The sequence below is a fragment of the Pygocentrus nattereri genome, chromosome 21, assembly GCF_015220715.1.
Source record: "Pygocentrus nattereri isolate fPygNat1 chromosome 21, fPygNat1.pri, whole genome shotgun sequence".
Taxonomy (NCBI): domain Eukaryota; kingdom Metazoa; phylum Chordata; class Actinopteri; order Characiformes; family Serrasalmidae; genus Pygocentrus; species Pygocentrus nattereri.
The window spans coordinates 18,924,800-19,068,978 of NC_051231.1; the positions used below are offsets into that span (position 1 = coordinate 18,924,800).

The 144,179-nt window shown below is 40.6% G+C and overlaps 3 protein-coding genes across 4 annotated transcripts; all 3 read right to left on the minus strand.

Annotated features, from left to right (window-relative positions):
* Nucleotides 1-4,364: 4,364 nt before the first annotated feature.
* prr13 (proline rich 13) lies at nucleotides 4,365-22,076 on the minus strand. The gene is made up of 4 exons (XM_017719171.2): nucleotides 21,923-22,076; nucleotides 19,873-19,944; nucleotides 19,366-19,748; nucleotides 4,365-5,177 (listed from the first exon to the last, which is right to left on the minus strand). The coding sequence occupies exons 2-4, from the start codon at nucleotides 19,886-19,888 to the stop codon at nucleotides 5,130-5,132; spliced, it is 447 nt and encodes a 148-aa protein (XP_017574660.1). The 5' UTR covers nucleotides 19,889-19,944; nucleotides 21,923-22,076; the 3' UTR covers nucleotides 4,365-5,129.
* Nucleotides 22,077-46,830: 24,754 nt separating this feature from the next.
* LOC108440347 lies at nucleotides 46,831-51,291 on the minus strand. Its single transcript, XM_017719174.2, has 2 exons — nucleotides 49,787-51,291; nucleotides 46,831-49,658 (listed from the first exon to the last, which is right to left on the minus strand). The coding sequence occupies exon 2, from the start codon at nucleotides 49,654-49,656 to the stop codon at nucleotides 48,736-48,738; it is 921 nt and encodes a 306-aa protein (XP_017574663.1). The 5' UTR covers nucleotides 49,657-49,658; nucleotides 49,787-51,291; the 3' UTR covers nucleotides 46,831-48,735.
* Nucleotides 51,292-51,386: 95 nt separating this feature from the next.
* myh7ba (myosin, heavy chain 7B, cardiac muscle, beta a) lies at nucleotides 51,387-94,486 on the minus strand. Of its 2 annotated transcripts, XM_017719172.1 has the most exons (43): nucleotides 94,377-94,486; nucleotides 93,986-94,117; nucleotides 93,608-93,711; nucleotides 93,383-93,526; nucleotides 92,731-92,887; nucleotides 91,354-91,381; nucleotides 90,931-91,027; nucleotides 90,132-90,152; nucleotides 89,943-90,035; nucleotides 88,189-88,252; nucleotides 87,585-87,683; nucleotides 87,387-87,490; nucleotides 87,073-87,211; nucleotides 86,782-86,900; nucleotides 86,276-86,425; nucleotides 85,986-86,156; nucleotides 73,482-73,661; nucleotides 73,233-73,365; nucleotides 73,011-73,087; nucleotides 72,458-72,545; nucleotides 71,707-71,824; nucleotides 71,125-71,248; nucleotides 70,856-70,992; nucleotides 64,862-65,117; nucleotides 64,448-64,690; nucleotides 64,106-64,282; nucleotides 63,731-63,876; nucleotides 62,905-62,995; nucleotides 62,227-62,616; nucleotides 61,817-61,943; nucleotides 61,571-61,689; nucleotides 58,195-58,391; nucleotides 57,310-57,659; nucleotides 57,071-57,195; nucleotides 56,847-56,962; nucleotides 56,560-56,752; nucleotides 54,948-55,151; nucleotides 54,259-54,384; nucleotides 52,903-53,073; nucleotides 52,675-52,779; nucleotides 51,806-51,901; nucleotides 51,581-51,715; nucleotides 51,387-51,487 (listed from the first exon to the last, which is right to left on the minus strand). In XM_017719172.1, exons 2-43 carry the CDS (start codon nucleotides 94,083-94,085, stop codon nucleotides 51,476-51,478), a joined length of 5,826 nt encoding a protein of 1,941 aa, XP_017574661.1. In that variant the 5' UTR covers nucleotides 94,086-94,117; nucleotides 94,377-94,486; the 3' UTR covers nucleotides 51,387-51,475. The 2 variants fall into 2 exon arrangements, with proteins under 2 accessions (XP_017574661.1, XP_017574662.1); XM_017719173.1 differs by lacking the exons at nucleotides 90,931-91,027; nucleotides 92,731-92,887; nucleotides 93,383-93,526; ... (1 more) ...; nucleotides 93,986-94,117; nucleotides 94,377-94,486 and having other exon boundaries at nucleotides 91,354-91,372.
* Between the last annotated feature and the right edge of the window lie 49,693 nt (nucleotides 94,487-144,179).

Genomic DNA, 144,179 nt, shown 5'->3' on the forward strand with positions numbered 1-144,179 from the left:
TCCCCTGGACTTTGGCTATTTGTGGGAACGTAACACTTATTTACCAAATTGGATGATTATTTGAGTAAGCAAGAGTACACATTTTTCTAATAAAGTAGATAGTGAGTATATGAGAGTAAATGAAGACGGGGAGGAAGGGAGCAGACCTACTAATTTAATTAGGTGTGACAGTTTATAATAGATGATGATTGCCACTTAAAACTAAATACATACATAAGATTTTTTTAATCAGCATGACTTTTAACTAGTAGTCTGATAATCTGTTAATAATCCGACTAACAGCTCAATCGGAATAGAATACGTCCATGTAAACACCTCAATCGGAATAGCCTAATCCAATTGAGGCCATCCGGAATAGAAATTCTATCCGATTGAACGAGGTGGGTAAACATCTAAATAATCCGTTAAATAGAAGAATAATAGCCATGTAAACGCCTGAATCTGATTACATTTCAGTCGGAAAGTGTGGGTACGTTCTGCGCATGCGCGTCGCGTCATAGCGAAAGGTTTATACCGTTTAAACCGAAACTCTGCAGAGGAGACAACATATATACTCTAAGCGGTGGGAAGGACGTCCAGCTTCTGTCTCAAAACACAACGTCTTCCTGTCGCCGCTTCCTTTATAAGTACATGTGAAGGACGTTTTTCTGAGTCTGACATCAGTTTAAAGAATTAAAAACACAAGCGCGTCAACTGGAAACTCATCTCACTGGACCTCACGCTGTCATAGTGTTTTTCTAAGGGCTACTCCACGTATGCGCGTCATTTTGCATCGGATTACTTGTAGCGTGCATGTAAACGAAGATTTTCATCAGATTGCTGAACAGAGTGTGTATATAAACACCTCAGTCTGAATCTGTAATCCGATTGTATTCAATCGGATTAGCAATTTTTTTTGCATATAAACATAGCCACTGTGTTGAGAATAGTGGGTTAATATGGTCAACATATTAGCTCTTAAGAAGTTAGTTCTTAAGAATCCGGCTGCCACATTCTGGACTAACTGAAGCTTGTTCAGAGTCCTACTGGAATATCAAATAACTAGGCATTTGCCATAGTCCAACCTCAAGGTTTCAAAGATGGATGAAGGCTACTATAGTGTGTGTTGAACGATGAAACACAATTGTGCTTTATTATTATAAAAGGAATAAGTTTGTTTTAAGCAGCTTTTGGATATAGAATAAAGACTTCTGTTTTGTCTGAGTATGAAGACATTCCTTGACTTGCCATGCAGCCTTGATATTATGTTCCATCAGTCTATAAAACAATCCACAATGTCTTTGACTTGGTATGCCTTTTTGAACATTTTGTAAATTCTTTGGGAATTTTTCAGGCAAGGAGTCATAATTATTTCAGGTCATGCTTCTTTCTTGCTGCTTTCTCATTAATACCCTTTTTACAGAAAGCTTTGTAATTTGGTATTGAATGTGGCTCTTATCATATTGTAGTTAAGTTTATTACTGTCAGATAAACATTTTTCTTTATTAGTTCTATGAAAGATCCAGGTCCTGTAGTTGACTTTTGCTGTTTAGTTTTCAGCTTCTAGTTTATTTAATGTTAAAGGCTGTTTCCTCATTGAAGACCAAACAAAAGGAAAAGAAGTGCATTAGTCCAAAGTTTGGCCTCTTTTCTCTTGTATATCAGACTACCTAATCATTTGACCATGTTGCTGTAGATTAATATAGTGATTTATCTTTTTTTTTCTTCTTCTTTTTTGCCTTCTTCCATTTTCTTAGCATTTCCCTTACAACCTAAAATACTCTCAGACATAATGGTACTAAACTGTTGCTGTCTTTAATACTTGTACTTAGAGAACAATGCATTACTCTGGAGTTCTTCACAATGACATCTTGCTGCTGTGAATAATTATGATGGTTTTAATATGACTATAAACAGATTAAAATACTCAAACAGATTAATCAAACTGAATAAGTCTTATAAAGACATGTTTGATTTAGCCACCCTAACAGTGACCTGAGGTATCTGCTTTGGAATTTTCTCAAATGTATCATTACTGCAAGACAAATAAACAATAAGAATAACCTAAGCTTCTTAAAGAATGAGGTGACAATTTATGCAGTAAGTTGAAACACAAAACAGCTGGAGGGGTTTGCATTGCAAAAAAAAGGATCACATTACACAGTTAAATAGGTTCCATGAAGACTCAGAGTGCCCTGTCCTCAGCCCCGAGTCCCGGATGATGTGGAAAAAACGTTGCTCATTAATTAATTCTAAGTTGAGTTTTAGTGCTAAATTTATTCTATTTTCTGATGCAAAAAGGGTAATTAAGTCAAAAAGATTAAAAGGCATTCTTGCAAAAAGTTAAAGAAAAATGAAAAACCAAACATCAGCCAATGGTTCTTTTGAGGGAGAGGAAAATGTCCCTTCTTCATTTATTAAGTTTCAGGTGACAAGATGGCTCCCGGTCAGCCACAATGCGGAGATTCAACACAATACATCAGTTTTTATATATATATATTTTTTTTTAAATGTGCTCATTATCCCTGTCTGGGGTGATTTCTTCACTCCTCCTCTCTGAACATCCTAGAGTTCCTATTTGCTATCATTATATTCGCTATATTAAATTTTCTTTTAGACACCTATGTTTTGTCAGACAAAGACCATTTTTTATGACTTTCCATATTGGGCCTTCTTGACCTCGAGCTGGGCACTGTCACGATTGGCCCCTCCCAGTCCTGTCCATGTGTGCTTTTTGTTTTGATTTAGTCCAGCCCCTTGTTTTGTAACTCCGTCCCTGATTGTTTTCACCTGTCCCTCGTCTTCCTGGTGTGTACTTAAGCCCTGTGTTTGCTGGTCTTTGTATTGGTCTATGTTTGCTTTGTTTGAATCTGTGTTGTTGGTTGTATTCTGGTTTATGTCATGTCTGCCCCATGATCTCTCCATATTGGCTCATTGACCCTGTACCGTTATGACCCTGATTTTGGATTTGCCCTCAATAAAAGTCACTTGCCTCCGCACATGCGTCCAGTACCTCGTTCAGCGTTACAGGCACTTTCCTCATTATTTAAGAGTTACGGCCCGTACCTGCTTGCTACTTATCTATTTCTTCGTTAAAGGCTAGCTTGTTTTTACTGAACAGGCAATATTTCTTACATGCAGGTGTCCGCTTATCTCTCAAGGCTTTCTAGCACTGCAACTTGCTCTTTCTGTGTTTGGTATGGAAACTCTCCATATATGGAAGCTTTAGGCCTATTCTTTCCCTACCTGGGCCTGTCTGCCTTTGTTAAAATGACTTTATACTTTATTTTAATAATGTCTAAATTAATGATTGCTGCAAACCTTTTATTAATGATGACTCAAGGACATTTGATCAGAAATCCCCCACAATAGGATTAGAAATTATTAATAATACGAATTACCAGCTTTTGCCCTCAACTTCCCATCAGGAAGCTGCTGCGCACTTCAGGCTTCAAGATGTCTGGCTTGGACAAAAATTCTGCATACACAAATCCACTTCCAATGACTTGACTGTTTCTGTTGTTTTCCATCTCAAAATTAAGAGAAATGATGTTGGCTGTTTCTAAGTCAGGGTGCAACAAACACACTACCAAACCACTCCCACATTATTAAGCATACATATCAAATGCAAGATATTCACTGAGGTGGCTGGGAAGTAACTATAGTGATGAACAGCTAATAATTAAGACTGAAGATAAAACAATATAAAAATGCAAAGAACTACTCAAAAACAGAAGAAAAACTTAATCAACCAGTACTTGTTCCCTTGTCCCTACTGACAAGGGAAACATGCTTAATTTTTTAAATAACTGTCTTCTCAAACTACTTAATATTGCAAAAGATTGAGGCTAAACAAATCCACTGAACTGATTAAGTCAGTGAAAGACAAAAGCTTCCTAAGTTTAACAAACTGTGCTGGATTTCCCAAAAGCATCTTAGAACAACTACAATTTTTAGATGGTCAAGTGAGCATAACTAAACACTAACAAGCTAATCTTAACATCTGGGATCAGTTTCCCAAAAGTAAGGTCATTACAACAAAAAAGCTAGTTACATTTGTATAAAAAAAGCTATCAAAAATCAAAGAGGGCACATTATTCTGGACAGGTGTACACCTTGGACATGTCAAAGAGGACAGGCCCTCTCTCAGGTCATGCCTAACCTGTTCCCTTTCATTGTTCCAATAAGGCCAATAGCAACTCCATACTGCAAACCTTCTAGTCACTTTTGTTGCTGAAACACAGTCACTGGATTTTAACAATATGGTTATTTGTATGAAGTAAGTATTCATCAAGGAACTCCTTTGCCAAACACTTTGCACCATATTCATAGAGGTGGGAACAGGAAACATGATTTTAAATCTGGTTTCAATAAAATAAAATGTGAAAGCTCAAAAAAAATAAACTTTATTTTACTTCATACTTCAGCTAAATTATTTATCATTTAAAAGTTTACATGGTATATGTTTAATGTATCAGTAGTGGTGTGCTATGTGGTACATAATAGGCTAGATGGTAGAGTTTAGGTTTTAGGTGACAATTTTTTCCCTTTAGACAAATCTTTATTGCAAAACAAAATATGACAAATATGACAAATGCAAAATATTAGTTTTGACAGTTAATCCCTAACAGAAATGTGAATATCCCTCTTTGTTAGAATATGACTAAATACATGGAAATGTTTTGCTAACATACTGATGATTTAAAGGCTTCACACTATTTTCTTAGATTATTTTTAACAATTTTCATTTGGAACAGTATTTGCCTAAATTAGTGACATTTGTGATTTTACATTAACTATGGACCACAGCTAAAATGAACAGAAGACATTCTGTGAAATCCCAAGTAGTATAATCCAATACCAACCCGACAAGGAAAACATGTTTGCACAAAGCGTGTGAATGTGCACATTAATTACATTTTATTACAATATTACATACATATGTAAAAGGCTAAACTTGATCTAGGTATCAGTCCAAATACAGTGTTAATTGCTTAGTCAAAAGCATGGAAACTAAAAACTATTCTGAAATTTAATGTAGTCAAAGTAATTTCTGAATGCATCAACATGTTCTACATACTTTGCTTACATACTTAGTGTTGTGCAGAAGCATGCTTGAGTAATTGCACAAGATATGACTTTTGTTGACTTTAGTTAGAGTCGCTGCTGCTGGTACTGCTGCTGCTGCTTGAAGAATGCTGTAAAAAATAATTTCACATTATCAGGACAGCATTCCTGCTTACATAGACATTGTGTTAATTTGTATTTATTATGTTTAACATTTAACATAAATGTTTATTACATTTATTTATTTATACAACCATTCATTTACATATGTAATACATATGCAACATTTAAACTATGCGGTCTAAAAATATATATTTAACATTGTGCTTTTCAGTGTGACACTGAATCACTGAATATATCAAGGGCTTCGTCAAATGTTTGTCAGAAAAGTGAGAAATGTGATAATATATGTATGATTAAGGTGATGTATATTTGGTAATAATTCATCTTATACTACATGTCAGACACCAGCATACAACAGTGTTCTTGTTAAATAATCAAAGACTGTGTTGAAAATAACACAATTCTAAGCATATAATGTGCTATGAGGTTTCCAAGTTCCAAAAAAAAAAACAAAAAAACATCTAATAGATCATGGGTTCTTAACCTTTTTCATAGTGTGACACTTGTGGGGGTTGACAATACTTTGCCACCCCCTCTTTCCACCTTTGCGGGCCACCCACACCAGAATACACATTACAGGAACTACAAAACATTACAGAACAATAATCAAATGGAAATTCTACTTACTTACTGGGTTCAAATGGACAAATTTTTAGCTTATATAAATTCACAACCACAACTTAAAACTCTTTCTGGCAACTTTACTTTAAGAATGTGGGATTTAGAAACTAGAGTGCCAGAATTCAACTATGCCTTTCTAACTGTGTCAGTTGATGTACCTGGAAACCTGCATCTTATCCTCTATCTGCCAAAATGTATTTATAAAGACTTATAAAACTAGTGTAAGAACAATAGTCCTCTATCTGTGCTCAGTGCTTTATCTGTGCTTAACCCAGTGCATACCTCTGTGATAAAAACTAATCTGAGAAAATGATCTTAATTTCAGGAGAAATTAGTATGTAGAAATTAAATGCTTTGAGATAATGACAGCTCTTTGGACATCTCTTGCTCAGCGAAAAACCAAAATCATGTTAATGCATCCCTTCAAAATCAAGTTTAAAAAACATTTTATGTGATGGGTTTACTCTCTGGCAAAGATTTTAGTTTATCGTTTTGTTTTTACAGATTTTATGGTCATTCATGATCATTGTTTAAATAGAAATTCTCCCCTTTTTCACCATGTTATAAAGTGAATAGTTATTTTGTGCACATATTTCAGTGTACAGCAGTTATTGAATAATATTTTGAGATTCTACTTTGTGAATCTATGTAAAGCAAAATTATTTTTTCAAGCCAATTAATACTTATGGTTGCTCATTCTAAAACCATTTCGTTCATTTGTTGTCGTTCATATGACCAAAAGGGGGTCAAACTTTTACATGTACATATAGGCAGATGCCAATATCCTGTATTAAACATGTGCATAGCTTTTTTCAGGTGTAATACCTACCTTTGCCACCAGAGGTCTGCCTCACCTGAATACTGACGTACTTCCTAGTTACACCCTAATCCCTCTCACCTGCAGCTTATTTATCTACCTATTTAAGGACCTCCAGTAACACTAACTCACTGCAAAGTATTGCTAGTTTACTCTGCATACCAAAGCCTTGTTTCTTGACTATTGAGTTTAGATTACCTTGACCCTTTTCTGAACCCTTGGATTTTTTTTTTTTTTTTAATCTCCCCTTGGTGTTATCGCTGTTTTGTGAACTTTTCTTTTTTTTTTTTTTTTTTTAAACTTTTGGACTGTTTTTGGCTGATTCTCTTTTTTGTGTTTTTGAGTAAGTGGGTATCATGGATTCAAATCTGCCTGGAGAGTCTTTCTTACATCTATACATCTTGGGCATGCAACACTTTAAAGGCCACCACACATCAGATGTGCCATGTTGTGTCCAAAATTTCAAATCTTTTAACTGAGGTATGCATACCAGCGCAGGTGCTTCATGACTCCAAGCACTGTTCAATTCCTCAGTATGTCAGAGCACAAACTCAGCATCTTCCGATCGCTACATTAAGTTAAAGCCAAAGAAGGCCAATGCAAGAAAAGACGAGACCAAAAAGAGCAGCTTCGCTGTGAGTGTGTGTGCTGTTGACAAGGATGCCACTAAAGCCCAACCAGAGAGGAAGTCTTCAGCAGTTAACTTAGCCAATGCTTTCCAAAGTCCCTGTCTATACTGTAAGAAAAATCATGCACTGAATGCATGTAACAAGATCAGCCTTTGAAAAACAAAATTGAGTTCCTGAAATCGCAAGGGCTTTATTTTGGGTGGGAGTGGAAGAGGTGAACATATTGGTGCAGGGAATGACGCATGTATACTACCTGTGCAAATAAAACAAAAGAAAGGCACAAGAATCATTAAGATTCCTGGATCAAGGAAGCACAGCGACCTTTTGCACTGAGGACATAGCGAAGAAGCTGCATATCCAAGGTAGAAAGACGGAGTACCTTCTTCACGCCATGTCACAGGAACAGAAGGTGAGCAGTTATGTTCTAACAGAGCTGGAGGTGTGTGGTTTAGATGGACAAGACTACATCAAGCTGCCCAATGTGTACAGGTGCTGGTCAACGAATTAGAATAATTTGAAATAGTGCAATCATGAAATTCTTTGAATGCATTTTTTGTGCAGAAAGCAAATCAGGTGTTCACCGCACCTGTCCTACTCATTAGACTAATCACAGAACTCGTTACCTGTAGAAAATTTGCTCAGCTGAGCTTTCCAAAAGGCCCATTTAGGCCATTTAACTGTGACACTGTTGTTTTATTGAATTAGAATAATGGAGAAACCGTTTCATTGAATTAGAATAAATGCTCGAATTTTTGTTTTCTGTGAAGAGTGTTCACTGTGCAGTATAAAGTCAGGGTTGAGTAGAATTTCTAAGTTGTAAAATCAATCATGGGTAAGCAGCGCGACCTCTCAACCGGAATAGTGGCTCAAATTCAAGCCCTTCGCCAACAAGGCTTGACCCAAACTAAAATTGCTGAGCAGCTCGGCATCAGCCAGTCTTCCGTCTGCAAAGCTCTCAAGAAAAACTGCAGCAAGCGCACCAACTGTTCCGGCGTCCGAAAAACTTCTGCTCGCGACAACAAGCAGCTGAGAAAGATCGCAGTCAGCAACCGGTTCAAGTCCACTTCCGAGCTCACCGACTTGTGGAACAAGCAGACCGGCGCTGACGTCTCCAGATCAACCACTTACCGTCGTCTGCGCGAACTCGGCTTCAAATCTCGCGTTCCAGTAGTAAAACCGATGCTGAACAAGAAACAAATGGAGAAACGGCTGAAGTGGGCCAAAGAACACAGCGAGTGGACTGCTGAAGACTGGCAGAAAGTGGTCTTCAGTGACGAATCACGCTTCTGCATCTCCTTCGGTGACCAAGGTCCTCGTGTCTGGCGTCGTGGTGGCGAAACCTACAACCACGAGTGCGTGAAAAGATCCGTCAAGTTTCCCCAGAGCGTTATGGTCTGGGGATGCATGTCCGCTCGAAGTGTAGGGAAACTCTGCTTCCTCAAGAAGACTGTCAATGCTGCCGTATATCAAGATATTCTGGAAACGTTCCTGATTCCGACTGTTGAGGAACAGTTCGGCGAAGAAGACTTCATATTTCAACAGGATCTTGCACCGGCTCATGCAGCAAAGTCGACCAAAGATTGGTTCACTAAAAAACAGCTTGAAGTTTTGGCATGGCCGGCCAACTCGCCTGACCTCAATGTCATTGAAAACCTTTGGGCCATCGTCAAGCGGAAAATTCACGACAGAAAGCCTACTACGCTGGACCAACTGAAGCAGAACATCGCCACTGCCTGGGAAGCTGTGAGTGCGGAAACTTGCGACAAGCTGGTCAAATCGATGCCGCGGAGACTTCAGGCAGTCATACAAGCCAAGGGGGCAGCCACAAAATACTGAGAAAGTGATGATTGTAATTATAATAAAAATTATTCTAATTCAATGAAACGGTTTCTCCATTATTCTAATTCAATAAAACAACAGTGTCACAGTTAAATGGCCTAAATGGGCCTTTTGGAAAGCTCAGCTGAGCAAATTTTCTACAGGTAACGAGTTCTGTGATTAGTCTAACGAGTAGGACAGGTGCGGTGAACACCTGATTTGCTTTCTGCACAAAAAATGCATTCAAAGAATTTCATGATTGCACTATTTCAAATTATTCTAATTCGTTGACCAGCACCTGTATACACACCCGAACATACCCTCAAAGAGAGCCAATATACCACAGAAGAAAGATTTGGAGAAATGGTCTTATTTGAATCGAGTTCATCTCCCACAACTGGAATCAAAAGTTGGTCTTCTTATCTGTGCCAATGCTTATAAGGCAACAGAGCTGGGGGAGATAATTAACAGCCGGAAAGACGGACCTTATGCTGTGAAGACCGCTCTAGGTTGGGTAGTCAACGGGCCAGTCAGCAAATGCCAAGAAAACGAATCTGATGATGTTGAAAGACAGCATTTCCTTGTCAACCGTATCTCTGTATCGAGCATTGAGGATATGCTGATGAGGCACTAGGATGCTGATTTTCCAGAACACCGGTGGGAGGACAAGCAAGAACCATCACAGCACGACAGTTTTTGCACACTGTAATAATATTGGCACATCTTGCAGATGGCCATTACTGCATTAAGCTGCTTTTGAAGGATGACAGGGTGAAGAGGCCATGTAATCGTGGTATACAAGCTGAGCTTCACCAGAACTTCTTTCAGGAGTATAAAGACTTTATGAACAACATCCTGGAGAAAGTCTATGCCACAAGAATTCCAGAAGAGCAGTTAAGTCGCAGTGATGGTAGGGTGTGGTTCATCCCTCACCACGGGGTGTACCATCCAAAAAAGGGGAAGCTGAGGGTCATGTTTGACTGCAGCACCTTCCCAGGGAGTGTCGTTAAAGAACCAACTATTACAAGGGCCTAACCTTACAAACACCCTCATAGGAGTGCTGCTTAGGTTCTGGCATGAGAATGAGTGGCCAGAGCAACCTAAACAGTACACTTACCTACCAGAACATGATGAAGGGGTGAAGACGTCAGCTGCTGTATTACACACAAGTTCAGTGGTAGACAACACAGACCCAGTAAACCATTTTGTGAAGTATTACTCCAGTTGTCACAAATTGAAGAAGGCAACCGCCTGGATTCTGCACTTAAGAGAGATGTTGCAGTACCTGAGTGAAAAGAGGAAAGAGTTTGAGAAGCCTGAAATGGAACTGATCAAATATAGTCAGAGACAAACCTAAGCAGAAGAAATAAAAGTTCTGCATCAGGGACACACTCAGGTGAGAAGAAACAGCTCAATTTTCAAATTGCACCCATATTTATAGATGGCGTATTGAGAGTAGGGGAGTGTCTAAACAGATCGTTGATGCCTGAGGAGGCCAAGCATCCTGCCTTGCTGTATAAACGACACAGAATAGCCCACCTTATTCTTCATCACATTCACCAAGAAACAGGACACGGTAGCAGAAATCATGTCTTGGCAAAATTAAGATAACGGTACTGGATACCCAAAGCCAACTCAGCAGCAAGATCCGTGATCTCAGAATGCAATCTCTGCAGAAGGCTGCGTGCGAAGGCCGGAGAACAGAAAATGGTAGACTTGCCACAAGACTGTCTGCTTCCTGACAAACCGCCTTTTACAAACACAGGCGTGGATTACTTTGGTCCTTTCAATATCAATAGAGGACATGCCAAAGTCAAGCGTTATGGAACGCTCTTCACATGCCTGACAGTCCTAACAGTGCATATAGAAGTTGCCCATTCCCTTGACACTGACTCGTGTATCAAATGCTCTACACCATTTCCAAGCCAGACGAGGACAAGTGTCACTCATTCGTTCCGACAATGGCACTAATCTGGTCTGTGCAGAGAGGGGCTGAGACAGGCATTGAAAGAACTGGACCAGTTCCGTATCAATGAAGCCATGATGCAGACAGGAGTGCAATGGATTTTCAACCAACCTGCTGAGTCTCATCATGGCAGCTCCTGGGAGCGTCAAATTCGTACAGTTAGAAAGGTGCCGAGTTCTATTGTAAGGCAACAATCATTGGACGATGAAGGACTACAGACCTTCCTGTGCGAAGTTGAAAGCATCATCAATAGGAGACCTATCACCACGAACACAGATAAACCCAGCAATTGAGCCGTTCATGCCTAATCATCTGCTCCTATTGAAGATACAGCCCAGCATACCTCCAGGTGTGTTCGTTAAAGATGATGTCTATGCACGGTGGTGCTGGAGACAAATCCAATACATGGTGGATCTATTCTGGAAAAAGCGGACCCAGGAATATTTACCACTTTTGCAAGAGCGGCAAAAATGGCTTGGGCTGAAGAGGAATTGAAAAGTTGGAGACGTTGTCCTTGTTGCTGATCCATCCCTGTCAAGGAATTCCTGGATGTTGGGCAGAATCACCAAAGTCATGCCAGACTCCAGAGGTGTAGCTCGAAGTGCAAAGACCCATTACTAAATTGTGTCTATTACAGGGAGAAGAGTGAAAGAAGAGAAAGACTCACCTGCATGAACTAGGAACTGTAAATTGTGTGGACTAAACACATACCTATACAAAAATGTTATGGTTTGAGAAATGTGATACATAACAGAATGTTAATGGCTCTGTGTTTGAGTTTAATTTGGTAATTGATATGCTAAGGCCTAGTCAATTAGGGGCCCGGATATGTTAGAGCCATTTATTTTTTGTATTTTAAGTGAAAACATATATTGTAAATTTGGATTTAATTCTTCATTAATATTTGTAGCTTTTGCATTTGGGTAATATAAAAATTTAGCAATGTAATTGCTTTAATGTGATGCAATCTGATAGGCCAGTGAGTTTAGTAAGAGATGGTGATGACGCATAGAAGAGAGCAGAAGCCTCGAGCCTAGGAGCATCACAGTCTTTTGACCATCACACTGCTTAATTTAGAAGTCAGAAATTCATCTTTTGTTTTGTATGATTTTAAGTTTAAAGATACAAAATCCCAAAAAAAAAAAGTCAGATTCAAGATCTTTTAATTTCTGATACATGTTGCGTGTAAAAGAACTTCTCAGCACGCTGTACTCACAGAAAGTACAAAGTCGCCCAAAATGGAAATACCTCAGTAAAGTACAGATACACAAAAAACTGATTAAATACAGTAACAAATTACATTTACTTAGTTACTGTCCTCCACTGCCTCAGGCCAATGACTACCCGTATGGTAGGACATTTTGCTGTGTAGCTGTGGGTTTTGTTAGTGAGCATGGTGCTGTGGGAGATATGGAGTGAGATTACTGTCTTATACGAGAGAGCAAAGGGCAAGTCAGGAACAATAAGCATGCAGAATCAAGAAAACCGAGGGAGACATTTTAGCTGTGTGGCTCTGTGGTGCAGCCAGTATCAATGAGTAATGTCACTCAATGAGTATAAGACCCTATTAAAAATCTCATCAAATCTGTAGGCCAGAGAAAATAAAAAAATGTTATTTCCTTTTTAATTAATGTTGTGCTACAACCCGACATGGCCCTTGTACACTCAAAATGTGATAGGGCATGCTGCTGCAACCATACTTTAGATTTAGGGAATAAGGACAGGAAACAGTAACTCAGAAATCTCTCAGAATGAATGCAGAATAAATGCCTGCCCCATTGGGCTTCGATGATCTTGAAAAAAATACTGAAATTTTGCAATCCACACGGTCATCTCTTAATAATATGGCATCAATTAAGATGAAAAAAGTTAGAAGAAAAAAGCTCACACCATGGTACAATGATCATACACATATACTAAAACAAAAATTTTGTAGTCGTAAATGGCACATATCAAAACTAGACTGTTTCCGAATTGAATGGAAAAACATATTTTAAAATATAAGCATACCCTGAACTCAAAGAATCCAATTTTCCTCAGTCTGGGATATGTACCAAAATCATTAAAATGCACAGTCGTTAAATTCCTACTTAAAGTAAGATCTTGATCCAAATGAACTCGCCAACTATAGACCAATTTCCAACCTCCCTTTCATTGCTAAGATCTTAGAAAAAGTGGTCTCACATCAACTGTGCTCCTATCTACAAGAAAATTCTGTCCATGAGATGCTGAAGTCTGACTTTAGACGTTTTACAGCACTGAAACAGCATTAACTAGAGTAGTAAATGATCTCCTTGTGTCTTTCAATACTCGCTGTATTTGCATACTAGTCCTTCTAGATCTCAGGGTAGCATCTGAAACCATCAACCACAAGATCCTCCTTAATAGGTTGAAAAATTTTGTTGGTGTCAAAGGACTTAAGCTTTACCATGGTTCCGATTTGATCTGACAGACCGTTATCAATTTGTCAGTGTTAACAATAAACACTGATTGCATACTAGTACAATATGGTGTCCCCCAAGGATTTGTGCTTGGGCCGTTGTTTTCATCTCTGTACATGCAACCTCTTGTAACCTAATTTGCAGATTCTGCATTAATTTTCATCTGCGCAAATGACACACAAGTTTACATATCTGTTAAACCAAATCAGGATCTAAATCTAAATAATCTTGAACATGTTAAAAATATCAAAAGCTAGATGACCAACAATTTCCTTCTTCTTAATCCTAACAAAACTGAAGTTCTACTACTTGGACCCAAAGCAGAGAGATCTCAACTCTGCAATTTTGAACTAAATCTAGATGGCTATACAGTCATTCCAAGCATTACTGTAAAAGAATCTAGGAATCATTTTCGATTCCAGTTTCTCTTTTGATACACATGTTTGCAACATTGTTAGAACTGCATTCTTTCACTTGCATAGTATTGCTAAACTATATTATACATAATATTCATGCAGAAAAACTTGTGCATGCATTTATAACCTCCAGGCTGGACAACTGTAACAACATTTTAGCTGGATGCTCCAACACTTTAATAAATAAGCTCCAACTGGTCCAGAATGCAGCTACTAGAGCCCTTACAAGGATAAAAAAAAATTGACCATGTATCCCCAATCTCGTCATCATTACACTGGCTACCCGTTAAATTTCATGTAGAAGATCCTTCTCCCAACATATAAATCATTAAATGGCGTGGCACCGCAGTACCTTAGTGAATTAATTCAGTTATATGAACCCACACATAAAAAAAAAGAAGCTCACCTTAAAAATAAATAAATAAATAAAGAAAAGGCTTGCTGACAGTTCCTAGAATTAGAAAAACACGGTTGATGGTTGATCATGACATCTGTTTGGGATTTAAAGCTAGACTCAAAACTTCTCTGTTCACACAAGCATTTTGGTAATATCAGTTGCTGCACTATTAATTCATTAATATCTCTCCAGAAACGGATCTGTTAATCAATTGCTGAGTCGACACATCACCTCACCTGCATGAACTGACCCTCCTGCTGCTGTTCCATAAACTATTTAATTAAGCACTACTCCACTCGTTTTCCTGTTTTGTAGTATATTTTATACTAATGCTGTTTGCTATCCGATGTCGACCAGAGGAGGATGGGTTCCCCTTCTGAGTCTTGCTTCCTCTCAAGGTTTCTTTCTCTTGCTCTTAAGGAGTTTTTCCTTGCACCGGTCACAGGCGACGCTCATGTAGTGCAGTACATTGTAACTGACCAATATTAACATACATTTGTGGGCCGGATAGGATTGTGTGGAGGGTCTGATCTGGTCCATGGGCTTTGTGTTTGACACATGGTACCTAAATGCACTTAACGGTGCTCTTCCGGCATACCAAGTCTAAGAACTTGGTTGATGCTGATGGTATTTGAAGAAAAGCATATTGTAGATACCTATAAAAAAAATGTTTTTTTTTGTCCCTATTCTCCCAAAACAGGAACCTGAACGTCTACGTTTATGTTTAAAAAAAAAAAAAAAAAAAAAAAAAAAAAAAAAAAAAAAAACTCTCTCTCTCTCTACATACATACATACATGCTGATCCAACTTTGATGTAATGTCCTTAAAACAGGTCAAAATGAGGCTCAGTATTGTGTGTGGTATCTGCCAACTCCTGGACAGTCTGTGGTGCAACATGGCTTTGGTGGATTGAGCGAGACATGATGTCCCAGATGTGCTCAATCGGATTCAGGTCTGGGGAACGGGCGGGCCAGTCCATAGCTTCAATACCTTCATCTTGCAGGAACTGCTGACACACTCCAGCCACATGAGGTCTAGCATTGTCCTGCATTAGGAGGAACCCAGGGCCAACCGCACCAGCATATGGACTCACAGGGGGTCTGAGGATCTCATCTCGGTACCTAATGGCAGTCAGGCTACCTCTGGCGAGCACATGGAGGGCTGTGCGGTCCTCCAAAGAAATGCCACCCCACACCATTATTGACCCACTGCCAAACTGGTCATGCTGAAGATGTTGCAGGCAGCAAATCGCTCTCCATGGCATCTCCAGACTCTGTCATGTCTGTCACATGTGCTCAGTGTGAACCTGCTTTCATTTGTGAAGAGCACAGTGCGCCAGTGGTGAATTTGTCAATCCTGGTGTTCTCTGGCAAATGCCAAGCGTCCTGCGCAATGTTGGGCTGTGACCACAACCCCCATCTGTGGACATCGGGCCCTCATACCATCCTCATGGAGTCGGTTTCTAACCGTTTGTGCAGACACATGCACATTTGTGGCCTGCTGGAGATCATTTTGCAGGGCTCTGGCAGTGCTCCTCCTGTTGCTCTTTGCACAAAGGCAGAGGTAGCAGTCCTGCTGCTGGGTTGTTGCCCTCCTATGGCCTCCTCCACGTCTCCTGGTGTACTGGCACCTTCTTGCCACAGCTCATATTGATGTGCCATCCTGGATGAGCTGCACTACCTGAGCCACTTGTGTGGGTTGTAGAGTCCGTCTCATGCTACCCCGAGTGTGAAAGCACCACCAACATTCAAACTGAGAAGTGGTCTGTGGTCCCCACCTGCAGAACCACTCCTTTATTGAGTGTGTCTTGCTAATTGCCAATAATTTCCACCTGTTGTCTATTCCATTTGCACAACAGCATGTGAAATTGATTGTCAATCAGTGTTGCTTCCTAAGTGGACAGTTTGATTTCACAGAAGTTTGATTTACTTGGAGTTATAATTTGTTATATGTGTTGTTTAAGTGTTCCCTTTATTTTTTGAGCAGTGTATCCCATACCAAAAACATCTCTTGTTCATTACAGCAAAGACTGCAGCAATTACTGGCACAGCAGCATGATGGCAGAATATCAGCTAAAAAAACTGGTTGTAAACAGACAACATCAAGTTAACTTAGTTGGGATAATTTCCTGTTGTTTGGAATTTTAAAAAGCTTAAAGCAGTATTTTAACCAGAACTACATTTTGGGGTAGGCTTATGAAAAAGTAGGTACAACGGCATGACATCATTTTATCAGCAGAATGGTCATCATCTTTCATATTACAAGGCAACAGCACTATGGGGGTACAAAACTACAGCAGGATCATACACATCAACAAGAACTTCACATAAAGCCAACCACCGATTCAACACCCTTCCCTATAAAGCATGCACCTTGCGCTCGACAGACACAACCCCAGAATAGACAAAACTGTGAAATAAAAATCTGATACAAGCCCAAGAATTTATATGAAAATCGATCAAAATAAAGCCAAATCCTAAATCGGAAAGCATCCTAAATTAAACCATGCTACCATGCCCGGCAGGAAAAATGTTTACATTGTCTATTTAAGCTCTCTTAAAAGAGAACTGTACCAAGTTCACAAACCACTGACAACACAACAGCAATTTTAAAAGAATGAACACACTGTGATCTTGTCAGGCTATCAGGTCTTACTTTTACAGTGTCTAAAGACACATCTTATGACCATGTCTGCAGATTCAAACTCAAAATATGTTCACAAAAGTGATGGATAAGGAAGTGAAAGCTTGACTAAGGTAATGACAAAAAGCAATACTTGCTAAACAGTGACTGAAGGCCTAAAAAAAAATAATCTGGGGTTTAGGATTAGATGTTCAAGTATGACAATTTTTACAGGTCACAATACAAATGACAACAAGGACTATTGCACTGTTATGTATTAGTTGTCCCTTATGAGTACCTGGAGGCAAGAAGTGTTGTGTTTTACATATTGTAACAAGTTCAGAAATATTTTTTTCTGGGTTATTTGTTCTGCTACAGTTATTTTCTCAAACTCTTGTTGTAAAGCATTCTTGGACTGTTTATCCTCAGTTCAGGACAAGAGTTGTCTACAGGACGGCAAAGCGAGCTAGATGTAACTTAGGCACGGTGCACTCCATTATCATACTCTTCCAGCAAGGCTGGAGCCAGAGACTGCCTTAAATAAGCCTACTGTGAGCAGAAGCTGTTGTCCTCTTTCAAAAGCAAAAATGTCACAGTACTATTTACATATCATTCCGTGTTTGAATAAGGTAACCACTAGGCCCTGCCTCATTTCCTCCAGTCACAACTTAGCATCCATTGCTATCTGCCTTTACCTCGGTCAAGCTTTAGCAGTGTGCAATCTCTTTAGACCATGACAGAACTGTGCTAGTCTCAAGCACACCCAGGCTTTATAGGGAAGGGTGTTGCTGGTTGGGTTTAAGTCCATGTTCTCATTGGTGTGAACATAGTCTTGCTGTTGTTTAATCATGAGTGGCTTATTACTTCATTCTTTTGATTTCATTACCAAGTCACCTTCAGTTTTTTCTAAGATGCACAAATATGCAAACCTAGATTGCATTGTTACAGGGATCCTAATCTAGCACCAACACCCAGGGGCCCATGCGTGTCTTAATCTGGATTTAAAATGTATAAATGCAGGATACACAACAAACATAGCCACGAGAATAATGGAAGAATGTTTTGTGCTTGTGAAAAAGAGATAAAACAACTGAACTAAACATTTTGGGAAAATGTCCCTATGCAGTTCTATAATAAAACAGAACCTTTCAGTAGATAGTTCTTTAGAAAACAATTTTTGTAAATGTGTGACTGAAGAACTTTTTAAAGTTGAAAGAGCTTCCATATAATGTAAAGGTTCTAGCAAAAACCATTAAGTGGCAAAAACCCTTGAACTGGTATATAAAACAAACATTTTCTTTAGGAAACCAAGGTAGTTATTCTAAGGCATTGCTTAAAGAACCTCTTATGGAACCTTATTATAAGAGTGTGGCCAAGTGCACTTTTCTGCAGCTGTTAAATTTGGCTACATAAAAGGAAGATAATAAATGGCGCAATGTGGCAGTGAAACAAGTTGAAAGTAAAACAATACCAAACTGAAGAGATAAAATATTGACACAACAGTTAGCGAGTTAGCTAGACAGTTGCAAACAAGCAAACATAACTAATGAGTAAAGATGGTGATTTAAAATGGAAATGACTAACTTACAAATGATGCAAGTTTCATTGAGCTAAAATGGCATCTCCCTTCAAATATGTTAGAGAGCAATAAAATTTGTGCACCGTTTTTTTTTTTCCTTTTTTTTCATCAGACAACAGGCATTGAAGAAAAGAGATTTGTACCAACATCTAAGTATGATGCAGCTAAAGACTTTAGACTGTGCTCCTTAGTACAACCAGACAAGTCTAAAACAAGGTTTAAAAATATATGATTTAAATTTTTACAGTGGAAACACTGTGGTAATGTTGATGTCTTTTAGTTTTTTGTTTAAATATAGGAGCTTGCTGAAAACATGTGCCTTCTCAGAGATACAGGTCAGCCTTTTCACCTGTATACAGTACATCTAATGGACGGTGTGCTGTCATTTAGAAATGAAGAATTTAAAAAAATTTCTTGCATGTGGTCAAAGGGGCTGGCTTACTGTGCAGTAACAGATTACAGTGAGTAACTATGTAACTATAAAGTACAAAGTATAACAGGCTATGAGCAGACTTAAAAGTGTAATCTGACAATTCAGTGGAAGTTTAAAATAGTTAAATGTACTGCAAATATACAGCAGATGAATTTAATAATAATGAATTTAATCAGTCAACAGCTGCAAACTGATTTCTGAAAAGTATATACACCATATGCCACAGCAATAATCATGTTGTTTCCACATATTTTAACAACTTTGAAATAACTAAAGCCTAATATTGTTGACACATGAAGCTTATTAATATTATCCAAAGACAGTATCAAAGTTCTGTTTATCCTCAGTGGGAGTTCAGAGGGCACTTCTTTCTTTGTTTGTTATGACTCACAGAAACCTACACTCAAGAAAACTTCATCACCAACTCAAAGTCCATCTAGTCTACTTCCAAGCTTACCTTGCAATGTTTCTTGTGTTTGTTAGTCTTCTCAGCTTTATGAGCCTTCTTTTTTGCTTTCTTCACCTTTTTATGCTTCTTGTGGCCTGCAATAATCATTCCTCCTCCAGCAATTGCCCCAGGTAACCCCACAGGATAGCCACCATGAGGCAGCAAATGAGGGCCTGGATTTAATGTTCCAGGTGGAGGAACATAAGGGGAAAGGCCTGGAGGATAAGGATTTTGTCCTCCAGCCATGCATGGCATAGTTGGAGGCATGGCAGGGTTTATGTCAGGTGGATATACTGGATTCTGACCATGTGGGTATCCTGTGTTTGGTGGAACAGGATGAGTAGTACCAGGGGGTGGGGGGAAGGCAGGGTTAAAAGGAACTGTTGAAGAGCCTGTTTTAAAAAAAAAAAAAAAAAAAAAAAAAAAAAAAAAAAAAAAGGTCACATAAAACCAAAACATAAAACCAAAGAAGAAACCACATAAAAAACATAAAATAAGCAAATTAGAACAACTCACCTTGGTTTGGCCACATGTGTCCTCTTTAGTTCTAGTTCCACAAGGAAAAATCTGACCGAATTGACTATATACCTGGGAAAAAAAAGTTATATTACCTCATTGCTGTCAGAACATATATATATATAAATAAACACACACACACACACACACACACACACACACACAACCCCAATTCCAATGAAGTTGGGACATTGTATTCTGTTTTTATGTTTTGCACAATGATTTGCAAATCCTTTTCAACCTATATTCAATTGAATACACTACAAAGATAAGATATTTAATGTTCAAACAGATAAACTTTGTTTTTTGCAAATATTCACTCATTTTGAATTTGATGCCTGCAACACATTACAAAAAAGTTAGGACAGGGGCATGTTTACCACTGTATTACATCACCTTTCCTTTTAACAACACTCAATAAGCATTTGGGAACTGAGGACACTGTTGAAGCTTTGTAGGTGGAATTCTTTCCCATTCTTGCTTGATGTACAACTTCAGTTGCTCAACAGTAAAATACAACAATGTCGTATTTTGTGCTTCATAATGCGCCACACATTTTCAATGGGAGACAGTCCTGGACTGCAGGCAGGCCAGTCTAGTACCTGCACTCTTTTACTACAAAGCCACGCTGTTGTAACACGTGCAGAATGTGGCTTGGCATTGTCTTGCTGAAATAAGCAGGGACGTCCCTGAAAAAGATATTACTTGGATGGCAGCATATGTTGCTCCAAAACCTGTATGTACCTTTCAGCATTAATGGTGCCTTCACAGATGTGCAAGTTACCCATGCCATGGGCACTAACACGCCCCCATACCATCAGAGATGCTGGCTTTTGAACTTTGACATGACGTCAATGATTTCCAAAAACAATTTGAAATGTGGACTCGTCACACCACAGGACACTTTTCCGCTTTGCGTCAGTCCATCTCAGATGAACTCGGGCCCAGACAAGCCGGCGGCGTTTCTGGGTGTTGTTGATATATGGCTTTCACTTTGCATGGCAGAGTTTTAACTTGCACTTGTAGATGGAGTGACAAACTGACAATGGTTTCACTGACAATGGTTTTCTGAAGTGTACCTGAGCCCATGTGGTAATATCCGTTACAGAATGATGTCGGTTTTTAATGCAGTCCCACCTGAGGGATCGAAGGTCACGGGCATTCAATGCTGGTTTTACACAACGTCCCAACTTCATTGGAATTGAGGTTATACACACACTGTAGGTTTCATGTATGCATTTGCCTGTTTTTGCTTGTGATTCATTAAAAAGCTGTTCTCAGGTCAGAATCATGGCTTTGGTTGAACCTTCTTTTGACCATTGATACAAAATCTATATATGTATGGAGATGTTGATAATAGCTTACAAACTGTGCATAGCATAGAATTACTATGTCCACCATGTCCTTCCCTAACACGTCATCCAAATCATCTGTTAATGCTTAGGTGTCTCCAGTGTTACTAACAATTGGTCATGCCTACGTATGAAGTGGTTCTACTGAGCATTTGCATATCCTTACTAGCTTATAGCTTAGTAAATTAGTGTTGCAAACGTCATATTGTGTATTTAACGTTATTTCAGTACAGACCTAATAATATTACTAGTATTACTTACCCCCTGATAAAGGTTATCAAAATATCCTACACGTTTCATTACTAATGGGAATTTAATGTCATGTAGGCTACCAAAATATTCTACCTACAATTTTTTGCACAAAACTACCAATAGAAGAAGCGCGTAAGAAAAGCTAATTTCCCGTAAATTTTCCTCATTAATTTCTGGAATTTAGCGCATTATAAAGAGGTAAAGAAAAGGAAATTTAGTAAAGAAAAGCGATATTTCAGGCCTAAATGTAAACCACCCTCAGTTTAAACAAGGATATACGACCTTCTTAGGAACACAATGTTGCTGTTAGTACTACCACACCCGCTTTAGATCAACAACAGAAAGAAAAAAAAGAAAATCAAAAGAAATACAGACATGAAGCTTGAGCTAAGATGCGTATTCAAGAAGACGATGTGTTAAAATAAAATATAAACACTGAAACTCACCCCTTTATCCTCCTGGTAGAAGTTTGTTCGAAACGCGTGAACTTGCACCCTTACCACTCTTTCGGTCCAGTAGGAGTTTTAGCCGAGATGTCGCTGTGCCGTCCTCCCTTTGTTCCGTCATAGCAATGCCGGAAGTACGGGAAGGCGAACGCTGCAGACCCAGGTTTAAATGTCTGCAGCCCGGAGAACCAGTGGGCGTACATGAACGAATGGGCGGCAGAGCCGGCCCTGACCAATGTGGTGCCCTAGGCAAGATTTTGGTTGGTGCCCCCTGCATCATCAATCATCGGGTTTATACACTCACACAGACACTGCTTTATGTTTTTGAGTTTTTTTTAATTTTATTTTAGAACGAAAACAACAGTGAAACAGTACAATCAGTATTAAAGAAAAAAACAAAAAGTAAATGAATTATAAATATAACCGTATAACAATAAATAAATATAAAGGTGTTGCACTAAAATATTTTTAAAATCTTTTACTTAAAGTAGTGCAGAGAACAACCTTCTGCTTATTGTAGAGAGTCTCTAATCAACGAGGATTAAGACCTGCTTATTTAGTGAAAAGGGGGGGGGGTCTTTTCAAATTTCTTTAATGAGTTTAGGGAAGTGGGTAACTGACGCTATCACTTGCTAGCTAGTAACTATTTTTCTGAAGGGAACTTTTACTGTACAACATACATATGGTTAATTCACCATATTATATTACCTCTGTTTTATTGCCGCCTTTCTTCCTCCTCTTTTCTCCATTTTCTGCCCTGGTCACCAGAGGACCTCTGCCTTTTAGACATATTTACGGGGAGATGTCACTCACTCTGTTGTCTTTTTCCTCACAGAGAAACAGTAACGAGGTGCGCAGAGCGCGCGGGAGCGGGAGGGGGGGCGCGTGTGATAGATGTTGTGTGTTGTTATTATAATAATTATTAATTTGACTAATATTATTAAACAATGAAGTTATGATTATGTGGCCTTTGCTTGTTTTCATATTTATTAATAGTTCATTTGTATAAAATAAAAAAAACATGCACGCGAGCGCCCCCCTGGACAGACGGCGCCCCTAGCATTTGCCTATATGGCCTACTGGAAGGGCCGGCCCTGATGGGCGGAGACACTGTCATTCATGTCTTGCATTGGCCAATCATAAGTGTGAATGACCTGTCTGTCATTTTATGCGTCAGCCAATGGAAGGAAAGCAAAAAGGCGTCACATACTGTTCAGACACGCGGAGGTGTGAAGTTGCCTTAAATATCACCTAATTTCTTATTTGAGATTAATGCATGATTAACTTTATAGTTATTGTCTCACTTGTTCAACATGTAATTCTTTACTGTACTTAATTCGTTTTTTCATGTATCTTTACTGAAGTCTTTCTATTTTGGGCGGTTTTTTTACTTTAACTCCACTACATTGTGTAAAATCTGTCGCTCCTGTTGGTTAATGTGTGCAGGTGTACTTGCTTATAGGTACACGCTTAGGTCCCTTTGGCAGGTAAAGCAGGACGGAGTTCATGCAAACACTGACTGACCATCACACACAAAAGCATCAGTCAACTGACGGAACATGCTCTTCCTGACTTTGTGGGTAAAAACATGAACACAATATAGAAATATGTACAGCTGTGACTGGCATGGGTGTCACTGTTTCCACCTAAACTTTGCTTGTTCACTAAAAGTCATTCCATGGTCACTTGGTTCCTGATGGAAACTGTCTGCCTTCAGAGTTTTGTGCTTATGATCATTTCAGGTCTCCAGTCTGCAGAATTTCCCCTTCTCACACTATCTAGGTTACATGTTAACGTGTGGCTGCTTCTGCTGAGCGATGTAATCACTTAATCCATTTTCCATCCATAACTCAGTTAGAGGAGGCCATTTAACACCTCACTGTTGAAAAAAGTCATAAAACCCCTTTAAGTCAAGTCAGGAGGCTTTTATTGTCATTCCGTCTATGTACAAGTTCACAGTGAAGTGAAATTATGTTCCTCCAGGAACAGCACGGTGCAAGAAGGAACAAAAGAGTACAACGTGTGAACGTGCAGACATCGTGTGCAAACAAAAAAAAAATAATTTAACTAGACACAATACAATAAATATGATCAATTAAACAGACATTAGACACAATAAATAGACAGGACGGTGCAGCACTGACACAGCACTCATTTCAGAATCAGAAACAAAATCCTTTATTGATCCCAGAGGGAAATTGCAGTTGTTACAGTTGCAACCATTTATGTAAAATAATAAACACTTTAATAATTTAAAACAAAGATAAAGAGAAATTTGCAATATGTACACAAGATTTAAGTCCTTATGAATACAGTAAAGTGGTGGTGACTGTGATAATAACTATTAAACATCTAGTATTAAGCAGTTCAAATTATTGTTCCTCTGACTTATTGCACACAATTATTATTATTACACATATGAACAGTACTGTTAGGTATTTCTGGACATGAGGTAGTGAGATAAGGTGCAGAGATATTTAACATATTGTGATCTGTGAGCCACCCTTTGTGTCACCCAAAAGTGTCTGTCGGTTTTCAGGGTTCTTCGGTGTTCTGGGTTGATATTGCATTTAATCAGGTGTTCTGAACTAATGGTTCTAATCGTCTTCAGCGTGGTGTTCATGAGTTTCAGCAGTAGCCGGTTTGTTTTTTCTGTGAATGAACTCGACATTATGTTTTATTGTCATTGTTTATTTTGAAAGCTTACATATGTAACTACCTTATTATCACCATGGCAATGCTAATACATTGTCTATTCAATGTGATCTGAATGCAACACCAATCTGAACAGATCAGCTCCCAAACCAACCCGCATGTGCAAAAGAACAACGTCTCATGAGGCTCATCCAGAGGTAAACAATCATGACAACTGGCGAACACTAGTTGCTCCCGGTTTTGTCTTCCCCAGCATCACAGGAGTGGATCGGATATGGATTGGATTTGAGTACAACATATGAAAGCATCTCAAATCGGAATTGAAAATGTCAGATTCAATACGGTTTTTCACACTGACACACAGACACACATCTGTGTCACATATGAAGGAAAAATTGGACTTGGGCCACTTTTACCTACTGTGTAAACATAGCCTTATATTGGCTAATGAAAAAAATGACGGACAGCTCATTCCAATCTGTGGGTGGTCAATGTAAAATGTGATTGAGGGCCAAGAGTAGTTATTTAATTGGTTGATGCAAAAAATGATTGACAGATTCCCGCCCCCAGTTCCCTCCCCTTTAGGGCTCTGGTCTGTGGCATTCCGCGCCCTAAATGGGAGGGATCTAGGGGCGGGAATCTATCAATCATTTTTTGCATCAACCAGAGGAGGAAGGTGGGTTAGAAGGCAGCGAGAGAGAAGGAAAGGCAGGAGTGTGGAGGTTAGAGTGGGGACTCTGAACATAGGGACAATGACTAGTAAAAGTAGAGAGCTTGCAGACATGATGGAGAGAAGGAAGGTAGATATTCAGTGTGTTCAGGAGGCCAGATGGAAAGGAAGCAAGGCCAGGAACATTGGAGGTGGATTCAAACTGTTCTATAATGATGTAGAGAGGAAGAGAAATGGAGTAGGGATAATCCTAAAGGAACAGCTTGGGAAAAGTGTTCTTGATGTAGAAAAAGTGTCAGACAGAATCATAAGCCTGAAGTTGTATGTTGATGGTGTAATTTTGAATGTGGTCAGTTCATATGCACCACAGGTTGTTTGTCAGTAAGAGGAGAAAGAGGAATTTTGGAGTAAGATGGATGAAGTGGTAGATGGTGTCCCCAGAGAGGAGAGATTGGTGGTTGGTGCAGACTTCAATGGACTTGTTGGTGAAGGGAGAGGGGGTGAAGAGGTGCTGGGTATGTATGGTGTGAAAGAAATGTGGAAGGTCAGATGGTTGTAGATTTTGCAAAGAAAATGGAAATGGCTGTGGTGAACACGTATTTTCAGAAGAGGGAAGAACACGGGGTGGCATACAAGAGTGGAGGGAGGTGCACACAGGTGGATTATATCCTTAGCAGGAGATGCCACCTAAAGGAGATCGGAGATTGTAAAGTGGTTGTAAAGATGGTTACAGGCAGTTCAGGGAAAAATTGCAAAAAAAAGGCCCTTGGGGGCAGTGAGGAGCAACCTGAGGACTGGGAAACTACAGCTAAGGTGGTGAGAGAAACTGGCAAGAATGTGTTGGGTGTTTCGTTTGGTCAGAGGAAAGAAGACAAGGAAAGTTGGTGGTGGAATGAGGAAGTCCAGGAGAGTATTCATAAGAAGAAGGCAGCTAAGAAAAAGTGGGATAACCAGAGAGATGAAGGAAGTAGGCAGGAGTACTGTGAGGCTAGTCGCATAGCGAAAAGAAGGGTGGCAAAGGCAAAGGCTCAGGCCTATGATGAGCTATATGAGAGGTTGGACAGTAAAGATGGAGTAAAGGACTTGTATCGTTTGGCTAAACAGAAAGATAGAGCTGGAAAGGATGTACAGCAGGTTAGGCTGATAAAGGATAGAGAGGGAAATGTACAAGTGAGTGAACAGAGAGTGTTGAGTAGATGGAAGGAGTACTTTGAAGAACTAATGAATGAGGAAAATGAGAGAGAGGAGGACAATGGGGGGAGAGATAGTGGATCGGGAAGTGCAGAGAATTAGTAAAGTGGAAGTGAGGGCAGCTTTAAAAAGGATGAAGAATGGAAAGGCAGTTGGTCCAGATGACATACCTGTGGAGGTATGGAGATGTTTAGGAGGAACAAAATCCTGGAGAGTGAGAGGATGCCTGATGAGTGGAGAAGCATGTATTGGTCCCCATTTTTAAGAACAAGAGTGATGTGCAGAGCTGCAGTAACTACAGAGGTATAAAGTTGATGAGCCACACCATGAAGGTATGGGAAAGAGTTGTTGAAGCAAGGCTAAGGCGAGAGGTTCAGATCAGTGAGCAGCAGTTTGGTTTCATGCCCAGAAAGAGTACCACAGATGCAATTTTTGCGTTGAGAGTGTTAGTAGAGAAGTACAGAGAAGGTCAGAAGGAGCTGCATTGTGTCTATGTGGATCTAGAGAAGGCATATGATAGGGTGCCAAGAGAGGAACTTGGTACTGTATGAGGAAGTCAGGTGTAGCTGAAAAGTATTAACATACGGTGGTGCAGGACATGTATGAGGATAGTGAGACAGTGGTGAGGTGTGCAGTTGGAGTGACAAATGGTTTCAAGGTGAAGGTATGGTTACATCAGGGATCAGCTATGAGCCCCTTCTTGTTTGCAATGGTGATGGACAGGTTGACAGATGAGGTCAGGCAGGAGGTTCCATGGACCGTGATGTTTGCAGATGACATTATAATCTGTGCTGAGAGTAGAGAGCAGGTGGAAGAGAATCTGGAGAGGTGGAGGTTTGCACTGGAGAGGAGAGGAATGAAGGTCAGGGTGCAGGCAGGATGGAGTGGGTGGAGACGTGTGTCAGGGCTGATGTGTGACAGAAGGATAGCAGCAAGAGTGAAAGGGAAGGTTTACAAGACAGTAGTGCGTCCTGCTATGATGTATGGTTTGGAGACTGTGGCTCTGTCTAAAAGACAGGAGGCTGACCTGGAGGTGGCGCCAGATGAAGATGCTGAGATTTTCGTTGGAAGTGACAAGGCTGGACAAGATTAGAAATGAGCAGATCAGAGGGACAGTGAAGGTGGAGCAGTTTGGAGATAAAGCCAGAGAGGCCAGGTTGAGATGGTTTGGACATGTGTTGGACATGTGTAGGAGGAATAGTGAATATATTGGGCAGAGAATGTTGGAGATGGAGCTGCCGGGTAGAAGGAGAAGAGGTAGACCTCAGAGAAGGTTTATGGATGTATAGTTAAGGTGGACATGGAGATGGTTGGTGTGAAAGTAGAGGAGGCAATGGATAGGGCAAGATGGAGGCAGATGATCCGCTGTGGCGACCCCTAAAGGGAGCAGCCGAAAGAAGAAGAAGAAGTTAAATAACTACTTTTGGCCGTCAATCACATTTTGCATTGGACAACCGGAGATTAGAACAAGCTATCATTTTCTGCATTTCCCAAAGGGTCATTAGGCTCAGTCTGCAGACCTGCATGCTCAGCCTGACATGGACCGCCAGCTTGAATGTATGTTAATGCTGTCTGTCATGATTGGCTCCTCCCACTCCATGTGCCTTTTTGTTTTGGTTTGTCCATGTGCATTTGTTTTGGTTTTTTAACTCCGCCCTGATTGTTTTCACCTGACCCTCATTATCCCTGTGTATTTAAGCCCTGTGTTTGCCTGTTGTGCTTGCTGGTCTTTGTCCTTGCCTTGTTGTCTCGGTCTCTGTTTGTTTTTTGATTCTGGTTTATGTCATGTCTGTCCCCCGATCTGTCCGTATTGGCTATTTGACCCTGGACCGTTTTGACCACGACCCTGGATTTGCCCTTAATAAAAGTCGCTTACCTCCGCACATGTGTCCTGTCAGACTAATTATAATGTAATTTAATAGGGAAACTTTCAAAAGAAAACCACGACGATAAAATAATGTCGGGTTTATTCACAGAAAAAACAAACATGCTACTGCTGAAACTCATGAAAACCACGCTGAAGACGATCAGAACAGTTAGGAATCAAACTTGATGGTTTTGCTTCCTAACGGGAATTGGCTTGATGGTTGTCATTAGAGACCATTAGGAAAAGAACAATTATATATGGTATCAGTCCCAGAACACTAATTAAATTATTTGAATCCCTTACACTGCAATATCAACCCAGAAAACCATTAGTGATTGAAAACCACCAAGAACCAACAGACACTTTTAATGGGATCTATGACTTTTTTCAACAAGTAGGTACATTAAATGGGATCTTCTACCTGAGTTATGGACGAACAATGGATTAAGTGATGATATCGCTCAGCAGAAACAGCCAAACGTTAATGTAAACGCTATGTAATCTAGTTAGTTTTTGTCAGAAGGGGAAATTCTGCAGACCAGAGACTTAAATTATCATTAGCACAAAACACAAGACAAACAGTTTCCATTAGGAACCAAGTGGCTATGGAATAACTTTTTTGTGAACAAGCAAAGTTTAGGTAGAAACCGTGTTTGTACTGTAGATCATTTGGCTAAATGATCATCTTGTTTGTTCATTATGGGCCACCGTACATACATGTGTTTTGCAGTGTTGTGCCAGTTCACAGCTTTTCTGAACTAGTTCAAGTTCAGTTCATACACGCTCAAAGTGAACAGTTCACGTTCAAAGTTCACAATTTTAATTCTGAACTAGTTCAAAGTTCAGTTCATTTTACTTTTTTCGTGAGATATTCAAATAAATACTTTTTTTCACACTACAAGCTAGAAATCACTATACGTCCTTTGAAACTGCTCATTGTAGACATTTGCTCATGACACTGCAATTGTGGGTTTCTTACCAGGTGATGAAACTTGCAGCAGTACAGACAAGGTAGACCAGTTCTATACTTAGTGCAATGAAATCTACCAGTATTTAATTAAAAAAATAATATATAATATGAAATATGTATATATTATTTGATATATATGATATTATATATACATATGTGTGTGTATGAAATGAGCAAAACTCTTGAATGAAGGTAATGAAGGCAAAACTCAAAGGCACAAAAAACTTTATTTTTAAGGAAACTGCCTATCTTTATGGTTGATACAGTGATTTTTAAGATGTCACTTTGTGTAAGATGGAACTTTATGCAACTTTAGGTAGGTAACTTCAACTTTCATACAGTATTTGGTGACCTTTTCAATTCAGTGCTGGGGACATGATCTACAGGAACAAGCTGCTGGCAGTTTGGGGTTGGCAGGGGGTCTTTTTTCCCTTTCCTCCCTTATGACCCTCGAGGGCGTGCATATATGCATTCACACTGGATGGATGTTTTAACTCAATGTGCCGTTTCAAATTCGAGAAGGACGTTGTTGATGTCCTAACTTGTTTTTGCTGCGCAGGTGGACATATCTTACACAGAAAGGTAAGATTTTTGCCGTCGGGGTCTTGGTTTGCAAGAGTGTAAAATTGTTTTAAACGTTCATAAGGAGAATCGGTGTCTGTCTCCGTGCCATCACTTCCACTAGCCATTTTTTATTGCAGCGCTCTCTCTCTCTCGCTCGCTCCTCCAGCCCTCCGCGCTCTCGTTGTTGCCTGCTACGCGGCGTTGCTATGCCTACCCCGCTCTGCTGCAATTCATCACGGGTAACGTCGTGCGGAAGCCAGTATGTTATTAACTAGCCAGTATGTTAACTATTCTAGCCGGACACTACGTTGCCCGTAATGCATTGCGCACACAATGTCAAAACCATTTCTGTCTGGTGATGCATGATTTAAGCGGCACCAGCGAGAATACAGGAGGGAGGAACTTTCTCTCGTTGCGTTTCAAAAGAGAAAACAGATGTCACTCAGTTTTCAATGGAAAACAAATTCCAACGTTCATTTACAGTGATGTCTGCCGTTCATGACACATAATGTGAACTAATTCACGTTCAAGTTCTTTATTAAAAAATGTGTTGCGTTCAGTTCAACGTTCACGAAAAAATGAGCGAGTTCAATGAACGCGTTCTTTTGAACTCGTTCACGCACAACACTGGTGTTTTGTGTCTAGGCCGATCAGAGTGCTTGGGTCTCTGCTGTGCAGTTTTAGTCATCGTAGTAGAGCTGTGGGATGTCAGCCTCAGTAACAGGGTTCCTACTTTTTTTTTTTATGGTTTCTGAATAGACCTACGGGTTGTTCCATATCTGTGTGGTTCTTGACTCACACAAATGAACCAGTTTCTAAATGATGTCAGAACCCGGTATGGACCCGGTATACTCCTGTGAGTATTTTTTTCTCTCACCGGACTACCTGTTGCTTTTTTTTCCCCCGAACTGTGCTAGCTTGTGAGGGACCTGGATGTAATGGCGGATGGATTTCGCAGGCCAGACCCTCTTGTTTTCAATGAAAATATCGCCGAGAACTGGCAAATTTTTGAGTGGGAGTATGATATTTTTATTGCCGCGGCACATTTTGACAAGCCTGCAACAACGAGGGCTTATATTCTCCTTAGTATTGCTGGACCAGAAGCCATTGAACGGGAACGTTCATTTGTCTATGCAGCTGAAGTGCACGCGCCCGGGCCCCACGGAGCGATATTAGCTACGGCGGAGTCTAGAGAAGATCCCAACTGCTTGAAGAGAAAATTTAGCAAAATATGCAACCCGCAAAGCAACAGGACAATGGAAAGACACAAATTCCATTCGAGGAATCAGAAAGGAGTATTGAGTCATTTATCAGGGATTAAAGCTAAAAGCTGTGATTTTGGAGACTTGACTGTCGAGCTTATTTGCGACCGGATCGTGTGTGGCATTACCAGTGACCCCCATAAATAAAACTCTACTGAGAGATAGTGAGTTAACGCTAGCCAAAGCCATTTCAACCTGTCGCATTCACAAGATGATAGAGGAAAACAGCAAGATGCTAGCCACACAAGCCACCAGTGCTGATGCAGTAAGGCCAGTTTCAAACAGAAAGCACCGGTTGAAACCAAAGTCATTCCCTCAGACCATCACAAATTGCAGTAACTGTGGAAATAGTCATGCAGCCAAACAGGAAAAGTGTCCAGTGTTCAGACAACAATGCCATGATTGTGGAAAACTAAACCACTACAAAAGTTGTTGCAAGTCTAAACCAAAAAATAAAAGAAATTCAAAAAGAAAGGCTTCTAATCAGTTAGTGCACAAAGTAGCAGCGGGTCAGCCCATAGCATGCAAAGATGCAAAGTTTTATGTGGATGGTGTCGAAGTTGACAATTGTGTTAACTGTCAAATTTAAAGCCAATGAGAAGGATTAAGGATTTGTTTTAAAGGAACTTTTAAAGCACAAAACAACTGCAAATCTTGTTGCTTATGGGGGCACCACCATTAAGACGGATGGCATGGTTACACTGCCATGATGCTTAAAAGGGTAACAATACTCATTGTCTTTTTTCATAGTGGACAAAGAGGTTCAACCATTGTTAGGATTTCGTGCATGCATGAGCATGGGAGTTGTCCAAATGAGTCCTGATGTCCATAAAGTCACCATGGAGAACAGAGCACATTTCAACACACAGATTCTTACAAAATACTAAGACCTGTTCAGAGAAGGGCTTGAAGGGCTCCCAGTCACATATTCCATGACTGTGGATCCCAACATACATCCTGTGATCTGGCCAGCTCATCGAAACACTGTCGCTATGCAAGAAAGAGTCAAAGCTTAACTTGAATGCATGTAAAGCATAGGTGTCATAACACCAGTCGCAGAGCCCACAGACTGGGTCTCTTCCATGGTGGCAGTACATAAAAAGGACAAGCAAGAAATCAGACTGTGCATGAATCCAAAAGACCTTAACTCAGCATTGAAAAGGCCCCATTACCCTATGCGCAGTGCTGAGGAGGTAGCAGCACAGATGTCAGGGGCAACAGTGTTCTCCGTTCTGGATGCGAAAAATTCCTTCTGGCCTTGATAAGAAATCATCAATGTTAACAACATTCAGCACTCCATTTGGGCATTACATTTTTCTACGGATGCCATTTGGCATTAACTCTGCAAGTGAGGTATTTCAGCACTCCATGGAATGCCTGTTCGTAGGTCAACCATGCTCAGTCATCATTGATGACATCATCGTTGGAGGCCGTGGAGTAGCTGAACATGATGCCAACTTGAGGAGAGTACTTGAATGTGCAAGAGAGGTCAATCTCAGGCTAAATGCAAATGCAAATTCCAATTGGAATAAGTAGGCCACATTTTTACAAGCGAAGGCCTAAAAGTAGACCCCTCTAAAACTGTGGCAATCACTAACATGCCAGTTCCCACAGATGTCACTTTACTACAGCGTTTTCTTGGCATGGTTACCTACCTTGGGAAATACTTCCCAAACTTCAGAGAAATTGCAGTGCCTCTGAGGAAATTGACACACAAAAAGTCTGCATGGTGCTGGTTTCAGCAGCCACTCCTGTCTAGCCCACCAGTACTGGCATATTATAATATCAAGGAGCCAGTCACGCTTACCTGTGATATGTCATGCTATGGACTAGGAACTGCATGCATGCAAAATGGCAGACCAGTAGCGTTTGCATCCTGTGTCCTCACAGACACAGAGACACGATATGCCCAAACAGAAAAGGAGCTTTTAGCTGTTGCGTTCGCCTGCACAAAATTCAAGGACTACATATATAGAAAGCCCACAATCGTGGAAACCGGCCACCAGCCTCTGGTAACTATCCTGAAGAAGTCTATTCACACAGGCCCTGCTCGCCTCCAGAGAATGTTGCTCCAGCTGCAGAGCTATGACACCACCTTGGTGTACAAAAAGGGCAAACTCATGTATGTGGCCAACACACTTTCAAGAGCTCCAAACTCACAAATCTTCCGAAGCATGCTTGAAAACGATACTTTTGAGGTCATGTCAGTGAATTACATCTCCACAGCGCAGCTGGAAGATCCCAGAAGGCACATAGCAGAGGACGGTGTGCTACAAACCCTCAGTACAGTCATCCAACAAGGATGGCCGCCAAGAAAAAGCCAGCTTCAGCCCGCTGCCAGTCTCTTTTTCCCTTACAGAGACGAACTCACGGTGGAGGATGGGATCATCATGAAAGGTCACAAGGCAGTCATACCCCAATCTTTGCACAAAGAATACACTGTGCACAAAGGCCACCCAGGCATTGAAGCAAACAAGCGCAGGGCTAGAAGCATCATCTTTTGGCCAAATATGTCAACAAATATCACTGAGGAATTGCTCTCATGTGCAGTGTGTAGCAGCACCAAGTCTCACCAGCAAAAAAAATCTCTTCAGCTTCACACAATTCCAGACCTTCCATGGTCCATAGTGGCCACAGACATATTCGAAGGGCATGGCAAGCACTACCAAGTGCTTGTGGATTCATATTCCAGATGGTTTGAAATCGACCTTCTCCGTGACATGACATCATCAACTGTATTCTCCAAATTGAAGAGACACTTCTCTGTTCATGGTATGCCACACTCTGACAATGCCAGACAATATACCAGTCAGCATTTCAAAGATTTTGCCAAACAATGGGATTTTGTTCATTCCACCAGCAGCCCAGAGGTTCCCCAGTCAAACGGGCTAGTGGAGAGAGCAGTTCACAGTGCCAAGCAGCTGATGGAGAAATCTCAGCAGGGTGAGATGGACCTGATGTTTTCCTTGATCTTCTAAACCTCAAGAACATTCCCTGTGACACAATATTAGGCTCACCCATTCAACGTTTGATATTACGTCAGACATGCATCCCGGTGTGTACCAAACTACTGGAAACAGCCGCAAAGATTACCCAGCAAGTTAGTGCACAGCTTCTCAACAAAAGACTCAGTCTAAAGAATCAGTATGACAAGTCAAGCCACCAGCTACAGCCTTTAGCAGTTCGACAAGTTGTCCATATACAGACCGCCAAAGGATATGACCAACTTGGGACCGTGAAGGGGATGAGCAAGGAGCCGCACTCCTACATCATCCAGTCCAATGGGAAGACATACAGGAGGAATCGCCGCCACATCCTTCCTGATGCAGAGCCACTGTCACCAGCACAGCTTTGTGCAGAGGACCAGGACCCCCAGAACACTGGCCCCTCCGCAACAGGCAGTGTCCCCCCAATACCACATACTCCAGAGCTAAACAACATGCAATCACAATGCACATCCTCTTCATGGCCCAAGCCCACAGCACATTTCCCATCTGAGAACAACAATGCGCTATATACAAAACGTTCAGGCCGTGTTTGCAGGCCTAACCCAAAATATATGCAGTAAAATATGGACTATAAAAAATTATTTGTTTTATGCACTTGCACTGATGGTGTTACAACAAGGCCTACAAGTTAAAGTGATGTGTTAATCCAATTTGATTCACTGTTGGACTGTCATAAGTTTGACAAAGATTTTCATTATTGGGTTGTTTACTGAGAATCGTAAAGCATTAAGGCAAGAATGAAATGCTGTATGTTTAAACTAAAGGTACGTGCTAAAAGAAAGGGTTGTAGATCATTTGGCTAAATGATCATCTTGTTTGTTCATTATGGGCCACCGTACATACATGTGTTTTGTGTCTAGGCCAATCAGAGCGCTTGGGTCTCTTCTGTGCATTTTTAGTTACGGTAGTAGAGCTGTGGGATGTCAGCTTCAGTAACTGGGTTCCTTCTTTTTTTTCTTGGTTTTAATAAACCTTTGGGTTGTTCCAAATCTGTGTGGTTCTTGACTCACACCAATGAACCATTTTCTGCGTGTATAAACTCAGAAAAAGACACATGCCAGTCAGAACTGCATATGTGCACATAATTCTATGTTGTGTTCATGTATTTACCCACAAAGTCAGGAAGAACATGTTTTAGCAGTTCACTAATTATGTGTGACAGTCATTCATTGTTTGCATGAACTCTGTCCTGCCTTACCTGCCAAAGAGACCTAAGCATGTACATATAAGCTAGTGCACATAAACCAAAAGGAACAACATGATTTTACATAATGTAGTGGATTAAAAAATAAGATATTATTTCTTTGAAATCTAGTGTAGTTAAAGTAAAAAATCGTCCAAAATAGAAATACTTCAGTAAAGATACATGAAAAAAACTAATTAAGTACAAACTAATTAAGCACAGACTAATTAAGTAACTACAAATATATATATATGTGTGTGTGTGTGTGTGTGTGTGTGTGTGTGTGTGTGTGTGAGAGAGAGAGAGAGAGAGAGAGAGAGAGAGAGAAACAATAGTTATAACAATGTATTGATCTGAAATAAGAAATTAGGTGATACTTAAGGCAACTTCAAACTATCTTCCCACTTCTGTGTCTGAATAGTATGTAACGCCCTTTTTTGCACTTTCCTTCAAACCATTGGCTGATGCACAAAATGAGAGACAGGTCATTCACACTGTGATTGGCCAATGCAAGTTTTGATTGACAGTCCATATGATTGGTCGATGCCAGAAATGATTGACAGTGTCTCCGCCCATTCGTTACGCCCACTGTTTCTCCGGGCTGCAGGCACATACAGCGGAACAGCGGCCTCTGTGCCGGTGTTGTGCCGAATTTCGACTCCCCGGCAGAATCCGACTCCCCCTTGCGTGCACGCACTTCACGTGAACACGTGGGCGTTACATGCTGTACTCTGGATTTCTTAGGTTATTTCTCTGTGTAAATAACGCTTTATCTTTAATTTCCCTTCACAGAAAACAACACAACATGATCTAAAGCCAAATAAAGTCTCACCGTGATGGTTTAGAAACGATTGTTTTTGTTGCAGTACTTGAGAAATGAATGACTTTCAGTTATAAAGATAAGTATTAAGACATATTAACCATAGCTTTAAACCTCTGTCTGGAGCAATGAAGTTCACATCTGATGACCTGACTTTGCAGTATTGGCTGATTTTCTTTCTCGTCATTATTCAGCAACAATGCTTTCATTGCTTTCATAGCTAGGACAAATGGACAAATTAGTTTACTGCAAAAAAGAATGGCCTATACTTAAAAATTGTAGTAATTACAGTTGTAATGGTAGTAATTTAAGATTAATTTTGGTTGAAAAGTCAGCAGCTTTTACACAGTCAGGTGTATTGTGAACCTGTCTGTTACGCCTCAGGCGGTCTCGGACGCTATCTCGGACTCCATCTCCCAGACGGCATCGGGAGATCACATGACTCGGGACAAGCGCCCGCGTCACTACCATCGCTCGCAGTCTCCTTGATTATCAGACGCACCTGTACAGGTTGACCTACTTTTGCATTATTTAAGACTGGTCCAAGGTAGGGTTCGGTGCGAGGTATTGCTTCACCACCATAAGAACGTACTGAGCGATTTCTAGATATCCTATGACAACATGTTATGACCCTTTCTCTCGTTTCTACCGACTTCGTCTTTTGGTTTCACCCTTTTGTACTTTAGCTGGCGGTTTTTGGCTTTTTCCGTGTTTTGTCTTGGAACTGGTTTTGTGGAATTCGAATTCTGTCTATCCCTGGGATATTGTTAGCTTCATCCGCGTTCGTCTCTCCCCTGTCAAACGTTACACTGTCAAATTGATACCCCTCTTATCTCTGGATATGCATTATGACCGGAATGATTAACTTATTCTGCTGAATTCTGGTTCATAGATTACAGCATATAAATCATATGTCTCTAAATTCAACAAGGGGGATTTTACTGGGGGGAGTAGAATTTTGACAGTATTATTTTGATACCTGCCGAAATTATACTCCCCCTCTGATCTCAGCACTGCAAAGTCTGAATGACATCTCCTTTATTTTGCAAGCATGTCCAGTGCTGTAGATTCTGTCCTAAAGTGTATTCTAGGTTCTAGGTATAGAATTTTGTTTCACTATTTATTATTGTTATTATAAATATACTCAGATCACCCTGAAAAATATGATTTAGTAATGTTGTAACCTAATATATATTTATAAGTTTACTTTGATTACTCTTTCAGTGTTTTCATATTGTATTTATGTTTAGCTTCACACAGTGCTTTGAAACATCATGATCATGAATCACATCACTTTTAACATTTAAAAAAAGGCAACAGTGAATACTGACCTATTAGTCAATCTGACTGTCTATATCAAAATTATAGCATTTCTTTTACTTATCATCATCATACATTCTTACATGTGTTTTTGTGTGTGTGTGTGTGTGTGTGTGTACATAGATGGGGGTGGGGGACATAAGAAGGGAAATAGCTGCTTTGCTCCTTCAATAAACTGGTAAGGGTACCTCTAGGCCTACTAGTTTAAACCAGTAGCAAGCAGTAATGATCGAAACAAGAATTTGAAACAGTTTAATACTTCTCTTATTCTAAGGTTGACTAAACACCCCTATTTATCAACAATGATAACATCTGTGTTTACGTTGTCACATGGCATGATTTTTTATTAGATGACCTGAGTGATTTGTGCTACTAAGAAGACATGAACTGGGTAATTACTTTATCATAAACTTGTATTGTTTCATTTACAGTCAAATTCAGATCTGACAGATTATTAAACGTTAGTTAGATTTATTACCAACAATACACTCATTTTCAATTTGATGCCTGCAATACGTTCCAAAGAAGTTGGGACATGGACGTGTTTACCACTGTGTTACATCACCTTTTAACAACACTCAAAAGGCATTTGGGAATTGAGGACACTAATTGTTGAAGCTTTGTAGGTGGAATTCTTTCCCATTCTTGCTTGATGTACAACTTCAGTTGTTCAACAGTCTGGGGTCTCCGTTGTCATTTTTTGTGCTTCATAATGCACCACACATTTTCAATGGGAGACAAGTCTGGACTGCAGGCAGGCCAGTCTAGTACCCGCACTCTTTTACCACGAAGCCACGCTGTTGTAACACGTGCAGAATCTGGCTTGGCATTGTCTTGCTGAAATAAGCAGGGATGTCCCTGAAAAAGATGTTGCTTGGATGGCAGCTCCAATGTACCTCTCAGCATTAATGGTGCATTCACAGATGTGCAAGTTACCCATGCCATGGGCACTAACACACCCCCATTTTCCTCTTTGGCCCGGAGGACACGACATCCATGATTTCCAAAAACAATTTGAAATGTGGACTCATCAGACCACAGGACACTTTTCCACTTTGTGTCAGTCCATCGCAGATGATGGGTGTTGATATATGGCTTTTGCTTTGCATGGCAGAGTTTTAACTTGCACTCGTAGATGGAGTGACGAACTGTGTTCAATGTTTCTGTTTTCTGAAGTGTTCCTGAGCCCATGTGGTAATATCCATTACAGAATGATGTCGGTTTTTAATGCAATGAGGGATCGAAGGTCACGGGCATTCAGTGTTGGTTTGCTGCCTTGCCGCTGACTTGCAGAGATTTCTCCAGATTCTCTGAATCTTTTGATGATATTATGGACTCTAGATGATGAAATCCCTAAATTCCTTGCAATTGCACATTGAGAAACATTATGCTTAACTGTTTGAAAATTTGCTCACACAGTTGTTCACAACGTGGTGAACCTCACCCCATCTTTGCTTGTGAATGACTGAGCCTTTCAGGGATGCTCTCTTTATACCCAATCATGACACTAACCTGTTTCAATTTAACCTGTTCACCTGTGGAATGTTCCAAACAGGTGTTTTTTGAGCATTCCTCAACTTTCCCAGTCTTTTGTTGCCCCTGTCCCAACTTCTTTGGAATGTGTTGCAGCCCTCAAATTCAAAATGAGTGAGTACACCCCTCACATTTCTGCAAATATTTTATTATATCTTTTCATGAGACAGCTCTACAGAAATGACACTTCAATATAACTTGATTTAGCCAGTGATTTACTGTCCTCTGAAAATAACACATAGCCATTAATGTCTAAATAGCTGGCAACACAAGTAAGCACACCTCACATTGAACATGTCCAAATTGTGCTCAAGTGACAATATTTTGTGTTACAACCATTATTATCTAGCACTGCCTTAACCCCATTGTGCATGGATTTCACCAGAGCTGCACAGGTTGCTACTGGAATCCTCTTCCACTCCTCCATGATGACATCATGGAGCTGGTGGATGTTAGACACCCTGCGCTCCTCCTCAATTGGATTTAGGTCTGGATACATACTTGGCTAGTCCATCATCTTTACCCTCAGCAAGGCAGTTGCCATCTTGGAGTTGTGTTATCGAGTTGGAAAACTGCCATGCGTTGCATTTTCCGAAGGGAGGAGCTAATGCTCTGCTTCAGAATGTCAGTACATGTTGGAGTTCATGTTTCCCTTAATGAACGGCAACTCCTATGCAGCCCCAGACCATGATGCTACTACCACCATGGTTGACCGTAGGCAAGAGACAATTGTCTTGGTACTCCTCATCAGGGCACCGCCACACATGCTCAACACTATCTTAGCCAAATAAGTTTATCTTGATCTCGTCAGACCACAGGACATGGTTCCAGTAATCCATGTTCTTGGACTGCTTGTCTTCAGCAAACTATTTGCTGACTTTCTTGTGCGTCAGCTTCAGAAGAGACTTCCTTCTGGGACAAGGGCTGGGCAGACAGGGTTGATGCATTGTGCGACGTATGGTCTGAGCAAATGGCCTTCTGACTATGTAAAAGCTGCTGACTTTTCAACCAAAATTGTTATGTGTGTTAAACAGTAAAACTACAAGTGCCATGAGTCATAGAGACATGAAGGAGGCAGAGTTGGAGAGAGAAGGACAGTTTGTCGTTTGTCAAAAGCATCATAAAATTAAAAACAAGGAAGACAACAGAAAGGCAGCAAGAGGCTCGTGAGTAAAGAAAACAGCGGTAAAACCCAGCAGAGAGAGTTTGTTGCAGTGAGCGTGGTTGCCAGATTGAACATAGGTGAGATGGAGAAGCTACAACCCCCGGCCGGCATGGCACTAAATGTTAATTTAGCGGAAAATTGGAAGCGATTTAAGCAACGTTTCAACATTTATATGGCAGCAAGTGGCGCATTTGGTGATGATGAGAAAAAGAAAGCTTCAATTCTGCTGCATGTCATTAGAGAAGAAGCGTTAGACATATTCAACAGCTTCAAAATTATCTGGTGAACAGTTCCAGCAAATTAAAAGGTACAATTTTTTCTGTTCTGATCAGAAAGAAGAAGACTTGACTGAACTCTGAGTACTCTATATTATACTCTATTATACTCTGAGTAAAACGTGTGACTTTGGCCAGCTTAAGGATTCTCTAATTTGTGATAAAATAGTATATGATATTCCTGACAATGCAGTAAGAGAGCGGCTGTTACGAAAGCAGGATTTGACTTTGGACAAAGCAGTGGCACTATGTAGAGCAGCCAAAACTACCAAAGCACAAGCTAAAGAGCTTAGCAAACAAGAGACAGTTGTGCATACAGTTAAAGGAGGGCAGGAAGACAGGCATCATATGAAGCCAAAGCAAAAAACAGAAATGAAGCGAAGTGTCAGCAAAAGATGTGGCCAGTGTGCAGGTCATCACAAGCCCCGAGCATGTCCAGCATATGGTAAAATGTGCAACAAGTTTGGTAAGGACAACCACTATGCCAGATGCTGTAGATCAAAAGGTGCCAAAACAAAAGTCCATGCTGTCAAAGAACAAGAGGAGACATTCTTTGTAGACTCTTTGCAAGTGCGCAGTCAGAGTAAACAGGAATGGATTATTCCATTAGAAGTCACTGACACAGTAATGCCATTTAAACAAGTCAATCTGATCTCTTACATTGACACCAGACATCAGACACTGAACAAGAAAAGCAAAATGCACCCTGACCAAATAAAAGTGACTGGCTATACTGGAGAAAATGTGTCAGTGAAAGGAGGCTGCATAGCCACCTTAAGACACCAAGGGAAAGGCTACAAGGCACAACTCCTGATTTTGGACAAAGATGCACAGCCCATATTAGGCTTGAATGCTTGTGAGAGACTGAATCTGGTGAAAAAGGTGTTCATTGCAGCAACAGGAGCACACACAGAGTCAGTCAGCGAGTCACTGCTGGCAGAGAAGTTTGTCAAGGCCTAGGCTGCCTCCCAGGTGAGCACAAAATACATATAGATGAAACCGTAGTAGTTCACGCATGTCGCAAAGTTCCTTTTGCACTAAGAGGGAAGCTTGAGGAATTGACCCACATGGAAAATATGGGCGTGATCAAAAAGATTAATTAACCTATACGCTGGGTAATCTCATTGCACATTGTAGAAAAGGAAAATGGAATGAACAATGAACAATGAAAATTGTTTGGATCCAAGAGACCTGAACAGAGCTTCCCTACTAAAGAAGAAATTATGTCACAGTTTGCAGGAGCGTGTTGGTTCAGCAAGCTAGACGCGTCCTCTGGGTTCTGGCAAATTAAGTTAGATGATGCATCTTGGAAGCTCTGCACCTCCAACACACCACAAGGACATCATAATTTACGGGACAACAGAAGCCGAACACGACACAACATGAGGTTGAGACAAGTCATAGATCTGATAAGAAAGGTCAATTTAAAACTCAATAAAGATTAATCTGAGTTTGCTGTAAAGACGCTGACCTTCTTAGGAGATGTGGTTTCAGAAAACGGAGTAAGGCCAGACCCAAGGAAAACATCTGCAATGGAAAATGTAGAAAGACCAAGGATGATGTAAGGAGATTCCTCGGGATAGTCACATACTTGGGAAAGTTCATACCTCAGTTATCAGCACGGACAGCTACACTCAGATCTCTCCTAGAACAAAACAATAATTGGACATGGTCACATGAACAAGAGAAATGCTGGAATACATTAAAAAAGCACTCACAGCAGATCCAGTCCTCAAGTTTTATGACCCTAGCAGAAGCACAAGGATTTCTGCAGGTGCTTCTCTGCAAGGCTTGGGAGCGTTTCTTCTTCAGCAGCATGGTGATGCCTGGCAACCTGTGACATATGCTTCAAGATCACTAACTGAAGCAGAAACAAGGTATGCACAGATTGAAAAATAAGATAAGATAACATTATTGTCATTGCACTGTGTACAACGAAATTGAGCAGCAATCCAACTGCACTTTACACATAAAATAATTAAACATAAGGTTAAAATAACTGAAAAAACTGTTAGTTATCACCTATGCATGTGAGAGATTTCATCAATTTGTGTATGGTCAAACATTCACAGTAGAGACTGATCACAAGCCTCTTGTGTCAATAATGACCAAATCCTTGAATTACTGTTTTTTGAGAATACAGAGAATGCTGGTCAGGCTACAAAAGTATGATGCAATTTTGACATACACACCAGGCAAGTACATGTTTGCTGCTGACACACTCTCTCGCGCTGCAGAAATTAACAAGGAGGATGATACAGAATTAGGTGTGCACATACAGGCCTACAAGGATATGGTTGTAGCATCGATCCCAGTGTCTGCAGAGAAAACAGAACAGATCAGGGTACAGACAAATGCAGATGATACCACGAAAGCACTGAAAAAGTTCATAATGGATGGATGGCCGAGCCATAAGAAGGACTGTCCAGCTTCACTGCATGACTACTGGATGTGCAGAACTGACCTTACAGTTGTCGATGATATCATCTACAAGGGCAAGGGGTATTTCATACCAGCTAGCCTCAGAAAAGAGATGCTCCTCAAAATACATGAAGATCATTTGGGGGAGGAGAAATGCAAACGGCGAGCAAGAGAAGTAATGTATTGGCCAAGGATCAATCATATTTCACAGATTACAAATTTCACAGATTACAGCAAGTTGTGAATTGTGTTTGAAATACAGGTCAAAACAGCAGGCAGAGCCACTGGTCCAACATCCAACACCAAGCAGACCTTATTATAATGTAGGAGCTGATCTGTTTGACTTCCAAGGGAAAAGCCACATTGTAGTGACCGACTACTCCTCAAATTACCCAGAAGTAGCCACTCTACAGACGCCAAGTAGCAAAGCAGTCATAGCCTTCATGAAGTCTGTATTTGCAAGACACAGAGATCCATGTATTGTCTTCACTGACAACGGTCCAAAAGCCTCTACAGAAGTGCACCTAATGGAGAATGGATTGTCACCTGCATCGATGCTGAAAGGAAAAAGAATTCGAGCAAACCTTCTGATTCACGAAGATCTACTCACCACTTCACTCTCTACTAAAGTGATGAGAAGCAAAGAAGCACAAAATGCCAAACAAAAGAGACTGCATGACAAAAGAGCCCCTCACCTCACCTCACTCACATGAACACAACAGCAAATGAACAGGCACTGTGATGGAATCGAGTTGATCTGAAAGTACTGCCAACAGTGTCAGATGAAAATGGTTTCTGCAGTTTCTGACAAACCACAGACTGAACAAGCAAAATAACAACATCAAAATACCACTTTGTACTTTACTAGTGAAAGGCCAAAAAGGAACATTAAACATTAAAAGACTGATATAAATTATCTGAAATGTGCAGTTTTAGTTGAAAATAAAAGAGAAAATGTAAACAGAAACAAACAAAAAAAATTGTAAGAAAGTTGTAAATGAGTTTATTTATTTGCTATACAGTTAATCAGTTGGTAGTGACATTTGATGCTACAATAGGTTCTTTAGTTTTTTTTTTAACAGAGGGGAGATGTGATATGTGTTAAACAGTAAAACTACAAGTCTCATGAGCAGTGGCGCAAAAAGGGGGTATGCAGCGTATGCGGCGCATATGGGCGCTGCACTAGAGGGGCGCCAAAACGATGCCGGAAAATTATTTCTAGTCTGCATTTTCTGTAAGAGCTGTTTGTTCAAGTATGATAATACACATCAAAAAACAACACAGCACTAATCAGGCGCCCATCCACTCCGTCCCCTACCCTCCTGTCATTTGCTCCCAAACACAGGCGCTTGAGAACGCGCCCCATAGGGAACGCGTCAAGGCGTGTGTTTTTTTGTTTGTTTTTTTTTCCCGTCGTGGCGCAAGCACCTGCAGGGTGTTCAGGATGGAGGGGCAGAAAAAAAAGCTCTCCGGGGCACAAAACAGAAAACGGAAGAGGGAGAGAGAAAAAGATGTTGTAGGGATGAAGAAAAGCTTCTCAAAGTGGTTGAAAGACAGCAGGTTGGTCAGTTTATACGCTTTATTCACCTACGTCACCTTTGTCTACCAAAACGAGACTGTAGGATATGAAAGTAGCGTTGGACCACTGGGTTCTAGCAAAGCTGCCTCACTGCTGCGTTCCCAAATGCACTTATTCAAAAATAAAGGAATCTAATAGAGGTCAAACCTTCCATAGTTTCCCCAAAGATCCCGTACTTCACCGTGAATAGATTAACACAATCAGAAGAGATCGCCTTTTCAGTTTAAGATGTATGTTACTGTGCTAGCTAAGGCTAGCCATATTAACATTACCCAGCCAGCCAGATGAATGATAGCAGTGAGGCAGCAAGCTAACGTTAAAGCTAAACTTGGTTCTCCAGCTACGACCTGATTAACCCTGAACTGGTTATTTTCTCGGTTTAACTTCAAAACGAGTGACATTAGTCAAGCCATAGCTCTTTATAGTAGCCTGTTTAGCTAGCTAACCTAGCTAGTCAACATTCTAGTTAATATCCTAACCGTGGTAGCCTGGTCTAAAGCTCAGCTCGCTGGTGTCACTAAATCATCTTAAACTCTTAGTTTCTAGCCACATTCAGACACATTCAGCCTGTAACTGTTTTAGTTGAGTTTTCCTTTACATTTTATTTATTTTGTGCGCCGATAATATGTTTGCATCCACCTCAGAAAGTATGTAGTTGCACCCCTGCTCATGAGTCACAGAGACATGAAGGAGGCGGAGCTGACGCAGTAAAGCACGGTTAAAAGAACCACGGCACTTTGTCATTTATTCTACATAAAAACAACAAAAAAATTCATCTTAAATTACTACCATTACAATTGTAATTACTACAATTTTTAATTATCAGCAACTCTTATGTGGTGATGTATACTAATTTGTTCATTTGTCCTAGCTCTGAAAGTATTGTTGCTGAATAATGAGGAGAAAAATCTTCTTCTTTCGGCTGCTCCCTTTAGGGGTCCCACAGCGGATCATCTGCCTCCATCTTGCCCTATCTACTGCCTCCTCTACTTTTACACCAACCATCTCCATGTCCACCTTCACTACATCCATCAATCAAACAATCAATCAATCAATCAACCTTTTATTTTGACTCGGAAGTACATTGAGGGCAACCCTCATTTTCAATTAAATTAAAAGAAAATTTAAAATAACAGTGAATAAAAGATAAAGTAGATAAAAAATAGAACTTGAGATTTAAATGGTAAGAAATTAAGATCAAAAGCAGATAAGAAATTAGTAAGGTAATAGTACAATATCACAAATTAAAAAAGTAATGATAAAAAAAAACTTAAAATAAAATGAGAGGAAATAAATAAATAAAAAGATAGAGAACTAAGGAGAACTAACACAAAAATAAAAGTTACGAATAAATATGATTAAGTAAAACAGGTACAGGCTGTCTGTAGGTGGTTTGATATTAAAAGTTTAAAATGACTGAGTGACACCAGTGAGCTGAGTTTTAGTGTTTCCTGTAGTGAATTCCAGCTCACTGGTGCACTGTGACTAAAAGCAGATTTTCCCAGTTCAGTAAAAACTCTTGGTACCTGGCAGCTGATCCAATTACTAGAGCGAGTCTGATAATTACTGTTATTTGTATTCATCAATGAAGTAATATATTCTGGCAAATGACCGGAGAGTGTCTTATAAATAAAAATCAACCAATGTGTTTCCCTTCGTACCGTTAAAGAGGGCCACCAAACTTTCGCATACAGCTCACAGTGGTGAGTTCTGTACGGATCTCCAGTGATGAACCTCAGGGCAGAGTGATACACTGGGTCCAGTAATTTGAGAGAGCTGGAGGGAGCATATTTATAGATAACGTCACCATAGTCCAGCACTGATAGTTAAGTTGCTTCAACTAGTCTTTTTCTGGCGTGCATGGGGAAACAGGACTTATGTCTATAAAAATAACCCAGCTTCTGTCGGCATTTACTGACTAGTTTATTTATGTGTGGTTTAAAACTGAGTTTATCATCCAGCCATATGCCAAGGTATTTATATTCCGTGACTCAATAGTGGATCCTGCCAGAGTAGTAATATTTACAGTACTAAAATCAGTATTAAAAGATCTGGAAAACAGCATGAACTTAGTTTTCGTGGCATTTAAAACTAGTTTGTGCTTATATAACGCCACCTTCAGAGCATTAAATGAGCTCTGTAATTTTCTTGTTGCAGCATGAATAGAATCAGCTGAGCAATATAAAATCGTATCATCTGCATAAAGGTGAATTTTGCAGTCTGAGGTTGAAGCAGAGGTAGCAATATAATTTATGTAGATAATAAATAAGACTGGACCCAAAATTGAACCTTGTGGTACACCTTTAGATACAGATACCAACTCTGATTTATAATTATTCAATGTCATGCATTGATTTCTGTCAGTGAGGTAGTTTTGGGTCCAGTCCAGCGCAGTTGCATCAAAGCCAATCTTTTCTAAGTTCCGTAAAAGAAGAGTGTGATCAACTGTGTCGAATACTTTTGTTAAGTCAATAAAAACAGCTGCACAATGTTTCTTCTTGTCTATGTCTGATTAAAGATGGTTTAAAACCAGTGTCGTAGCAGAGATAGTGCTGTTATAGACTGATTTTAGATAAAACAGAATTTTCATGAAGAAATGATTTCAATTGCTGGTTTACTAGAGATTCTAACATTTTTGCTAAACACGACAGTTTTGACATTGGCCTATAATTATTCACCACCTTTATGCAGAGGAATTACATGAGCTGTTTTCCAGACCCTGGGAATTCTGCAAGATAAAACTGAAAGATTAAAAATGTATAAGATGCATTCTAAAATAATCGGGGCTGCGAGATGCAATAAAAAGGTTTCCAGCCCATCTTCTCCAGTGGCTTTTCGTGGATTAATTTTAGCCAGGGCATTAGCAACTAAATATGGAGAAAATGGCTGGAGTGAGAAAAGACCATGCGTTTTAGAAACAGTAGAGCTGAGATCAGCTTTATTCAATGGGTTTGTGCTATTCTTATCAAAGATGTGGCCAGCTGCAGCAAAATATGAGTTAAAAGCTTGACATATTTCCTTCTGGGCAGAAATCAGCTGATCGTCAACTAAAACGCTTGTTGGAAAAAGGGGGGAATTATTTTTTAGAGAATTCACTATTTTCCCGACGTTTTGAGGGTTTCTAGTGCTGGTGATTAAGCTAAAGTAATATTCTGATTTAGCTTTTCTAACAGCAGAAGTACATTTATTTCTCAGCTGTCTAAAGGTAAGCCAATGGTCTCTCTCCCCTGAGCGTCTAGCATTTGACCAAGCTTTATTTCTGGCCTTAAACAATGAGGAAACCTCACCCGTAAACCAGGGACTTTATCTGTCTCTGATTCTTGACTTTTTGAATGGGTTTGTTTACCACTGTTAGGAAAGTTTTACTGAAGTGGTTTAGTGCCCCATCAATATCTGAGATTTCTAGTGTAAGGTGGATTTCAGTCAATGCTAAGTCAGAAAGGAAAGCTTGCTCATTAAAATTATTAAAATTTCTTCTAACCACCAATCGAGAGCCTGTTTTGTTTGTGCAACTGTTTCTAATGCATCCGATAGGACAATGATCACTTATGCCAAGTTCAAAAACTCCTGAGGCAGTAATTTTGTCAGCTTTATTGGAGAGTATTAGATCTATCAGGGTTGACTTGGTGGGTTCTTTCAGATTTGGGCGAGTCGGTTCATTGATTAACTGTGTTAGGTTAAGATTGCCACATATTATACGGATGCATTTGAAAGCCAGTTGAGGTTAAAATCACCAAGGACCAGCAATTCAGAAGCACTAAATTTGGATAAAAGATCCGCTAATTACTCGACTGCAGAGTGTGGGGCAGAGGGAGGCCTGTATATCCCAATTAAAACAAAAGAGTTATTTTTTCCGAGTGAAACCTGGAGGGCTAAGAACTCATAACATTTTTCTTTGGATACTGCACATAAAACATTAGCTTGTAAATTTACACTGGTATAAATAGCAACTCCCCCTCCCCTTGAAACTCTGTCTTTTCTATGGAGGATAAAATTATTTAAAACTATATCTTCATCATTGGTACAGTGTCTAAGCCAGGTCTCTGTTAAAACTATTATATGAGGATCAGACTGTGCAGCCAGGATTTTAAGATGATCCATTCTATCTTTTTGTAGTAGGCTTCTAATATTCAGATGGATTATACCTAAACCTTTTCTTTTCTTAAAACTCTCAAGACTACTCATTGGGTTATCAGTACAGTTTTCTTGGGGGTTTATGGAAATTAGAGATGGCTTAATGCTGATAAGATTATCACGATTTATAAAAACATTAAAATTATGAGGATTCTTGGTATTTCTTGTAAAAATGCTGGTCCTAGGTCTCCTACTATTAATGACTACTGGTATAATTGAACTTGCATTGTAGGTCTTGAGTTGTCATTTCAAATTGAAAACAGTTTCTGATGGCGTTACATCCCACATGGATTATTATCCTCTCCACTAAATGGTGTTTTCTTAAAAGACTGGGAAGCTGCAGCGTAATGTCAGAGACCTTTGCACCAGAGACTGAGTGGACAGCAGCTGAGCGATGCTGAATGTTCCTGACGATCAAGTCGCCAACTATGAGGGTGGTTTGTTGAGGCCTGCGGGCCTGTCGCGGGGGTAAACGATGAGGTTGCGGCTCGGTGATCAGTGGTGTTTGATCGGCAGTTTCTTGTGGGGGTTCAGGCTGATTGCTCAGGGTGTGGGTCTGGGAGGGAGCTTGGCCGGATGGTCTTCTGGAGGTGGGGATGTCCCTCGAAGCTAAACCACAGTTCTGCAGGTCAGGTGCAGCCCGCTGCCCGGCGGAGTTTTTGGATGGAGCGGGGGTGAAGTTGATGGCTGGAGAGCTCACTCTGATGGGTGTTGTTGGAGTGGCGTCATCCAGCTCTTCCAGTACAGAGAACCTGTTGTTTACACAGATCTTCCTAATTGTCGGGTGGCGGGCGGATCGCCTACCATCCTGCGAGCGTCCACCTGCAACGGACCATGGCTCGGCCTGGCTCAGCGTGGAGCAGTACACCTTCATGGCCTTAGGCTTAGCTCCGAGCCGAGGCCAGTGCTCCTCATCCCCTGCAGCCGAAGCAGCCGCTTGAGGTAGACTGCCGTCTAATCCAGCGCTGATCGCCTGAGATGTTGCCATCATAGAGTCAAGGAGATCCTCATCGTCTTTAATCTGGTGGAGCACCGAGATTCTTCCCTCGAGTTCTGCGACCTTCTGGCTCAGCCACAGACAGCTACTACAACCAGCTGGAGAGCTGAGTGGGGCCATGTCTTTAGACAGCCCGGTAGGTTAAAAATAAACAAATAACAAATTAAAGATAAATAACTAAAGTTAAAATAAATAAAATGTGATTAAAAGTTAACAGGCTAGTCAGCCTCGTGCTCTCTCAGTCGCTCACTCTGACATGCTCTCTCGGTTGCACGCTCTGACGTGCTCTCTCGGTCGCTCGCTCTGGAGGATCCATAAACCTTCTCTGAGGTCTACCTCTTCTCCTTCTAGAATAATGAGGAGAAAAATAAAGTCAGCTAATATTGCAAAGTCAGGTCATCAGATATTAACTTTATTGCTCCAGACAGAGGTTTAAAGCTGTGTTTAATATGTCGTAATACTTATCCTTATAACTGAAAGGCATTCAGTCCCACCAGTTCTCAAGTACTGCAACAATAACAATCGTTTCTAAACCACCACAGTGAAACTTTATTTGGCTTTAGATCCTGTTGTGTTGTTTGCTGTGAAGGAAAATGAAAGATAAAGAAATGACCTAAGAAATCCGGAGTACAGCCTGTAACGTCCGCATGTTTATGTGAAGCACATGCACGCGAGGTGGAGTCGGAATTCGGCACAATTGTATGAAGTTTCACAGACAGTGAAAATGATGATCATAATGATCGAGCCACAAGGAGACAATGCAGCGGTCAATACAGCAAGACCCCAACGCATTATGTTAGACCCCCCTACAGTTATGAACAAGCTCAATTGGCTGTCCAGGATCAGCAGCTATTGGCTACCCAGGACAAACAGCTCAGCATAATGGGCATGAAATGTTTGCTAGCAGGCTAACTAGATAAGCTTTAGTTGAATTGAATTCAGAACCATCACTGTGGAATTAGACCTATGCATTTAACCTGTCCGTGCAGTAAAACACCCACATACATGCACACTAGTGAACACACTTGCCTGGAACGATAGGCAGCCTTATCCATGCACCTGTGGAGCAATTGGGGATAGGTGTCTTGCTCAAGGGCACTTCAGTTATGGACTATCAGCCGAGGGGATCAAACCAGCAACCTTCCAGTCACAGGGCTGGTTCCCTAACCTCCAACCCACAACTGCTCCAGAGTTAGCCCAAAATTCAATCGGTTAAGTATTTGTTGTCAAACATGTCCTTAAAAAAAATCACACTTTTCTTAATTTTGCAAGGCAAGATTTTTAAATAATTATTGACCTTAATATTTCACTGGTTGTTTAAAGACCAAGTTTGAGACAATGTAATAAAAATTTGTGGATGAGCATGAAAAAACGAAGATTTGCAGGAAAACAATAGAATCTTTTGAAAGACGTATTTTCAAAATTGTCAAGCTCACTGGAATACAAAACATTAGAAACTTTCTGTGCCAAAAGATACATATAGCAAAGTTTATGATTGTTGGTAAGTTTGAAGTTGACATATTGCAGTTTTAGCGCCCTCTGGTGGCCAGAGAATATTGAGTATTGGTGTAGATAATTGACCTGCACAGCCGGTGCTTTTCACCCAGTTTTTTTTATCATGATACTTAGACACTAGACTAGACCTGTAGAAGGGATTTGGAAATTCACTGTCACACTTCCTTTAACTTACATTCAGAATGTATGAGTAGTTGCCCTTGACTTGAAATAAATTCTACAGTGATGGCCCACTGTTTACTTTAAACTGCATTTCAATACTGAGAAGAACATTTCTTTATATCTTGGTGTACAGTCAAGATTTGCCATGTGTGGTGATAATAGGAGACATCAGATTTTTTAGAGTTTTTCCAAAGAGTTTATTTTCACAGTCACAAAAACTGTTGCAGCTGAGGACTGCGTTCTTGAAGAAAAAACACCATTCTCACTCCACTAGCTGAAAAACAAGAAGAAACACAAGTATATAATTTGTAGTTGTTTGCTGTTTATTATACATTTATTTATTTTAGAGTCATCTGCATGTGCTTGCCTTGCTGCCTTGGTCTCTAATGCGGCTCCGCAGTTTGTTGACCTGAGACTCGGCTATTTCAGCTCGTTCCTCTGCATCATCCAGTTCATGTTGGATCTTCCTGTACTTTGTCAGATTTGAATTGGCTTGCTCTTCCTGAAAATTAAGCAGTATGACTGAATAGTTAAATTAAGCCTTTTGACTAACAGGATAAATCTTGGCAGTTATAGCATAGTGTGAACTTACCACCTCCTCTGCTTGTTTCTTATAGCTCTTCACTTTTGCCTGCAGTTTGTCAGTGAGCTCCTGCAAACGTGCCAGATTCTTCCTGTCTTCCTCTGTCTGTAAAAACAGAGTCTTATTGGCTAACACACAGATAATTACATTGATTCTGTTTTCTAAATATATGCATAATTAAATAGTTGTAATCAAAAGATGTAATCAAAGTGATTAAGAATGGTTTAATGTAAAAATGTTTCTCCATAATTCATTATTTCACTATTTTTTTTAATTCTCTTAAGAGTATATATGGTGAATGGAGGAACAGCAAAGTAAGAATTTCATTGTACAGTGCAACTGCCTGTTCTGCTGTGCACATGACAATAAACCTCTTGAATCTTGAATCTTGAATCTATTTCACATTATACACAATCACTGAAACATTGGGAGAGTTTCCCTGTTAACCAGCACTGTGTAATGTTGGTTTCAATCTGAAATACTCTCACTAAATCCCCTGAAAACCTGCACATTTGAATTAACAGGTCCCTAGAAGTTTGGTAATTTTCTTGCTATAATACACCTACTAAACTGAGTAAGGTGTGTTTGAGAAGGAAAATCTACTTTTGCGGTGGACTAAAACCCTTCATGACTGGAGCTGGACACACTTGGAGTGAAAAGTTGACTTTTAGCAGCATGAGGTTAGCATTTCTAGCACATTTTAGCATATTTTTTCTGTGTTGAATTGATCATGTTGAATCTTTCATTTTTAACCAAACAAATCTACTGTAGTGCAGTTTAGTGAAAGATCAACACCTACCATTTTAGCATCCAGTGTAAAGCAATGTAGACTTGCTTAATGGTGGAAAAAATCTGTGGTAATGGTTGTGTATTTGTACCTGGTAGGTGAGTTCTTTGATCCTCCTTTCATATTTTCTCACTCCTTTCTGATACTCGTTACTCTTCTTCTGCTCAGACTCAAGTTCACTTTGTAAGTCCCTCACCTACAGCACAGAAAACATTAACAACAACAACAAAAAAAAAATACAAAATCACATCCCAACTGACATGCTATGTTAAGGAAGATGTGTGTTACAGCATGCTGTGTGTGTGTGTGTGGTTCTTACTTTGTTCTCCAGTTTCTGGATCTGTTTCTTTCCCCCTTTGAGGGCAATTTGCTCAGCCTCATCTAGCCTCATCTGCAGATCTTTCACTGTCTGTTCCATGTTCTTCTTCATCTTCTCTAAATGAGCACTGGTGTCCTGCTCTTTCTTCAGTTCCTCTGCCATCATTGCTGCCTACACACACAGAGTTTAAGGGTTTAGATATGGATCCTGTAGTCATAAATAGCATGACAATTATGACAGATAAACTACCACTGGTCTTAGCCCGGAAAAGGATGGCATGCCCACTCCAGGTAAGGGGAAAAGACTTGCCTCAGGTGGAGGAGTTTAAGTATGTTGGGGTCTTGTTCATGAGTGATGGAAAGAGGGATCGTGAGATCAGCCACAGGCTGGGACAGGCGGCAGCAGTAATGTGGTCACCGTACCGGACTGTAGTGGTGAAGAGGGAGCTGAGCCATAAGTCAAAGCTCACTGTTTACCGATCAGTCTACAATCTGACCCTCACTTATGGTCATGAGAATGAGATCACGAATACAAGCAGTGGAAATGAGCTTTCTTTGCAGGGTGGTGGTCTACACTCTATTTGATAGGGTGAGGAGCTCGGCCACCCAGGAGGAGCTCGGAGTAGAGCTGGTACTCCTCCGCATTGAGAGGAGCCAGTTGAGGTGGTTCGGGCATCTGATTCGGATGGGTGGGTGTGTACCAGACATGGCCTACCAGGATAAGACTGTGGGGTTGTCCCCCTGAGAGGGATGACATTTCCAAGTTGGCCTGGGAGTGGCTTGGGGTCCCTGGGAATGAGCTGGAGGAAGTTGCAGGAGACAGGGTCACCTGGGATTCTCTACTCTCACAACTGCTACGGCAACCCTGTCTGGATTAAGTGGTTAACGATGATGATGATGAAACTACCACTGTAATAATAGCTGGTATGTTTAATATTGTCTTTCTGTTTTAGATTAAGTGACCCTGATTAGTCCCACAACAGGGAAATTTCACCTCTGCATTTAACCCGTCCGTGAAGTGAAACTCCACATCCGTGAAGAGCACACACCCACTATGGGGCAGTGAACGCACTTGCCTCTAGCACACTTACCCCATCCACAGTGCCCAGGGAGCAGTTGGGGGTGAGTCATGTATTGTTGGCTCAGGGGATCGAACCAGCGACCTTCTGGTCACAGGGCTGGGTCCCTAACCTCCAGTCCATGACCGCCCCAGATGTACAATCTCTCTCCTTTTAGTTATAGTTTAGCCATGTTATATATTTTAGTAATTGTAGATATTTCAGTAACTAATTTTAGTAATATTATATTTTTCCAAAATAATTAAATTAGTGTGCTGAGTCAGTGTGCCATCACTCACATCAGTGACAGCTTTTTTGGCTTTGTCTTCTGCATTTCTACACTCTTGCACCGCTTCATCCACTTCACCTGACAGCACCGACATATCACTCTCCAGCTTCTTCTTCTGGTTAATCAGTGCTGTATTCTGACCAGGAATACACACACAGAAGTTAATTCCGAAAATCACAGTCTTGACATTAAAGAATGTAGCACTATAAGTGTTTTGAAAAAATCAGAGACCACCCTTTTGTTTATTTCACTTCCAAACAGCCATTACATACAAGTCATAAATCTTTTGATAGAAAATTAGACAAAAGGAGTTCAACACTACATATCTTTTTATTTTTGTGTACCCTACTGCCACTCTACCTCTTCTATGCTTCCAAGTTTAAAACCAACAAATTGCTGTTGTGTGCCTCCAACAAAAGGTTACCAAATGTGTCACTGACATTATGTTACCCTGTTAAGAGCCACACACTTAAGTATTTGAATATGACTTGTTGGCGACATTTCTATGGAGATAAAGGGCATAAGGTGTTTCCAAAGTTTAAAAGTGTATTAAAAGATATGCCCTGTCTAGCACAACTGGTACACCAGCAAAACTGTCAACATCAGATGAACTATACTTTTTTTTTTAAATCAAGCTTAAACACCACAGGTGTTTCCAACCATCTTATACAATGTGTGTGTAATGTGTATGATGTCCACCTGCGAGTGCAGCAGGTTGACCCTCTCCATAGCCTCCAGCAGCTCGTGTTCGGACAGTTTTCGGGCACGGTCATTCTGCTCCAGTTGATTTCTCAATTCTTCCACTTCTGCAGCCAACAGGACATTTCTGCGATCAGTAACAGCCACCTGCTCCTTCAGGTCCTCATTTTTATGAAGTGTTTCATCCAGCTCAATCTGCAGGTCCTGTAGTTAACGCATAGTACTTTAGATATATTTTAGCTTACATTAACAAATGCAGTTTAACATGCCATTCTGTCCTGCAAAAGTGATGGGACACAATTACAATACATTGATTCCTATACACACCACCATGCTGAGGTAGTTTTAAATAAAAACAATTCACTTCATAATTATATAAATTATGAACATTATGAGCAGAATCACAAACCTTTTTCTCGGTATGTCATCTGCTCATAATATCACAAAATGACAGCAGTGCAAATTCACAATGTTCTTTATGCAAATTAAATGTCTGTCATCAGATTAGAACATTAACCCCCTCCGCACCCCTGACTTTCCTAGTTCACTTCTTCAAAGAACATTGAATTTGTGATAATAGAACCCAAAATTGCATAGGTTACATTTTTTGGCAATGTTAATTAGTTTTGCCACAAAGTTTGAACCTCTGCCTGTTTGGGATTATTGGTCAGAAGTACGCAGTTTGGAAAATTTTTATTTTTTCCTAAAACACATGAAGGGAACTTAATCAAACATCCAATATATATATATATATATATATATATATATATATATATATATATATATATATATATATATATATATATATATATATATATATATACATATATATATCAGTGGTGGGGCATCGCCCCAGTACTTTGAAAAGAGGCTATCCAAATTCCTGTTTCCCTGTTGATTTGGTGGCCATGTTCGGACCATAAATATACAAAGCAACTCATTTTTCTTTTATGTATATTTAATTATATTTCAATTAACTATCTTGTTGGTATATAGAGAGTTAAATGCTATGTTTGCAGCAGCTTAATCAGGGTGTTATAGCATTTGTGTTGAGAGAAAATATTCCCAATATATGTTGTTTTCCCTGTTATTTTCTTATGGTCTAAAACATGTTCATTGCAGAGTTTAAGCAAACAGCAGAAAGGTGAAACTGGTTGCACTCTCACCTTGCCTGATCACTTCTTTGTTTGTATTGAAATGACCCTTTGTCGCATGACCTGATAACAATCAACCCCCCCTTATCTCTACCCCCTACATCTCTATTCATATTCTCCTTCTACAACCCCTCTTTATCCCTCCTCAACCTCCTTTTACCTCCTCCTTCCTCCCCACTTAGTTTTCAAAGTATATAAGGTCCTTCCAAAATATTCTTGTCAGACTGGACTGCTGACCAGACTAGACGCGTGACACACTGATGACCAAGCTGTGCCCATGCATAATTGTCTGCATGCACATGAATAAGACTAGACTCCTGATGTTACTGATTGACTGTTGATCGACCATGCTGTACCCACACTCTGTATGTGGAAATAAACTCCAGTCAACGCCGAAGCTCCATTCTCCTGACTCTTTCTGCCAAATTTCTAACCATGTGTAATTTATGCTCCTTTACCTTTATTTGGGTCTGCAGATTCCGGACCATTCTCTGAGCCTCTGTTGCAATGCGGTTTGTGTGATTTAGCTGAACCTCCATCTCATTCAGATCACCTTCCATTTTCTTCTTTAGCCGGACAGCCTCATTGTGAGACTTTGCCTCCGCGTCCAGGCTTGCTTGCATGGAATCCAGAGCACGCTGGTGATTTCGACTAAATTTGGAGAAATTAAAAGGTTATTTCTGCTAAGTAACACTGCTAAAAGCAGCACCTTCATCGTAACCATGTCCTGCCTTAAGAAACACACCGCAGGTTATCAATTTCCTCGTCTTTCTCTGCCAGCTTCCTGTCCACATCAGTTTTGACCTGGTTAAGCTCCAGTTGGATTCGTAGAGTTTTACTCTCCTCATGTTCCAGTGTGCCCTAACACAGCAAACGGGCACAAATACAGAACAGTGACACAGACTTATTATTATTATTATTATTGGTCTAGGTCATTCCCATTTAGTCACCACAAGAAAGACAACCTACCTCAGCTTCCTCCAGCGCTGCCTGAATCTCACTCTTCTCCATATCTAAACCCTTTTTGATTTTCTCCAGTTCATGGATGGTCTTTCCTCCCTGGCTGATCTGGTCATTCAGTTCAGAAATTTCCTCTGGCAAACAATAAATGAAAAAATGCAAATGAGAAACTTGTGGAGAAATGATATTGTTTTCATTAAGGTTAAAATAAAGCTGGTGTAAATCCATCTGAAAACCTTGTCCTTTACCATGCAGGTTTTTATTTTCACGTTTGATGGACTCCAGGTGGTCAAGGGCTTCTTCATAGGAGTTCTTCAATTTCAAAAGTTCTGTACTTAAGTTTCGAGATTCTTTTTGTGAAGACTCCAGCTCAGACTGGCACTCTTCATACTTCTGCTTCCATTCTGCAAGCGCTTTGTCAAAGTTGCGCTGTTTTCTATCAAGTGCAGTAGCTGCAGCATTAGAACGTTCCAGATCCACTAACAGGTCCTCAATCTCCGTCTGGAGACGGTGCTTCGTCTTCTCCAGAGAAGAACATTTAGCATTTGACGCTTCCACTTGCTCCTCGGCTTCCTGCAGACGGATTGCAAGCTTCTTCCTGTTTTTGCGGGAATTCATTCATTAATTTGATGTTCCAAAGTTGTGAACAGAGATACGTGGCTTTGTTAACATTCCAGTGAACACATTGTTACATAAAATGTCCATCAGAGCTTGACTTGTTTTTGAGGATTTGTTTGAAGATTGTTCAGCTAAGAATGTATGAACATACCAATACTGAAAATACTGAAAAACAAAGGTTCCATATAAGCCATGTTTACAGGAAGTGAATATCACAGTAGGCTTCACTCGCTATGCTAGGTTGCTCAGACCCAAAGACAGTGAGACAGCTTAAGTAGGAACATATTGATAAATAGTTTTGAAAAAAGTTGCATGTTAGATGGAGAAGCAAGCAACAGCGCTGAGGGTGAAGTTCAAGTTTAAATTTAAAAATAGAAGTTAATGTAAACACTAGGAACTTATTCACTTGGCCTACTTTGCACATACTGTGTGCCAAAAAAATCGTCATGAAACCATTTAGAGTTGGAGCTTAAACATTTCTTTGAAAAAATTCCACCTGAGCCACAGGCACTTACTTTGCTTCCTCCAGTTCCTCTGTCTTGTGGATGGCATCTGTCTCATATTTGGTCCTCCACTGGGCCACTTCAGCATTTGCCTTGGACAGAGCCCTCTGCAGTTCAGATTTATTTTCCTGTTCCTCCTCATATTGCTCCCTCAGTAAGTCACAGTCGTGTCGGGACGACTGTAAAGCATGGGCTAAAGCATTCTTTGCCTGGAAATATGTTTAGAAAATGAAAAGGAAAATATGTTTAGTTTCACAGCATGAGAATACTCATGTGAATGTCCGAGAGACTTACTTTGATAAAGAGACCAATTTTGATATTAAAGTATCCATAAGAGATAATGAAAGGATGTCCAGTTAACCACAGGGAAGGAAAAAATTGTTTTTACGCTTAAATTAATGTAATACACAAATATGTTAAACTGGTGCTAGCAGGCTAAGCAATTCAGTAGCACTAAAAATGCAGCTCACATAAGTATACATTTGAAAACAAACACTGACTGAAGGCAATGGTGATGTCTTCTACACTAAGTTATTTTCTTCAGAGGATGATATGCTAACATGTCTGCTGAGGTATCATGGCTAACTGTGAAATATCTGTTTGTTGTTTTTGGTTCTTCCCAAGACCCAGATACATATGCGGATTAGAAAATGTGTGTGTGTGTGTGTGTGTGTGCGCGCGATTTTGGTTCTAGCTAAAAGGGACCTAGAGTAAATTACAGCCTCTACCTTCTTAAACACATACTTAACAAAGCATCCTTGGCAACATGCTCAAGTTTAGCCACTCATAGTTCATTGTAGCAAAGTATAATACTTACTTACTTAAATATGTACTAAGCAAAACACTTATATCACACTAAATAAAAACAGAATGCAATGAATTGCAAATCAATTTAAAACCTATATTTAAGTGAAAATACTTCAATAACAACATAACAAATCTTGAAACACTTTGTTTTTTGAAAATATATGCCCATTTTTAATTTGATGCCAGCAATGCATTTCAAAGAAGTTGGGACGGGGGCATGTTTACCACTTTGTTGCATCAACCTCTTCTTTTAACAACTCTCTGTAAGTGAACCAAGGAGACCAATTGCTATAGTTCTGAAAATGAAATGTTTTCCTGTTCTTGCTTGGTTTAGGATTTCAACTGCTCAACAGTTTAGGGTCTCTCTGGATGGCCAGTTATCATTCTTGACTCACGTTGCGAATGTAACTCGGTCATGCAGATATTTCCTGTACAACATCAGTAGGATCTGACCCTTCCTCACCCAAGTGGCCACCCAGGTGCTAGTGCTGTCTCTTGTCATCTCAAGGCCTGATTACTGCAACTCGCACTTGGCTGGTCTTCCCATGCAGGCCATCAAGCCTCTGCAACTCATCCAGAATGCGTCAGCATGGCTCGTCTTCAATCTACCCAAGTTCAGCCATGTCACCCCACTGCTGCACTCCCTTCACTGGCTTCCTGTAGCTGCATGCATCATATTTAAAACCTTAATGCTTGCCTACAAAGCCAAAAATGGACCAGCCCCTACCTACTTCATGGCAATGGTGAAATCTCGAACTGTACCATGAGCCTTTCGTGGGTAATCCGAGTGCAGCTCGGCTTGACCCGCCATCCTTCAAGGCGCATGGAAGACAAGCTTCGAGAATGTTCTCTGTACTGGCACCCAAGTGGTGGAATGAACGCCCCCTGGCTGTCTGAACAGCAGAGTCTCTTGCTGTCTTCAAATGCAGACTGAAGACTCATCTCTTTACACAGCACTTAAATGAGCATCGAATTAAGTATTGTTTGCAATATATTGTGCTCCACTTGTATCATATATCATATTTTATTGTACTGTACTGTGTTTTGTAGTTTACTTTATTGTTGAATGTTGTACTACTACTATTGTAGTTTATTGTATTGTATTGCATGGCACTGTATGGCACGGAGTTCTGTATTCAACAAGATCTGTTCTGGGTATCTACACTGACTTTTGTATCTAGCAGTACCTGAGCTCAGTCTAGTCTAGCTCTTTTACTACGGAGCCATGGTGTTGTCATACACGCAGAATGTTGTTTGGTAGGGTCTTGCTGAATTAAGCAAGTCCTTCACTGATAAAGACATAAAGACACAGAAGTCTAGATGGGATCATATGTTGTTCTAAAACCTATATACATCCTTCTCCTCTTTAGGCTGGAGGAGGCAGCACCCATTCCAAATATAATTAAAATTTTTGATTTTTTAGACCACGGGACACTTTTCGGCTTCACAGTCCATCTTAAAGAGCTCTGACCCAGAGAAGACAGCAGCGTTTCTGGATCCTGTTTACACGATTTCTTCTTTGTATGTTATAGTTCAACTTGTATTCGCAGATGCAGCGACAAACTGTGCTCACAGATATTGGCTTTTGGAAATTATCTTGAGCCCATGCAGTGATTTCCACTACAGAATCATGCCTGTTTTTAATGCGTGCCACCTGAGGGCCCAAAGATGGGCATCCAATGTTGGTTTTTGGCCTTGTCCCTTGCATACAGAGATTTCTCTGGATTCTCTGAATATTTTAATGATATTACATACCATAGATGATGAATCCAGCCCCCCAATGTTCTTTGCTATTTTATGTTAAGGAATGTTATTTTTTAATTGTTGCACTATTTGACCACACAGTCTTTCCCAGAGTGGTGAAGCCCTCCACGTCTTTACTTCTGAAAGACTCAGCCTCTTCAATACTCTTTTTATGCTCAATCATGTTACTCACCTGTTCTGAGGTGTTTTAGGTATTTTTTGTGTAGCAGTACACTACTTCACCTGTCTTTTGTTTTCCTGTCCCAACTTATTTGAAATGTGTTGCTTCCATCACATTCAAAATGGGCATATACTTCACAAATCCAATAAAATTTAGTTATTTCAACATTTGATATGTTGTCTTTGTATTTTTAAATAAAATATAGTGTTTCAGTTTAGATTTGCACATCATTGCATTCTGTTTTTATTTAGACTTTGCGCAGCGTCAACTTTTTTTTGGAAACAGGATTATATATTTGCACCCAGTCCTTTTCTCCTTTGCTGTATAATGAATATCTGAAGTGGTTTAAGAATGATATAAAGGTTGACCATGTACCCTAGGCATTTTACATGTATTACATGTATGTTTAACTAATATAATTCAACCGATATACTGATCTTAGAGTTCTCAGAACAGGGGTGGTCTTGAAGGTCGGGAGACAAAACACTGGTAGTTTGATGATTGTTCTACTCAAGCATACCTTTTTTATGTTAGTTGCCAGGTTTAGTTAGTGTGTTAATAGCAGGAAAATCATCAAAATGTGCTGGACACTAACCTTCAAGAAACATACTTCGGCACTCCTTCACATACTTTTTGCTATAATATCACCTAACTTACTTTATTCTCTTCTTCCAGCTGTTTCTTCAGTTCTTCCAGGTTCTGGGTGCAGGTGTTTTTCATGCGCTGCAACTGACTCATTAAAGAGTCTCGCTCTTCCAGCTTTCTGCCCAACTCGGCTGAATAGCAGAATAGCAGGGAAACTTGTAAATATGATGTTTATTGCTGCACTGTTTATTATATATGCACTTGTGTTATTATGGTAATATGTGCGTCAAAGTTACTGTGCTTTTATTTGATGTGTACCACTCTCAGCCTGTGCTCGGGAACGCTTTGTATTTGAGTCGTTGAGCTGCTTTTGGAGCTCCTCCACTTTGGCCTTTGACTCATTCAGCTGGTCCTCATATAGCCTGCACATTTTCTCAGCGTTGGCCTGGATGATGAAGCAGAGTGAAGATTAGAAACCATCACTGAGTCTGAAGTCTGAGCTTAACGCAGCAAAAGCAGGACAGGAAATGTAGAAATGAGCGAATGAGGAATGAGGGAGGCAATGAGAAGTGGAGAATTAGTAAGCATTTCTATTGACCAATAGATGAAGCTCAAACAGCATAGTGGTCAGCCAGTAAGATAGAATATGGTGCGGAGGAAAGTTATATGATAATTAGGGGATGGATAGTGTGTGCGTTTAATTTGTTTTCAGACTCTGTTGCTCTGACCTTGCTCTTAGCAAGCTGCTCCAAGTTGGAGGCCAAGTCATCAGCTTCCATCTTGGTTTCATTCCGCTCTTTCTCCAGTTTCTGTTTGATGCGCTGTAAGCTGTCTATCTGCTCGCTGAGCTCAGCAACACTGTCTGCATGTTTTTTACGCAGTGCAGCAGCTGTTGCCTCATGATGAAGCATTGCCTCCTCTAAGTCGTGCCGCAGCTTTAAAAAATCTGCCTCTCTCTTCTTATTCATTTCAATTTGAGCAGAGGTTGCACCCCCCGCCTCTTCCAAACGCTCACTTAGCTCCTCTAGTTCTCGTGCGGCATCACCACGTTGCTTCTCGACCTTTGCCCGTCCTGAACGCTCTGCTTCCAGTTCCTCCTCCAGCTCCTCAATCCGAGCCTGCACCAGGAAAATCATATTAAAGGAATACTCTAGAGATTTGAGACCTAATCTTTCTCTGTTGCATCTCTAGCATATAGTTGATTACCACAGCAATAATACCCATGCAGCAGCCCACTGGATTCTATTAATCTTTTTTCTCTTTTCTTTCTAAGTACAGGGAAATTTAAATTATTGTCTATGGTATTCAAACCATGTGCTTCACTTGCAGCAGATAGAGATTAAGTTGGTAAACATAACTTATTCCTTTAAACATCATAGTGAATGGTAGGCACTAATCTTACTGACCTGCAGTTCCTTAATTCGTTTGTGAAGCTGAATAACAAGTGCTTGCTCATCTTCGATCTTTGAATTTATTTGGTTCATTTCAAAGTCTTTCCTGCAGTTGAAAACAGTATATATATATATATTTCAAAGAAAAGTGAATGCGGTTTTAAGAGTTCTTTCCCAAAGCTGCCAGAAATATGAAGTTTACATCCAAACAAATGTGACAAAGTATTGTACCTAATTACTGCATAACTTCAAGTTGCAACTGTATTTAAGAGCTTCACAGGGCTTGAAATAAATTCCTGTTTTACTGCAATAACAAAAACTTGGTTAACTAAGTTATTAGCATCCCTTCTTGCCATTTGTTTAGTAGTTGTACAAAATAACCACATTATGCAAAGTGACACTAGACTGTAAGTGCTTTACTGCTTCACTGCCCAATCAACATGAGGTCACAGCAGGATTTCCAGCACAGTTGTGATATGTGCATTCATAAGAGGTCTAAGGCAACATTGAGGTAAAATCTCAGTAGACTGCACCAAAGGGGATGCTAGAACAATAACATTTGTGAAACCTGAGCTGATTCACTCGTTGTAATAGATCTTAAAGAATGCCCTTATTTAAAGACAATTATTATACCACAAGGGCACTTGTACATTGAGGGCAAAAGAGTTGGGACACAAGGATCTTTTGGATTTCCTGTGCAAGTGCCTGATCTAGGCTTTATTTAAGTTTAGATGAAGATGATTTGTGTTCTGTTATTTTGGCAAGTTTTTATGGGTTTGGTATTTTTTTGTTTGTTTAGTTGTTTTTTTTTGCGTTCTGATGCTTGATGCATGAGGCTAACTTCTTCATCTTCTCCTCCAGCTGCTGTTTGTCATTCTCCAGGTCCATCACTGACTCTAGAGAAAGCTTCAAATCTCCCTCCAGTTTTCTTTTTGCTCGTTCCAGGTCCATGCGCAGTTTTTTCTCTTGCTCTAGTGAACCCTCCAACTGCAAATCAAGCACAGGATGTACAGTTACTGTCATGGAGCACTTTTTTTTCATTATTTGATAAGGCCAGCTGCATCTTAGATTGTGTGAATATGTTGTGATGAATGGAATATATAAGAATAGAAATGGATCAAAAATAACTTGGATTAAAGTTATATTTTTACAACAGGAACAAATTATTTACAGGTCTTATGAAAACAACTCACATCGCAAAATGAAAAAAACTCACATCGTCCACTTGTTGTTCCAGCTTGGCCTTGGACTTAGTCAGTGTGTTGACCTTATCCTCTTCTGCCTGCAAGTCATCAAGTGTCTGCTGATGGCTTTCCTGCAGCGCTTTCTTCTCTTTGGTCAGCTTCAGAATTGTTTCATCCAGAGCAGCCATTTCCTCAATCAGGTTCTTCACCTATAGCACACATTCACACATAGATTTTTATTTTAGTTTATATCTTGCAGCATTTGTGGCCCTGTGGTAAACTGGGGATAAAACTCAAGATAAAATGTTACTGAGCTGCTGAACACAAGTGAAAATGTTACACAGATACAATGACAGATAAAACTGAACACACACCTTGTTCTCTGTAGCATGTTTCTCTTTCTCCACCTTTGCTAACGTTATCTCTAGGTCATCTATATCTTTCTTTAGCTCTGCACACTCATCCTCCAGCTTGCGTTTTTTGGACAAAATGTTAGCATTCATCTCCTCCTCATCCTCTAAACGCTCTGTCATCTCCTTCACCTTTGCCTCCAGCTGGATTTTAGTCTTAATGAGCAGATCACATCGATCCTCTGCATCAGCCAGGTTATCCTGCTCCTGTAAAGCAAACATCACACTTCCTTTAACATCTAAAGAACAATTTCTTTTCTAATGTAATCTTTGACCATGCTTTTGGATTTTTTCCCAAAGACTCTTCTAAGTTACAATTCTTTTGCACAAAGTAGGGTTAGCTAGTGTTTAATTTAGACAGTCATTGCTGGTACTTACAGCCTGAAGCTGCAGGGACAGGTCGTTTTTCTCTTGGATTAAGCTGACCTGTTTCTCCTCCAGCTCTTTGCGTTTGCCTTCAGATTTCTCCAGCGCTTCCTTTAGCTTCAGGAACTCCTCCTTCAAGGTGGCAAGCTCCTTTTCTGTGGCAGCACTCCTCAGTAGAGGTTTGATTTTGAAGAAGAGTCGCATCCATGGCCAATTTTTCACAATATTGAAGGATCGAATGTTCCACTGAATGATCATCACAGCCTCCCTACAGAAAAAGAAAAAGATAAGATCAATGAGATAAAAAAATGAAAAATAATGTTTTATGCTAATGATTCAAGTGATATGCATTTACAATAATGGTAGTTGGCTTCCATTACAGAGATGAGGGAAGCTGTTTTAAGCTGGGGATGCCATATATATATATATATATATATATATATATATACTGCTCAAAAAAAAAATAAAGGGAACACTTAAACAACACAATATAACTCCAAGTAAATCAAAATTCTATGAAATCAAACTGTCCACTTAGGAAGCAACACTGATTGACAATCAATTTCACATGCTGTTGTGCAATTGGAATAGACAACAGGTGGAAATTATTGGCAATTAGCAAGACACACTCAATAAAGGAGTGGTTCTGCAGGTGGGGACCATAGACCACTTCTCAGTACTTAAGCTTTCTGGCTGATGTTTTGGTCACTTTTAAATGTTGGTGGAGCTTTCACACTTGTGGTAGCATGAGACAGACTCTACAACCCACACAAGTGGCTCAGGTAGTGCAGCTCATCCAGGATGGCACATCAATGCGAGATGTGGCAAGAAGGTTTGCTGTGTCTGTCAGCGTAGTGTCCAGAGGCTGGAGGCGCTACCAGAAGACGGGCCAGTACACCAGGAGACGTGGAGGACGCCGTAGGAGGGCAACAACCCAGCAGCAGGACCGCTACCTCCAAGCAGCAGGCCACAAATGTGCATGTGTTTGCACAAACAGTTAGAAACCGACTCCATGAGGATGGTATGAGGGCCTGACATCCACAGATAGGGGTTGTGGTCACAGCCCAAAACCGTGCAGGATGCTTGGCATTTGCCAGAGAACACCAGGATTGGCAAATTCGCCACTGGCACCCTGTGCTCTTCACAGATGAAAGCAGGTTCACACTGAGCATGTGACAAATGTGACAGAGTCTGGAGACGCCGTTGAGAGCAATCTGCTGCCTGCAACATTCAGATTCAGTTTAGACAGCGTCCTCCTCTCCGACACTGCCTTCAGCGAGTCCAGCTCCACACCCACAACATCACCGGTCTTGCGGATCAATTTGTTGAGTCTGTTGGCATCTGCCATCCTCAGCCTGCTTCCCCAGCATGCAACAGCATAGAGGATAGCACTCGCCACCACAGACTCATAGAAGATCCTGAGCATAGTGCGGCAGATGTTGAAGGACCTCAGGCGCCTCAGAAAATAGAGACGACTTTGGCCCTTCCTGTAGAGGGCGTCAGTGTTCTTAGCCCAGTCCAGTTTATTGTCAATATACACACCCAGATATTTGTAATCATCCACAGTGTCCACACTGACCCCACTGATGGACACAGGGGTCACCGATGCCTTGTCCCTCCTCAGATCCACCAGCAGTTCCTTTGTCTTTGTCACATTGAGCTGCAGGTGGTTCCGCTCGCACCATGCGACAAAGTCCTTCACCGTCGCCCTGTACTCATCCTCTTCACCCTTGCTGATACATCCAACTATTGCAGAGTCATCAGAAAACTTCTGAAGGTGGCAAGTCTCTGTGCAGTAGCTGAAGTCCGTGGTGTAGAGGGTGAAGAGGAAGGAAGAGAGGAGAGTACCTTGTGGGACTCCAGTGTTGCTGACCACTCTGTCCGACACACAGTGCTGCAGGCATACGTACTGTGGTCTGCCAGTCAGGTAGTCAACAATCCAGGCCACAAGGGGGGCATCTACCTGCATCACTGTGAGCTTATCACCCAGAAGAGCGGGCCAGATGGCGTTTAATGCGCTGGAGAAGTCAAAAACATGACCCACACAGAGCTAGCTGGCTTATCCAGGTGAGCATAAACTCGGTTGAGCAGGTAGATGATGGTGTCTTCAACTCCCAGGCGGGACTGATAGGCAAACTGGAGGGGATCTAGAAAAGGCTGGACTATGGGTCGGAGCTGATCCAAGACGAGCCTCTCCATGGTCTTCATGACATGAGACGTCAGCGCCACTGGCCTGTAGTCCTTGGCGTCACTGGGTCGTGGTGTCTTTGGGACAGGAACAATGCAGGATGTCTTCCACATCATGGGGACCCTCTGGAGACTCAGGCTCAAGTTGAAGACATGTTGAAGTACTCCACAAAGTTGGGTGGCACAGGCTTTAAGCACCCTGGGTTGAACAGCCTTGTTTGTGTGGAGTCTCTTCAGTTGTCTTCTCACCTGGTCAGCAGTGAGACACACTGTAGAGGTGGTGGGTGGGGGAGGGATGGAGGGATGGAGATGTGCGATGGGCTGTCACTTAGAGGGGGGCAGGCTATCAGGAGGGGGAGGGGGGAAGAGTGGTATGGTCTGCTGAGGACTGGCAGCAGAGGAGTCAGGCTGGGGGGGGGGCAGAGCCTGCTGTGTCAAATCTGTTAAAGAACAGATTTAGCTTGTTGGCCCCGTCCACACTGACCTCTACTCCTCTGTTGTTGCTAGACCTGAAGCTGGTGATGGTCCTCATTCCATTCCAGACCTCCCTCATGTTGTTCTGCTGGAGTTTCCACTCCAGCTTCCTCCTATATTTGTCCTTCGCCTCCTTGATAGCTGTCCTCAGTTCCCTCTGGATCGTTCTCCCCTCCAACCTGTCTCCAGCTCTGAAGGCCCTCTTCTTCTTGTTGAGGAGAGCCTTAATGTCCTTTGTTAACTACAGCTTGTTGTTTGTGTAACATTTAACAGTCCTGGTTGGGACAGTGGAGTCCACACAGAAGTTAACATAGTCCGTGATACACTCTGTGAGCCCATCAATGTCCTCGCTGTGCGGCTCACAGAGTGCAGACCAATCAGTAGCTTCGAAGCAATCCTGTAGTGCCTCGTAAGTCCAGTAGACCGTCTACTCACGGTCCGCTTGGTCACAGGCTGACTCTTCACCAGCGGCACATAACAGGAGCTGAGGTGAACCAAGTTGTGGTCTGACCTACCCAGAGGGGGAAGGGGGGAGCAACTGTATGCGTCCTTAACATTAGCATACAGCAGATCCAGTGTTCTTTCCTCTCTGGTGGGACAGTCCACGTACTGAGTGACGTGTGGTAGTGCCTTGGCCATAGCGACATGGTTAAAGTCACCTGATATGGCGATAAAGGCACTCAGGTGTTGCGTTTGGAGACATGCTGTTTTTGAATAAATGACGTCACTTGCCGACATCGGTTTTGCAGAGGGGGGAATGTAGACAGTCACGATGATGGCATGCGAATACTCGCCTGGTAAATAATATGGCCTGAGTCCGACAGCCAACAGCTCAATGTCCGGGCAACAGGGACGTTCCTTGATGGTAATGTAACCAGGGTTACACCAGCGGTTATTGACTAACACAGCGAGCCCACCTCCTTTGCGCTTACCGCTCTCGGTGCAGCCCCGGTCGGCCCAAACAGTCTGGAAGCCATTGATGGAAACATGGTCATCCGGGATGTCCTGGTGTAGCCATGTCTCCGAAAAGCACATTAGACTACACTCCCTCTGACTCCTGGCTAATGCTGTCAGCTCGTCCATCTTATTCGCCAGCAACCTCACGCTGCCCATGATGACGGAGGGGAGACATGGCTTATATCCATTCTTCTCCATAAGCCTCCGCCGTCTCTCCCTCGCTTTCCCCGTGCGCTGGTTAATTCCCCCTCTGAAACCCCTGTGCGTCTGTCTCCAAAGCTCTTCGGGGATGTTCGTTGTCCTGGTCGCCATGCCGACCGGCTGCAGCGCGATCAGCTGGTCCCGGGTGTAAACAAAGCGGCCATGCTGCATTGCCGCGGCGTACATGGGGAGTGAATGAAAGTAACGCTTTCACGGTGAAAAAACAGACCAAAACTCTCTCTACTTGCATGTTTTGAGATATATACAGATATATACATACATATCATATACAGCTTCCCTAAATTGCCTTGTCAAAATAAATAAACTATTAAAAAGGTAAAGAAAAGTTACGCGCAAAAATGAAGGAACATGAACGGGAGCTACTGTAACAGGCAGCATGCACGTTCGCCACCAACAGACTGTCCAGGAGTTGGCGGATGCTTTAGTCCAGGTCTGGGAGGAGCATGCCAAGGTGTTGTAGGGAGGTCATACAGGCACGTGGAGGCCAAACACAATACTGAGCCTCATTTTGACTTGTTTTAAGGACATTACATCAAAGTTGGATCAGCCTGTAGTGTGTTTTTCCACTTTAATTGTGTGTGGCCAGTTTGACATTTTTTTTTTTTTTTTTTAATCAGATAGATCATAATGTCATAATGTGGCAAGAGACATCAATACACCATACCTGTCAACTTAATACTAATAGAAATATGGATGTGAGTGAAAGAAAACCTGCAAAGGTGGGATGTTCTATAAGCAACCCTTATTAGTCCCACAACAGGGAAATTTCACCTCTGCATTTAACCCATCCGTGAAGTGAAACACCACATACACTCTAGTGAGCACATATACACACACACTAGGGGGCAGTGAGCACACTTGCCCGGAGCAGTTGGCAGCCCGATCTGCAGCGCCAGGGGAGCAGTTGGGGGTTAGGTGTCTTGCTCAGGGACACCTCAGTCATGTGCTGTCGGCTCTGGGGATCGAACCAGCGACCTTCCGGTCACGAGGCTGGTTCCCTAACCTCCAGCCCATGACTGCCCAACTTATATATGAAGTATATAAGTTGGGCTGCTGCAAGTAAGTTTGTTTAATCCTGAGTCAGGCTCTAGGTCTGTGGGCAGCTCTTGTGTTGAGAGGGTCCAGCAATTTCAGGGTAAGGGGTGCTAAGCAGCTGTCGGATGGTCCTGTGCTTTTAGGACAGTGTCAACGTGGGGAGTATGGGGTTGGTGTATGAGTATTTGAGTATACATGCGTTTGTGTATTTCTGACATTGTTGTGACTGTATTGGTCACACAAGCTTCTGAACAAATACCCCTGAAAATATCTCTTCTATGATAAGGGCCTGTGGATGCTATCATGTAACTCTAATACTGAACTGTACAGTGTAAGTAAAAAATACGCCTTTCTTGCTTCAAGGGTGCAGTCCGAGAAGCCGTACAGAGTTTTTGCTGCAGTAAGCTGCATCAAAATCAGAGCTGACACAAGCTGGCATTAGCTTTCAGGCTAATACTTGTCATCAAATATCATGATCATTTAAATGAATGCCAATATTATATATGGTTGATGGACTTTAATTTTAATTTCTTTTTACTCAACACTTTAATGTTTACAGTGCATTATTCAATATTTACTTATCACTGATGGCTTGGTCATTGAGTCATTAAGTATAACCACATTAATCAATCATAGATTGCATTACATAAATTTACACAAGGGGGGAAATGATGGAATAAATGTAAAATTTCTAATATAATAATCAAATATGATGATTAAAGAAAACACCATTAATAAAAGGTATGCACATAGGGCATTGGAAAGTATACATAAGACAATAGCGCGGAAAAAAATGAATAAATCTAATCTGATTCTGCATATAAATCTAGCGCAAAACATGAAGCAAAATAAAATAGATCACAAGATAAGAGTATCTACATGTGACCCAACATTAGCACAGCACTGTTCTAGAATAACAATTGTTTTATTTTAAATTGCCAAATTCTGGGCACATTTGCACTGTAAATGACATCCCTGTTTGTTTTTCATGACGCTGGTGATATATTTCTCCTCTAGTGAGTACAGTGTTTGAACATGTTCATTTAAAAACAGCTTGTTTTAAAAGATTAGTCAAAAGGTGTATTGTGTATCTATTTGAACTACTTACTTACTTAATTACTTACTACTTACTTCCTTTCAATCATCTTTTGGAGTTCCATCCTCATAATTTTCCCTCGGCTGACAGCCTGCAACAGCGTAAGAATTTTTGCCAGCCTTTCGTCCCTCATCTCCTCCAGCTGACCCAGAAGTCCTGCTTTAAAGAACACCTGCACAGGTATGCACACAGCAGAACTGCTATTGTATTAAATTCTCTCACAGGATTCTTCAGAATGCACTGTGTATTAATTCTTGTGTGGTTAACATATCTATATATATACAAGGCTGTGGGGCTGATTTACCTTTGTGTGTCCAAATTTGTACTGGTTGTGGTTGATGTCCAGTGAAGCTAACAGCTTTTCAGCTGCTTTCCTGCTGTCTACAAACTTATCATCAGGGATAGCGTGAGGGTTCAGAATACGATACCTGTTCAATGGGTTGAATTAATGTTATTGTATTTTTTTTGCATTTATACTGTTATGTACAGATGGGTGACAAATTAAAGGAAAAACCTAAATAAATGAATGGAGAAACATAACAAGTACAGATGGATTGCTGAAGGTGTAGTACTTGATAAAATGATGTCAGTAAAAACAATCTTTGATGAGTATGTAAATAATGTAAATCATGCTATGTCTTTTGCGATCACCAGAGCTCATCACATTTGAACACATATAGGAGATTTTAGACAGACTCTACCACCACCATCAAACACCAAGGAAACTGATGATTTTGAGGGAATATTTTTTGAAGAATGATGTCCCATCCCTCTAGTGGCTTGTAAGGTTGTTTTGGCGGCTCATGGTGATGTAACACTTTTCTAAGACTCTTTGTTAGTTTTCCCTTTGTCACCCTTCTGTTGTAGAGTCTGTAGCTGTTCTGACCGCTGTTTAAAGTCTGCATATAGGATGCGGTTGGGAAATCCTTTCCTGCAGATTCTGATCCCCTCCAGCACTCCGTTACAGCGCAGCTGATGAAGAACCAAAAATGCTTCCATTATTCCTGCAGAGAAAATAATCCTTCATGTCATCATTATCAAATGTGGTACACTAGTGTTAATGAAAATCATGATTTAACAATTGTTAGTTACATATTTTATAGTATATAATAATTAATGTATTCTGTAATTAAAATATGGCCTAGATTAAAATTAATTCCAAATTTTTGTACAGATTGTACTGCTCTGTTTGATAACTTTGAATTTGTGAAGTAGCTAATTAGTCAGCTAATGCAAGAAATATAATCAACTGACTAATTAGCTACCAAGCAAGTATTAGCAAGAGATGTAACTGATAACCTTTTTTTGGTTGTTTTTACTTCTGGGCTTATAAAGACAATCAATTATCATTATTCAAAATTTAGTTATTGCTCTGTCTGATTATTCCTGTGTTTTCTTTGTGTATTTCATAATAGAACTACTAAAGAACCATCTAAATCTGGAGAACTTTTATTTTTTCTTGGAGGACTCTCTTAAATGTTAAGCCTTGGCTTGTTAAATGAAATGTTCCACTGAATGGACCTTTAGAGATTTAGGGAACCCCATATTTAAATAGCTCTCTATAACCTTTAAGGCTGTGTGTGTGTAAATGGTGCTTTTGTCTTGGTATGAATGATGCAGGGTATGTATGTGTGTACCTGGTGTTTTTGTCTCATTTGGTATAATGCAGCGGACAAAGTGTGGCTGAGTGCTGCGCAGGTTCGTCATCAACTTATTAAGATTCTCCTGAAGTCAGTCAGAGTGGACATGGGTAAAAAAAAAACTTGCAGTTACAATTACAGTATTTATACAACTTACTGGGTATATGTAGTTTATTTAAAGAATAAATAGCTGTGTCTGTATACATTTAATTAAAAAAAATATTTTAAATAGGTTTTTTTTTACATAAAAGTTATCTCTGTAATTACTCCGGTAGACTTACCTGGCCAAGGGGGAGAATACTCCAGAAGTACAAAAAAGTAAAGCCAGCACAGACTTAAAGTGATGTTCATGTGATCACTGCTCTAAACATCACTGCAAGTCTTAACTGCCTCTGCCTCCATACTGCTGCAGCGTAATAATGTGAACACACTGCACTTGTGTTCCAAAATTTTCTCTCAATTCTGTTTTCAATTTGAGCGGTATCATTGAACCTAGAGGCCAATTAACAAGATAGGATGGGAGAAAACAACAGGCTTTGTGCCAACTCACCTTGTGCAGCTGTGAAACCGTCTGAAATGATGCAGCCTTTTTCCTCTTCTCTTTACCTCCTGCCTTGGGGTCAGCGGCTAAAAAGTGGGACTGAGTTGTAGGTTTGTGCAGGTTATGGTGACAACAGATAGTTTATTGGATGTTGACAGACAGTTTATTGGAATAGCACACATAAATAATAACAATGAAGAAATCTCCACATGCATGACTATAGTGACTGACCTGTGTCTGAGCTGATGTAATTTTCATAGAGACTTGCTAGGAGCTTGTTGGAGGATTTTTGGAAGCAGCCCACGACTGTTTCATTCAGAGGGTCCTTGTTTTTGTCCAGCCATCCAAAGATATTATATGGTACCTATACATTTAACAAAAAGAAAGTAAAACAACAAAAAATATGATAGGACAAATTTAAAAGTCCTTTTGAATTTTAGTTGAATTCCACCTGTAGGTGTTTTATTTGCACACACTCACCACTCCAGCATAGTGCACAAGTTCAAAATGAGCCTCATACTTCCTCTTCTTGTCAGGTCTGGGCTTTTGGAAGTTTGGAGATTTGCTGAGGTGATTATCATACAGCTTGGCCTTGAAGCTATTGTCGGTGGCCTTGGGGAACATGCACTCCTCTTCAAGGATGGACATGATACCCAGAGGCTAAAAAAAGAAAATAGAATAGGATAAATGTGAAATGTTTTACCCTCATCAAAATTGAAAAAAATTCAGAAGACAAGAAGTTTCACAGGAAATTGTAGAAAGCATTTAAATATGGTGTGATGGGGAGTGAGGAGGTGGACGCATATGTGGAGACAAGTGAGATTTATTAAGGGCAAATCCAGGGTCATGGTCAAAACGGTCCAGGGTCAATGAGCCAACACGGAAAGATTGGGGACCAGACATGACATAAACCAGAATACAACAGAATAAACACCACAGCAGATAACAACAACAAAGCAAACAGAGATGTAAACAGCAAACAAAGACCAGCAAAGTCAAGGGGCAAACACAGGGCTTAAATACACATGGAAAACGAGGGACAGGTGGAAAACAGGTAGAGACAATCAGGGGCGGAGTCATGAAACAAGGGGGCTAAACCAAAACATTCAGATTCAGATTCCTTTATTGATCCCAGGGGGAAATTGCAGTGGTTACAGCTGCAGCCATTTATATAAAAGAATAAACAATTTAATAATTTAAAACAATATAGAGAAATTTGCAGTATGTACACAAGATTTAAGTACTTATGAATACAGTAACGTGGCGGTGATTGTGATAATAAATATGAAACATCTGGTATAAGCAGTTTAACTATTTAAATTATTTAAATTAAGTTAGTGTCCCTCTGAGTTATTGCACACACAATTGTTGTTATTGCACATGTGAACAGTTTGGTATTGAGTTTTGTGAATCACACCCCGAGGGAGGAGTTATAGAGTTTGATGGCCACAGGTAAGAATGACCTCCTGTGGCGCTCTGTGGTGCATTTCGGTACGATGAGTCTTGCACTGAATGTGCTCCTGTCTCTCATCACCATGTCGTAGAGTGGGTGGGAGCCATTGTCCATAATGGCCTGGAGCTTAGACAGCATCCTCCTCTCCGACACTGCCGTCAGCTCCACACCCACAACATCACTGGCCTTACGGATCAATTTGTTGAGTCTGTTGGTGTCTGCCACCCTCAGCCTGCTTCCCCAGCAAGCAACAGCATAGAGGATAGCATTCGCCACCACAGACTCATAGAAGATCCTGAGCATAGTCCGGCAGATGTGGAAGGACCTCAGGTGGCTCAGAAAATAGAGACGACTTTGGTCCTTCCTGTAGAGGGCATCAGTGTTCTTAGCCCAAACACATGGACAGGACTGGGAGGGGCCAATCGTGACATATGGTTATATCTTAACTGCAGACATCACAAATCCCTGGTTCCTATACCTTTCTAATGAAAAGCTGGTAAGGTGGTCTGAGCTTATCTTTGGTTGTTATTAGCAAGAGTCTACCTTGTTTAAGGTTGATGATGAATGGTGGTTGACCACTAGACTAAGTGAAAACATACACTATGGCATATTATAAGCATATGGACAGTCCCTCCATATTCACACAAAAACAGACAGCTTATAGGGTCCTCTTAGTTGCATTTGCTGAAGAATTTGCTGTAAAACTGCAGAATGCCATAAGAAAATCTTACAAGCTTCAAATGTATGTATTTGAAAGAGAAATTCCTGAGAAGTATTTAACCCACAGTAGGAAATGCAGCCACTGCTGGTAATGTTTGCATATGTAGCACTGATATATACTAGTGATGCTTTTGTGGTAGCTTGCATGCTAATGATGCATAAGAATTGGATGTTAATCTCGATGGTATGGTACCTAGAATGCTACTGCAGGCTAGTATCAGGAATAAAAAAATACAGATGACAATGGACATCGTTGGAGTGTCAAATGGACTGGGAGAGCTATCACTTGCCTGACACATGGTGCAAATTTAACCAACATGCTGAGGATAGGAGAAAAGGGCAGAGATGTCTTTTACACATGGACTCTCACGGCAGAAGAAATTAAGGTGCTGAAAACGAAGAATATATAACGCCCAAAGCAAATATTATATTTGCTAGATATAAGTTTCACAAATAGGTTCAAGGTGCTAGCGAAACTTTTGAGCATTTGGCGGCCCCGTTATGGTATACCAGACTACGCCACCCCTTGGTTTATACGTAGAGCAAAGGGAAGCTCTGACTGTAGTAAATTCACAAATGCAGGTTCAGGAAAGCACAAAAAATACAATCTTTATTAAATAAAGCTGAGGTCATACACTGACTGTCCGTCTTGTTTATAAAACAAACCATAAAAATAAGTAGAAACAACTAGTACTAAAAATATTTACAGTACTACTGCGGCTACTCAAGCCTTAGCCCGTCGGGACACCAGCAGAAGATTTTCTCAATGACACACGTGAATAGATTAAATGATAAAGAAAACAAACAAACAAACAAAAAAAAAACACCATTCCAGCAATACATGCTTATCACTCCAAGTACACTGCATTGCAAATTTCTACCATTCAAGTGAATACTGCAATCCATCCCCAAACATTCCTCCATCCGAAATTCCCTGGACTAGCCTTAACCCCACGTAGACTGGAATATAACTAAAGGAAAAAATAATAGTAATAAAAATAGCTAAAAAAAAACTGCAACCCCTCTAGCCAGTGGCTCACAATACACTAAATACCCATTTGCACATACAATATGGCCAAAGGCTAGAGGGCAATAAAATACTTTCCTTAAAAGTTAGAGCGGCATGTCAGTTAAAACTCATACATTTTTTTCTGGTGTTACTGGAGACTTTTGGAGACTCTGAGGTGAACACACATGTTCTTCAGTTACCAGAGGTGGACGAAGTACACAAATCATGTAATTAAGTTAAAGTAGAGATACCCAAGGTAAAATATTACTCCCGTGAAAGTAGAAGTCCTTACTCTAGACCTCAACTTGAGTAAAAGTACAAAAGTATTTGGCTTCAAATGTAATTAAGTATCGCAAGTAAAAGTACTAAAACATTAATTATGGCTCTTATGTCCTGTTATCATTTTTGTAACTCAAAGACTCGCTTCATGAACTCATTTTAGGTTAAAATACTCCAGTGTCTCTCTTGGTAAACCAGTCTTTTAATAGAATATCATTAATCAGTGACACTGACGTCTATTAAAATCATCATAAGAACCAAATACAGAACACTTGCTTTAAACTCAGGTTCACAAATAACTTTGTGTTATGTGTGCTTGCACTGGGTAGGTATGACCAACAGGGAACACCCCACATAACAGTTTTTTGATTAAATTTGACATGCGAACATTTAACACAGACAAAATTGATTTATGTAATTTACGTAAAAATGATTTATGTAATAGCCCTGCGATGGACTGGCCACCTGTCCTGGGTTTATCCTGCCTTCCGCCCGATGACTGCTGGGATAGGCTCCAGCAACCCCCCCCCGATGGAGAAGCAGCTTAGAAAATGCATGGATGGATGGATGATTTATGTAATATGGGTTTAGACAAAGCATTAGAGTTCATTTGTAGTTCTAACATACTAAGGGTGTTTTTTTCACTCACTTTTTTCTCTCCCACAACGTTATTCCTTTATTCTACAGATTCAAATACATGCAAACGAACAATTATGCAAATTAGGCAATGACGTCTTTTAGCGACTTCTAGTGATTTTTAGGACAGCCAATAGCTACTTTCTTTACTGAGGAGTTGGCAACACTACTCATGTTTGGCATACATTCCTCACCTGTGAGAGAGAAACTCCTAAGTATCGGCTCCAAGCTAACATTAGACAACATTGCAAGATCACATGAATTGGCACAGGCTCACCTAAAGACCATTGCTAGCATTGCTGCGCAGTTTCCATGCAGCACACAACGTACGCTAATGTGCAGAGAACACGATTCAGCAAAGGCAAGATTAGCCAAAAGCATCACAAATCAGATGCGAGAAGTGAATGTTCAAAAACGTGCAGGTTTTGTGCCAGTAAAAGACATGACTCCAATGAAAGCTTCCCAGCTAAAGTCATGTGACAAGTGTGGAAAAAAGTAACCACTATGCACAAGCTCCATTAGCCAGAATTCTGTCTATGCACTGTCACAAAAACAACACTCAAGGAAGAGCCACGGGTCTCAGAAAGCACAGCTGACACAGAGCAAGTGTTTGTAGTCATACTGATCAGAAATCATGTCACCAAGATAAAATTCAAACTGGATACAGGCTTGCAGGGGAATGCCATTCCAGTCTACAACTATAGTAGCCTAAAAAATGAGTACACACTTAAACCCACCTCTCGCTGCCTAACTGTCTGTGGAGGACAGCATCTTAATGTAAAAGGCCATGTTCTCTTAGGTGCAAATACAAAAAGAACAAAATGCCTGTGTGGGTTACCTCTGGGTTCTCGGGTTTCCTCCCACAGTCCAAAGACATGCAGTTAGGCGAAATTGGACATGCTACATTGCAACTAAGTGTGAGTGTGTGTGTTTGATTGTGTATGTCTGTCTGTACTGCGATGGACTGGTGACCTGTCCAGGGTGTATCCTGCCTTCTGCACCCCCCGCGACCCTGAGGGAGAAGCGGCTTAGAAAATGTATGCGTGTTTGTGTAATGACCCCAGTAGTAATTATTGGGCTGTCCAGCAGGGGGAGCTGAGGGAAACAGACACCTGTTGGGAGCAGTAGAATAAGTGTGGGTGCAGGGCAGAGAATGATAAATACTGAGAAAAACGTAAATAAGGGAAACCCTCAACGGTGATGTACAAAAGCCTGTTAAGAGAAAATAAAAGTTCAGTAGATGGCATCCTCCTCTCCTCATCTTTTATAACACCTTCCTCCCAAGATATTACATATTGGCAATGAGGATTAAAGTGGATGGAGTTCGCAAACGTGGATTGAAAAGCAGAGGTGTGCATGTGAGTGAGCTCCGGGCCTGAGTTACAAGTGAGCCTAGCAATCGCTAAGGACAAAACGAGCTTTCAAAATACTAGTGGAAATTGAAGGAAAATAAGATGAGCACTGTAGGGTCAGTAAACTCCTTTGATAGTAAGGCACAATCCTGGGAGGAGTATTGTGAAATGCTAGATTACTTTGTTCTGGCTAATGATATAGCTGATGGAGCTAAAAAGAAAGCCATCCTGTTGAGCGGTGTCGGAGCAACTACATATAGCTTAATGAGGAGTTTACTGTGCCCCCAAACTCCAAGTGATGAATCCTACAAGGAGTTGGTGGAATTGCTGAGAGCACATTTCAACCCTAAACCAAGTGAAATAATACAAAGGTTCAAGTTTAACTCTCAGGTTCGCTGAGTGGGAGAGAGTATTGCGGATTATGTGGCCGAATTAAGAAAGCTGGCACAACATTGCAACTATGGTGAAACCTTAACAGAGTTGCTGAGAGATAGGCTTGTGTGTGGCGTGAACGATGACAGAATTCAGAGACGGCTGTTGGCGGAGCTGTAATTGTCCTTGGAAAAGGCTTTAAAACTTAGCCAAGCAATGGAATCAGCAAATAAGGATGTGAGGGACCTAGATGGGCATGGTCTGGAAGACTCAGCAATGGTGAGGGGGTCTGCAGGGAAGGTGGCAGTGCATCAGGTCTCTTCTGCTGAAATGAAAGAACACAGAAAAGGTCAAACGTGCTATCAATGTAAGGGTCTGCATTCTGCTGCTGCCTGCAAGTTTGCTACAGAGATATGCCATAACTGTGGTAAGCGTGGGCATATCAAGAGAGCCTGTAGGCGTCAGGTGTCAGCCATTGCAAGTCAAAAAGGGACACAGCATGGTAAGAGGGGAGGAAAAAGTATAGCCTTCAAAAATAGGAGGACTCATCTAGTATTGGAGGAAGGTGAGAATGCTGATAAAGTGGCTGGTGAAATCCACACGATTTACAGAGTGACACAACAGCAGGTAGGCAAGGTGGCACCATTCACAAAGACAGTAAAAGTAAATGGTATGGAAGTGACCTTTGAGGTAGACACAGGTAGTGGAGTCACCTTAATCAGTAAAGAACAGTATGCAAGGCTGTGGAAAAACGGAAGAGTGCCAGAGTTAGAACACTCTTCTAAAGCTGAGTTCTAAGCATCTAAGCTACAGCTAAAAACGTACATGGGAGAGAAGCTGGAAGTGCGTGGTATGGCTCAGGTAACAGTAGAAAGTCAGTCAACCAAAAAGAGGCTACCATTGATAGCAGTGAAAGGGAATGGTCCAAGCCTATTAGGAAGAAATCGGCTTAAAGAGCTCGCTATAGAAATCCAACCTGTCTACAAGGTGGCAGAAAAGCCCACGTTGACACTGAATGAAGTCTTAGAAAGGCATACAGATGTATTCAAAGAAGAGCTGGGTCAGCTGAAAGATGCCAAAGCTAAGATTCAGGTAGACAAAGAAGCCCCACCTAAGTTCTACAAAGCTAGACCAGTCCTCTACACAGTTAAACCTTTAATAGAGCAGGAGCTACAGAAGTTATTAGAGGAGAAAATCATTCAACCAGTCCAGTTCTCTGAGTGGGCAGCACCGATTGTTCCCATGGTGAAACCTGATGGCTCCACATGAATGAGAGTACTCCATTGTGTACAAAGTGGGCCAAGAGAATAGTAATATGGACGCAATGAGTAGACTTCTGTTGGCCAATGAAGAGACAAAACCATCAAAAGAGGATCAGGAGAGGGTACTGATGTTGGATTACCTCTGGTAACAGCTGGACAAATAAGAAAGTGGACTGACAGAGACACAGTGCTTTCCAGTATGTGCTGAGGGGATGGCCAAGAAAAGTGAATGAATCTGCTTTTAGTCCCTGTACCAGCCGTCAAGAGGAACTGAGTATACAGGATGGTTGTGTGCTGTGGGGAGCCAGAGTGGTTATTCCACAACAGGGGAGAGCAGCAGTGTTGCAACAGGTGCATCAGGCTCATCCAGGGATCACCAGAATGAAAGGATTGGTGTGAAGTTATATCAGGTGGCCTAACTTGGACTCAGACATCGAGAACATTGTGAAGACATGTGAGGTATGCCAAGAAAACAGAAATCTACCTCCAGTGGCCCCATTGCATCCATGGGAGTGGCCAGAAACTCCTTGGAGGAGAATACACATTGACTATCCAGGACCATGGATGGGTAAGATGTTCCTTATAGTCATTGATGCACATTCAAAATGGTTAGAAGCCTACCCCTTAAACAGATCTACATCCACAATTACCATTGAGTGTCTAAGGCAAAGTTTCAGTCAACATGGCATCCCGGAGATGGTGGTTTCAGATAATGGTGAGTTCATGCAGAGAAATGGTATTGTACATGTAACAACAGCACCTTACCATGCATCCTCTAATGGTCTGACAGAACGGCTGTTCAGACATTTAAGAGGTTAATGCAGAAAAGTGCAGGAAGAAGCATTGAGACCAAAGTAGCAAGAGCCCCCTTTAGCTACAGAATTACACCTCAATCCACAACAGGGAAATCTCCAGCAGAGCTATTGTGTGGGAGGAAGTTGAGATAAATATTGGACCTTATACATCCAGATTTCAGAGGTCAAGTAAGACAAAAACAGTTGAAGCAGAAAGAGTATCATGACCATCAGGCCAGGGAGAGGAGTGTAAATATAGGAGAGGAAGTATATACCCAAAACTTCGCACCAGGCCCCACATGGATTTCAGGAACTGTGGAGAAAAGAACAGTTCCAGTGTCCCACAGTATCGCCTTGGGAAGTGGAAATACAGTGAGAAGACACATTGACCAGGTGAGTAAAAACAGTATTATGACAGGTCAGTGCAGCCACTAACAGAGCTTCATCCTGGTGAGACAGTCAGAATCCAAGAACCCAGAAATCATACTACGTTCACAAAGCAGAAAGACAAGAGTACCACTACAATCGTCACCATGTCATGAGAGCAAGAGATTATTGAGAGTTTATCAGAAGACAACACATAGTGTGACACCCCAGCAACACCCCAGCCCTCTTCCGTAGCTGTGACAGATGCAGCGCAGAAGATGATTGAGATTTATTAATTGCACATGATCAAGAGAAGAAGTTAAATGCAAAATTGTTCTTGACCTGTGAATTCAACAAGGGTGTAAGTGGACCATGTTTTATGCTATCTCTTGCATTTCAGACTAGCATACCAAGAAAGGAGTTTGGGACAACTCGAATGACTCTCGGAACTCTTTACTAGCAGCTTGCCTTAGTTCTCCTTCAGTACAGCACAGTGTGTCACACTCAATCAGGTTTGTGCTACAACAACTTATTCAGTTGACTATTACTCTTATTACAGATCGCTTATGAGATATATATATACAGTGGGTTGCAAAAGTATTCATACCCCTTGAACTTTTCCATATTTTGTCACATTACAACCACAAACATAAATATATTTCACTGGAATTTAATGTGAAAGACCAACACAAAGTGGTATACAATTGTGAAGTGGAAAGAAAATTATACATGAATCAAAACATTTTTTACAAATAAAAAACTAATAAGTGCGACGTGCAAAAGTATTCAGCCCCCTTTTCCCTGAGTGCAACCAATTGCATTCAGAAGTTGCCTGATGACTGCTAATGACTCAAAAGGGTCCACCTGTGTGTAATCTAATCTCAGTACAAATACAGCTGCTCCGTGACGGCCTCAGATGTTGGTTAAGAGAATATTGGGGAGCAAACAGCATCATGAAGTCCAAAGAACACACCAGACAGGTTAGGAATATGGTTTTGGAGAAGTTTAAAGCAGGCTTAGGTTATAAAAAGATTTCCCAAGCTTTGAACATCTCACGGAGCACTGTTCAATCCATCATCCGGAAATGGAAAGAGTATGGCACCACAGTAAACCTGCCAAGACAAGGCCGTCCACCTAAACTTACAGGCCGAACAAGGAGATCACTGATCAGAGAGGCAGCCAAGAGGCCCATGGTGACTCTGGATGAAATGCAGAGAGCCACAGCTCAGGTGGGGGAAACTGTCCACAGGACAACAATTAGTCGTGCACTACACAAATGTGGTCTTTATGGAAGAGTGGCAAGGAGAAAGCCATTGTTAAAAGAAAACCATAAGAAGTCCCGTTTGCAGTTTGCCAGAAGCCATGTTGAGGACACAGCAAACATGTGGAAGAAGGTGCTTTGGTCAGACGAGACCAAAATAGAACTTTTTGGCCACAATGCAAAACGCTATGCGTGGCGGAGAAATAACACTGCACATCACTCTGAAAACACCATCCCCACTGTCAAATATGGTGGTGGCAGCATCATGCTCTGGGGGTGCTTCTCTTCAGCAGGGACCGGGAAGTTGGTCAAAGTTGATGGGAAGATGGATGGAGCCAAATACAGGGCAATCTTGGAAGAAAACCTGTTGGAGTCAGCAAAAGATTTGAGACTGGGGCGGAGGTTCACCTTCCAGCAGGACAACGACCCTAAACATAAAGCCAGAGCTACAATGGAGTGGTTTAAAAAAAAGAATATTCATGTGTTAGAATGGCCCAGTCAGAGTCCAGACCTAAACCCAATTGAGAATTTGTGGCAAGATCTCAAAACTGCTGTTCACAAACGCTCTCCATCCAATCTGACTGAGCTTGAGCTGTTTTGCAAGGAGGAATGGGCAAGAATTTCAGTCACTAGATGTGCAAAGCTGGTGGAGACATACCCTAAAAGACTTGCAGCTGTAATTGCAGCAAAAGGTGGCTCCACAAAGTATTGACTCAGGGGGGCTGAATACTTTTGCACGTCGCACTTATTAGTTTTTTATTTGTAAAAAATGTTTTGATTCATGTATAATTTTCTTTCCACTTCACAATTGTATACCACTTTGTGTTGGTCTTTCACATTAAATTCCAGTGAAATATATTTATGTTTGTGGTTGTAATGTGACAAAATATGGAAAAGTTCAAGGGGTATGAATACTTTTGCAACCCACTGTATATACTGCTCAAAAAATAAAGGGGACACTTAAACAACACAATATAACTCCAAGTAAATCAAACTTCTGTGAAATCAAACTGTCCACTTAGGAAGCAACACTGATTGACAATCAATTTCACATGCTGTTGTGTAAATGGAATAGACAACAGGTGGAAATTATTGGCAATTAGCAAGACACACTCAATAAAGGAGTGGTTCAGCAGGTGGGGACTACAGACCACTTCTCAGTACCTATGCTTTCTGGCTGATGTTTTGGTCACTTTTGAATGTTGGTGGTGTTCTCACACTTGTGGTAGCATGAGACGGACTCTACAACCCGCACAAGTGGAGTGCAGCTCATCCAGGATTGCACATCAATGCGAGCTGTGGCAAGAAGGTTTGCTGTGTCTGTCAGCGTAGTGTCCAGAGGCTGGAGGCGCTACCAGAAGACAGGTCAGTACACCAGGAGATGTGGAGGAGGCCGTAGGAGGGCAACAACCCAGCAGCAGGACCGCTACCTCTGCCTTTGTGCAAGGAGGAACAGGAGGAGCACTGCCAGAGCCCTGCAAAATGACCTCCAGCAGGCCACAAATGTGCATGTGTCTGCATGTGACTCCATGAGGTCTGAGGGCCCGACATCCACAGACGGGGGTTGTGCTCACAGCCCAACACTGTGCAAGACGGTTGGCATTTGCCAGAGAACACCGGGAATGGCAAATTCGTCACTGGCGCCCTGAACTCTTCACAGATGAAAGCAAGTTCACGCTGAGCATATGTGACAGATGTGACAGAGTCTGGAGACGCCGTGGAGAGTGATCTGCTGCCTGCAACATCCTTCAGCATGACCGGTTTGACAGTGAGTCAGTAATGGTGTGGGGTGGCATTTCTTTGGAGGGCCGCACAGCCCTCTATGTGTTCGCTAGAGGTAGCCTGACTGCCATTAGGTACCGAGATGAGAGCCTCAGATCCCTTGTGAGACCATATGCTGGTGCGGTTGGCCCTGGGTTCCTCCTAATGCAGGACAATGCTAGACCTTATGTGGCTGGAGTGTGTCAGCAGTTCCTGCAAGATGAAAGCATTGAAGCTATGGACTGGCCCACCCGTTCCCCAGACCTGAATCCGATTGAGCACATCTGGGACTTCATGTCTTGCTCCATCCACCAACGCCACATTGCACCACAGACTGTCCAGGAGTTGGCGGATGCTTTAGTCCAGGTCTGGGAGGAGATCCCTCGGGAGACCATCCACCACCTCATCAGGAACATGCCCAGGCGTTGTAGGGAGGTCATACAGGCACGTGGAGGCCAAACACAATACTGAGCCTCATTTTGACTTGTTTTAAGGACATTACATCAAAGTTGGATCAGCCTGTAGTGTGTTTTTCCACTTTAATTTTGTGTGTGACTCCAAATCCAGGCCTTCATTGGTTAATAAATTTGATTTCCATTGATGATTTTTGTGTCATTTTGTTGTCAGCACATTCAACTTTGTACAGAACAAAGTATTCAATGAGAATATTTCATTTATTCAGATCTAGGATGTGTTATTTGAGTGTTCCCTTTATTTTTTGAGCATTGTATATATATTAGTCTTATACTTACTGTGAGTTCAGTTAATTTTTCAGTTTCTAGTTTAAATCAAATTGCTGTATCTTTACACTAAATAAAGTATATTTTTCTGTCAGTGCTTAAACTACTTAACGTGAAGACCCCTTACACAGCTATAGTAAGAAAGATGCACTTACAAGATATACTTCAGTTTTTTGTTTATTTGTTTAAAAGAAAGGGGATTAATTATTTGCATGTGTAGTACTGACATGTACCAGTCATGCTCCTGTGGTTGCTTCAGCGTTAATGCCCCATAAGGACAGAATGTTAATCTCGATGGTATGGTGCCCAGAATGCAGCAGGCTGGGGGTTTTCTGAAAGTTCATATATGTAAAAAACTGTGACACATGCCTCTGTGGTCATTTTGACATGCATTCTTGCAAAGAACAGGACACTAGTAGCTTGGTGCTAAGATAACATTAAGTATGTTATACAGCTGTTAGCAAAGAATAGAATATAACGGAGCTATCACTAGCAAAAACTACTAATGGAGTGAAGGTAAATTCATCAAATAAAGCACACTGACTCTAACACTAAAATGGTTATTTCTGTCATTTTTCTACTGCTTTATGTTTAGGTTTATGTAAATCCTGGTGTTACATTTATTTGATACATAAAGAACATGTTTTAGCAATTTGAAAATGAGCAAGATTTAAACAAATTATATAAAATTCATACATCAAATATTACATTATCTGTCTGGGCAGTATGCATTTATTTGTTTAAAGAAACAAAGAAATTATTCCAATTTTGTCTGTCAGTGTGTTAGCTTATCCATTTCCAAATCTCTCCTTGAGTAAGTCAAGAATTTACATTTCCCATCCAATTGGCAGTAAATTAAGTCAGGGGTGCTGTTGAAATTTCACAAATATTCAAAAATATGTGAATCTGTGATGACTAAAATTTTTTTCGCTTTGATATATTGTAAAGTCTGTATTGAAGTTGATTGTGCTATTCTTACCTTTTCAATTAGATCAATGCAAGCTTGCAGGTCAAGTCCAAAGTCAATGAAGGTCCACTCAATTCCTTCCCGTTTATACTCGTCCTGCTCCAGAATAAACATGTGGTGGTTGAAAAACTGTTGCAGTTTTTCATTGGTGAAATTGATGCACAACTGCTCAAAGCTGTTGAGCTGTGGATGAGACATACACACACACACACACACACAGATGCAGACACACATACTTATAAGCACACACTGCTACAGGCCAGTGTTCAGCATTTAGTCTTGAGAAAAACCAAAGAACATACATCAAAGATTTCAAATCCGGCGATGTCCAGCACACCGATGAAAAACTGGCGGGGCAGGACAGTGTAAAGCGTCTTATTGATGCGTCCTACCAGCCATTTGAACATGCGGTCATACGTGGCTTTGGCCAGAGCACCCACTGCATAGTTAACCTAACAGAGCCACACACACACACACACACATATATATATATATATATATATATATATGGAATGTACACATGGAGACTGCAGCTGCCATTGACATGGATGCTAATGGCTGGATACCAATTCGGTCTTCCAGTTTGTGGTATGCTTTCATCTCAGTACTGATTAGTAGTTTAAACCATAATTTGAACACTGATCAGTGAGGATAGTCTAAAACAGCTAATTCTAAATTTAAATAGACATTTATTTCTAGTACATTTCTAGTACTAGAAATATTAGAAGTATTCTAGTACATTTAAGTTTCACTGGTATATTTAAATAACAGAATTATGAGTAGGTGTTTTTGTTATTTCAGCTCTTACCTGTTCTACATTTTGACCCTTCACAACATACTCGTTCCCCACCTTCACCCGTGGGTGCAAGAGGCCCTTAATGAGGTCCGCTGAGCTTACCCCCATTAAATAAGATGCTTTATCAGCACCTGGGAAAAAAAACACCACTTTGGGCTCACTGGGAAAATAGTACTCATGTCCAGAATCCCAAAGAAATGCAGTAATGGAGCTGATTTGTTTCTGCAGGACATGTGATAATTGTCAGGAAATCATTAAGCTTTGCAAAAACCAGTGAAGGGAGGTGTTGTGTCAATTTCTTACTTTCAGTTCCGTCCGCCTCTGCTTGTTCCTCACGCTGTTTTTGCTTGAACTTCATGTTCCCAAAGTGCATGATGGCCCCCACAATTTTATAGCAGCCATACTTCTCCTCTTGACTGAAGCCAAGAATGTCCATGGCATGCTGGAAGGGAAAAAAAGCACTTGCAGTACAAGAACATGCAGTACAGTAAATAATGTGGAAGAACACAGAATATTTATAGTGGTGGCTAGATTTCAGATACTGAAACTCAAGCAGTACTTTGCTTATATTATATTTTATTGTTATGTAGTTCACTTTATTAGCAACTTGTTCTCACATCAGTAGCCATGAACTCTTGAGCATCATCCATATTCTCTACTGTGGTTACTCCTTGGGAGCAGAAATGGTAATCATAGGGATTTGAAGAGACCAGAAGCATATCTGTAATGCAGAAAAAGAGATCATGTTGAGGAAAAAAATTGTGATGGACCCGTATTGTGTTTGTATGAATCTGAGCAATAGCTGGATGTCAAACCTAGCAATTCAGGCTTTTTCTGAGACATTATCTGGTAGTAGATGTGGTAGCTTCGCTCTCCGGGTTGCTGAAATATTACTCTGGATTTTTCCAGGAGATCTAGAGGCACATTAAGTGGACAAAAATGCTTCAGTATTTTTCTGCAAGGACAACAAAAACTAAACATTTGTTTCATTTTAATGGTTGAAGAGAAAGTACAGAATACAAAACATATCAAGGTTTTCTGTCAGATATAACCTCATTAAAACTAAAGAAAAAGGGTGAACTACTGTTTTGATCAGCTTTTTTCAGGGAGAGAGGGGAGGGTTTAGATGTTTATACTTGGAATAATTCCATAATTTGAATATTTCCCAGCAGCCTCTGAGTTGTGGCCATATGTTCTAAAATATAGACCAGAAGTATTTTGCCTCTTGGTTCAGTTTTATAGATTCAAAAACTGCTGTTTGTGGCACTATTGCCTGTGATTAGAGTTATAAAATATAAACACATTTATTCTAATGATTTTAACTATTAAATATATTGAATTTCACAGAATATTTGTTGTAGCCTGAGGCTGGTCATAGAGATGGACTCTGAGGTGTTTGAATTAATTCACAAAACTCACAGATGTCGATGTCTGAAGAGGCAAGTTTCCCTGAGGGGCCAAAATGGATCCTAATGAACTTTCCCTAAACAGAAATTACAAGACAAAGATAAATTATTTCCGTAGATTGCTATAGACAGAAGCTATTTATATGACTAATAAAACACAGCAGATGTAAAATAACCAGTGGTGGATGAAGTAAACAAGTCACATACTTCAGTTAATCATGTAGTTCAGTTTTTTATCAAAGGTAAAATATTACTCCAGTAAGAGTACAAGTCCTCCCTATAGACCTCCACTTGAGTAAAAGTACAAACGTATTTGCCTTCAAATGTACTTAAGTATCAAAAGTAAAAGTACTAAAAGATTACTTAATGTAATGCAACTTAGTTACAAGTTTAAGTTTAAAAAAAATTTGCTTTAATCACAGGTTCACAAATGAGTTTTCCTTTCCATCTGTAGTTTATTTTACACTTACAAAAAAAACTACTTAAGTACAGTAACAAATGACATTTGCATAGTTACTGTCCACCACTGAAAATAACTCACTTTACATTTTATGCCTGTCTACTAGGGATGCAACAACTTATCAACATCATGATGTCAATGCCAAAAAAGTCTTTGTGCCTCTTTCAAGAAGGCCACAATCAGCCTGTGGGAGCCCAGAGATGGGCCGTCACTCTGAACCAGATGGCTAGAGAGAGCAGCAGCATAAACTTTCAAAGTAGAGGGCAATCTCCCCATCTCCAGTAGCTCTACAGGAAGGAAAGCACTCACTCCATAAAGCACAAAAGTGAGTCTATTTGTTTTGTTTTATTTTTTTTAGCACCAGCCCACAAACACCTACCACTTCTCCTAATTTAAGGCATGGGTTGAAAGAATTTCTGACTCCCAATGCTGGGTTTGCACAAGCTGAGGAGTGAGCTGCAATCCTTAGTGGTTTGAGTCTACATTTAGATGCTTCAGGTGTGGGCAGATGAAGAGTTGACAACAACCCAAACAATATGAAAATGTTCCAAAGCTTTTGCACTATGAATGGTGTCACTGGGCTGCATGGTTTGTCTGATGGCAAGAAGAAAAAAGAAGAAGCTTGCACTGAGTCACAAGATGATATAGCCCCAGTGACATCATGTGTAGGGGTCAAATGGTGACACATTTGGTATACATCTCTCTATCTGAAGCTACATTTTCAGGCAGAAAACACCAAGCATATTTTTTTCTGTTTCATGTGGAGGGTTGTTTTTGGATAAGCTGACAACACACATAGTTTCACGTGGGATGAGCATGTTTTAGGACATGAGTGATGCTGTGCATGCAGTAATGTCATATTTGACATGATGTTAACAAGCAGACAAACTAACTGAAGTATCTTTGCTTTGCTGAGAATTTATATATTTTTGTTTACTACATTTTTGTAGTGTTTGTACTGCCATATAAGATCCTTCATTATTTAGTCACCTTTCACAATGAGAGAAATAGTGCAGATGATCTGTTGACATACCTTTGATAAACTGATGCCCTTTTTTATTTGGACATACTACTAGCTGCACCTGTTCTTTTCCTAATTAATTGATTCATCTAAGCCATATTGAAATGATTAATTAGTTAGCAGATGCACCCCATATTTCTACAGAGGAGAAACATAATAAAACCTATGACTCTACAGAGATGGTAAATAAAAAATATTTTTCTACAGAAACAATAGTCAGAAAAAAAGAAAAAAAAGCTCTACAGATCATGTACAAGTAATAGGTGCACAGCTGTGAAATACTTACAAAGCGTGATGAATTATCATTCCTGAGTGTTTTAGCATTACCAAATGCCTCCATTGCAGGATTAGCTTCAATAATCTGATCCTCTAGCGTACCCTATCAATAAGAAACAGAAAAAAGATTTGCTGGTCATTTTTATGTGTAGGCGTGTTTGTTTTTATTCATCTGTTTTGATGGATTTTTTCTACTTACCCCAGTTTTAGTGGCAGAGCCCTTGATAGAAGGATAATACAAAGAAGAAAGGATGATTGTTAAGTGAACATCTTGACAGTTCTTTTCTTCTCTTGTAGAGCACAATTTTTCATGTTACATTAAATCATGTACTCTGAATTTTTCCTAGGACTGTATGTAGGTTTAAATGTTATTATCATTGTGAAAGACACATACAGTTGAGAGCATACAGAAAAGTTTATAATAATGGTCCTTGATTTGAACTTTCTCTTAAAGTTAGTGCTACTGTTTCACGAATGAAGCCACTTGTACTGAAGAAGTGTCAGGGATAATGGGGAGAAAAAAGCTAAAAACAAAATTGAGAACATCAAAATGTGATCAAAAATGTCAATCCTGAAACAATAAAAGTAATGGTTTTGTGCTGTTTATCATATAATTGAGTTACAAAAAACTAGGAGAAAAAGAAATGCAAGAGTGAATGAGAGACAGATGAAAAAATAAATGAAAGAGAGTAACAGTTGTAGCAAAAATGGATGAAAGAAAATCCAGAGAACAATGGAATAGTGCTTTGACTTAATCTGATATAGCAATTTTACATTAGACTACAATACTTTTGTATTTCCATAATAACTATACAGTTACTATGTCAGTACAATAGCAACGACCATGGTCAACTCATAAAGTAGATCCTAGTTTAATGTTTCAGGGTAGAGGATATAATGCTGTTTAATAATGAAAGAACAAATATCTGCAAAAAAAAGGGTTGATTGACATAGTGGAAGGGAAAGACAGCAAAAAAGGGAAGAATTTTTGGTCTTACTCCTTTTTTAGCCGCTGCCTCACCCAGGGCTGCAACTATGGCAAAATACTGAATTACACGTTTCGTGTTGACAGTTTTCCCAGCACCGGATTCTCCGCTGACAATGGAGGAAATGAAGTGAGCACAAAATGTTTAACAAGAAAAGAAAAAAATCAGCAGCAGTGCTCCATCAGGTCTATTCAAGCTTCAGGCTATTTTGCAAATAATGTACTAGGAAATATTTCTGAAACATTGAGGAAAAAAAATCAAAGAACAATTTTTGCTGTTTCTCAAAAAAAAAAAAAAACACCAGAAAAGTTGTCAGACACTTCTCTGTCATTTATAGCGCTTTTTTTATTTTAAGCCATTTAGTAAAGCGATTTGTTCTGATTGGTTTAATTTTTGGAGTTAACATCTTTTACAAGATTTTTTCACAAGACTTACGTGATCAACATGGACTGATTTTCTCGATCTGTAAAGAGAAATCATAAAATGGCTTAACCTATTTTTTGCACTATACATTTTCTTTCTTCAGTAACATCAACATTTTCATGGAAATGTGTATATTCAGTTGAGCAAGCAAGTTAAGAATAATAAAAAAAATTTCATGTTGTGTTTAAATGCTTTTTTTTATTGAGACTTCACTTAGGGCTTGGCGGGTCTTGGGTTTACATGAAATGATTCTAAGAGAAATAAATTAAATTAATACAACCATGCAAAATTACAAAGCTGTGCTATAAATGCAATCATGAAGTCTGTGTTCTTTTCTGACAGATAATGCATTCTTTTTTTTCTTATTTTAGACATCTATCACACATCAGTTCTGAATCTGCTCCAGAGGTTGGCCTTAAAAATAAAGGGCATGAGGATGCATAAAATTAACAATGACATCAACATCATTATCTGATCTTTCTGGAATGGGTACTAGCCACCATTTTCCAGCAAACAGACAAGCAGTGTGCTTCTCTGGGATACATTGCCTCAAGCTGATTTAGCCTGAATTTCCAGCTTCTTACCAGTGATATTTTCAGAATCTCAGTGATGTAAAAGCATCATTCTCTGATATTTTACAATTTTCAATTTCCTTCCTGCAGCTGAAATGTAGGAATCATTTGATGCAAGGCAGGATAGTTGTTGGATTTGGAAATCCAGTGTTTGTCTGGATACTGTAGTGCTTTATATTGTGCTCATTACTCAGAAATATCATGTCAGTTTATTGTAAACCTTGAAGGAGTCACTGCACATTTGTAATGTATGTTTTGTTAATGAGACATAACTGGTCTTATTAAGGAAATTATAGAAATAGGAGTAGTCCGTTTTAGTTGTGATTTTTAGATGTGAGTCCATATTAAACTCATGGTGTAGCTTCAAATATTGCTTGCAGAAATTAATGATTTGTATCTTTCACAAAAATGTAAGAATATTATATAAAACATATATTTTGCAAAAATAAAACTGTTGAAATGAAACAATAAACAAAAAGGAAAATGAAAAAAGCTAATGTGGAAGTTTATTAAGATGAAACTAGCTGGTTAAAATCAAATGTTATTCTTAGGGTTATATTTATTTTGCTATACCATTTGTTCTGCTCAGTCAGTCATTCTGTATACAGTAAAACTCAATAATAAGATGTGAGTTAGAACTTCATATCTAGAAAAACGATTTCAAACCTAGTTCTGAAATTTTTTTTTTTTCATGTCCATTATGTGACCAGTTTCTAGGTGAGATTGTGTGAAATAACTTAAAACATGCAGAGTGTGGCATTACTGAGGTGTGTGTTTAAGGCTGATAAAGTCTGTTTAAAACTGTGATGTCACTTACTGCGCAGCATGTCATTATAGGCATTGTCTGCGATGGAGTAGATATGGGGCGGAGCCTCGGAGCGTCGCTTTCCTTTATAGGCAGCAACCACAGGGGCCGTGTAGACAGGCAGCCATTTATACGGATTTACAGTAACACAGAAAAGCCCAGAGTACGTCTGCACACACACAGAAAATATAATACAATTAACCTCTTACATGGCCACGGCCTGCTGGTAGGCCCAAAGTTTTATTATAAACTTTTGTAACCTAAGAAAAGCTCAACCAGTTTGCATTAAAGTCCCTGTAGTTACTGAATAATAAGCCTTAGTATGTCATAGGCCTGGCATTTTAAGGGGATAAGAAATGTCACAAAATCACTGACTTTAACAATCAGCAACTGAAACATACCTCTATGTTTTTCAGTTTTTACTCGTTATACTAAACCCCATTTTTAATCTTCATATTTATATAAAATGTATGTATACTTGACATAATGACAGAGAAGGGCTCAGATGTGGGTCATGTGATAATTGGCAACTTAAGTGCTAAATGTCTGAACATGGTAGTGAAACTCTATGAATAGCTAGGTTCCATGTTGTTAGTGTGCTGCTGTGGTTATTTGTGGAATCGCAGATTAGTGAGAAAGGGCAGGCATTTGCTTAAGGACTGACATAGATCATCCAGCTGCTGTAGCGCTGCCGCAGGTTATACAGCACCGATGCTTCATTCAGGTGGGTCAGCATGGCCATGTCTTCAATCATGTCAAACTTTGGAGGATTCATCTGCTGAATATCACCCTCCTTCACTGTCAGAGACTGGGCAGTAAAGCAGAGTGTTCAGAGATACTCTAATGTCCAGCCATTTGATGACACAAATGAACAGAATGAAGTGCTTACTTTTCCATCTTTGGTTTCAACAGTGACTTTGTCTCCATTGATCTCTTGTATCTCCACATCGATGTAAGCTTCTTTTTCATCTGGAATCCACACACGTTTTTTCCCTGAATGGAATAGAGCAGTTTTCAATGTTTGCTCTCACTGGCAACATTATTTCATTATTGGGACAGCCTTGCTGTTGACACACAACATTTTGGACTTTACAAAAAAACAAAAACTATCAACTTTTGGGACAGTGATAACATGTAAACCTGGGTTATAGCAGTTTAAAAACCCAAAGGGAAGCATCTAAGTCAGGAAAAACCAGCAAAAATATATATATATTAGATTAATTTGACACTGCAAGAATACAAGTTTGTAACTTAAAAAATTAAATACCATCAAATGGTTGGGTTTGCACAGCCAGGATCTCCAGGTCTGATTTTCGGAGAAAAGATGCCGCCTCTCCAAATTCCTTCATATCCAACATGTGGGACATTGTAGCTCCGAAATAACACACTTTGCTGAAACCTTCAGATGCAATGAATCATACAGTTAAAAAAAACTTTAAAAAAGACAAAAAATTCAAGACCTCTATTTGATGTTTCAAAAAATATAAATATGTTGTTCACAAAAAGGTGAAAACAGATTTCCAGTGTACTGTCAATGCAAAACAAGATTAGTTGACTAAATTAAATGCCCTTTATTTGGTCCAGGATGAGAAATATGTCCTTCTTAGAAACTATTTAATTTTTATTGAGAAAGCAAAAATGTAGAGTTAGTAACTAACCGGTTTAATCAGTTTGCTGGAGTGGTTGCAGTGAGGTGGAGCCTTTTATTGAGCCGAGCAAGGTCAGGATGAGTGCAGGGAGGTTAGAAATGATCCAGCCCACAACACGCTAAACGCAAAAGGCAAGCTGCACTTTTAGCTTTGCTTAAAGGCAAGCTGCTGCTTTTTATATCAGCATTATACACTGCAGGCTTAGTGGCTGGGAGGACACAGAGTGTTGCTGTGAAAAGGATGCAGGTTTAACTGCTGTCAAGTTCATAAACATTAAATGATTTATGTACAATATCACACACATGGATAAAATTAAATGTTTATGTTTCTGATACAAATAATTACTATGAATTTGTACTCTAAATGCAATACTCTTTGCAATGTTTTTTGTAAGAGAAATAGTTTATCTTTCAACACAGTTCCTAAAGATTAATTGGTGCTATTCTAAGGCTTTGGTAAATCCTCTTTTGAGTACAGATCCTCTCAGCCATGACATGTAACACATCGGACAGTGGCTTTAACATCCTTCCAAGAACTCGTCGACAATTCTCATCTCAACATACAGTAGAGTATTAAGTGAACATAATGGCCATGTGCTCAGTCTTCTCCCTTACTCTAATTGCTTGTTTGCGGAATCCTTTGTTGCAAACGCCAGAGGAGGGAGGCCTGCCATTGTATGTGTGGCCATGCTACATGCAACTCTAGACAAAATTATATAAAGGTCCTCAGAGCTCGACATTAAATATCGAACCTAAAAATACATCACAATATTAGCCAAGGCATATTAACCTTAATAACTGTAGTCTATGTGTAGTCTACATAAAGGGAGTTTCTTGGGCCCTGAATATTCTAACAAATATTTAGCATTTACAGCATAAATTTGAGTGAATGCATTTCATCTCCAAAAACTCAACAAAATGCTCAGATGCAATTTAATGACTTCTGAAATTACTATTAAGTTATTTGGCTTGGGATACTTTACAGCAGACATAAATTGTTGATGTATGAAATGACAGGTGCTATGGTGAACTTTCCAGATAAAGTGCTAAAATAACAGGCCTATATTCAGCTTATTATTAAAGCAGCTACATTTGCACTGTGGTGTCAGGCAGTAATTGAGTGTGCATGGAGTGGCCTCTTTTTACACACTGGCCCCAGAGGGTTTAACCTTGAAGGCTGTGTCCTTGTATGTGGAAAGGGGGTAAAGCATGTGTCCCAATATAGACAAAAATACCCCTCAGCTTATTGCCAGTGGCCAGCACTGCTGTACAACTCTGACTCTATTGTTAAAGTCCTGGAGCACTGGAAGACTTAGCATATGGTTACACAACAAGCCGATGATAACTTTGAGTTACCTAAAAATGCCAATTAAAATGGGAATGTCACAAACAGATATTTTTGGCACATCACTATCACAAACCAAGAAACATGAGTATTATCTGATATATAGACAAGTTACAGCTGCTAATGTGGTTACTGTGTCAAGTGTAAACAATACTTAAGGGCCATTTAGCAAAGTAAACACAAATGCTGAAACTGATCTTTGTTGATAGTGCTGCTGCAGTTATCTCTTGGCAGGAGCTGAAGTGTTACATTGATGACTGAACCTTACTTTAGCTTTGGTTAGATATAGTTGGATGGTTCAGAGCTATTCTGGGACCAGTGACACTTCAGTAAAGCGGCAACTGGGGTATGTAGATTCCCACTTGCGGTTCAAAAGTCGGCACATTGATAAAACTTGAGGTATGCTGAAATCCAAGGCTGCAGGTCAAGCTTGAAGTCTGCCACACATGCAGTATTCTTTCAGTACAAGACAAATGTTTCATTCTGTGTTTACTGCGATATTAAAACAGCTTGATCATGAACAACAAGTAGTCTCACTTTGAATATGATGGAGATCTGTGTGAGATCAGCCAGATGAAACTGGGATTCTTGGAATCAAGTTGGAATTGCAGCTGGGTCACAGTTGTTTTAGATCATGCAGTAAATGCCAGTTGGCTTAGACACTGATGTTCAGGAAGACTGAAATTTATAATCAGACACACACACACACACACACACACACACACACACACACACACACAACCAGGTAGGCCATCATATATAATCAACTAGAAAATTACGACTTGATAATTCATATAAATTTGATGCCCTCATGGTGGTAGTAAGAAACAACGACACAGCATTCCCACATTTCCCAGTGCACTTTTGTCTTTATTGTCCACTAATCTCCAAGTGATGAAAAACCTTGCAGCAACAGTTGAGTCTCATCACAAAGCATCTAGCCTGTTTGAAAGGGGATGTGGAAGCATGCTGGACTGATGCCAGCTAATGCCTGGACAGTTTCATAATCTCATTGAGTGATTCCAACAGAGCCCAGTACAAACAAACACAATACATACATAGACACAGGGACTGGAGCATGAGGAGCCAATCAGTTGTTCAGCAAATGGAAGCAGACAATAGGCCATGTTTCGTTAAGTCACAGCTTTTGGCCATGGGCTTGGTGTAGTGTTCCCTTCAGCTGTCTTTCTATTTACAGCCTGTTGAGGCATAGCTTCTGTTATCTCCACCACTGTGTGGCTTTATCTAAACCACTGTAGACAGGCAGTCGCAGGCCGAGATAGCAGAATGATCCATGCTTTAGTCGCATGGCCCCCAATCCACTTCACGTTCCCAGCATCCTGCAGCAGATTCAGCCACTCTGAATGATATAGGGGAGACTGGGGTTTAGGTCATTCAAGACTTAATTTATTGCTTCTTTGTTATCTAGTCTCTGTTCTGGTCATTATAGTTTCACCCTGGAATTTGAGGCATGTCTTGAGCCTATTAGCTGATTTATCAATGTGTGCACAAGTAAGTTCTTAGTCAAATTCTTTAAATGTTTATTTCACTTTGGATTATTAATTTGATCTTCTAATACAAGTGCATTTGTCAAATACATTAAAAAAATGTATAAAAACTGCAAAAAATATTTAGTATTTTTGCAATGTATTTTCTCTCCTTTTAATCTCCAAGAAATAGTGTTTTATCAATAACCAAAATAACTATATAATAACTAAAATAATAAAATATGTGACTTTTGATAGTTCTAATTGCATCCATTTTCTTGACAGTGATTTTACAAACTGTTTATCTTTTGGCAGCTGGCACTTGCACTCTGAGTGTATCTGTGTATTAGTGCCAGTAATCTGTGCAATTCAGATTAGCCAGTTTGCAGTTGATTTCATTTAATCAACTGGTCTTAGTAGAACAGTGCAAAGCTGCAGCCTAGTGCACTTTCAGCACATTCTAAAGGTTTTGCATGCTCCGTAGTAAATACAACATAAAAGTAAGAACAAGCCTATGCATTCTTTTCCTTTACTTTTTCTTTCTTTTTTATATGCTTTACATAAAAATTATCCAAAGGGTTATTTAAACAGGCATTTTGACATAAAACTAGCATTTGCCCCATACAAGGAAAGTGAAAGGTTTAACTCCCTGTCCACCGCTGTACCAGTAAGAGTCTATAATGTTAGAAATTCAGCTTTCAGGATTCAGAAGTCAGGAGACCTTCAGCGTAGACTTGATGTTATTGACACACAGGAAATGTGGGCACAGCTTAGTCGATCGCAGCCAGTCTATCACAGCCAGTCTGATTAGGGATATTTTAGGAGGACCTTATATAAACTGGAAGTTGTGGGAGGAGGATAAAGGTGAGGAAGAGGAGTTTGCGAGGGGGATGAGGGTGATAAAGAAGAGGGGGTTAAGCAGGGGGATGATGATTACCCTATCAAAAGGACAGGTGCTGACTCCCTGCAAGGATGGCGAACATCAACACTCCTTGATGGTTGCCACCCTGGAGGGTTATTGTGTGACCTTATGGTCGGCAATCAAAGGGCCATACCAACAATGCAGGGAGTTGACCACCTCAGCTCAGCAGATAGGACAAACAATGGAGGGAGCTGACCATCCTCAGGTCAGAAGATAGAAGCTTAATTTCTCTCAATTCCCCCTTTGATTCTTATTAATGGAGAATCACAAAATGATGTTATGATTGCAAGTACGAAATATATGTACAATAATAATAATAAAACAAAAACAAACAAGAAAAATGGCTATAACTGTGCAAAATAGAACAAGGCCTATCTCTGCAATGTTATGCCATAAAGGTCAGAGTTCCATTTCGTTGTAGAACAAATGGTTTGCTTGTTTGTTGTTGCACCAGTACGGAGTCTGCTTTTATGCTAAAGCTCACCATTAGTGAACTGGATCCTTCTGCTTCTGAGTCTTTATTAGTGCAGAAGTGCCAGAAACATATGGTGTCTTCAGGTAGAGCTTGTCTATGATGGATGCAGGTCAGGGAGTGTGGATGATTTGCTTCTACATGATGGAATGTCAGGTCTTCTGCATACTTGTGCAATCCCATGCATTTGAACCACAGATCATGGTTATGATCATGCACAGTGTTTGGATTTGTGACGTATTCATGTTATCCTGGTGAACTTGACAGCGTCTGTTGCTTGGTAGGTCGTCCTCAACGTCTCGCCCTCGTTTCCAATCAGCTGCGCAGATTTTCTTGAGATGCACGTTTATGGATGAGTCGACAAGGCATCTAGTCCATGCAGTGTTCTGAGTGGATGGGGACACCGTCTCTGCTGTGTGGTTCTACAGAATACACAAAAGGAACATACGCAGTGAACTGTTCATCAGCAAAATTAGAAGATTTTCATTCAGTGATTGTCATGCAGCTCCCCACTATCTGTCCCTCAGAAAAGGCTGTTATGGTGATACACAGTGTTGTGGAGTCTTCACCTCAAGGGTAAACCTAATGATAATAGAAATCATAGTTCTTCTTTGAGGCTCTGTACATCACCCACCTCCTCTTTTACTGGCCCTTAAACTCATTTTTGAGGAGCAGGCACATCCTTACAATGAGAAACGTGAATCCATGTTTTCTTTCCTTCACATTTCACTGCTGAGTTAGTAATCAAAAGAACCTGATATGGGCCATCCCATCTGGGTTCTAGAGATTGTTTGTCATGTTTCCTCACCATGACCCATTGACCTGGAATTATTGTATGGCCACCTTCAGCTGGTTTGCTCCAAGCGCTATTGACCTGACTCTAAGCTGCCTGTACTGCTTGTGTTAGTGTTTGACAATAATTAAGAAGTGCATCTGACAGTAAATGCACATCTGCTTTGCGGAGATCAATCACTCCCTGGAACCAGCATTGGTCTACCTGTCACAACTTCATAAGGACTAAGCCCAACCGTTTTGTTGCTAGTTGCCCTTATACTGCAAAGTACCGCTGGCAAGGCTGCAGTCCATTTGACACCCTGACTACAGAATTTAGTCAGTCGTTCCTTGATGACACGGTTTACACGCTCTACCTGTCCTGAAGCTTTTGGTCTGTATGGACAGTGAAGTTTCCAGTTCCAAACAGCCTGCACTACCTGTCCAGTGAAGTGAGTGCCTTGATCTGACTCAATTTGCTCAGGAAGTCCCCACCTAGGAATAAAGTTTTAGCAGGAATAAAAACATTTTAGTAGTACATTTATGGCATTTGGCTGACGCTCTTATCCAGAGCGACTTACAATTTGATTGTTTTACACAGGTAGGCGAAGGTAGTGTTAGGAGTCTTGCCCAAGGACTCTTATTAGTATAGTGTAGGGTGCTTACCCAGGCGGGGGATTGAACCCCAGTCTACAGCGTAGAAGGCAATGGTGTTACCCACTACACTACACCAACCACTGCAGTGTGTACAGCAGTGCCCTTGGAAGTTGGATAACATTCAATCCAGCGAGAAAATTTATCCACTATAACTATATGTTTTCCCTCGCATTTAGGCAGTGTGATGTAATCTACCTGTAAATGGCAAAATGGACCTGGAGGCGCTACTGTCTTAATAGCCGGACAGCGCATCTGAGGAACAACATTGACTTGGTTACAAGCAATGCAATTTTGAACAACTGCTTTAGCCTGTTCCGTGACCTTAGGATTCCACCAGGAATGTGAAAACTGATTTATCTTTTCCACTCCAATGTGACCCAAAGAATGTATCTGTGTAGCTAAGTAAGGGAGTAGTGACTCAGGTGCAACTAATTTTCCCCCTTTGGTCCAGACACCATCTGGAGCAATTTTTGCAACTGAGTCCAGCCATGTCCAGAGTTCCCAGTTTGGGAAATCGGACTGTAGCTTGTGAATAGAAGAAATGTCATTAGTATTACACTCTGTATTAGTGAGGGATGCAATACTAGCTGGTGGTAAAAAACATGCCCTTTTAGCCGCTTCATCTGCAATTCTATTGCCTTATGCTTCAAAAGAATTACCACCTGTGTGCGCTTTGACTTTCACGATGGCTAGATCTGCGGGTAACTTGACAGCTTCCAAAAGACCCTGTACTAAGTCAGCATTTTTAACTGGAGTGCCAGCAGCTGTGAAAAAACCTCTATGACTCCACAGATGTGCAAAGTCGTGCACAATGCCGAAGGTATATCTTGTATCGGTAAAAATTGTGGCACATTTACCTGATGTAAGTTTACATGCTTCAGTTAGAGCCACCAACTCAGCCTGCTGGGCTGAGTAGGAAGGAGGAATGCTACCACTGGCCAAAGTTTGAAGACTGTCAGTCATCGCCCATCCAGATCTACGCTGACCATCAGCCTATGTTGAGGAACCATCAGTAAAAAGAATCAAATCAGGATTATCAAGAGGGACATCTTTAAAAACAGGATGAGAACTGGATAATTCAATGCAATCATGATCACCCCCTTCCTCATAAGCATCAGTCAATGAGGACATCATAAAGGAGGAAGGGTTGTTCATTAGTGCGTTCTGAATCACCACATTAGGAGCTGTCAAAACAGCAAGCCAGTTGCCCCATCTAGAGGCTGTCACTGACAACACGCGGCCATTGTTGAGTAAGGCTGACACAGAATGAGGACATTTGACTGTGACTATTTGCTCTAGCATCCGTGGTGCAAATGCTAACAGTGCCAGATATGTAGCCTGTACTGCTCTTAAACATGGACCCATACCATGAGCCACCGTGTCTAATTTAGCTGAATGATAAGCTACTGGACGCTGCATACCACCATGTTCCTGGGTCAGACAGGACGTCATAAAACCACAATCTTCATGCACAAAGACAGTGAAAGGCTTGTTTGGATCACAAAGGCCAAAAGCTGATGCAGAAATCAAGGCTGATTTCAAATTTGCAAAAGCAGTGGTTGTGTTATCTGTGTGTACAAGAGGGTCATGTTGTCCAGGTTACCTTTAAGCCGATCGTATAGTGGTTGTGAAATCGCAGCATAAGATCCAAGGTATCCAAGAGGCCTAAGAAAGCTCGCAAATTGTGCACTGTGGTTGGCAACAGCAGTGCATTAATTGCTGAGCTTCTAGCAGGCAAAATTCCTCTAGAACCCTGGGTAACCCGTTGCCCCAAATATTGTACACCAGGACAACACAACTGAGCTTTGTCACGACTGGCCTTGTGTCCCTTGCTAACCAAAAATTCAAGAAGCGCCTTCAAGTCTTTGTCACGCGTTTCCTCAGTCTCACTACTCAACAAGACATCATCAACATACTGAATAACAACAGAGGACTGCAAAATGTGCTCAGCCTGGGAGGGGTGTTTTCTGAGTGCTTGATGGTAAATGGTTGGACTGTTATGAAAACCCTGAGGCAGCCGTGTACATTGGTATTGCACATCCCCCACAGTGAAAGCAAGCCAAGGCTGGCTTTGTGATGCTACTGGAACGGACCAAAAACCATTGGCCATATTGGATTGGATTGGATTGGATTGGATTCAATTTATTGTCATTGCTTAAGCCGAAACAAGCAACAAAATGCCCTTATGAAGAGAGAAACAGAATACATTGGGTAAGGGAGAAGAAAAATACCCCCCCAGACTGAGTTCCTAAGGAAACTCATTCTGGGCACAGGGAGAAAAATAACACCTCAGTATTAGCATACAGTTACACATACACAGGACTTGCAACGGGGATGGGGAAGGGGGAGAGGGGGGGGGCAAACCCAGCATAGTACGCGGCCATCCGGCTCTGCAGCCATTAAATGGCGCCGATCAACGAACCCGTCATACTATACCGGGGGGTAAAAGCATCGAAGGCATTGGGAAGGGGGAGGGATAAGGGGGGGAGGGTGGGAGGAGGGGGGTATAAATATGGAGAGGGGGGGGGGGGGGGGATAGGGGCCTGAAGAAGGCGCCCCTGCACGGCATTCCAGTCCAGGTATCTCAGTCCGCAGGGTGGAATAGTGATAACACAGCACATTGCCATGGAGACAACCTTGATCGGGCCCAGGCAGAGTCAACAATCAGCAGATCCAGGGAAGTGGGGGAGGAGGATAAAGAGAGCGTCTCGCAGCAGTGTTCCTCTGGAGGAGATATGATGTACCAGCCAAGGCCAAGGCCTGCGCTGATACAGGGAGCTGAAAGCAGATAAGAAGGTATGCAGGCTTCTAGCGAGTAGCCGTATTTTTTACGGTAGCTCACCAAGTCCATTGTGGTCACTCCAACGATCCATTTTCCTTTGCAAAGCCGCCAACTTCTCCACGATGTCATACAGGGTATGACTTACAGTCAAAGTCTGAGTGCTGACGGCTCTACCCACCACGTCAATCATGTCAGGCAGCTTCAAGGGGCCATGGACAGCTGCTCCCATTTTGCTAATTTTGCGATACACCAGGGCAATGCCTAATCCAATCAGCAAAGCACCTGCGATCATCGTTCCGAATAGGTAGACGTCCTCAATATCCTCCACGGAGAGAGCTGCCAGACACACGACACGCCAGCTCTCCCATGCGTCCATCGTGTAGCCAGCCGCAAACGTTCCGGCAGGACAGGCTGGTTCCCCCGAACCAGAACTTCTCGTCAAGAAGATGGTGTCAATTGCGCCGAGAGACCATTTCATCAAATTCATATTTTAGGTTTGAAGAACAGCGCGGAGAGAGTCTCTCAGTAAAGAGTTCAGACAGCAGACTAGACACAGAAGCAGAGCAGGAGAGATAAGGGAGAGGAGAGGAGGAAAAGTGCGACCGCCTCCGTCGAGAGCCAGAGAAGAAATCAACCACAGCTTTTCAATATGCTGATTAGCTACCCTGTGACTGTTGGATACACTGTGTGTTTTGACCAAGATACCTCTTTTCTCAAGCTGATCTATGATTGGTCTAATACCCTGCAAGGCCTCTTTGTTGGTAGGATACTGTTTAGTACAAGGAGGTTGACGACCAGTGAGAACAACTGGTTCCATTTCTAGAAGGCCACAATCATCCTTATCATCTGACCAAATGGGGTGATTGAAACAATCTGATTTGGCTAAAGAGGCAATGACACACAAATCAGCATTAATAGACAAAGAACAGTTCAATTTTCTCAGAAAATCCAGCCAAAGAATATTCTCAACCTTTCCCACCCAAAATTGTCATGAAATGCTTTTAGGTCCTAGATTAACATCTATGGGTGTAGATAAAGTTAAGGATATTCTGGCATTACCCAGTCCCTCAGCAGTGATGTGTCTGTCTGTTAACGATACTCCTAAAGATGCACAAACAATGTCAGAAAGTGTAGTAACCTGAGCCCCTGTGTCTACAAGAAATGAAAAATCCTGTCCCCTAATTTGTACATCAACAAAAAGGCGATTCTCTAAAACTCTACTGATGGCACACAGATGGGCAGAAGCGGTTGGGCAAATTAGTTTAAAGCTGGGGCAGACGGAGACGTTGACATCTCTCTATATCCCTGCACTGCCTTGATTAACATAGACAATTGGTCATGTGAAAGACCCTGGAAAGACTTCCCTATTGTATCATCCTGTGGAAATTCCTCAGAGGATCTTCCAGCAGTGTTTTCCCTCATCTCTGGATACCTTCTAGAATTGTCTGCCTGTTTCTTATGACAATCTCTTGCAAAATGACCAGTTCTATGACAATAATGGCACTCATATTTCTGGGTAGTGACCCTGTGATTGGGACTTGAGTTGATGCCTTTGCCTGTTAGGACATGTACAGACGCTGAAACATGGCTTGGCTCCAGATCAAGATCCAATCTGTCCAGTTCACTTTTAAGCTCACCCCATTTAACCTTACGCCAGTTTGGAATAGCTGTCACTAGAGCTTGTCTAAGATCTGGTCGCAGTGGGTCGACCAGTTGTCCAAAGTGTGGACCCTCAGTGGTGCAATCAATACTATCGTTATTGTAAGTATCAATGCCACAATGACGAAGAAAAACTCTTTCAAACCGGTCACAATATTCTGCAGCTGATTCTCCTTTTCTCTGTTTACAATTACTTATCTGCCCCAATCAGTGGTCTTACGACATTTGTGGCTAATCCACTCTTAGAAAACTTTCCACCCTTTATTACTGTCTTGGTCATTATCACCCAAACCATCTAATACTTTATTGGCAAGCTTCCTGCTATCAGTAATGTTAAGAACTTGGCTTGCTATTGCTACAGCGTCATTGGGATGCAATGAATAAAGGTTTTTCTTTTTCTCAATAAAGTTAATGAAGTCAAGGCCCATTAACCTTGGATGTTTAAATTCCTTGGACAGTCTATCCAATGTGGCGGCATCCAAAGGAATGTGGCCAATCTGTACCCTTGTTTCCTTGACTTCACCACCCTTATTGAGGACCTCAGCAGATCTGATTGTTACAGGTCTCATTTGAAATACTTTTCTCTGAGTAGATTCAGAATCTTCAGAGTCCATCTGAGCAGAGATCCATCTGAGTGCGTCCATGTCCGGGTACAGCCTATGCAACATTGGAGGATTTTCATCCTCTGTGTAGCATGGCTGACCTGGAGCTGGAGGTTCACAGTGGCGCTTAGGTTTGCAGTTAGCATGTAACTGTTCAACCTCAGTCAGTGATTGTTGAAGCTTTTTACATGTTCTTTGGGCATTCAGTGAAGCTGTTTTGTGCTTTTTACTTTCAGTAGTTAACTCTAGGATTTTCCCCTCAGCCTCTGCTAGCTTATCCTCCATATACCTAAATTTATACCCCCAGTATTGTTCTAGCACAAAAAGACATTCCTTCACAGAATCATGCTTAATACCATAGCCCAAAGCTGTTTTGCATTCTGTAAGAGACCACACTCTATCAGTAGGAAAACCTTTGGAAGAAAAGTACTCTGACCTTTTTTGCTTATTAACATGTTTTTTGACTATGTTGTCCATTACCATTTCAAATTCAGAGACAGTCCACTGCGGCATTTCAGTCCCACCCCTAACTAGTGTGCTCTTTTTATAGTTAAGAGGTTTCCAGGAATCTTTAACATTTTTCTGACCATTTTGGCCTTTGTAAATCATGGTGAGGTGACTAGTGACAAGACAATCAAATAAACAAACAAATAAACAAACAAAAAACTTCTCTAATACTGTTTAGCAGTGACTAAACACAGATTTCAGGAAATGCTAGGCTTCTACCAATGACAAACAGTCTAAGATTAATCTCAGGTGACTTTGGAAAACAGTCACAAAAACATTAAGTTTCTACCAGTGACAAAACAATAACAGTTACAGCTTCAGTAACAAACAATGAACTTCCCTCTTTTTATGAAGGGTAACAGCCACAAACCACTAGGTTTCTTTATCAGTGACAACAAGTAAACTTTCCTTGAAACAAAGGGTATAACAGCCACAAAAAACACTAGGTTTCTTTATCAGTGACAACAAGTAAACTTCCCTTGAAACAAAGGGGATAACAGCCACAAAAAACACTAGGTTTCTTTATCAGTGACAACAAATAAACTTCCCTTGGAACAAAGGGGATAACAGCCACAAAAAACACTAGGTTTCTTTATCAGTGACAACAAATAAACTTCCCTTGGAACAAAGGGGATAACAGCCACAAAAAACACTAGGTTTCTTTATCAGTGACAACAAGTAAACTTCCCTTGAAACAAAGGGGATAACAGACACAAAAAACACTAGGTTTCTTTATCAGTGACAACAAATAAACTTCCCGTGGAACAAAGGGGATAACAGCCACAAAAAACACTAGGTTTCTTTACCAGTGACAACAAATAAACTTCCCTAAAGTTTATTTCCCTAAACTTCCCTTCAAAGGCTAAACGTTACTTCTCCATGTTATAAAACCAGAATTTCTCTTTGGTTAGAAATGGCGTTTACTCACCAAGTAGGTTTCAGTATGCCATCCGGGTCACGGCACCAAGTTGTTAGAAATTCAGCTTTCAGGATTCAGAAGTCAGGAGACCTTCAGCGTAGACATGATTTTATTGACACACAGGAAATGTGGGCACAGCTTAGTCGATCGCAGCCAGTCTATCACAGCCAGTCTGATTAGAGATATTTTAGGAGGACCTTATATACACTGGAAGTTGTGGGAGGAGGATAAAGGTGAGGAAGAGGAGTTTTAGGGGGGGTAAGCGAGGGGGATGAGGGTGATAAAGAAGAGGGGGTTAAGCAGGGGGGTGATGATTACCCTATCAAAAGGACAGAGGTGCCGACTCCCTGCAAGAATGGCGAACATCAACACCCCTTGATGGTTGCCACCCTGGAGGCTTATGGTCGGCAATCAAAGGGCCATACCAACAATGCAGGGAGTTGACCACCTCAGATCAGCAGATAGGACAAACAATGGAGGGAGCTGACCATTCAGTTTGACACAGTACAACACATAGGGTGCAGGATGAAACATCCTTGTGTTTTTGGCTGAAGACACGTTTAGTCATGCCTATACTTATATATATGCCCTACTTATAACTTCTTGTTACCAGCATCTTCTCTCCATTCTAATGCTCTTCACCTTCTCTGCTAATATAGTTATGTAGTTAGCCCAGTTTTTTTAGCAACAACTTAGAGTAGCTTACTGTTTCAATAGGTAAGGACAGCAAAACCACTTGTTGGTTAATCATTATCCCCTAGAGCTATGCTTGAGGAAATTTGAAGCTTCTAATTTGGCTTGAAAAGGCCAGTGTACTATCTTCGTAATCTTTTTCTTATTATTTTTTATTCAAAAAAGTAAATGCTACTCTTCCCACAGTTTTCTAGACCCAGAAAGCTTTGCAGGATCATAGGACTTATATCCAATTAAGTCCTAATTGCTTGTGCAATCTGAAATGAATGGACAGTATGTTCGGGACTCCCCTCATCGGAGGACTATTGAAACTTTATTTTTGTTTGGCATAATTAAATAAATAAATAATTTTGAAAAACAATAAAACAAGTAAAGAAAGAAAGATAAAGGAACCTAAGATTAATAATAATAATAATTAATTAATAATTAATAACTGGTGTCCAGTTCAAGTCAAACTGAATGTTTTCGTTTTTGATGGAAGCAGATATTTTTTCCATAGATAGATGTTCTAGTAGTACATTTTTCCAGTGGGTGACAGTAATGGTGTTTTTTGTCTTCCAGTTCATGAGGATGGTTTTCTTGGTGATGGTTAGGGCTGTGAGTAGGGCAATGGAAGTTTTCTTTGTCATTTTGATTGTTGATATGTCTCCTAACAGACATAATTCAGGGGATCATAATTCATGATCAAATCCAGTAACCCAACCACCTGCCCACTGGATCCCATCCCATCGGCATTGTTTCAGTCAATTTCTGAGGACCTACTGCCCTTCATCACGTTTCTCATCAACAAGTCCTTGGCATCTGGCGAAGTTCCATCAACTTTAAAGACTGCAAGAGTACTCCCCATCTTGAAGAAACCCTCACACAGAACCAGCTCCAGGACCCCAAACAGTCTGGCTTCAAACCAGCACACTCTACAGAAACTGCCCTCATCGCAGTGACCGAGAACCTCCAATCTGCAAGATCAGCCAAATTGTCATCTGTCCTGATCCTTCTTGATCTCTCAGCAGCTTTTGACACAGTCAACCACATGATCCTTCTGGATATCCTCACCAACCTTGGAATCACTGGCTATGCGTGGAAGTGGTTCAAGTCCTATCTGGAGGATCACTCTTATCAGGTAACATGGAGAGGGTTCACATCCTCTCCATGCAGGCTCTCCACTGGTGTCCCACAAGGCTCGGTCCTGGGTCCTCTTCTCTTTTCTCTTTACACTAGCTCTCTTGCTGATGTAATATCTTCTCATGGCTTCTCTTATCACTGTTATGCTGATGACTCAACTAATGTTTTCTTTCTCACCCTCTGACACACAGGTTTCCAGTCGCATCTCGGCATGCTTGTCTGACATCTCTTCATGGATGGCAGCTCACCACCTGAAGCTCAATCCCAGCAAGACTGAGCTGATATTCATCCCTGCAACTACAGGTCTTCATCATGATCTTGCCACCTCATTCGAGAACTCCCTGATTGTTCCATCTGTAGAGGCAAGAAGTCTTGGTGTGAGTCTGGATGGCCAGTTATCGTTCTCACATCGTGAACCTGACTCGGTCATGCAAATTTCTCCTGTACAACATCCGAAGGATCCGACTCTTCCTCACCCAAGAAGCCACCCAGGTGCGTGCAGTCTCTTGTCATCTCTAGGCTTGACTACTGCAACTCGCTCTTGGCTGGTCTTCCCATGCAGGCCATCAAGCCTCTGCAACTCATCCAGAATGCGGCAGCACAGCTGTTCAATCTAGATGTTCAATCTGCCCAAGTTCAGCCATGTCACCCCACTGCTGCGCTCCCTTCACTGGCTCCCTGTAGCTGCACACATCAGATTTAAAACCCGGACCTTAAAACAAACAGCTCGGAAATTAGAGCAGAAATGGCGTCATACCAAACTAGAAGTGTTCCACACTGCCTGGAAGGACAGCCTTATAGAGTATAGAAATGCTCTCACTGAAGCTCGCTCAGCATATCTGGCCTCGCTGATCGAGAATAATAAGTATAATCCTAGAGTTCTGTTTAATGTGATTTCCCAAATCACACAAAATCAGGCAGGTAATGAACCAGAAATCCCAGCAACTCTCACCAGTGAAGTTTTTATGGACTTCTTTAATAATAAAATTGATAATATTAGACAACAAATTCAACCCACAGTATCAAATTCAAATCCAGCTTTGCTGCCATCTGACTTGGCTGATATAGAACAAAACACAGCTGTAGAAAAGAGTCTGGAAACCTTTTACCCCCTCCCACAGCTGGAGCTAGAGAAGATTATCTCCTCTGCAAATTGCACAACCTGTACACTCGATGCAATTCCATCAAAATTACTCAAAGAAGTACTGCCAGTTATTATAAACCCTATCTCAACTATTGTAAACTCATCCCTTAGTCTGGGCCATGTACCCAAAGCTTTTAAACTTGCTGTTATCAAACCTCTGATCAAGAAACCAAATCTTGATGTCACCGTTTTGTCCAATTACAGGCCTGTTTCTAACTTACCGTTTATATCTAAGATCTTAGAAAAAGCTGTGGCCCAACAACTTAGTTCATATCTACACAAGAACCATATATATGAAAAATTTTCAGTCTGGATTCAGGCCACACCATAGCACTGAGACGGCTCTTGTTAAGATAACTAATGATCTTCTTCTTGCCTCTGATCAAGGTTACATATCTCTCTTAGTGCTACTTGACCTTAGCGCGGCTTTTGATACAATAGACCACAATATTCTCCTAGAAAGGTTAGAAAACATGGTTGGAGTCACAGGGACGGCCCTATCATGGTTCAGATCTTACCTATCAGAACGTTATCAGTTTGTTAGGGTAAACAATTTATCTTCCACTTATTCAAAAGTGAGATTTGGAATTCCGCAGGGGTCTATATTAGGACCATTACTATTTACACTATACATGTTACCGTTAGGCACAGTTATAAGTAATCATGGCGTAAACTTTCATTGTTATGCAGACGATACTCAACTGTACATATCAGCCAAGCCTGATGACCAACACAGGTTAAAGAAAATGGAGGACTGTGTAAAAGACGTGAAAGGCTGGATGTCACGCAACTTCCTCCTATTAAACAGTAACAAAACAGAGGTTCTCCTTCTGGGTCCAAAATTAGCAAGAAGTAAATCACCAGATTTAATCTTAAATCTCGCCGACTTTCCAGCCGCACCTGGACTAGCAGCAAAAAATCTCGGCGTTATAATAGATTCAGATTTATCATTCGATCAACACATAGGCAGCATCACTAGGACAGCTTTTCTACATCTTCACAACATTGCCAAGATCAGAAATGCCCTATCCCTGCGTGATGCAGAAACACTAGTACATGCCTTTATTACTTCTAGGCTAGACTACTGTAATGCGCTACTGTCAGGATGTACGAGCAGGAATTTAAACAAACTCCAACTAGTCCAAAACGCCGCAGCTAGGGTCCTCACTAAAACTAGAAAATTTGAGCATATTAGTCCAGTGCTATCATCAATTCATTGGCTACCTATTAAATTCCGTATTGATTATAAAATCATTTTACTGACTTATAAAGCCCTACATGGTCTTGCCCCTGAATACCTGCAAGACCTTATTTCTCATTATGAGCCATCACGACCACTCAGATCCCAGAGCGCTGGCTTATTAATAGTTCCTAGAATTCAGAAGGTTTCATCTGGGGGAAGAGCTTTTTCTTATAAAGCCCCCAAACTCTGGAATGATCTTCCAGAAACTGTTCGGGACTCAGACACAGTCTCAATCTTTAAGACTAGGCTGAAAACACACTTGTTCAGTTTAGCTTTTGGTAGGTAATGTTCCCCCCTAGATAAAGGCAGCAGATCCAGGGGTCCATGGACACAGGGAATTATAGTAAACTGAGACGCTGGTGCTGTCGTCCCGCTGCTCGCACACGGTCACTCAAGTTTGTGGACGGTGGAGTGGAGGGATGCCGAACTGTTTCAGAGTGCTGCCGTGTCTGTGTGTCCTTCTGGTTCTCTCCTTTTAGTTAAGCTGTCATAGTCAGATCTGCCGGAGTCGTTAGCCACACTCTGTAAATGTTTACATTCCCTGTTTATGTACAAATGGATAGAACAAAACTAATCCCATTTACCTGCTTTTTTTCCGAGTATACAACCGCCCACATGTCCGGCTGGACACTGAAGGACGACTGACTGCCGAGCCCCCCTGCTACCCACTTCAGACCAGCTGCCCACGCCTCAGCTACCACCAACCACCTTGGATGAGCTGCCCACCCTACCCTGATGTTCTCATAGACTCCTAGATATTCCTAATATCAATATTACTGCTGATAATATTAGTAGTATAATCACTTGTAGGTAGTTTGACCAGAGGAGGATGGGTCCCCCCTGGTGAGCCTGGTTCCTCCCAAGGTTTCTTCCTCAGTTCTGATGGAGTTTTTCCTTGCCACTGTTGCCCCTGGCTTGCCCACTGGGGGGTTTCTGTACATTCTGTACATTCTTTCAGTCCTGTGGAAACTCTGTCTTTTCTGAAATCCTGTAAAGCTGCCTTGTGACAACATCCGTTGTAAAAAGCACTATACAAATAAATTTGATTTGATTTGATTTGATAAAACCCTAATGCTTGCTTACAAAGCCAAAAACGGACCAGCCCCTACCTACTTGATGGCAATGGTGAAATCTCGAACTGTACCACGAGCCCTTCGAGCTTCGAGTACAGCTCGCGTTGACCCGCAATCCTTCAAGGTGCATGGGAGACAAGCATCAAGAATGTTCTCTGTACTGGCTCCCAAGTAGTGGAATGAACTCCCACTGGCTGTCCGAACAGCAGAGTCTTGCTGTCTTCAAACATAGACTGAAGACTCATCTCTTTACACAGCACTTAAAGGAGCACTGAATTATAAGCTGCACATTTCTCTAAGCTATTGGTAGCTAGCAAAGATACTTTCTCTAGATAGACAAAGCACTTCTTGTAAGTCGCTCTTGATAAGAGCGTCTGCTAAATGCTGTACATGTAAATGGATAGGGGAATAGTGATAGACAGATAGAATAGTGGAGACAGAGTGCTAATTGATTACAAATTTCTTGCCAAAACTGTTTTATAGGTGTACAGTGCCACATGGCATAGATATAATTATCTGTGGTATTCAACGTGCAATGAGAGCAGATTTCAGTCCCTTTAATTATGGAGCACAGTAAGGATTTTAACTGGTGGAATTTGAGGAACCGATTGTTGCCCATGCCGTGGTTCTGGTTGAGATATGAAAACGATACCAGGGTATTGTTGTGGAAGATGTATTTAATGTGTGTAATGCCTTTATCAATCCAGGAAGTACAATGCAGTGTTTTTTTTTTATAAGGAGATCAGGGTTATTCCATATGGGGGAGTTAATATTCAGAGAGAGAGGAGAGTTTGTGATTTTGTGAAATTTCCACCAAGCTGTGAGAGTTGTTGTGATTATTGGATTTTTAAAGCAGGCCTGTTTTTTCAGTGTTTGGGTAATAAATGGTAGGTCTGGATCTATCTGGATACCGTTGCATAGTGTTTGTTCTATATCAATCCATGTGTAATCTGTCTGATTGGGATTTATCCATTTTAGAATATATTGCGAGGAAATAATTGTAAAAATTTGAATTTTGTAACGTTGTCAATTTGATTCTTCGTGGTTTATTTTTCCAATAAAAATTTGAAATAGTGGTATCTAACGTCTTAAATCAGGTTACTGGAGGTTGAAGAGGTATCACTGAAAATAATTAACTCTGGGTAGTACTGTCATTTCGATTATAGCTATTCTATCTATGAAGGAAATGGGAAGGTTTATCCATCGTTGGAGGTCATCACTTATTGTTTTGAGAAGGGGGATGTAAATAAGGTTGTTACCTAACCTTAATTACATCCCCCTTCTCAAAACAATAAGTGATGACCTCCAATGATGGATAAACCTTCCTGAAAGCTGGGGGGAAATTTTGATACCCAAATATGTGATGAAATTAGTTCTTAATGGAATAGATTTGACATCTCTCACACAGACAGTCATACATAGTGCACACAGGCTCAAACACTTACAGCCTAAGTGTTAAAATAAAATAAATTTAAGGGGGTAAAGAATTTAAGATGGAACTCCATTTAAGTTAGCAGTAAAGTTAAGGTGGCACAGAATTTAATGTGAAACTACACAGCATTTAACATAGCATTGAATTTAAAGTTGAACCATATTTAAGGTGGAACTTCACAAACCTTCCCTGTTCTCTCGGCCTCACAAAAACATGCATCCTTGTCCTCAGGTGTCTGGTTTTGCTGTTCACAAGAAAGACCAGGCCGAGTCTGTATGCCCTGTCTGTTTGGGAATCATCCATGCGCTATATAGCACAACCTGATTTATGTCTGTTCTGCTGTCACGTGGTTGGCCCTTGAGTGATGAGTGACAACTTCCAAAACATGGTCATCTTTACACTTCAACCAAGATAGTGGAACAGCCAATAACTGATCTGAAGACTTCAGAGACCTATGCACAGAGTTAGGAGCAGTCTGCAATGTAAGAAGTGGCTAGCCAATAATGAGCGTCCAAAACTGGGGTAATGTGGTCCCTTTCTTGGTGCCTGTACTAATGTATTAATTGAAGGCAAGCCAATGATGTCCTATGTACACAGATGTACAATAATTTATACCTGAGGTGAAAGCATGAAAGACTTTTTCCAAATCTTGATATTTATTTTTACTTGAAATTCATAAAGTTTATTTTATGAAATTGTATGGAATTGATAAAAACTGCACTTGAAAACAGAGTAAATTTGCTGGCCAAGTCTGAGGTCAGAATCAAAATGACACCAAGATTCTTACTGCGTGGCTTTACAAATTGTGAGAGTGCTTGTAAATGATTTAGTATGTCAAAGTCTCTTTAGAAGGGCCAAAGAAATAATATTGGTTTTCTCATCACTGTGTTGTAAAAAGTCATTGACTTCAAGCTTTTAATATCCTCTAGGCACTCACTAGAATGAGCAGATGTTGTTAAGTTTAGAGGGATACAGGGTTGCATAAAATCAGCATAACAATCAAGACAGATTTTATGCTTCCAAATGATATTACCTAATGGAAGCATGTACACTGAAAAGAGGACAGGACCTAATACAGAAAGCTGGCAGGAGGATCCATAATCAATGAGATGAAAAACAATTGCCCTGAGAAATTTATATGACACCAAGTAAGAAACCAGTCTAGTATTTCATCTGTTATAAATGTCTGCTGAAATTCTGGTACTGTTCCTACTTACCTTAAAAACTCTTTTCATTATAATGAAACAGTTAAGCACGGTTGATCTCCAAATTCAGACATTAAAGCAGTCTTTACTGAATGATAATTAGAGCACTGGAAAATAAGTCTTGAAATTCAGACCGGAAAGGCTTTCTGTACATCCTTGAACAAGCGTCCAAGTGGCCCATCAGGGTGACAAGAGCCAAGCCAGGATGACCATTCAAGAACCATGAGGTGCTCCTTCAACAAAGTCTCTGTGCGATTCCCTCTCAGTCTACGGATATGTCCTTTGATGGTCCCCCAAGCTCTTTCAATATGTTGTGTGTGGCTTCCGGACCAGGGATCCACAAACCACCTGCTGTGGTTTACGGTATAGTGTTTGTACCCCATGTTCCTCAGAACAACCCTGTATGCCCTCCACTTATCACTGATTATGCTACTTCCTGCCTTAACATGGCCTCTGATCAGAGGGATAAGGTGACGTCTTGATCGTTTCTCCACTAGTTTCAACACTAGTCTCCGTCTTTTGTCTTTAACTCCCATCATTCCAAAGACCCATTTCTTCCTCCAGGTATTTCCAAATCGTCCTCGAGCATACTAAAAAAAAAAAAGTAAATTCATATTCACAAGGACTTAGCACTATTCTGTACATTGACATTTTCAGCATACTGTCTGACATCTTCCTCATCGTCACAGGTATTGATATAATGCTGCCATATGCTAATGTACACCAGGCGTGAAGGCCCTATTGAGATCCCTGGGGTTGAGTGGCATCTTCTTTAGGACAGCATTCCGGGTGTAACATTCTGTGGCCTGTTTAAAACATCCTGAGGTATTACTTACTCTGCTTCAAGACCATCATGTAGTTTCCAGTGTTGCAGTTGTTGATTCAAAGATTTCAGGCTTTCGTGTTTGGTTTGATGTTTCTTTGCATCTCAAATGGTCTATAACCATTTATTAACAAGTTACTAACACTTATAATCGCCAAAAGGGAGCCTTATTTTAAACTGTAAAACATTTCACCATTTATTAATGAGTTACTAACACTTATAACCGCCAGAAGGGAGCCTTATTTTAAAGTGTAAAACATTTCACCATTTGTTAATGAGTTACTAACACTTATAACCGCCAAAAGGGAGCCTTATTTTAAAGTGTAAAACATTTCACCATTTGTTAATGAGTTACTAACACTTATAACCGCCAAAAGGGAGCCTTATTTTAAAGTGTAAAACATTTCACCATTTGTTAATGAGTTACTAACACTTACAACCGCCAAAAGGGAGCCTTATTTTAAAGTGTAATACATTTCACCATTTATTAATGAGTTACTAACACTTATAACCTCCAGAAGGGAGCCTTATTTTAAAGTGTAAAACATTTCACCATTTGTTAATGAGTTACTAACACTTATAACCGCCAAAAGGGAGCCTTATTTTAAAGTGTAAAACATTTCACCATTTGTTAATGAGTTACTAACACTTATAACCGCCAAAAGGGAGTACTTACTGTAAAGTGCAAAACTTCACTGTTTATTCATGTGCTACAAACATTTACATTTAGCTAATCTAATTTTGTCACATAAAGTACAAAGAAAGATACAACAGAAACAAGCAAACATTTTCATTCATACATGCTGAAACTCTTTTCATTATAATGAAACAGTTAAGCACGGTTGATCTCCAAATTCAGACATTAAAGCAGTCTTTACTGAATGATAATTAGAGCACTGGAAAATAAGTCTTGAAATTCAGACCGGAAAGGCTTTCTGTACATCCTTGAACAAGCGTCCAAGTGGCCCATCAGGGTGACAAGAGCCAAGCCAGGATGACCATTCAAGAACCATGAGGTGCTCCTTCAACAAAGTCTCTGTGCGATTCCCTCTCAGTCTACGGATATGTCCTTTGTTGGTCCCCCAAGCTCTTTCAATATGTTGTGTGTGGCTTCCGGACCAGGGATCCACAAACCACCTGCTGTGGTTTACGGTATAGTGTTTGTACCCCATGTTCCTCAGAACAACCCTGTATGCCCTCCACTTATCACTGATTATGCTACTTCCTGCCTTAACATGGCCTCTGATCAGAGGGATAAGGTGACGTCTTGATCGTTTCTCCACTAGTTTCAACACTAGTCTCCGTCTTTTGTCTTTAACTCCCATCATTCCAAAGACCCATTTCTTCCTCCAGGTATTTCCAAATCGTCCTCGAGCATACTAAAAAAAAAAAAGTAAGTGAGTAGTGTTTGTTTACGCTGAAAATGTTTCTGTCATTAGTTGGGAGCTAAATGATTATATATATATATATATATTTATATATATATATATATATATATATATATATATATATATATATATATATATATAAAATTTCATGTTGTGACAGACCTATTATGTGTATGTGTGGGCTACCAAACAGCAGTGTCTTTAATAAGCTCTTTTTAAACAAACTTAAAAGGTGTACAAACCTTTCGCTTTTTCATTATACAAAAACACAGTATAGCACCTGTAAATATACTTCATCCAACTGAAGAGAGATGATTTAGACTTTTCAAACAGGGAGCCAGATCTGATAGTTTTTGAGACTCTTCTATGACCTGCTCTTTTACAGCACCTGCAAACATGCCATGTATCATTGTTTTTTACATTACACCTTGCTGTGATATATTGCACACACTTCACACTGCGTTACTATTAATGATTTAGCAGCAATTAAACATTGGATTTATTAATTTATTCATTAATAATAATAACAACAACAACAATAATAATAATATGATAATATGATTTATGATAAGCTTATTATAAGTGTGATGTTCAGTGGAAATTAGCAGGCCATAAATTAGCAGGCCATATCACATACCAGATGTACTGGTCCTTCTTTGTCACAGATACCATTTTCATCTTGCGATGGCAAAGAGTGCATTTGAGCTTCTCCTTTAGAAGGTGTTTTTTCTGCAACCACTTAATTAACTTCAGTGTCTTGCTTTTTGTTTGTTTTCCTTCAATCCGGGTCCTCAACTTAGTTTCCAGAGACATTCTGCTGAGGGAGTACACACTTTCAATTAACAAAAATATGCCTGGAACATTGTTACGATACAAGCTTTTCAGTTTTTAGGTATAATTAAAATTTTCACTTTATATGGTAAAACCTTTCACACTAGAAAGACTACACACTAAAATACAATATAATAGAACCCAGAATAAAAAAAAATTATGTGTTCACAGTGGGGGGGTGGGTAATGGATTAATAAATGGACTTTTGATAATAAAATGAAACTATTTTATGAGAATCTTTTCAATAATAACCAGAAATAGAGTGAAGTTAGCCTTGCGTTGTGCATACCAGTAACATTAGTGTGAGAAATACAGGTATTATAGCATGTATGTAGAATAGTATTGCTGAATTGAAGTAGGTGCATATCAGAATCATAGAATTGGCTCATGTCACCCTTTACTTTATTCATCTCATTGTATATATTGTGCTGTTTGAAAAGTCATTCAGATTAATAAATTGTTAAGCTTACCTGTTGTGGATGTGTCCTAGCGCACGGTACACGGTGCCGTCTGCGTCCAGTCGATTCAGGCGAAGAAAATACAAACCAGACACGATTTTGGCGCTAGAAAGTAAAGATCCAACCACAGACGATGATACAGAAACAGCCAATCACAGGCAACCGTGTTGATGACGCGCGCTGCCGCCTCCTAAGCCGCTAGGCTTTTTTTTAAAGAATCATGCAAAATCTCGATGTGAAAGAGTCGCGCTCCTCTGCAACCGTTGCTGCCAGTACTCATTCAAAGAGGGTCCCAAGGCGTCAGCAGACGGGCCAAGTCTCCACAGATGAGCGAGAAAGTAAGTTTTTCATGTTATTTTATTATCTGTCCATCAGCTAATTAAATTATTTGGTAGCTGTCTAAGGCTCACTGACTTCGCTGAGCTGAGTAGCAGTTAGCTAGCTAGTTCGCCACAGAGGTTGGTAAGCTAGCTAGTTAGCTAACATTAGCTATAACGCTAACATGCGTAACTGTTTTCATGCATATGCTTTTATAGTTCAGTTCCGCTGTAGTGAAATAGCTTTCCACAGAGGCAAATAAGTGAACGTATTCGTCCATAGTGCGTTTTGTAGGTATATTTAGGTTGTTTTTTGCACCAACATCATGTGTTGAAATATTAGGAATATAATGGTAAAGCTTTGCAAAGGCGTTGTGTTTCCTGACTGCAACTTCCAGCCTATGCTTTTGCAATGAAATATGTTACTAATAATAATGATAACAGCATTAACAGTAATTACAATAATAGCATTATGCCGCAGTTTTAAGGTGTAAAAGTTTCTCTTTCTAACAGCTTAAAATGGCGTTTAAATTTAATTTAGATTAGTTTAGATTTGTGTTTAAACGTGTGGCAGAATTTAATATTTAAAGGAAATTGACGCTTTGCTAGATGATACACTGATTTCGAAACAGAGACATGGTGAAAGTGTTTAGTTGTGCTAAGGTAACCAGGTATCTAATAGCTGTATCTACAAGTAGTGAAAATTTTATTCTTGAAATCATAATTCAGGACACATTCAGCTGAAAATCAAAAGAAAGTGTTAATGTTTTTTTATAATCATCATGTTGGGAAAGAGAACTGGGAGAACTAGATAACTAATTTAATTTTAAACAGCTCGCTATATAGTCTTGTACATTGTGTACTCGTACCAGGGCAACACACTAACACACTACCACCACGTCAGTGTTACTGCAGTGCTGAGAATGATCCACCACCCAAATAGTACTTGCTCTGTGGGGGTCCATGGGGGTCTGGATCACTAAAGAACAGGGTAAGAAAGTATGCATAGAGCCAAAGGGACTACAGCTTGTAACTGTGGAACGTGAAAGTTGTGTGCATGTTTGCATACAGTATGAGTGCCTCAAATGGCCAAAAAAGCTTGGAATGGGTGGTATATTCTGAGGTTGTAGAAAGATATGTTTAGAAATGTATTGGCATGCATTAATGATGTCAGTTTATGTTTCTAAAGATCTGGCTCAAACCTAGTGTTGACACTTTGATATAGTACAATAGATTCAAGTTAGAATAAAGAACAAATTGTGTGACATGAATGTATATGGTATATATGCTATATATGTATATATTTATAAATACAGTATACATTCAGTTGAGTTAAATGGCCAAAACTAATCATTTCCACCATTGATTCAGAATTGGTGTTGACACCTGTGTGTCAGGAAAAGGAGGATGTGTCATGAGCTTTAATAACAATTATAGACCCAATTGGTAATTATCCTGTACATTGGGGTGGTTACCTTACAACAACTTAAGATTTCCACAATTTGTTTCATAATTAGCCTTCCGCCCGAAGACTGCTGGGATAGGCTCCAGCATCCCCCCGCGACCGTGACGGAGAAGCGGCTTAGAAAATGGATGGATGGATGGATGGATGTTTCATAATTAGTGTGGACACCTGTAATATTTTGCAAAGAATCAGCTTACTTTGAAATGAAATACTGCAACAAATTGAAATACAAATTACAAACTCTACCATAAGAAGGATGTGCCCACAGTAATTTTCAGGCAAAAAAAATAATTACATTTGTGTGACCTTGGACCAATTAGAATATTTTACAAGTCTGACTATCTAATAAGTTTATAGCTATGTGTTTTTCAAGACCGTAACTAACTGACTAGTACAGTCTGGTCCCAGTTGTTAAAACGTTTTGTGGATGTGAGTCTTTTTTTTTTACATTTATATAAAAAATCCTGAAAATTGATGCTGAGTAATTGTTTTTGATTGAGAATTTTTTTACCAGTCAACCAGTCTATTGCAGTCAGATGAGAAGAGCAAAAATTACAATGTAGAGTTTGAATTAAGCAAATGTTCTGCCATTCTAATTTTTAGGCTCAGCCTCTGACCTAGCCCCTACTGCAACAGTACTTCTTAACAAAGAGAAACAAGAACTGACCTTTCTAAAGGAGAAGTTGGAATGGCAGAAGAAGAAAATTGAAGAACTGGAAGAAGAGAGAGATTTTCTCCGTGGACAGTTGTCTGCCCTCACAGGTACATGGCTAGAATTAGCTAGTTTCAGACATGAGCAAAGGAGTTGGTTTTATAAGTGTTATATGATATGTACGGGGCAATAGAAAATAACCTAGCCTCACTTTTAAGTAATTTACCTTCTGTGAATATAAAGGTATTTACAGTATGTGTATATAATAATAATAATAATAATAATCTGTAGAAATTCTGAATATTAATTTAAAATTATGTAGCATTAGAAAAGACAGTAATACAAATCAAATTAAAAGAATTCAGATAGACTTAGAATTTTTGTTAAACACTGAAGAGATGCATCTTCAAATGTTTCAAAGGTTAGCACTGAGCTTGACTGTCTAATAAAATAAACTGAGCTCCACAGATTAGAAGGTCTCTCCACATTTTCTGTATATTATGGAAGGAAATCTGTTCATTCCTTTTATTTTGAAAATTAAATTGCAAACGTAACAACTTTTAGAAGACACACTAGCATACAAGTTAGGGTTAAATAGTTGGTCTGTGATAAGAAAAAAGCATGTTGTTGTTATCTATGTGTTTATTAATGACAATAGGGAAATATGACTGTGAATATTTAAATTTTTGCAGTATTGCAGGTGGAGATCTGCTCTTTGAGAATAATGTACGTGCAGTTTAGTTTTCCTCCATAAGCGCTCTGATTTATAACACTTTCTCTTGAGCTGGGTATTTCCTTATTAATCCATTTTTATAAGTATGCAAGTTTGCTTCCATTCGACTGGCGCGAGAATGTCAAGAGTTTTTGACACCAGATCACTAGGGGAGGTAATCAGAGCTGTATTCAATTAATTGTTCTAAACTGTAACATTTTTTTGAAGTAACGTTCAGGCAATTTCTTCCTATAATAATAGGTAACGTGTTAAAAATTTGTTTGCAGGCTGCAATCTCAGTGATTCTTTTTTGTACTTTTCAGTAAAAACAAAGGAAGAAACACTGGATAATCCAGTCGCTGTGAATGATTCTGAAAGCTCTGATACATCATCCATATCTTCATCCTCTTTATCCTCATCCTCGTCTTCAACCCCCAAGAAGCGCAAGCACAAATTCAAAAAGAAACACAAGAAAGAGCACAAGAAGTTTCGACAGCGTGGTAAGCAGCAAATAATGTTTACAGCGGTGTCTGTGCATTGGCATCATGTGTATGGGAGGCAAATCCTGCCAAAAAGTAAATGAATATTGAAACAATAAAATGTAAATGCAAACCTCTTTTTGCCATTTATTTTTCCAAACATCTGCGCAAATATCCTGCCAAAATTGAAAATGAAATGATCCTGATATCGTAAGAAAGTAAACTTTGCATTTTGATTTTAGTTTTGACACGTATTCTGTGTTTCATGAAGAAAAGCCAAAGCCAGCGTGAAGTTTGCATTCTCTTTTGTCTGTTAGCTTTTTTGTTTTAGATTTGGCCGTGAAAAACCAGAATAACGACTAAAATGAAACGACGAATAAGCGTTTTCAATTTATTTAAATTTTTGTCACAAACAGCCTGTGCTCATGTGAATAATGAAATTGCAAATTAAAGTATTTCATGTCATTTTCAATTTTGGCAGGATATTTGCGCAGATGTTTGGAAAAATAAATGGAAAAAAGAGGTTTGCATTTACATTTTTTTGTTTTCATTTTGCTTTCCTTTTTGGCAGGATTTGCCTCCCATAGCAGGTGTAGGTCATCCAAAAACATTCTTCTTTATGTTTAGAGTTAGGTCTTGATTTCAGAATTCAGCCTGTTGCTATTAGCCTTCTAAGGTATTGTTCATAGGTGGTAGTTAGCTATGCAATTGTAATTACATGACCAAAAACTAAGAAGTTGAAAGAATGACTGGAATAGAGAACAGGATACGGAAAGTATTAAATTCTCATTCTGTGTCACAGTATTTAACAAGAAGCTTTTCTGGGCATATTGTGGATATTTGTAATACTTAAAATGATTTCAGCTGCGTGTTTGACTGCAAAGAGGGCAAAATTAGTCCTGTTTTGCTGTGTAACTTGACACCTGTTTGTCTGTCTAACTAATCATTTTGCCCTTTAGTAGAAGCATGATTGACTATTATGATTTTCTCTGCAGTGAAACCCTTTTACAACTTTTCTCTGTTCTTTCCTGTGTAGTACAAACACCAAGTGAAATTATACGCCACTACAAATCCATCCTTAAAACATTACCAAAAGCAAAGACCATGACCAGGGCCTTCCAGAAGCATGCCATTGACAGGAACATTGTGGTGTCCACTTCAGAGATTGGAGTGCTCGCTATTGCTGCTCCTGAGGTATATGAAGAGTTACTGGCCAAGAAGCCTTGTGGAGAGACAGTGCTGGCCTTTGCTAAGCGGTGTGAGGCTGCTATTCAAGGAGATGAAGATGTGAAAGAGAAAATGGAAAGCATGAAGGCTAGGGGTACACTTCTTCCCATCATGAGAAGCAAGCCTGTTTAATGGCTGTTTGCACTTGGTTGTGTTAAAAGTTTAGCTGGCGTGTTGTTTTAAGTTCAAGTGAAAACCAAAATTTAAAATGTGAGGTTTATTTTTGGTTTGTTTAGTTTTTTTTTTCTGAAAACTGATTTTGTAGACTTGGTAAGCATTTAGACAGGTTTAATTTAGAATTGATTTAAGGAATGCGGTGAGTAACATTTTGTTTATTTTTATTTCAGACACTTTTATTTAAGGAGTAAATTACCATAATATAGGTTTATACAATTTTAGTTATGACAGTTTAAATGTCAGTCTCCTTTGAACTGTGTCTTTTGTGCAAATAAAAGTGTTTTTCTCACTTTTGTTGTCATGACATTGTGAAGATTTTTAACTCATAAATGTAAACTCTTACTAAATAAGTGTTAGTAACTCGTTAATAAATGGTGAAATGTTTTACACTTTAAAATAAGGCTCCCTTTTGGCGGTTATAAGTGTTAGTAACTCATTAACAAATGGTGAAATGTTTTACACTTTAAAATAAGGCTCCCTTTTGGAGGTTATAAGTGTTAGTAACTCATTAATAAATGGTGAGGTGTTATACACTTCAAAATAAGGCTCCCTTTTGGAGGTTATAAGTGTTAGTAACTCATTAACAATTTGTTATAGACCATTTGAGATGCAAATAAACATCAAACCCAACATGAAAGCCTGAAATCAACAACTACTACATTAGAAACTGCATGATGGTCTTGAAGCAGAGTAAGTAATACCTCAGGATGTATTAAACAGGTCACAGAATGTTACACCTGGAGTGCTGTCCTAAAGAAGATGCCACTTAACCCCAGGGATCACAATAGCTGGTGTAAATTAGCATATGGCAGCATTATATCAATACCTGTGACAATCAAGAGGAAGATGTCAGACAGTATGCTGAAAATGTCAAGGTACAGAATAGTGCTAAGACCTTGTGATTATGAATTTAGTCATTTCAGATGTTAATGTACGTCTCATCATTATTAATATTGAATGGTCGTTAAATAGTTAAACTTATCAACAAATATGTGATGATGCTGACAGGTCAAATGCTGACTGATGGGAAAAAACAAAGTAAGATTTGAATCCGGCAAGATCTGAAGTTTAACAGTAAAAATGGATGTTGGCTCACTATTTGGCAAACAACAGGCCGCTGTTGCCCTTTCTATCTATGTGTTATAACTGCTTATTAATGGTTTTAAATGTGTTTACAACCTAATTAATAACCATTAATAAACGCATTTGTAAACCATTTATAAACCCTTTATAAAGGTAGTCTTATTTTAAAGTGGTACCAATTTATGTAACATAAAAAAACTTATTAAAAATAAAAAGCCACTTCCTATGCTTCCCACAGCACAACAGACATTTCAGGCAGTGAGTATGGCCAAACTTGGAAACCAGCTGCCGTGGGGAGCTCACTAACTGCTCTACTGGACAGAAGTGCTTCAAATTGCACTTTGTGTATAATGTGATGTGCTGCACTGTCAATAGGTAGGAGACTGGATGGGATCAACTGTGGTGGCTCAGTGCCACTTGTGGCTGATGCCTTCAGATACACAAGACAGAGACTGGGTGACCTATTTGGATGAGCCAGTCTCAGTCACATGCAAACATCCAGATGAATTTGAACAGCCACAGGCCCTACGATCTATTCTGCTGAAATGAATGATAAAGCCAAAAAGCTACATGCTAGTCGCAAACCCATGCTACTCACAAACCCACTTTACCACTTTCACCAGCAAAGAGGTCTGTTTCCTTGGGGAATCCCCATCCTAAGTAGCAGCCACCCAAACAAACCCTATGCCACTCAGCCTGGAGCAAAGACCCTACCACTAGATTCCAGAAGAACCCAGTGATGTGGAAGAAGAAGCCTAACTCCTCTTAGCACACAGTGCGGGATAGGGTGACAGCCTAATCTCAGATGCCACCCACAAGGTGCCACCTATCTCCAGTTTAGGTCTAAATCCAAAGATGACATGTTTTGCCACAACATTGCCCCACCTGCTCTCACAAGACATGCGTGCACAAGCATATTCTTTTCCCAGTCATGGTAATCAGATTTTATCATTCAAAAAGTACCATATTATCTTGCCCCCATGCAGTGCAAAATTGAGAGCTGGCTCACATCAATATATGTAAGTTTTCATATCACAATCCAGCTAGTTTAGTATCGAGTAGAACATTTGAGAACATGGCCTATGTGGGGCTCATTCTCCTGCTCGTCCTTTTCCTTGCTGCTTGCGCTTTTATGAAAGTGTGGAAGTGGCTCTGGCCCCACCGCAGAGGCAGGATGTGAGTGTGCTTGCCTATCTGAACAACCTTGCTGTAATAGTGCAGATGAGGTCACAAGCTCAAAAGGTTACAATAGTTGTTTTACACATGAAGCATCTGGATCAGTTCTCAGAAAATCAGGTGACACTTTATTTTGAGTGGTCCTTTCTAGATAAAACAAACATTCAATGAACTCTCAGTCTTCTTCTTCTTTTTCTTCTTTCGGCTGCTCCCTTTAGGGGTCGCCACAGTGGATCATCTGCCTCCATCTTGCCCTCTCCACTGCCTCCTCTACTTTTATACCAACCATCTCCATGTCCACCTTCACTACATCCATAAACCTTCTCTGAGGTCTACCTCTTCTCCTTCTACCCGGCAGCTCCATCTCCAACATTCTTTGCCCAATATATCCACTATTCGTCCTCAACACATGTCCAAACCATCTCAACGTGGCCTCTCTTTTATCTCCAAACTTCTCTACCTTCACTCTCCCTCTGATCTGCTCATTTCTAATCTTGTCCATCCTTGTCACTGTGGTGAATTTGACCTTATTAATTCTATAGTCGTAACATTATTTTCTATCATATTGGTTATTAGACTGTGTAGATTCTGGTTGAGTTTATCCTGTGGGCCTCTGACTGAAATATGGTGGAGCTGATTCAGGATGCAGCTGCACAGGATGGGCCCCCCTGAACGTCAACAAATGCTATATATGGGGGTTAGGTGACTAGGGCTGCTCTGGACAATAACGTATGTTTATACGAAATTTGGCTAAAGAAGATCCATACATTCAATTGAGACTATTTTGACAGAAACCAGATGTCCACAGCAACATATAAAAACCCTGAGTTGGGAACGTGTGTCAGAGAAACAATTGGCTCTTCTCTCCAAGCTGGCTCGCGAAGGCTTGTCTGTGACTTTGACCTCTCAATGCTAATAAACATCTTTTTATGCAAGAGACGAGTGTCACCGAAGAGTTTGTTCCTACACCTTTACAGCATCGCAACTAAAGAAACCACAAGAATTTGGCGTCACGAACTTTGGACGTGTTGTGACCGGCAGGTGCATTGCCTCAACGCATCGATTTCCGCTCCTATTGTCGACAGGAAAGGGTGAGTTTTTCTCACATGTGTGAGCGCTGGTCCATTCGGTGAGTGTGCTGTTCTGTTGTGTTGTTTGGTCGCACCGTTAAAGAGCTTTGTGCCATGCTGTCTTGGTTGTGGGTTTTGCCTCTTCGTTCTAAATTTTGTTTTGTTGCATTGTAATACGCCGCAACAGGGGGGAGTATGGTAGAATAAAGGGAAAAAAGAGTAGAAAAGAGTAAATAGAGTTAAGAAGAAGTTAATACCCTAGGAGTAACACTAGAAGTGGGATTGATTGACACCATGCAAGCGTAACGTAGATTAGGGCCCTTTTTATCTCGTTGACAGTAAGTCATGTGTTTTCCATTCGCCACAGTGTGAAACTTGGGCCTTGAGGAATAAGTGTAATAGTCTAAATTTGGGGGAGAACACCCTGGGCCTAGGGAATTCGGTAGTTAAAGGTAATAGAGAAAAGTGAAGGAACAAAGAGAAGAAGTAAAGTGAAGTGTAAAAAGGAAAAGAGTAAAGGAAAAAGGGCCGCAAAATGGGGAAAGAAAGCCCTCTTGTAAGAGGCTGCAATAGGCAGGCCGATAAAAACCTTGATTATTATTAATTGATGTCAAGGTCAGTTTTATAATGAGTTTATAAGACTGGAGGTTAAAGTTGCAAATCCGGCGTAGAAAGAAGCCCCTCGCCTGTAGTTGGCCACTCGGGATGGATGCTGTCTTGTCGTTAGGATAACGTTGTCTCAACGGCAGCATAAATTTAGAGTTTTTAAAGGATAAGGAAAATAAAGGGAATGTGGCCATAACGCATGCGTCTAGGTTGTATGAATGAATGGGAAATGATCAATCCCTGTGTGAGAGAATTTTTATGTTGAATTTGTATGTGTTTTGTTGAAATAGTCTGTGTGTGTTGTGAAAAAACTAGTCATTCTCTCTTTCTCTCTCTCTGTCTGCGAAAAAAGGGGGGCCAGTTGACCTGTGTGTGTGTGTTCAGAGCAGGACTCTGTCTGTGTGTGGGCTAAGTGCCCCTCCTTTGCTTCTTTCTCAGTGTGTGCGAAGCAGTTTCTGTGTCTGCGCAGCTATGTGTGTGCGTTGGTTGAATATGCGTGTGTGGTTAAGTTCTCAGAGTGTGTCAGTTTCTAAGATGCAGATCTGCTGTGTGGATGAAGAGTGAATGTATGAAAGCTGTGTATTAATGAAGAAAAGGAATTCTGCTTGTATTGTTGAAACTTTATGAGCCTCCAAGGGGACAGTTTAGAATTTGTTAATGTGTACTTTATGAATATGAATAAATCTATGAGCCTTTGTAGGGGATTTGATAGAAATAAATTTATGAGCCTCTTATAAGGAGGACATAGTGAGATTAAAGTTTTTAAGCCCCACAAAGGACGAATTAGGAGTTTTCATGAGCCCTAAGGAGGACTTTTATTGTTTAAGGTAAATGAGGAGAGTATTTGTTAATAAAGTAGGAATAAAAACCATGAGCTTTCAAGGGGGATTTGATAGAAAATGAGCCTTTTTGAAACGACACGTAAGTTAAGTGATCCCTATAATCCCCTGAGAAAGACTATTTAAAATAGGGTATACATGTTTGTTTGCTGGTTAGTAGGAGAGTATTTGCTAATATAGGTGAAAATAGTATTGGGCCGGTGCTGGGTCGGTCTGTTGTCTGTGTTCGTGCCTGGTCATCTCTTCATGGGCTTTTTCTATTCTGGGGTGCTGTGCTGTGTGGCTTTTGTGTCTCTCTCGACCTGATTAGGGTGACTCTGAAACTGCAGAAATCCTAAGACAGTCTCAAGACTGAGTGAGTCCAACTCCGGTCAGCGCACGGCCGGACCGGTTCTCAGTATACTCAGGATTTGAGTACGGTCTCCATGGGAATGATCCCAGGGGGTTCCAATGCTGGGGTTGCTGTACTTGGGCTGGTCATTTTTGAGTATGCTCTGAGGGTGACCACTGAAAAGTGGCCCCTGAGAGTTCAAATTTGATTTTGCTCGGGTCTCTAATTGCTGGCTTGGTGCTATTCTGCAGTCACTCTCTGTCATGCTGTCAGGGGGGCGAGCGGGCTTCATGGTGGGTGCCGCTGAATGGGGAAGTTCTGGAGAGTATGTTCAGGTGTGGATGCGAGAGTGGACAGACCTTTGTACGAGTTCCAAAAGTTTAAAATATACCTTAGGGTTAAAAGAGGAGATTTGAGAACTATTAGAGTCATGATGAGGGTTCAAAACAGTCAGAAGGGAATGCAGAACAATGTGAAGAAGTCGAAATGCATAAAGATTTCCAGAGTCAAATTTCAGAAGGTGAGATTGTCCATGGGGTGGAAGATGTTGATGATGTTGTGTACATTTCTGATGATGCCAGAAGTGACTCTGCAGTTAATGGACAGGAAAGAAGGTTTGGTGACATTGACTTCCAATATGTCCCAGAAACAGCAGAACCTATTTCAGTGGAGTGTGAAGCGTCAAAGGCCACAAAGGGCAGTAACTCAGCTGCAGGAGCATCAGGGGGTTCAGTTAGAAGGAGGAGTCCAAGGCCAGTTCGGAAAAGAGTTAGACCCAAACGGTACGAGAATTGAGGGAGAAAGAATTATAGATAATATAACTCTGCTAGATGAGTCATATTCAACTACAGAAGTTTCTCAGATAATTTTGACAACACCAGATCCTTTAAAGACGGTAGTTAGAGCTAAAATAGGAAGAGGTGTTCATCTTCCCTGTCGATGTGAGAGATTTAATGTTGGTGGTAATAACCCTCCTCGGTGGAGAAATAGTCGTGGTGAAGATGTGCTGTTAGAGGGACCTGAAGTTGATGCAGTTCCTCATGATAAGAGGAAGTATCTTTTATATAATGCCATGAGGTGGTTCAAAGTTAAGAATGATTGTTTGCTTTTTGTGCGTAATGTCACATGGGAAGATCAGGGAGAATATACATGTACTTATTTCAAGCAACATTTTAAGTTTGTGCCATCTAGTAAGGGGTGGAGAGAAGGCTACATAACTCGTAAGGTGGTAGCTGTGTTAAAAGATGTGAGTCCTACTGGAGTACTTACAGCAACTACTCCGAGGGTGAATAATACACAGATGAGGGTTACTACTTTAGCTCCGGAAATAACTAAGAGTGTTAATACATCAATACAGACTACTACTTTAGATATGTCTCTGAAGGGGTTGAATGTTACTACAGCAATGGTGACAGCCTCTACTATTGTCACTTCAGGAAACATTACAAGTGAAGATAGGACAAGGCTAATTTTGGCTAATGAAACAGAGACAACATCTTTGTTGCCTATGAACTCTGTAAATGTGACACAGACATTTGATATGATATCATTAAAATTTAAAGAGGGGGTAAATGTAACTCAGAAGTCTATGCTAAAGATAGAGTCTAGTGTGAAGACTAGTAATGAGACTTTTGAAATCAGAGAACCAATGGTGGATGATGAGTTTTTTGATTCTAATTGGATATCAGAAGATATGATTGACCATTATCGTGCATTACAGAAGAGAGAAGCTAAGTGGAAAGCATATGGATTTGATTCCTCAGCAATGAAAATAGCAGACCCATTTGCGGGGAGAATTTTATGGTTTCAGCAGTTGACTCATTCTGTGAGATCAGTGAGTAAAGTGGATGGTCCATGTGTAGTGAAGATTCCAGCACCAAGTTCATGGTCTTTAATTTTAGAAGCGGTGCCGGAACCATTAGCTATCAAATGTCAATATTATGTAGTATCGTGGTTGTTATACCATCAACACTCGCCACAAAATAGATGGATGGCTATATCATCGAATTTGTTTCCTGATGCAATAGAGGTGAAACCAATGCAGGCTGACAAGTGTTTTTGCTCAAATAACACTCGTGGAGGTCCAAGGGTGTTTATGGGAATATCAGAGTGTAAGACTTATATGATGACTTTGGGTGATCGTACAAAGTATCCTTGGGAAAACTTATATGAAGTGGTTTTTCATTTACCAAAGCGAAAGTCGAGGGTAACTTTAATGGTGAGGAATCAAATTTCACCAGGAAATGTAACTATTGGGAATTTTAAGGACATTTGGTGGGTTTGTGATGATAAAGCTTATATATTTTTGCCATATGGATGGACAGGTTGTTGTTATATGGCAACGTTAAAGCTACCGTATGAAGTTTTTACTGTAGCGATAGGACAAGCTCCACGTGAGAACGCATCAAGTGGTCGTTTGGGAAATAGGAGGAAAAGAGAGATGGCAAAATTTCATAACTTGGAAGCCTATCATTGGAGAATAAGTTTTGGAGAGAAGTGGGGAATTGGAATATTTCCATGGTATGGTGTGACGTTTTTGGCTGATCATATTGATAATATTACTTATATATTACAAGGTTTTGCAAATGAGACAATAAAAGGTTTTGAATATTTGTCCAGTACTCAAAAGAGTCATAGATTGACATTGTTGAAACATGATATGGCGCTTGATTACATTTTAGCTAAACAAGGAGGTCTTTGTGTGGCTTTGAATTTGACAGGAGACAACTGTTATACTTTAATTCCTGATAGCACTGATAACATAACTAATGTTATAGATGCATTGAAACATATAAGAGATGCATTTGGTCCTTCTGAGGGAGCTGGATGGTCAGCAAATGCTTGGTTGTTAGAGAAGTTGGGTCCGTTGGGGTCAGCTATAGTTCAGGTTTTGATAGCAGTGTTTTGTTTTTGTACGCTGATATTGACCTGTGCGAAAGCTATGATATTGAGATGGGTAGGAGTTGTGATGCCAGGGGAAAATGGTCAGTTGTCAGTCTTACAGATGACTGATATAGAAGAGGAAGAAGTGATAACTCCTAAATTGATGGATAAATATCCAATTTGAGTATTGAGCTTATTATAATCTTGACATTTATTCTTGTCTTTTGTCATTATGTAATGGGATAATTAATTTCCATTTATTTGATTTATATTAACTAATGTATTAATCAATATATTACTGTATGTCAGTGGTTTTGCAAAAAGATACTGGCTGGTGCTTTCTTTCTTTCCTCTAGTATTAGAGAAAAAGGGGGGAAAGGCCACTGGGAATGCTGAAGGAACTTGTCCCAACAGAGAAAATAAAGTGGACTGGTGGATGTTCCTATTCACGACATCATTGACACCACGATGCTGTGATGGACTGTCCAGAGTCAAGGAGGAGCTTCAGTGTGACATATTCTTATGTTTATGTATACCTTTACAAGTATTTGTTTGTGTTCCATTATGTTATAATTGGTGATATTCTGTTTATTGTACCTGTTTGAAGAATGATGTTTCTGTTATGGGGTAAGTACATTGGGACCTCAGATGTTTTTTTCTTTTCTCGATGGCTAGGGATATGGTTGCTAAGCAGGGATAGGTCTGCTGGAAAGTCCGATGGGTTGACCAGCTGGAAGGTGGACATTTTTGATTTTATTTTCTGAGGTTTCATATGTATTTGCCAATTTCATTTTAAGTGATTTGTTATCATCCTTTTAAGATTGACATGGAGTACAATAGGTGGTTGCTCAGGGCAGGAGGACCGCAAGAGACTTTTTCCTGTCTAGATTGTTTGATGGATATTTAAGAAAGAAAGCTGCCTGACAGGTTTTTCGTTCTCGCACTCCATGTACTTAAAGTATGCTAGTAAGAGCCCTTTCTTGGTTTTTTGAGACGTAAATGTCCCAAAAAAGGGGGGAACTGTGGTGAATTTGACCTTATTAATTCTATAGTCGTAACATTATTTTCTATCATATTGGTTATTAGACTGTGTAGATTCTGGTTGAGTTTATCCTGTGGGCCTCTGACTGAAATATGGTGGAGCTGATTCAGGAGGCAGCTGCACAGGATGGGCGCCCCCTGAACGTCAACAAATGCTATATGTAAGTGTTGTGTAAATGCTCTGTGTTCATAATACATAATTACTAGTCATAAACATTTCTATAAACTCTTGTGATAAATGAGTAATCTGTTTAAGGTTAAAATGTCTGTGATTTGAGGTAAAGTTATTTGTCACAGTTAAAATACAGCAAGTAAAATTTCATACATCTCGCGAGAATGTGCTGTGTTTACCGAAACTCCACCGAATTGGGGGTGGGTTTGTTCTTTGTTCTCATAGACTGCAGACTAGCGAACGTCTCTCACGAGGCTCTGTTATATTGTATTTAACGTCTTAATTTGGATGCCAGAGGCCAAAACGGACTATCTTAGAGACTTTCGGAACACTTTCAAAGAGTCAAGAACCTCTTTTCACAACAAGCGGCCAACGAGGTATTTGTTCTACTCGTAGAAAGTTTTGTATCATGCTAATGCTAAGTGCCATTTCATATTTGTCTATAAACGGTGTATTGTACGGTTTATTTATGTATTTTGTACTATATTCATTTAAATATATAGTTCTCACGGCGTGACAGAGTGACAAGACATGCCCAAGAAATAAACGCCTGTTCCAAAGAACCAACCTGTGTTCGTGTTGTTGCGAAGAGAGCTACACTATATATTGGGGTTAGGCGACTAGGGCTGCTCTGGACAATAACGTATGTTTATACCAAATTTGGCTAAAGAAGATCTATACATTCAATTGAGACTATTTTGACAGAAACCAGATGTCCACAGCAACATATAAAAACCCTGAGTTGGGAACGTGTGTCAGAGAAACAATTGGCTCTTCTCTCCAAGCTGGCTCACGAAGGCTTGTCTGTGACTTTGACCTCTCAATGCTAATAAACATCTTTTTATGCAAGAGACGAGTGTCACCGAAGAGTTTGTTCCTACACCTTTACAGCATCGCAACTAAAGAAACCACATCACTCCCAACAAAAATCTGAGCATCTTCATCTCCGCCACCTCCAGCTCAGCCTCCTGTCTTTTAGACAGAGCCACAGTCTCCAAACCATACATCATAGCAGGACGCACTACTGTCTTGTAAACCTTCCCTTTCACTCTTGCTGTTATCCTTCTGTCACACATCAGCTCTGACACCCGTCCTCACCCACTCCATCCTGCCTGCACCCTCTTCTTCACCTCTTTTCTACGCTGTCCATTGCTCTGGATGGTTGACCCAAGATATTTGAAGTCATCCACCTTTACGACCTCTACTCCTTGCATCTTCACCTTTCCACCTGCCTCCCTCTCATTTACACACATGTATTCTGTCTTGTCTCTACTGACCTTCATTCCTCTCCTCTCCAGTGCAAACCTTAGAGAATTGGAGATTCTCAAAAAACTCAAAATAATAGGTCTCCCAGAAAAAGCAGAGGGCTCAGAAACCCTTGCTACATTCCTTGGCTGAAAATTGAGCGAGTGCACAGATCGCTCGCGCCATCTCCGCCCGAGAACAGTCCTCCTTGCAGTCTACTGGTTCGCTTTCTTCGATATCCGGATAAGGAGGCCATTCTACGAGCCGCAATGAAGAAACGGGAGATAAGTCACAATGGCAGTCGCTTGCGGTTCTTTCAGGATCTTTCAGCAGAGGTTTTGAGAAAAAGGCGAGAATTCAGTGAGATAAGAAACAGTTACATCAGTCGTCAGATGTTTCGTGGATTTGCGTATGTAGCCAAGCTGCGCTGCGTCTACAAGCAGAAGGTCTATCTCTTCTCAACGCCCCTGGCTGCGAAGGATTTCCTAGCCAGTATTGAGAATGAAGAACGATAAGTAGTTGACTTAAGTCGTATTGATGTGTTTGAGTGTTTATAAACAGAGGAGGAGGTAGTTTGCCATGCCAACCTTGTTTTTTTACTGCTGAGTTTTTGAAATGCATCTTTACGTGGTTTGGTTATTTACTCCCTTGTATATCCTGTTATTTTATTTAGACAAGGATTGGTATTATAATGGGTGATGTTATCATTTATTTTTGACAAATATGGGGGAAACTAAAGAGAAAAAAGAGGTCTGGCTGATAGATATGGTTGGTAGAGTAGTTATGAAGATTGGAGTGAGGTTATGATTTCTTTTCTTTAATGGCGCATGCTCCCCGGTTTCGCTTTTCTCTTTGCCTTGGTTTTTTGCTGTTGATTTTTTGCTCTGCGCCTTTTTGGGTTAGTGACCTAAATTCACTTGGTATGCCCTTTCAGTTGGGGATAGGGCAAGGGGAGGGTTTAGTGGGTAACTGTCTTCTAAATTCCCATACTGTTGCACTTGGAGTTCTTTGTTTGGTCAGGGTAATATGCTGCATTAATACAGTTGTTATCAGGATAGTTATTTTAAAAGTCAGGTATGAATAGTTCTTATAAATATGTTTCCTGGAATGTAAAGGGGTTAAAACATGAGGTTAAAAAGAAAGAAAATACTAAAATAAAATAAAAAGGATTGGGTAGGACAAGTTTATTTTGCATCGTGTTGCCATCCATCCATCCATCCATCCATCCATCCATCCATCCATCCATCCATCCATCCATCCATCCATCCATCCATTATCTTCCGCTCCTCCGGGGTTCGGGTCGCGGGGGCAGCATCCTAAGCAATGAGGCCCAGACCGCCCTTTCCCCAGCCACTTCCACTAGCTCTCCAAGGGGGATTCCGAGGCGGTCCCAGGTCAACTGGGCGATATAGTTACGCCAGCGTGTCCTGGGTCTTCCCCCGGGGTCTCCTCCCAGGTGGACTTACCTGTGACACCTCCCGAGGGAGGCATCCTAACCAGATGCCCAAACCACCTCAGCTGGCTCTTCTCGACGTGAAGAAGCAGCGGCTCTACTCCGAGTCCCTCCCGGATGACTGAACTTCTCACCCTATCTCTAAGGGAGAGTCCAGACACCCTGCGGAGGAAACTCATTTCGGCCACTTGTATTTGCAATCTCGTTCTTTCGGTCATTACCCAAAGCTCATGACCATAGGTGAGGGTGGGAACGTAGATCGACCAGTATCACTGCTGACCCAGCACCAATCCGCCTGTCAATCTCCCGCTCCCTTGTACCATCACTCGTGAACAAGACCCCGAGATACTTGAACTCCTCCACTTGAGGCAAGAGCCTATCCCCGACCCAGAGAGGGCTCTCCACCATTTTTCCGCCTGAGAACCATGGTCTCGGATTTAGAGGTACTGATTCTCATCCCGGCCGCTTCACACTCGGCTGCAAACTGATCCAGTGAAAGCTGACGTTCGCAGCCTGATGTCCCCAATAGGACCACATCATCTGCAAACAGCAGCGATGTGACCCTGAGGTCACCAAACCGGACACCCTCCATCCCCTGACTGCGCCTAAGATGTCCACGCAATGTTGAAAAGGCGTGTCAGCCAAGACAGCCCCACACCATCCAGAGCCTTGAGGAACTCAGGGTGGATCTCATCCACCCCTGGAGCCTTGCCACCAAGAAGCTTCTTAAATACCTTAGCGACCTCGGCCTCAGTAATGGACAAGCCTATTCCCATGTCCCCAGACTCAGCCTCCTCACTGGAGAACATGTCAGTGGGATTGAGAAGGTCCTCAAAGTATTCCTTCCACCGCCCAATGATGTCTTCAGTCGAAGTCAGCAGCACACCATCTCCACTATATACAGTGCTAGTGGCACACTGCTTTCCCCTTCTGAGTCGCCTGACGGTTTGCCAGAATCTTTTCTGAGCCGACTTAGTCACTTTCCAAGGCCTCACCAAACTCCTCCCATACACAGGTTTTTGCCTTGGCGACGATTGAAGCCGCAGATCGCTTGGCCTGTCAATACCTGCCAGCTGCCTCTGGTGTCCCACAGGCCAACCATGCCCGGTAGGACTCCTTCTTCAGCTTGACGGAATCTCTCACCTGGGGTGTCCACCGCCGGGTTCGAGGATTACCGCCCCGACAGGCACCAACTACCTTATGGCCACAGCTACAGTCAGCCACTTCAACAATGGAGGAACGGAACATGGCCCATTCTGAGTCAATGTCCCCCACCTCCCCCGATATCTGGTCAAAGTTCTGATGGAGGTGTGAGTTGAAGATCAATCTGACAGGTTCTTCTGCCAGACGTTCCCAGCAAACCCTCACTATACGTTTGGGCTTGCCTGGTCTGACTGGCATCTTCCCCCACCACCTGATCCAACTCACCACCAGGTGGTGATCAGTTGACAGCTCAGCTCATCTCTTTACCCGTGTGTCCAAAACACATGGCCGCAAGTCCGATGACACGACTACAAAGTCAATCATTGAACTGCGGCCTAGGGTGTTTTGGTGCCATGTGCATTTATGGACATCCTTGTGTTCAAACAAGGTGTTCGTGATGGACAAACTGTGGTTTGCACCACTCGGGTTCAGATCAGAGAGCCATTCCTTCCAATCACACCCCTACAGGTCTCACTGTCATTGCCCACATGAGCGTTGAAGTCCCCCATAGACAATAGAGACACCAGGGTCATCACAAAACATCATCAGGGACAGTACACACCCCCAGCACAGACTCTTCACACTCCTACCTTCAGGCAGACAGACACTTTAGGCAGACACTTTTACAGGAGTGTAAAGTCCAGGACAACTAGACTGACCAACAGTTTCTATTCACAGGCCATCAGGCTGGTGAACACCTCACTAACTACCTCTTCCCCCCTCCCAATCTGAACTGATTTAACCTTGCACTCAACAGCTGCACCTTACCTACACTGTATCGCTGCTGTTAGAACAATACTGTTTACATCTATTACTTGCACAGAGTAATATTGTTTACTGTTTACATCTGTTTTCATCTGTCACTTGATGCACTTTATGAACAGCTGCTCCACATATTTGCACGTGTAATTTTAATTTTATTTCAACTTTACACACACTGTACACTTATTTGCTTTTACTTTTTACTACTGTTTTTTAGAGTTATTCTTATATTTTCTTTTTTTTATTCTCTTAAGAGTATATATGGTGAATGGAGGAACAGCATAGTAAGAATTTCATTGTACAGTGCAACTGCCTGTTCTGCTGTGCACATGACAATAAAACTCTTGAATCTTGAATGATGTATTATTATATATTTCCAGGACAGAGGCTTCTATACCTCTCTTAATGCACTGTATTTCTCAATATAGTGTTCTGACTGGCTACAAGATCAATCTCTCAAAATCTATGGCTTTACCACTAAATATTTCTGTTACCTCTTCATCACTAACAGATATGCCATTTAACTTAACTATGTGTGGTTTTATATACTTAGGTATTTTTCTTACCCCAGATTTAAATGACCTTTACACTAAAAATTATCTACCCCATATAAATAAAATTAAGACTTTAACCAACTGGTGTTCTCTCCCGATCTCTCTCTTTGGAAGAATTAATACCTTAAGAATGAATGTTTTACCACGTTTACTTTATTTGTTCCAATGTCTCCCCTGTTATTTATCTAGTTGCTTTTTTAAAGATATAAATAGTCACTTTTCAAGGTTTATCTGGAATAACAAAAAACCCAGACTTAAATTAGCCTACTTGATGAAACCCAAGGAGAGAGGAGGTGCTGGGATGCCAAATTTTCAGTTCTATTACTGGTCAGCTAAGATAAAATATATAATTAGTTGGTGTGCTAATAGGACCTCATCACTATGGTTGAATATGGAATCTCTGGCTTCTACACCATTATCATTACAGTCTTTGCCATTCATACAGAAGGTGGAGAAATTACATAGTGTGTCAAGATGCTTTGCTGTGTTCAATACGTTGTTGGCTTGGAAAGATGTAAAGAAGTATTTGGGCATAGCTAAGGGTTTATCTCTGTCTTCTCCAATAGCACATAATCCAGATTTCCCTGCCCAATTGAATAACATTGGACTATTAAGGTGGAGCAAATATGATATAACACAAATTGGTAGTTTATTTTCAAACTGTGTTTAGATGTCCTTTTCAGAGATCTCTGATAAGTACAAACTTCCAAAAACAGATTTTTTTCAGGTATCTTCAAATGCGACACTGTATTAGATCAGTCTCGGGGGCGGGATTGCTGCCTTTGGAATTGACAGAAATAGAACAACTTTTGACCACAAGGCTTTCTCTCACAAAAGATTTAATCTCAGAGATGTATCATGTTTTGTCTGATGTATCGTGTACAGATTTCTCACGGGGTCTTAAGGGTATCTGGGAGAAAGATTTAGGTGAGGTTATAGATCATGATAATTGGCTTTCCATTTGTAAAACTGTGTGTCCTAAGTGGACTTAATTTTAAGTTTATCAACAGAATCTATCTTACACCAATACGTTTGCATAAGATTGACCCAGATATATCTGATTTATGTTTCAAATGCCAAACTCACAAGGGCACCTTTATTTATTCTGTTTGGGAGTGTGATAAAGTCCAGATCTCTTGGGGGGAAAGTACATACAGCTATTCAAGAGATTCTTAATAAACAATTTACCCTGTGCCCTAAATTATATCTGGTAAATGCCCAGTTGGAAGATGTATTTGATTATTTTATGAGACAGATATTTATATTGATGGTTTTTATTGCCAAAAAATGCATTCTGCTTCTTTGGTCTACTTCTGAGGTGCCCTCGTTGAATTTATGGCTCTCCCAGATGGCAGCAATACTCCCCCTTGAGAAACTAACATATGACTTGCATCAGAAAACTACTAAGTTCTGGCATATATGGTCTCCGGTTTGGGATTATCTTAAGATCCAAACTTAATCTTGGCTTCACCATTTTAACTGTGTAAACTTTCTTTTCTATTTTATATATCTATATATCTTTGTGCTGAATAGCCCTTTGCTCCTTACTTTATACAATGTACCTGAATGTGTATATCTGTATTCATGTGTACAACTGTTACCTGACAAGTGCAACAATAAAAAAAAAAAAAGGGGACCAGTACACTACTTCTCCACTCATCAGGCATCCTCTCACTCTGCTGGATTTTGTTAAACAACCTGGTTAAAAAGTCCACTGCCTTTCCATTCTTCATCCTTTTTAAAGCTGCCCTCACCATCTACTCAACACTCTCTGTTCACTCACTAGTACATTTCCCTCTCTATACTTTATCAGCCTAACCTGCTGTACATCCTTTCCAGCTCTATCTCTGTTTAGCCAAACGATACAAGTCCTTTACTCCTTCTTTACTGTCCAGCCTCTCATACAGCTCATCATAGGCCTGAGCCTTTGCCACCATTCTTTTCACTATGCGACTAGCCTCACAGTACTCTTGCCTACTTCCTTCATCTCTCTGGTTATCCCACTTTTTCTTAGCTGCCTTCTTCTTCTAAATACTCTCCTGGACTTCCTCATTCCACCACCAACTTTCTTTGTCTTTTTTCCTCTGACCAGATGAAACACCCAACATATTTTTGCCAGTTTCTCTCACCACCTTAGCTGTAGTTTCCCAGTCTTCAGGTAGCTCCTCACTGCCCCCAAGGGCCTGTTGCAATTTTTCCTGCCTGCAACCATCCTCCTCCTTCAGCTTCCACTATCCAATCTTTGGCTCCGTCTTCACTCTCTTCCTCTTCTTTGTTTCTAATCTCATTCTACAGACAACCACCCTATGTTGCCTTGCTACACTTTCCCCTGGTACCACTTTACAATCTCTAATCTCCTTTAGGTGGCATCTCCTGCTAAGGATATAATCTACCTGTGTGCACCTCCCTCCACTCTTGTATGTGACCCTGTGTTCTTCCCTCTTCTGAAAATACGTGTTCACCACAGCCATTTCCATTCTCTTTGCAAAATTTAAAACCATCTGACCTTCCGCATTTCTGTCTTTCACACCATACATACCCAACACCTCTTCATCCCCTCTGCTCCCTTCGCCAACATGTCCATTGAAGTCTGCACCAATCACTAATCTCTCCTTTCTAGGGACACCATGTACCACTTCATCCATCTTACTCCAAAATTCCTCTTTCTCCTCTAACTGACAACCAACCTGTGGTGCATATGAACTGACCACATTCAAAATTACACTATCAACCTCCAACTTCAGGCTCATGATCCTGTCTGACACTCTCTTTACATCCAGAACACTTTTCACAAGCTGTTCCTTTAGGATTATCCTTACTCCATTTCTCTTCCTCTCTACACCAGACATATAACAAACTCTCAGTAACATGTCAAAAACATAAGGGTTAGGATAAAATTTTGTGTTGAGGTTAAGGTTAGGATTTGTTTAATGGAAGTAACATATTAACAACACATCTACTTAATGTAAGTAATGTATCAACAGAACATCTACAAGATATTTATTTTGGTGCAGTCAGATACTTCATTACCACTGATGACATCTTGTATAGATATAAATAATGCGTGGTCATGCCTTATTAATGCGTGGGAACGAGATCCTAATGTGTGGCCACACATTATTTTTATTTATACAGGATGTCACCAGCAGGCCTCTGTACTTCACTAATGCTATTTCACTCATAAGTTGTGTTACTGATAATCTGTTAAGATTGAATTTCAAGAGGAAAATAGTTGTGACTGGTTAATATATGACAAAGTTATTCCTATGGATGGAGTCTCACATGCTGTGCCAAGGCTGCGGTGAGTTCTGTACTGCAAGGTGATGTTAACAGACAAATCCCTGATGAGTTAAGGGCATTGTGCAACAGTGAGGGGGGGACATTGTCTGCAGCTCAGGGGCGCTGACATCTCAGACAGCCGTCATATCTCTGTTACTTGCTTTTCCCCTTTTCTGTATTTGAATATTTTAAACAAAGGTTAAAACCTTATTCTCTGTTACTTTCTTATTGTTTGCTATTGTCACAATGGGCCCCTCCTGATTAGCCCCTCCCAGTCCTGTTCATGTGCTCATGGTAATAATAATAATAATAATACATTTTATTTCATGGCGCCTTTCAAAAACCCAAGGTCACCTTACAAAACAGGAAAAAGCAACAATAATAAATGTGAATCAACAATCATTTGAATACGTCAAAATAAAACAACACTAAAAGAGTCACGGTAAAACAACAAACCAGTTTAAAGAGAATATGCTTGCTTAAACAGGTATGTTTTCAATAGAGATTTAAAAGAGAGAAGAGAGTCTGCATTCCTAATAACTGGGGGGAGGGAATTCCATAGCTGAGGGGCACAGCGACTAAAGGCTCTGTTGCCCATAGTAACAAGGCGGGCAGAAGGAACAAAAAGATGAGTGGAGGATGAGGATCTGAGGGAACGGGATGGAGTAGAGATGTGTAACAGTTCAGACAGGTAAGGAGGAGCAAGGTTATGAATAGATTTGAATGTGAGAGTTAAAATTTTAAAATTAAGTGGAGCTGTTGCAGAACCGGGGTGATGTGTTTTCTGGGTGGAGTACGAGTAATGACCCGGGCAGCAGAGTTCTGGAGAAGTTTCAGTTTATGGAGAGTCTTATTCGGAAGACCAAACAGAAGAGAGTTGCAGTAATCTAACTTGGATGTGATAAGGCTATGGACAAGGACAGCAGCAGCATGAGGAGTAAGAAAGGGACGAAGTCGGTTAATGTTATGCAAGTGAAAGTAGGCAGAACGGGTGATAGAATTAATATGAGATGAAAAAGAAAGCGTACTATCAAGTATGACACCCAGACTCTTTACCTGAGGGGAAGGATATACATGAGAATTATCAATAATAATGGGAAAATTCTGAGCTTTGGTTAAAGTGGAAGGAGTGCCAACAAGTAAAACTTCTGTTTTCTTACTATTGAGTTTAAGAAAATTAAAGGAAAACCATGACTGAATTTCCATCAGACAGTCCGAAATGGAGGAAGGTGGTAGAGATGAAGTAGGTTTAGAGGAAATGTAGAGCTGGGTGTCATCAGCATAACAATGAAAATTGATATTATATTTGCGAAATATGTAGCCAAGGGGGAGCAAATAAATAATAAATAAAAGGGGCCCTAGTACGGAACCCTGGGACACACCAGCAGCAACAGGAAACAAACTAGAGGAATGAGATTTAAACTGAAGAAACTGAGTGCGGCCAGAAAGATATGAACTAAACCATGCAAGCGTTTGACTAATACCGATGGATGCTAATCTGTTCAGAAGGATATCATGAGAAATAGTATCAAATGCTGCGCTGAGATCAAGAAGGATGAGAATAGTGAGAAAACCAGAATCAGCTGCCATCAAAAGGTCATTGGTGATCCTTAACAAAGCTGTTTCAGAAACTGTGGTGGGGGCGGAAACCAGATTGGAATTGTTCATAGAGATTATGTGTACTGAGGTATGAGTGGAGCTGGGAAGCAACGACTTTCTCCAGAATTTTTGCAAGAAAAGGAAGATTAGATATTGGGCGAAAATTATCAAAGTTGTTAGGATCTAATCCAGGCTTTTTTAGAATTGGAGTGACGGAAGCTGTTTTCAAAGATAATGGAACAGTTCCATTATTAAGGGAAGATAGTGATAGCAAATGATAGTGGTAATGAGAGGAGCCAAGGTAGGTAGACAATCTTTAACCAACTTTGTGGGAAGAGGGTCAAGCTGGCAGGTGGATGAGTTCGATTTATGAATAATATTTATTACATCAGATAAAGATTGAAAGTTGAAAAGGACAACGAGGAGAACAGGGAATCAGCTTCAGTATAGAGAGCTCTTACAGAGCTAAGTTGTTGGTGGATATTAGAGATTTTATCAGAAAAGAAAGACAGGAGAGAATTGCAAAAATCAGGAGAGTGCATGTGAGAGGGAAATGGGTCAGGAGGCTTAGTTAAACTGGCAAACAGAGAAAACAGAGACTTGGAGTAACCTTCATTAGAGCTAACTAAACCAGAATAATATGCAGATTTTGCTGAGACAATACAGTCCTTATAATGTAAAATATGGTTGTCATACATTCTCTATTAATCAGCATATTGACAAGCTGTGGTTGATTTCTTCTCTGGCTCTCGACGGAGGCGGTCGCACTTTTCCTCCTCTCCTCTCCCTTATCTCTCCTGCTCCGCTTCTGTGTCTAGTCTGCTGTCTGAACTCTTTACTGAGAGACTCTCTCCGTGCTGTTCTTCAAACCTAAAATATGGATTTGATTAAGTGGTCTCTCGGCGCAATTGACACCATCTTCTCGACGAGAAGTTCTGGTTCGGGGGAACCAGCCTGTCCTGCCGGAACGTTTGCAGCTGGCTACACGATGGACGCATGGGAGAGCTGGCGTGTCGTGTGTCTGGCGGCTCTCTCCGTGGAGGATATTGAGGACGTCTACCTATTCGGAACCATGATCGCAGGTGCTTTGCTGATTGGATTAGGCATTGCACTGGTGTATCGCAAAATTAGCAAAATGGGAGAAGCTGTCCACGGCCCCTTGAAGCTACCCGACATGATTGACGTGGTGGGCAGAGCCGTCAGCACTCAGACTTTGACTGTAAGTCGTACCCTGGATAACATCGTGGAGAAGTTGGCGGCTTTGCAAAGGAAAATGGATCGTTGGAGTGACCACAATGGACTTGGTGAGCTACCGTAAAAAATACGGCTACTCGCTAGAAGCCTGCATACCTTCTTATCTGCTTTCGGCTCCCCGTATAAGCGCGGGCCTTGGCCTTGGCTGGTACATCATATCTCCTCCAGAGGAACACTGCTGCGAGATCCTCTCTTTATCCTCCTCCCCCACTTCCCTGGACTGCTGATTGTTGACTCTGCCTGGGCCCGATCAAGGTTGTCTCCATGGCAATGTGCTGTGTTATCGCTATTCCACCCTGCGGACTGAGATACCTGGACTGGGATGCCGTGCAGGGGCGCCTTCTTCAGGCCCCTATCCTTCCCCCTCCCCCCGTCTCCATATTTATAGGAAACAGTATAAACATTATCAACATTATAAATAATAAAAATTAAAGCTAAATCTCTAGACTATTTACAACAAAATAAGGATAATAATAAAATAAAATAAAATAAAATAAAATAAGAGTTGCATATAAATCTGTATTGCACTTAGCCTATTGCACAATAAAAAATGTTCGCATTCTGAATGTAAGTGTATATTGTATTGTATGTGGTCTACTGGGAGCAGTGCTGGTTGTACAGTCTCACAGCAGCAGGAAGGAAGGACCTGCGATAGCGCTCCTTCACACACTTGGGGTGAAGGAGCCGGTCACTAAAGGA

Coding starts and splice junctions, on each gene's coding strand:
- prr13 (XM_017719171.2), bottom strand. Junction 5,178..19,365: donor AACACAAGAAACATTGCAAG/GTAAGCTTGGAA, acceptor TATTTTTTACAG/CATTCTTCAAGCAGCAGCAG.
- LOC108440347 (XM_017719174.2), bottom strand. CDS start 49,656: ATGGCCCCACTCAGCTCTCCAGCTGGTTGTAGTAGCTGTCTGTGGCTG.
- myh7ba (XM_017719172.1), bottom strand. CDS start 94,085: ATGTCCCACATGTTGGATATGAAGGAATTTGGAGAGGCGGCATCTTTT. Junction 90,036..90,131: donor GCTCTGCCACTAAAACTGGG/GTAAGTAGAAAA, acceptor TCTTATTGATAG/GGTACGCTAGAGGATCAGAT. Junction 61,944..62,226: donor AGCAGCTTGCTAAGAGCAAG/GTCAGAGCAACA, acceptor TTCATCATCCAG/GCCAACGCTGAGAAAATGTG.